The 144,179-nt window shown below is 38.7% G+C and overlaps 1 protein-coding gene across 2 annotated transcripts; it reads left to right on the top strand.

The window, feature by feature from the left end:
• The first annotated feature begins 55,927 nt into the window (after nucleotides 1-55,927).
• RET (ret proto-oncogene) lies at nucleotides 55,928-130,307 on the top strand. Of its 2 annotated transcripts, XM_018911003.3 has the most exons (20): nucleotides 55,928-56,008; nucleotides 97,283-97,534; nucleotides 99,109-99,402; nucleotides 99,859-100,100; nucleotides 101,134-101,335; nucleotides 101,793-101,992; nucleotides 106,244-106,502; nucleotides 107,662-107,787; nucleotides 108,574-108,684; nucleotides 111,200-111,319; nucleotides 111,936-112,192; nucleotides 113,328-113,475; nucleotides 116,646-116,753; nucleotides 118,210-118,424; nucleotides 118,525-118,647; nucleotides 120,338-120,408; nucleotides 124,253-124,390; nucleotides 126,264-126,363; nucleotides 127,309-127,456; nucleotides 129,344-130,307. In XM_018911003.3, exons 1-20 carry the CDS (start codon nucleotides 55,963-55,965, stop codon nucleotides 129,499-129,501), a joined length of 3,318 nt encoding a protein of 1,105 aa, XP_018766548.1. In that variant the 5' UTR covers nucleotides 55,928-55,962; the 3' UTR covers nucleotides 129,502-130,307. The 2 variants fall into 2 exon arrangements, with proteins under 2 accessions (XP_018766548.1, XP_018766547.1); XM_018911002.3 differs by lacking the exon at nucleotides 129,344-130,307 and having other exon boundaries at nucleotides 127,309-127,585.
• The last annotated feature ends 13,872 nt before the right edge of the window (nucleotides 130,308-144,179 follow it).

Here is a 144,179-nt window from a genome sequence, read left to right as displayed (position 1 = left end):
ACTTACTTATTTATGCTACTTCCCAGTGCTTTAAACATTTACACTAACCAGCAAGGGAAAGCTTAGTTTAAGATTATTTGGACAAATCAGCTTTAAAGCAAGGTTTTCCAGAGCTTTCTCTAGTGGCAGTCTCTCCACTCCCTACAATTCTTTTTCTTCTTTGGCGTTATATCTTCAGCCAAGTGGATTATTTCTTTAGAACTTATTTTAAATAAGTGGGTTTTTTTCATTGATAAATGTTGAAGAACCTGCCAGTGTTGTCAACATTTTTCTGTTTTCCTCCTCCCTTTATGGAACAACATTTCTATTCTGTAAGCTGAGACTGGAGCACGATGGTTTAATGAGAAACAGTGGCTGTGATACTGCTCAGGCTGAGCTGTTATTGGGAGGTGAGACACTAAGCACCATTTGCCCTCTGCAGTTTAGTTATAAGGGACCAGAGACAGACATTTCAAACTAACTTTGCACCCTACTGCAGGTGCTTGTCAGCATTGTTCATAGCCATTAGCAGTGCAGCACTAATTTTAGTAGAGGACACAAGGAAGAATGCTCCTCTTTTGGAGTGGACATGATTGATTCATGTGTATCTGCTCTGTTTGGAAAAGCAGTGAGTCTGATCAGAGTCCCTAAGCTGCACACTATGGCATCATTAGGACAGAGATATGCCATTTTTTTTTTTTTTGAGAATTTTAAATGAATTTACTGTGAAATCTGTTTCCTCTACAGGCTTTATTAAACATTACACTCATGCAGTAACACTTTTTGGGACAATGCAGTTGTAAGCTATGCAGAGGTGTTTGTCCACACTCTGAGTAGTTCCTACTTTGAATTCCAGTAGAAGGGTGGTTTTTACTTTGTTTTCAATGAAAATATTTCAGAACTTTCAGTATAGCTCTACCAAGGAGATTAATTAGCTCCAAAGTGCTAAGTCTCTTGTTTTGGCCTTCTCTTTCATTTGAGAAAGCAAAATAACTTCTCCTAAAACCTGTGAATAAGAAAACTGTTTTCCTTCCTTCAGAGTATAAAAGCTTGCAGTGTTGCTGTTTTACATTTTAAAGAAATGTTTATTTCAGCTTTTTGTTCCTAATCATGTTTGTTTATTCAAGTAACTTCCTCTTTGATTGTGTTACTTTTCATGGTAAATATTTAAACTATTCATGTATCTTTATTATTCTGAACTGTTTCTGCAACACTTTTGTGATTTAACTTATTCCTTGCTAATGATTTGGCCAATTGGTTTAAAGTTTTAATTGCATAACACTGAATTTTAAATTAATTTAATTACATTTTAAGAACTAATACTAATGTGATTTCAAATTATGTGGCTCTAGTTTTGAGAAAGAATTCCCAGTTCCAATGTATTTTAATATTACCTTGTTTAGTCACAGTTGATTAAAAAAACTCCAAATGTATTTGGTTATCTATATGAGTGCTATAGTGTTGAGTGAGATTTTAGATTAGTTCAGTCACTGTTACTGATTTTGCTGCTCCAGTAGGAGGAACAGCTGATTGTCTACTGTCTTCACAGCATTTTTGTAACCCAATAGATGATTTGTTTTGAAATTTGTTATTGACATCAACATATGTGTAAAGCATTAGCCAGAGGGTGGTTAGAATTTCCACTTAAATTGAAGCAGTAATTTATGCCTCTGCCTTGTTTCCCTTGGACAGTGCTCAGCCTCATGGTGAGTGACTAAATAATAAATCTATTAAGCTTTCTCCTAAAGTAATTTCACTGTGTACTTATTTTATTTTGGACTGGTTTTTGACTCGCTTGCTAGTCATTGTGACTGTCTCTGGTTTCCATTCCATCTATACCAGATATATTTACAAGGTTTCCATTCCATCTGTACCAGATATATTTACAAGGTCCCCTCCCAGAGTTTTAGGAAGGTATTAGGTCCTTTGTTAAAACCCCAGTCATCTCAAGTCTTCAAGTCATCATGAACTTAGAGTCTGTACATGGTATGTATTTGTTCACAATTTTGTTCTCACTGTGGTCTTTTTGTGTCCAATCACTATTTTTGTGAAAACAATGCATGCTCTCTTTATGGAGGCAAGGAACAAATATCACTCATTTACATTGCAAACCCACAGTATTTGAAAAGATGCAACTGGAAAACTTACCCGGTGTTTGGGGCACTTGGAAAAGCACAAGTCTTCTAAAGAGTCAGAAGCAGGAGCCATGTCCCTGTAATTTATGTTACTTCCCAGACTTCTAAACTGAGTCTGCTCCTGCCCAGCTTGCTGAGTTTCTATCAGCTTCTGGCCACTAGCCCTTCACCTGTTCTGCAGTTTAGAGCAAGTCTTTAAATCCTCCCAATTACTTCTCAACCAACATATTCACCTTGAAGATGGAAAATAGTGAATGCCCTCACTAGAAATTGAATTTTTTCCTTCAGTGTTACATGGAGGTCACAGAGAAACTGTAGAGCAATGGAAAATAAACCTAGAGAGGATTGAACCAGTCTCCTTTTGCTGCCCATTGCTGTGGATTTGATTATGTGGTGATTTTCCCTTTACAATGAAAATGGTGATTTTCCCTTTACAATGTCAATGAGACAAAAATTATCATGAACTGTAAATGGAAAATCTGTTACCTAATATCTGCAGAAAAGAGCCTGCAGGAGAAAGTTTCCTACTGTTTAAAACAAAGCTGCCTCTTCCTTTCATTTTCTTGGAAGGGTCAGTTTTGGTATATAGCGGTTTTGCCCTCCTGAATCAAATTATCAGAATGTTTGTTGGCAGTATTTGAGAATGCGTGCTTTAAAGGGGTCAGGAGAATTAATCTGTAATCAGTCTCTCAAAGATATTGCAAAGCTTAGAATACTTTCAAGAAAGTGATCATTTGTGTTAAAAAAGAACCTTTCTAAACAGCTGGCCTTGTATGTGTGGGGATGTTACACAGCTAGATAAAAAGCCTTTGGTTATCGTTGAAGGAGACCTGCAGGTGTTTGCCCAAATCTTGTGTTTTCATGCCCATATTTTGACAGTGACAGTGCAAACTCTGTAACACACAAATGCAATTTGCACACTTTTGATTTAATAATTCCACGCACAGCTTGGTTTAATAGTTCTTTAGAATCAGAGAAGGAAGGGGAAAATGTTGCTCTTCAGGTTGGCATGAATTTCATGCCTTGGCAGTTTTGTAGGGACTTAGCAGGTAAAAAGCAGAGGCACCATTCTGAAGGCCCAGTTTAGTGTCAGTGGTGGAATATCAGCTACCATGTGCTGAACCTTACTGTTTTCCTCTTTTTCTTCTGGTTCCTTTTTCTAGGAGATGAGGAAAACAGGGGAGAGGAGGTGAAAGCAGGCTGAAAACTGTCATTCAGCACACTTGTACTAAAAAGCCTATTTAACAGTGCCTAACAGCTGTATTGATTCCTGCTACAGTTTCACAGAGTGCCAAAAGGCTCCTACTGCCTGGTGATTTGGAGTTTGGCCTTCAGGGGAGCCCAGTACAGAGTGACAAAGTGGTGCACCATGGCCCATGTGACAGAGTGACAAACTGGTGCATGGTGGGAGTGACAAGAGCCCGGGCACTGCATACTGGACAGAGGTGAATGATGCTGTAGTTCTGCCTGGTTGGCTCTAATGTAAGTTTTTTTCCAGAAATATGAATCCTGTTATTAATGTTTTGCATTGCTAAAAGATAAGGAGAAAAAATAATCTGAACTTTTCTCAAGTTATGCATTTTATCTATGTCAGTGTGGCACTGAATACTCTGCTTGGAGTCACAAACACTCAAGCTCCCATATATGTGTATAAAAAGCCTTTCAACAAAAATTTTAGCATACTGTCATTCTCACCACATCTGAGACAATCCAAACAGAAATTCAGAAATTAAAGCCCTGGGCCAAAACTGCATTAACACTGAATGACTACCATACAGGCTGTTGGCAGCTCAAATGAGTAAAAATTAGCTGAGTACCACAACATTTCATTCAGTAATGTTCACAAAACAACCAAACATTACTGTAATCATCTCTTCAATAAAGCCTGTGAGTACTGAAATGCCTTAAAGTTCTCTATTGTTTCCATCCTCTTCTGTTTACACCAAACACACTGGCTGGGCGACTGTTCCTCTGCTTAAACTTCCCCCAGTTTATAGCAGGGCTGGTTTTGTGATTGGCTTCCCACATTCTCTGGTAACTCAAACAGGCATCTCTTATAAAGGTTATATTTCTTATTTTTTAACTCGGAAATTAGATATTCTATTCTGCATCAGTCATCCTCATTTCAATATGCTTCAATTTTGCAGGTTCTTTTCTTTGATTTTCTCTAGAATTTATTAGATTAATTCTGTTCCTATTGAAGCTCCATAATAATTTCTATCCCAGTAAAAATTTCCTGATGCAATAAGCTATTGTTGCATTGTTCAGTTGTTTGATTTGTTAAGAATAGGATCTTCTAAAATGTGATATTCTGTCTTTTCTCTGAATAAAAATAACAAGAATTCTTTACTCTTTTGAATCAACATTGCAAAAAACCTGATGTAGTTGGAAGCATTTCAGAAAAGCTTAATTTTTGAGTTCATTAACAAGTGAAGTAGAACATTTTGGGTGTATTAAAATATGTTCCTGAGGAGACAGCTATAAATTTGTTTGTGAAATTCCCTCCAGCTCTCCTCTGATCTTGTTGGATAAAATGTTCTTTTTTGTCTGCAAGTTTGTGTTCTCTAGAATTTTAGAGAATATGGGTAGAAACTAAGGAATAATATATATATATGATATAATATATATATTTTCTTTTAAAACTTATATAAATTATTTACATGAATATTTGTACTTCGTAAATTTTCAGTACTACTGGCAATTTTTAATGCTTTCTTTATTGCTTTCTATTCAGAGAGAATCATGTTCTAAGACAAATTTGGGTTCATTTTTGCCAAACACTATTTTCTGTAATTTTTTGTTTTGCAGAAGTCTCGACTAATTCCCATGTCCATATTGCCCAACGACAGCCTCAAGTTGAGCTCATTAAATCTCAGAAGTCTTCTTAAAAAGTCAGTTGGTGACAGGGTGTTGATTAAATTTGTTAAATGTGGAAGTAAATTGACTCAGTTTTGGATTATGCAACCTGCAACTGAGCTTAAAGAGTTCATTTTCATTCCATTTCACTTTGTAGGAAAAGATTTTCTCTCTGTTTCCTGCTTCACAGTAGATGTGATTACCAAATGTTCAGGATGGTGTCTCAAGTAATCAAAAGGTGAATGTCTCTATACATATACATGTGTAAGAATATATTTTTTCTTGTGCACAGCTGCACTTTTTTTTACATGGCTTTTTTTGGTCTATGTTTTCCCTGGCTTGTAAGTGGAAGAGAGAAAAGAAACACTATATGCCATGGGAAATGGATATCGCCTGCTTGTATTAGCAAATATAAGGCAATTTTTATCACTGCCTTCTAAACAGCTCTTTTATTGCTTCTCAGAATTCTGTTCTGTCTGCTGTTCCTTCTTATGTACTGTCAGAGTCTTTGATAATACCAACTATTTCAGTACTGAGAGTGCTCTGACATAAATTTTTTGTACATGGAAAATCCAAATAACCTGCAGAAATGGTTTATGTTGCAAAATGATAGGTGGCGTGTACCTGTCACAGGCAAATTCTACAATCCTACAATTTGTGTAGATAAGAGGGCTTAATGCTGTAGTTCCAACAAAAAAAAAGCACATGTAAGAATGAGTTTAATATTTCAGTGCGCTTGTATTTTTCTTTATCACGTTTAAAATGTACTAAAGACTTCTATTTTTATTCCTGTAAATGAAATTCTTCATGAATTGTACCAGTGGTACAAAGATTACCACCTACCAAGTGACTGAAATCACCTTGCTCTTAAGGTATAAAGTTTTCAGTGCTCACATTAAAAGCCAAGGCTTGAGCTTTACACATCTGGTGAAACTTAAGCAATGAAAAAGCCTGACAAATCGAGTAACTGAAGAATAGTAATTCCAGAGTAGCAGTTCCTTTGAAACTCCACATCTCTTCTTAAAATGCACAGCTCTCTCCAAAGTTTGAGGCATAGAATAGAAGTCTGGGGGAATTGTCTTCCATTCTGAACTCTGCTGTGATCTTAAAATATTGGAGTTTTTCTTGATTTCCCCCAGTGACTCTGGGACGATGTTCAGTAACGCTTATTTCAGTTGCAGAGTCCAAGAGAGCCAGTGGGTCACCAGACATCTGTGGTCCCTAATCTGTTTATATTTAGGGTGCATATGAAAGAAGGAAGCTTCTATTAAATTCTTAGAATTTTGGAAAAAAACATGGAAAACCTGACAGTTGCTAGGTATTAAATTTTTATATTAACAGCATTTTTCTTCTTAGGAGCACAGTGCAACTGGTACAGTGCAAATTACGCTCTTAACTCTCACTGTGTATCTTCAGAAAATATGTCTCTTGGTGCTCTTGTGTGCAGAACACTTTCAATCCAAAACTGCATAACATGAAAAAAACATATACTAGCAACCAGGATGAGGCTGCCAAAACTCGTGTTTTTCCAGGGCCCAGGCCTCCAAAAAGGATGTATGTTTTTAATTAGCTGTGTGATGACAGGATTAAGAAGGCAGGCACTTTTTTTTACTTACCATAGTCCCACAGCTCTTTTGGGCAAAAGTATAAAACTAGGGGGTTTTTTGGGGGAAAAAAAGGAGTGTAATACTTAGAACTGAATTCCCTTAGTTACAGCTAAATGGTATATGAGAATACTCAAAGCACGTTATTTGTGGGAATAAATTGACATAGATCCATAGGGTTAATTGAAGTTAAGGTAATTTAAACTTGATGAGAATGTAACTCCTATGGTGAAAAACATGAGGGAAGGCAAACACAATTTTGTGTGATTCATATCTCTGGGGAAGGAATGATACCTTGGGGTCTTCGATACGCAATGGGGCAAATCGGTGGCTATTTCCATGACTATAAAGTCCTCTAAGTTCCATTTAGGAGTGGACTAACATTATGAAATGGTCATTTTAAAGACTTTGGAGAAATAATCTTGGTTTGCAACAGTTTTACATAATATGTAAAGAACTTGGGGATCACTGAATGAGAAGTGATATGGAAAGGCAGATAATTTCACTTTCATATAAATATTGATATGACTGCTCTTACATGTCCGACTTACTATCGCTGTTTTTACATGTCTGACTTTAGAAACTGAATATCCTCTTTAAACTATGTAACAGGTCTAGCTCTATTTCCCTCAGATAACTTTGGGTGGGTCTTTGAAACACACATTCAAAAATCTCATTATTTGCTGACTACTCTGAAGTTGAGTTTCTATATCGTAGTGCTCTGTGTGTACCCTTTTTACTTTCTCTGTGCTGAGAAACTGTTGTAAATTATTTTCTTTGGCTGGGTCAGGAAGTATTTTTCCATTTGACTACTCTTTATTCCTGCTTTTCATTTGCAGTGTAATTTCATAGTTAGACACTAGGCAGCTGGTCTTCTAATGTGTGGACTGGCTAAGCAAATAATTTTATTATGTCTACAGTGCACCAGGTTGCATTATAAAGTTTCAGACGAGGCTATCTCCTTCCTTTCTCATTCATAGCTTCTAGCTACGCCTGTGCAATTAAATGAGGTAGCTGACTCTCTGCACATCTTGATAGATACAAAGAGGAATAGCCTCATTGGGTTCTAAGGGTGTTGTTTCAAGATTAGTTTAAGCCAATCTAATTGCAGGCAGCTCCTGTTGACTTGCATTGTCCCTGCTTCTCTTCCTCCCCAGCAACGTTTTCAGCTGAATCAGGTTTTTGGCACGGTTATGTGGGTTTGCCAGTGAGAGCAAATGGGAAAAGAAGGAGAGAAGGGGGGGAACAGGAAGGAGGAGGAAATTATTGGCATAGTCAGGACCCAGTCACACCAAGCAAGGGCCAGAATGTTGCCCCCAGCAGTGCAGACTCACCAGGGTGACCAGTGGAATTTTGCTGTCATTTGTATAGGTGACCTTCAAGCGGTGCTTTCGTTTCCCATGCTCCAGCAGTGCGCTGTGCATTCATGGCAGTGTTTGGTTTACTTGTTCAGATTTGGCACCTTGTAAGATTCTGGAGGATTTGAAAGGTGTGCTAAGGCAAAGGACATGAGTAGAGGTTTTTATGATTTTCATGCTGAAGACAGATTAAAGTGTTCAGTTTAAGATACAGCTGGTAATTTTTGTCAAGTAGTATAGCAAATACATTTGTGATACTATTTTTATTTTTGCAATTAGTATAGATTTTGGACACCAGGATACAAAGACAAGACAAGTGGTCATTATTATATTTCATGGCAAACTTTGCCTTGAGTTTAGAAAGGTCAGCTTCAGCATCTGCTTTTCTCAGTGGCAGCACTATTTCAACAAGATAGTCATTTAGATTAAACAAATAAGCTTTAAGTCTGTTAAACAGACCTCAATCTCCAAGGCATGCAGATACACCCATCACATGTAAAGAAGCCAAATCCAATCTCCTCAGCATCAAAAGAAAACATTTTAGGCACATCTTCAGAGAAATCCTGCTCCTAGTCTTAGAGCCAATAGGAAAAACTTGTCAATGACATTTTGATTTGTTTTTCCACTTTATGAATGCCTCCTGATGACCCACTTGAAAGGATCCCTGCTAAGTATTTTTGGGCAATGCTTGAGACTAAACTGAAATTTGGCTTTTTTATCTTTGTCTTCAGTTTGACTTCCATAACTACATATATTTCTGAGCTGTCTTTTAGTATAGGATTTGGGCAGTATCAATACAATTTTACAAGAATGACCATTTCTGGCATATGTAATCTCAGCAAATTAACATTTCCACTATTAAGAGCCAGAAAACAATTATAATAGCAGTCTGTTTACAAGGCTGAGACTCTCCATATTGAAGAGACAAATTGTGAATTTGTGAGGCTGATGATAGTGGAAAAAGTTTGGCTATAGTGTAAGACAGGAGATTATGAGAAGCTGTTGCCATTTAGAAAAATATTTCCTTTCTTTTCTTTACACGAAGAGCTGTAAGTAATCAGTATCTATAAAAATGGGCCTTCTTGTAGTTCTTTGCCAAGGTGGTTCATTTGCATTGCTGTTATACCTGCTCACTGGAGGTCTGTGAATACCCTTTCCGTAGCACCATTAGCAAAACATGCTTAACCCAATTAATTTAATCTATTTCCATCTGGAAAGTAAGTAGATAGTGTGTGGAGGGAATGAACTTCTATCAAGGCATAATTGAGAAATGTCTAGCCATTTCCTCTGTCTATAATTCTATCACAAATTTGAAAAGACTGGTTTTGCCTTTTGTGCTAATAGAGACAGAAGTAGTTGTCCCTATGGGTTTGAGAAGTGCTTTATTTAGGATGTACAGTTGATGCATATATGTTGGAGCATGTTCTGTTTGCCAGGACCTGTTTCAGAGTGCTGTTTGTCTGGCTGCACCTTGGGGAAGACCCAGTGCTCAGGTTGAATTTACACAACCAGCTCCATCTGGTGTAGCCCCACACTCCATGCACAGTCTCTGTCACTGCCAGCTGCTCAGCCTGCTCCTTCTGTGCTCTGGGTAAGTGTCTGGGTCATCATGGCCTGAAGGTAGAACAAGGGACCCTATCCAGCCTGAGAACTAATCCTTCTTACCTGGCCAGTTTGTGGTAGAATCAGGCTCCTGATCCAGCCATGTTGTGGTGGTGTGGTCAGCAGTGTCAGCCCAAGGTAGGAGCAAACTGGGAACAGATGCTGAGGCCACATTCTGCATGGTAGCTTATAATGGTGTTTGATTAAGATAACTTTATAATCAACTTCCTAATGATTCTTTTTACACTTTCCCTAAATACTAACCATGTTGAGTACTCTTTTTGCTTCCATCTCACAAAAACCTTTTATTATCTTTGTGTTAATGTGTATTTAATTAAAAATAATGATGCAGGTGATTGCTGTGGAAGTCCCCAATGAGAGTGGATATGATCTGTTTCACTGGAGTCATAGGAGTCGTATGTTTCCTTCGTGCTTTTTTCTTGCACTAGTGAGATTTGATTTCTTCTGATGCTTAAATCCCCATATTCAGATGGGTCTATTGCTTCCCCCCGCTGTTTTTTTTTTTTTTTTTTAAATTCCACTGAGGCTGTTTATGTATTTATTCAGTGGTTCTGTCTGAAGGTACTGAATTTTTCCTTTATGAGTTCCAGTGCTCCGTTGTGAATCCCAGAAAAGAAGCAGGGATGGGCTGCCTCTATTCGGAACATACTGATTGTTTTTTAATATATTTTTCCCTGAGTGCCTTCCCTGTGATTCCGTACAGAACTCTCCAGCATTCAGCAGAAAAACAATTTCATATTTCTTTGCATTTCTCTGCCAGCACTACCCTGGACTCTGACTAATGCTAACCAGTGTAATTATCTGTGACTTTCCTCCTAAGCTTTCCATTTCCACTCAGGCCACAGAACGGTGTTCTCCAATCCACAGCAATTATGAGCGTGATATATGAGACAGCTGGAAGAGGTATTGAGGATAAAAAATGAGATGGTAAACAACAACCACTGCTAAGCCAAATGCATAGCAAGTCTCAACTTACACTCTCTTCAAAACTGCTACCAAAATCATTGAGGATTCTGCCTGCATGTCCAATGCTTTGAGCTTTATTTTTTTAGTTATTAATTCTGTGTTTGAACTTGGCCCACTCTGCTAAGATATTTGAAACACAAAGTTCTGAGTTGTCATGTGCAAAAGAGCAAAGACAAGCAGGGCCAGCCTGGGTTTTTCCCCAACAGATGGAAGCAAGGTCCATGTTTATATAAAGATGCGTGGAGAACCATGGGAAGGTTTTATGTGAATATGTCCTGAAATAACATCCACATTTGATAACTGGGAATATAAGATAGAAGGAGTGGTGGATTTCTGACGAGGCCTCAGGAAAACATGGTTTTGCACTTCTTAAAGAAGGGGGTCCAGAGTCTGGGTATTTGGATGTGTCATGATACTGCATTTGCTGGATGCCAAAGTCATTTGAGAGCATCTCCTGCAGGTCCTCTTCAGATCAAACTGTTTCTAGCAAGGGATACACAGATCCCAGAGGATTAATTACCAATCTCAGATAGTCAGTACTCCTTTTTGCTTCCATTTCTGCTGAATTTTACAGTTTTATCTATTTAATAGAAATATGTAAGAAAGGTTTCTCAGTTTCTTTTGTTGGTCTCTGACCTTTGCTCTTGCTGTTACCTTTTCATGAGGAGTCCACAGGTGGAAGGCAACACAACTGAGGTAAATAGGCATATTTTCTGAAGAGATTGTGCATATACTGTATGTGCTAAACAGATGGGGTATAGAATTTGCTGATTTTGTAGAGATGCTGAAATTATAAGGTATACACATTGAAAGAATAGTAGCAAATTATGATGAAGTAAGTTATGCAAAGGCCACTGTTATTTGAAATTAATATGATTTGCATTATTATTTGGATAATTTGTATTGTAGGAAATACAAAAAAAGAAATGCTGGAAAAGTTGGATATTGAACAGTAAAGTGTGAGATTTTATTTTTTTTTTCTTAATTTCTCATGCAAAGCTTTACATTTTGATCTTATTTTTGGTTTATTTTACCTGTTTTATTATATTGAAATAGAGAGGGTTGCAGTCACTTAATTGTACTAATCCCTTAATTAAGCAACCTCAAACTCAATTTAGCTGCATATCTTCTTGACCCAGGAGTACAAATATGCCCCTGAAAAATAAGCTCTCTGTATTTTTGGCTGTTGAGGTAAGAGCATGATTTGCAGAATTGTTAGGTATGCTCTGCTATTATCGTAAAAAATCCTTAGAAGGAAAAAATACAATGAAAAGAGTAAACCTACAAACTCCTTCTTGTTAAGAAATACAACTTTTAAAAAACCTAAATCCTAAAATATTTTTTATATTAATTTGTGGAAAGACCTGAAGCTGGTTGAAATATTCTGAATAAATAAGAGTGGTGTCCCAAAATTATTAAAAAAACCCCATCTATTTTGCAGTACATTTTGGATGTTTGATTTTGCCATTTAAATTCCAAAAAGAAATGGTATCTAGTATCAATGGCATTATTTTATATAATGTTCCAAAACATGAATATATATGTGAGAGAAATTATCTTTTTGCATTTCTAGTCTCAATTCCATTTGAAGCAAGTTAAAAAAAATTGACTACTTAGATTTTTACACAAAATACAGGTTCTGTTTCTTCAATGTTTTTAATTTAAATCTTATTATTCACCCTAAGTCTGCAAGTAATGTCTGCTTCGACAGTGCCTGCCAGTTTGGATTAGCTTATAAACTCTGCTGCAACAGAATCAAGTTTTTGGAAAACATTTAGGGAAATAATGAGTGGTTTCCATGGGCTTAAACTGTGACTCACTGTGATCATCAACTTAAATAACTCCTTTTTTAGTGTCTTAGTGACACTGGTCACCTTTGTGATTTGAAGGAGATTTGAGGATGCTTGTAGTGAGGTCATGAGATACAGGATACAAAAAATATTGATGCTTTAAGCTCTTCACCCCAGCCCCCTGTGTGCACACAGAAGTGAGTATTTCACCTCTACAGCTGTAAATGTGCCCCCAGTCTCAGTGGAGCAAGATGTGACTTGAGAGCTGGTGATGGAGTGAGCACAAATGAGCTGTTGAATGAGGCTCTCGAGTTGCAGGGTACCTATTCCCAGTTTTCCAGGAGGCTACTGATTTTGTTTGCCTGCAGAAACAGGAAGATTGCACAATATTTAATCATGTTCTGAAAGTTGTTTTGCAAATGTTAAACCTAGGAGCCAAAATTCTGCTGCCTCATTTGTCGTGTAAGGAATTAAGTGTTAGTGAGCTGCAAAACCATCTACTGCTCAGAGACAGTATGAGTGTAACAGCAATAGAATTGAATTCTGTGTTTAATAGCTTTGGAGAGACAAAGGGCCTACTGTGTTACAGTCCTAGTTTAGACCTATGTTTAAGTTCCACTTTTTAGCACCCTGCGAGTTAGAATAATGTTGTCAGTTCCACTGAAGTTGAAAGTAGCTTTTGTGGGTTTTACATGGAATTAATAGGGCACACAGAAAGTCAGCATATGCAACATTCTGCTCTTCATTTTATTCCAGGAACAAATAAGAGCTTCTGCAGAGAAATAAGAAAATAAAATGTCTCTTACAGCACTTCATTCAGTTAGCTCAGGTTTTCTTGTATGAAGGAAAAAACCCCCATACTTATATGCCAATTATCAATTAGTTAACCCTTACTTTTTCTTGTATCATGTCCACTAATGTCTGATTTAGATTTCTGATTTTATTTATTTATTTCCAGGCTGAAAAGGTTATCCTGTTGCATTGTAAACAACCACTGAACCTTCAGGAGAGATTTCTCATCTGGGCTGTTTTGCTGGTGAGTTGCTTGAAGCCTGATGCTATAAAGATAATAGAATTAGGAGACCTAGCAGGCCTCATTATTTTTAATTACTATTGCTGCTGCTCACACACTACACATAATTCAGTAAAGCTGGAGTGGAGTGAGGGGGGGACACAACAACTCTGCATTTCAAAATGGGCCGTCAGAAGCAGCAGTTGTCAAATCTTTCTGTGAATTATAGGTTTTTCAGATGTATTATTCTAATAATATTTTGAACAAATCTCAGAAATTTAGTAAAGAAAAGAAGAAAAGGAAATGTGGGCCTTAAATAGGTCAAAATCTAAGTACATTCAGCTCACTTTTTGGTTCATTTATCAAACCAAATCAATTGTTATTATTAGCCTATTATCATCATCCTTCCAGTGAGCTGGTTTCATTTCAATCAATATTTCTAATTAAATTACATGAAATGTGGTTTTAAATTGTAGCAACCTAGCTTCATGTAGGCTAAATTTATATGCATATCTTTGTCCATTATTTTCATTTTGTCTTTATTAATAAGGTATTTCTTTACAAATAAGCAATAAGCAGCTGTGTTGAAGCAGCTATACGTTAGAGTTGATAGTGGACCACCTGCTATGCTGAAGTGCTATTTGTCTTTTATTTGTGTGGACTACATGCTTTAAATAGCTCTGAAACTGCCATTGAATTTTCCATTCACAACCCAGAGAGATTGAGGACCACTGCTCTGGGCCATGGTTTTCACTGGCACCTTTTGGCTTCTAAACTCACCATTGTAGACATGGATACAGATGACACAATTACCACTCCTTGGTAGTTTCTTTTCATTCTGCAAGTATCTGCTCTGCTCCTTAGCTACCCAGTGGTGTGTGCCTCAGTGCTCTGATTGCCCTCAGTTTGGTACTGGTGCTTTGTGAATGCAGAGCTAAAAGCAAAAGTGGAGTTTGTCTTGCTTTCGTATCTTGCAGTGTCCAGAGCAGGAATTTTACAGCTTTTGAGAGAGGAACAAAAATGCATTTACTTAATTTGTTGGGGTATTTTTTGTTATGGCTGCCCATTAGAAGGCTCTGTGGATTATCCTCTTCTTCCCTCCCATTAATACAAATACAGTAACTGTACTATGGTTGAGAATAATTGTTTTGTTTCTCTGCAGGGATTTAGACACTAGTTAATCATGCAATAACAGTTTCCATAAGATGTACTTTCCAGGATGATAATGTGGTTCTTGTTCAAACATTCATGCCTTGGAAGTATTCAATAGCTGTGTGTCTGTGCTAGTTTAAGACAGCAAGGGAAGTCTTGCCTTCATTATGTTTTTTATAAACACATGTGTGTGTGGATGGGTGTTTGCACACTTGTTTATGCATGTGAGTGTTTGTATATAATAATCAGAAGCCTTTCTTTAGTGGCTATTAGAGAGATTACTGGGAGAAGCCTAACCCTGTTGCCAGTGTAAGGATATCAATCTGAACAGTGAGGTCCACAAGAGCACACTCAGTACTACATCTTTCCAAATAATTCTGTTGTAGTTTAATTGATGTGACTCTAAGGCTATATTTTGTATTTAAATATAATTCTAATCCTTAATTCTTTTACTTATGTATTGTAGCTGGTCATCCAAACATTCCTCTTAGCAACAAATGTATAAACTCAGAACAATCTAACTCCTTGGTTCTGGTCTCCTGATGACATTTGTGCATGCCATTTCTTAAATATGCAGTTTCTGGTTTTTGCACTTTGACAGGCTGTTTTGTTAGTTTTGAATTTCATAGTTCCTCAAATATATATTCTGAAGGCACATGCGGTTTTCAGTATTATTTTGTCATAAGGGAACTTAGAGAAAACCAAAGTGACCAATACCCTAATGGGAACTGAAGTGCAAGTAAATATATCACAATATCATTATACTTACTTCTATGTCAGTCGTATGTTTAGAAGTCAAACATGCAGAAACTCAATGTTTCAAGGCACATTCAATTCCTTCTTCACAAAGTTTCTCCATTCTCTTTCTTAGGTTAATGTACAATCTAACATTGCCACAGCCTAAATTAGGCAGGTCTCAAGAAGGAAAATATATGGAAATATATTTGAAAGCACCTGTTACTGTGCCTCCCACCACCTCCTTTTGTGGGATGTTTTAAAGGATTTATAAAGTTCTTAAGAATGCTTTCTTCTGTGGTATAAAACATTCCTTGCAATAATAACTTCACCAGTGCCTGCATTTACTCTGCTCTCACAGATGTTACAGGTGTTTGTTAAGGATTGATTCCTGTCATAAGAATTTTAGTGTTGTATGTATTTTACAGTACTTTCTTCATCCATAGATATGAAATAACTGCACTTTCTCATCTGATTGTGCTCTGTAATTTAGAAAATTATAGTTACTTGCGTGTGAATTAATCATAACACTCAATACTCTAAAACCAGATTAATCAAGAGTGCTAAGTGAAACACTTTCCCTATAAAACTTGATTAATAATTTTGTCTAAGCTGTTTAAACATCTATTTTGCATATTCCAAGCATATTCCTTATACTTTCTGGTATATTTAACTGAGCTGTTGCTGATATATTGGATACACACCAAAACTGATCAAAATACATCAAAATCCTTCCAAAATATTGCGGGGGGGGGGGGTGGGGGGGTGGGTTGGAGTGAGTGAGGAGGGCTCTGTGAGGATGGACAGAGTATATTCTGAATACTTACAGAATACGAGTCGAGTGCTCCAACCATAGCCTTTTAGTCCTGATTTCAATTATTGCATACATAATTGAAGTTGGTGGTGTTTCCTGCAATAGTTGATCCCTCTGACTCTTGGCTCTCCATCAGGGGGTTCCTTAGTGCATGTTGTCCAGGTGACTGAATCAAATGGAGTCAACACAAAAACCAGTATTTGCTCACTGAGCAATTTTTTTTGGTGAGTATTGTAGCTGTGCAAGATAAATACTCGATTTTTTAAGAAATTAATTTTTGGTATACAGATGTTAAAGCACATTCAGAAGAAGAGTTAATATAACTTTTCCTGACTGATGTACTTACAAAGAGGTCATGGCACTGGGCAGATGGAGCAATGAAGACAACAATACGAGGACTTTTGAAATATAGGTTTGGCACAGGACAAAAGACATATGGTGAATCAGTCTTTGTCCAGTTAGCCATGTGGTGAAACTGGTGGCCTGTTGATGTACTCGTCACAGTATTCAAGACCAGATATGTCATTTGCTGTCTTGCACTTCATAGTGCACAGACATGCTCCTGTGAGCACAACTGAAATCCTGCATTTGTAAGGAAGGCTGGTGATATGGAATATGGACCTGGAGTTCATTTATGTGGTAAAGGGAGGTATAGAGAGAGTAATTAAAATTTTAGTATGTCATGCAATGCATCTTTCTGTGAAAATAGCCACACAGTGACTTCTGCAGCATTCCCATTCATATCACAGCTGAATAAAGTCATGACAAAGTGAAGTTTTATAAAATTTCATTCTGTATTGTAAACAGAATAAAATACTAGAAAATAGTAGAGACAAAAATGAATATTAATCAGAGGAAGGATGTTCAGTATGTGATGATTTTCCCATTCCTTTGTTTCTGCATTGTTTTCCTTCTAGGCTTTCAGATGCTGGGGTGATTTTAGGTGCGTCTTTATTTCAGAAGCAATTTAAATACATATTTACATGTTTATTTGTGGCTCGGGTTAATTAAAGGTCAATATTTTGGGAGGGATTAAAGGGTACGTGCAGTTTCCATGGTATGAACCTCAAAAAGATACCAGTGATTTATCTATCCATGTGTGTGTGTGTGTGCATATAAGGTATGGTACTTAAACATCTATTACAGAAAACAGCCCCCTGGGGACTTGGGTAATAGATCATTTTAATGTATGAATAGGTTACATCCCTAACTACTAGTTGGGAAGGGTTACTTCTTATGGGAAGGGGGCTAAAGTAAATGGCCAAGAAAATTTATAGTGTTGCAATTCAACAAAAATATTGATTAGAAGATGAGGAACTCAATTTTTATAAACTTAATCAACACTGATTGTTTGATTTCAGCTAGTAGTCTGTCAGGGAGAAATAAGAGCTTTGAGCTTGGAGTGGTGCAGGGGGGAAAGGAGCTGGCAATTTTCTAGGGGAAAAAAAGGACCAAAAAGCCTAAATCCAAAAGCACTAATGTAACTTTCCAGAAGATTCCAAGACTAAATATTTAAAAGGGAATAGAAACTGCCTAGGTTTTGTTTTGTTTGCACTGCCATATATTTCCCTGACTGGAAATTATTTTTCAACAAGCAGCTGCTGTATTTATTGGCTTATATTTTATTTTGCTCATATTCTGCTAGTGTCCTTTATTTCCATAGTAATCATGTAATAATCTGTTCCACGAAATAGTAGGTTGCCAAGATCCATTTGGAGCAGTGAGTGCTGTGGCCAAAGGTCAGTGCTGGGGGAGCTCTGCTGCTCAGTGTGCAGGTGCCACTTGCATCACAGCCATTAAGCAGGAAACTAAAATCAATTTCACTGCATCTTTGCAAGCTGGCAAACGTAGGAGTCACCTCAGCAGAAAAAAACCCTGACCCAACTGGCACACATAGTGTGCCTTTATAAATAGTTGGACAGGACCTGAAAGAAGTTTTGAAGACCCTGTGACTCTGGTTGTGTCTCCAAAACCAGCTGTTGTATTGTCTCTGCTGCCACCATTCAGGTCTTCTCTGCTGCATTTTTATACTGTGTTTGAAGTGACTTGCCAACAACAGTTTGATTAATGCAGTGAGGTTTACAGTGGTATCAGAAAGTGTCTCAGAGTGTGGGCTTGGATTTAAAATTACATGTGGCTCCTGCTCAGTATGTGATCCACTATGACTGTATGCTTTCACTGCCATGCTAGAGATTCTGCTCTACCACCTTTTTGAAAAATTGACTTTCCTTCCTTCACTGGTGTCAGAGAGAAGACAAACTTTTAAGAAGCTTTTCCTCCTGAACTTGAGATGATTTATGAGGAAGATGACAAAGCCTTTCAGGTAATTTAGAGAAAGGGCACCCAATTAATTGATATCAGTTTTGAGAAATCAGTTGAATACCAATCATTTGCTGTAACAGTCTTGGTTACTTTAAAGTCAAAATCTATTTCTTGGTGAATTTTACAATAGGGAATAAAAACCCTAAACTTGTTTGGCCCATAGGTACAGTATAAGTTACTGTTTAGATTAAGTTGTGTTTGGCTCTTTATATGAATTAGATCAGAAAAGTGTATCATTATTGCTTCCATTCATCGGTGATTTAAAAGCACAGTTGTATAAGGTTCTGAAGTACCTGTAAATGGCTCAACCTTCCACGATTCTGTCATACATGTCATAAAAACTCATCTTTTACCTGAGAGCCTCGTGAGCTTTGAAGGCCCCAGGCTGAAGGAGGCTTCCTGCCTTGGCACAGCAATCTGGAGCAAGAAGGAAGCTGCACTTTTGCCTGGAGGTCCTTTCCCTTTAAAATAGTCCTCGGACTGGGGAGTGATCCATGGCTCCAAAGAGCAGAGAGCAGCTGCTACTGAGGAGCACCTTGTAGGACAGGGGCACTCTAGGATGTGTCTCACCCACCTTGGCTGCCAGGACAGCTTCCCTCTGCTCTCATGGGCTTTCTTGGTTGTGGGGTCACTGCTGATCAGTTGACCTTCAGAAACTGAAGGAAACAGTTTCTGTTTCCTTCAAACTTCTCTTGGGCAAGATGACCAATACCGTGTGCTTTTAATTTGACATTTTCTTTTAGAAGCTATCCACATCCCTGGGAATAACATCTGTCAGGAAGGTGGCAAGCTGGGAATTGGGTGCCTGCCCAGCCATAGCATAACAAGGCCACAGGGCACAATTGACTGCAGTGAACAAGGAAATTTCTGAGCCATTGATCCAAAAGCCCATATAATGTATGAAATGGGAAATGTAGCCTGTCAGAAGAAGCTAGCCATATATTTTTAGACTATCTTTAAAAACCAGTACCCTTAACCATTGCTTGGTAGAAAAGAATCTTTGTTTCTAATTTCTGAAGACTATTTTGAGGGAAGTTTTGGTTGGTTGTTGTTGATTGGGGGCATTGTTTGTTTTGGTGGGTTTTTTTTCTTGGTTGTTTTGGTTTTTTAAATTATTTTCTACTGCTAATGATTGCATGATTTCCTTTCAAAATCATTTCAGTAGACCAGCTTCTCTTTCATATCACATAGCGTTGTGTGAGCACATGTACATACATAGCTGTTAACATAAGTGGTTTTCAGAGGCCAGAACTAAGAAGCATTTTGCATTATATTTCTGGATGGTAGAAGTAAAGACCTGGCAGGACAAGGAGTGCTGAGACCAAACTTTCAATGACACCAAGATAAATGAATGTGTAACTTCATCCTTAGGAGAAGTCTAATCTCTTCCTACTTACTTTCTTACCTATGCTTGCAAGTATCTCTTGGCTTCAGTGAAATTATTTCTTATTAGTGTGTATGTGAAACCATCCTAAAGGCTATCATGTCTTCCTCTTTTGTCAGTTTTCCCTCTTTTTGAAGGGTTATTACTGCACCAGTTCTGTAATTCCTGAAAGAGTTTTCCTAAAAGCTGTGACAAGTTTGTTGCAAGCTGCAGCATGCCCACTTGAAGTAGTTTCTCATTCTGTGAATGGATTTTTGTCTCATTTGCCAAAAGAATATATGAAATAAGGCTGGGACAGCACCTTTTAGCACAGCTACCCCCTTGATTAGTCCATCCACTCCTACTGAGCAGTAGCAATTACCTCTTTTATGAAGCTTTTTGTCTTACTAGATATGAAAAGAGCATTAGCTATTCAGAAAATGGAATATTGCCATCTCTACCTGTGGAGGAAGAGAAGTGAATTGACTGCATTTTAATGTTTGCAAACCCCTTTAAGTTTGAGAGATTATCTTCTGTGCTATGTGCCAGTCTTCTGCCAAAGGCCTTCAGTGTAAAAAATTCAGCAATTTTATACTTTCTCAGCTTAATATCAGCTTATAGGTGATGAACCCTACCTATAATTTTCTTTTTAAAGCTATACACAATTTGAGAAGGTTTTCTTTATGAGAGGTATGAAATAAATGTAAAGCAATGTTACACAAGCTACTATTTAGTAACATCTCTCTCTTAAGGAAAAAAACCCATCACCTTTACTACATGTTTAGTGTCAGTAATGGCAGTTGCACAGGAGTTTTAAAATGAAAGATTTTCCATGACCCTCACTAAAGAGTAAGCAGGTTATTCCAGTAGGGCCCATTAACTTTTACACAGATTTGAGAACAAAGTGAAGTTAAAGAGATTTCTTTTGTCTCTGAGATGAGAAACAAACTACAGTTCTAAGTCACCTGATAGTTTAAAGAGTTGGCCAATGTAAAATGAAACTAATGAACTGTGCTGCTATTTTGGTAAGAATTAAAAAGTCAATCAGATCATAAGTGTATATAGATTTTCCTTCCATCTCTTATGAGTTTCCCTACTTTTGGTCACTGAGGGCAAATGTTTTTTAACTGGTAGTTCTGTAAATATTCTGTGTTCTTGGTAGCAAACTAATTAACTAGAAAAATATAGAAAGTTATGACCTAATGTCCCACTTTATTGCTTATCCAAAGCACATTAAAACCAGTTTCACAAGAATTAGAGTGATCCAATTTGTGTCTAAAGTTTGCTCTGAAGAGCAAATATTACTGTTTAATTAAAGTTAGTAAATTTATTAAAAAAAGAGAAGAAAAATATCAATGAGATAGCCTCTAAATGCACTTATTCATTAAAATAGGGAACTTCTAATATATATTAAATCAAGGATAAATAATAGGAGCAAGAACCTTTGGTGAGAAAAGTTTTGACATTTCCTTCATTGTGTACCAGTAGTACTCATACTCCTTAGCACATGGAGTGAGAAAAGCTGTGCTTCCAAACATAAAGATGTTTACTGCAATTATAATCTAGATAGAAAATCAACAAGACACCAATGGAATTCCTTGTAATTTTATTTAAACTTTATCTTCTAACTTTTTAAAAATATATTCAGCCAAGCTGAAGCTTATTTGTGCACATCTCTGCCCCATAGCCTTCAGTACTTCTATAAATATTAATTTTAATACTATCTCAGTGTTTCCAGTATTGATGGTTCTTGTAGCAAATGATGTTCTTCATAAATTACATTGTTTTTGTTATTGGCCTCATATGAATTAGGAGATTTGCCTGGATTTTAAGATGTTCAATTTTGCTTGAGAAATTAAGCAATAATACTAATTTCTATTATTTATCCCTTTTCCAATAACATATCAGACATTTTGCAGATGCAGAGAAAAACTGCTCCTTTCCTCAAATCCTTTATAACTTAGGCTCCATTATTTTCAATTTTAAAGCTTCTCAAAAAATATTGAAGTAATTTTTCCAAAATAAAACATTTTGAACTTGTTAAACAAAATCAGCTAGAGACTTTCTCAGAGCTAGCTGAGTTCTGATAGTAAAATTATTTCTAGCATGAGTTCAAACAAAAATGGTGATGCACAGGGTCATATGCGGTTTTTGCTGGGTTTTCTTGTTGTTATCATATTATCCATTGGCATAGCACTTTTATTCAGGTGGTCAACAGGGCGTGTTGAGCCTTTTTGATGCTTTTATATATGTGTATTTATTGTTTCATTTTTATAATCCATAAGTTTCCTCTTTGAAGGACAGAGAGTCAAATTCCAACAGCCTTACAGGAAGACCATCTAATATATGTCAGATAGAAGAGAGAGGTATGTGGACCCTGGCTAACATATTAATTTATTGTTGTTACTATGATTCATCATTCTGTCTGATCTTGCCCTCTTAGAGTCCATGTCATTAATGAACATTGGCATGACACAAAATCAAAACTAATTTCATTTTGTAAGGGACACCCACAGCTGTGACTCTTGCAGTAAATATGATCATGTTGTTTTTCTGTCACAATGATGGGTAGATGTATATAATGTTAATAAGATAGCCTCTCTAGCAGTGATAGGGGAGAAGGAGTTCAAACTGAATTGTGTAAAGCTTGGAGTTTATATGAATGGGCCAAGAGAGAGATCTCTAGCTATTCATCATAGTAAGGTAGTTCACAAATCAGGTGGATTGTTCTTTGCTTAATTTGAAACTGTTGGATTAGATATTTAAAAACCTAAAATCAATATTTTGAATTATGAAGGAAGCCCGCTGTAAAGCTTTTCTACATCAGAGTAGGAGGACAGCTCTGGAACTAAAATCATGCACAGTTTGAGGCTGAAATGAGCAGTTGGAAGCAATTACTTCTGTTCATTCTCTAATTAGAGCATTTCCATTCTTTCTCTCTGTTGTACCTCAGCCAAAGGTTGGATTTCGAAACCTTTGTAACTACTATCAAAAATGAAAGGGCATCCTTTTGACAGGTCAGAATTAACTATTTCAGTCCCTACCTATTTCTTGTTTTCAGGTTATTGCTGCAAACAAAAACTAGCATTAGTCTCAACCCTCTATAGAAAAGAAAAGAGAAAAATTTTAGGAAGGAAAATTTTCATTATTTTTTCTGGAACTCAAGTTTTGAATTCTCTTATAGAAGAAACCATCAAGACATTTTATCTAGGCCATGAAAAAGGTGTTCTTTTCAAGCAGTTTCATTTTCTCTTCAATACACTATGGTCTTGTCAAACAAGCTGTTGATTACCAGGATTAAGATAAACAAAATAATTCTTTAGCATCTAATATAAATAGCAATTACCTAGTAAGTCTGAGATGTGAAAATTGATACTAAAGAAAATGTTCTTTACCTATAGTTTGTAGTTCTGGAGTTGTAATGAGAGTGTTCATTAAAAGTCATTCTTGATCTTTAAGAGTTTAAGGATTGGTTATCTAAATTTAAGCTTTCAAATGTGCTTAATGACTAAGTAGGAAGACAGAATAGTGATCCAAATGGCATAATGGTCTACACAGCCCTAAAACTTTCAGTATAAACTTTAGGAGTATGATACAAGAGGAAATGTGAAGGTAGAGTAACATGATGTAACTTGTTCTGTATTGGTCCTGTTCTATTAGACTGGCTTGTGGAAACCCTTAAATTTTCAGCCTGATTCTCATCATAAGTGTTCACCTCAGGACAGATGCAGTACCTCCCTTTGCAGGCTTCTGTTTGTGTGAACACTATGACTGCAGGCTAGGAAACTGGGAAGCACTCTGTAGTCCCAGTGCCGAGGCACTTCACTGGGCAAAGAAACACCCTTCTCTTCCCCTGCAGCTTAAGCTGTGCCCATGCCCATCAGCCCCAGCAAGCAGTGCTCTCTGTAAAACAGGGGGAGTTTTCTCTGCTTTTAGTAGTTACTGTTTGGGCAGATGCTCATGAGAATGTTCACTATATTAATCACTGTTAATCCTCATTCCTAAGGCCAGCTTTGAGTGAGAAGGGGAGACTAACCCAAATCTTTTAGTGGTCTTAGTCTGTACTCCACAGGAACCATTCCCATTTTTGGAGCACAGGACATAGGCATTTTTCAGATTTCCTTGTCTTCCTTTCCCATCTGGTTCACGTTTGCAAGATTACCTTTGCTTTCATGAAAGCCTCATACAATTTTGATAGAGACTTTTTAAAAAACCAACAAAAAGTCTGGCTGTTTGCAGCAGGCAGCTCCCCAGGTACTAAATCCACTTGCATGGGCCCATGGCTGAGGTGGTTAGCCTGCTCTGAAAGCTCCACCTTACACACAGCTACAAATTGTTCCAAAAACAATTTTGAAGTCACTTTTGTTTTCATTTGGGACATATTGACTATTTTAAAATATTTTTATTTCATATTTTCTCTTCCTCCTTGATCCCTTTAAAAGGTGTGAAGGTGAATTAAGATTACAAAACTCTAGCAAACAGAAGCATGTTGTTTTCTGTTTGAGGAGCTGCTTGTCATGAGAAAAATCCATATTGCTTGTTAGTACTGAAGCTTGAACTTCAGAGGAAACACCCTTGTTAAAAGAACTCTGTTTAATGTACAGTGCACAATGAGAGGACAACAGGGAGGATCATTTCACTTCTTAATGGACTATAATTAAGCTTAAAGCAAACTTTTGTTCTCATTTTCACCAGTGTAACACAGGCCAGGATTCTCCTCCTATGACTGCACAAAATATGAAAGGTATAGGTCTGCAGCTGCTTTGTTTCTGTGGAAAGTTTCCTGACAGTGAAGTACTGTGCAAGAAGCAGCTGCAGAATCAGGTCCTTTGTACACATGCACTTGTAGTAATCTTTAAAGAAATAGAATGAGACCAGCTATATGGCACTTCAGCTCAAAGAAAAATTCAACGTCTTCCATCTGCTCCCTGATCTTGCAGCTGCATTGAATTATGATGTGCTGTCACATTTATAGGGTGATTTCATCAACTGATTTATTTAATTAATTTAGATTTAACATTGTACAAAGGGTATGTGATAAAGTGGTGTAACTCTTTCCTCAGCCACCACACCAGCCAAGATTTATTTTGAGTATCCTCTGCCTTGCTGTCTCCTCCCTTGTGCTTTTCAAGCTGCAGCCAAGGGAGAGTTCAAAATAGCTGGTTGGACCTAAAGCTGCTTAACTAACAGTGCTGCCATGGAGCAGAAATGACAACTTGAATCTTGTGCTGTGATGTTAGAGGTAAAACATCCATATAGTCTCTCCACCAAAAAATGTCACCCTGGTGTATCCCCAGTGACTCCTGAATGTGCCCAATGTTTCATGTAGCAGAACAGATGCACCTGGGGCCAGGTGCATCCTTGGGGTGTTAACGATTTTAGGATATGCTTCTTTAATACCTGTCTTGGATATAATCTGGAAGTGGCATAGACTGCACTCTGTTTCTGTAGAATAGTGAAATCTATAGGTACTAATAGATAAAATCAGCAGCATTATAAATCCACAGTTGTGATTTGGTGCCATGCTGGTTGCAAAAATAAGGGACACTTTCCTGTGATGGTTTCAATAATCCTAGTACATTTATAGAATACTATATAATGCAGTTTTGGGGAAATCAGGGCACAGGTTTTGGCAACAACTGTATGCAGACTCTGGAAGTCATGATCTCTGTGCTGAAAAAATTTATAGCATATAGGTGAGATAATAGAACAGAAGTATTCCTAATTAAATATACTCTGGTATACATTTATATCTCTGTGTGTGCATGCATGGGAGTGAAAACAGGTGTTTAATTAGTAAATTAATTAACTTGGCTGGGTGGACACAACTCTGAGAAACCAGAGGAAGTCACAGTTTCAAATTTTTTTGTCTTAATTTTTCTCCAGTGCTCACTTTGAATGAGGGCAAGGGCTATGCTGAGTAAAACCCAGAAAATACCAAGAATGGTTTAACTGAGTTAATGCAGAATACCTACATTTCTAACACTTATTTTGTAGTATTGATCATGCTGCAGTTATGAGCCATAAAAATTCAATTATTCTCATATATATGAAAATAGAATCAATTATTTTTGCTGGAAGAGAGCGTGAGAACAATCAAAAAGGGACTGGATATTTATTACAATGTGTGCAGAGAAGTGGTCTGGGCATCTTTTTTGTACCCCTGCTTGAAGCTAGAGACTGTGTTTCATTTTCATTTGTTCTCCTTTGTTCTTCATAGTCCTGAAAAATATTCAACTGCATTTTGCTGGTTTATTTTCCTATAAATGAATATTTACTAAGAACATAGATTGTTTCTATGGAATGAGACCACAGAAATGAAATGGTTTTTCGCTAGTAGCAAAACTGTAAAATAAAAACTCAGTTAAAATGCTTCATCTGAAAAGCTTCAAAGTTCTGTTGGCTGTTCTAATTTCACAATATTAGATAAAATCAGTACAAAGGGAAAAGGATTATTACAGAAGCTAGGCTTGTTTTCACAACGCTTGAATTAGGATTGTGACCCTAGAACACAATGCAGCATTCAGCATATAAAATTGAGGAACACCCCAATAGTTTCTGGTGTTAGATAATCATAAAAGGAGTCATCATGTGGTAGTTTAAAAATAAATTAGTCAAAACAGAGTTGGAACTATATCTTAATTTCAGAAATGATCAGAGTAATTAGAAGTTGAGCATGTCATTGAGATAACGACTCAGACTTTTTGGAAGTTTATTAATCAATAGGTGGAGATGAGAGGGAGAAAACAGCACAGCGTGTTCAATAGTACAGAATAATGAGCCACAAGTTAATTACACAGAAGATCTATTTTTTAATAATACACATTTCTAATTATTTTTTACCTTGTGTCTGCAGCTAAAAGTGGATGTTTGTATCACAATCAAATCAGATTTGCTTTCTCTGTCAGTACAGTTTGTCTGAGTTAAAAAAATTCTACTTCCCCCTTCCCCCACCAAGAGTTTGTGTAATTCTCATGTTGCAACAGACCCATGTGTAAAATCAGAGTTGGTTCTCTGTCACTACTGCACAGATTAACTGCAGTCTTATTGAGCAATTCACCTTTTGGTTCTCCAATCAATACAAATGGCTTGGCATGGATGCTGCTGCCTCCCTCCATTGCTCTCTTTCTTTTCTGTGATTTCTACAGTAGATATTGCTTGTTATGGACCTATGCCCTGGTTCCTCTCATTGAGGGGATTTATTTAGGCTGCCCTAGCTGAATACATGTAAAATTAAGGATTCTTCTTTGTTAAAGACATCTCTGCTAAGTGCTTTCAAATCTGAAGCAGCATCATGTGAGTTGGTAGTTATGGGGAAATATAGTAGAAAATGCTATGCTTAGCCAGAAATTTTACCTATTATTTTTGAATGAGGTGTTGATTTTTATGAACATATCATGTTTGGCAGATTCCTCCAGGACTGTGTTTAAAGTTTTTGTCAGTTTTACTTTTTCCTTTTCTTCTTCCTGTTAATGTTCAGCTTGAAAACTATCACCACTTGCACCACTTTCAGACTGAGCTGTGGTTTGTCTAGGAAGTGAAAATGAAATGCTTCTCAATCAGAAGTCTGATCTCCATATGGTTTCTCTCAACATTAATAAGAAACTAACAAAAAATCATCCCCTTTTGTCAAATGCAGAAGTTTGACTTTCATATCCACTTTTTAATTAGAGAAACATGTCTGAACCTGGGAGATCAAGCAGTTCATAGACAACGAGTTAATCCATCACAAGTCTAACAAATCCGCATTTAAAAATAGTCTCAATGTTATCCCTTGGTCAGTAACAAGCATTATAATTATTATTACTTTATTATTAATGCTCTTCTCCCAGTAGTAGTCATCTGAGATGTCTTTATCAAACTGGACATGATCTGGTTAATGAAGCTATGGTGGGAAATACAATATTTCCCAAAAAGCAAATAAATAGAACTTTTATTTGTCTTTAATTACATGAGACAAAATAATGTCGAGACATTTTGTGAACAAATCAAAATGTTCTCTGTTAGGCACATTTACAGATTGGATTTTTTTTACCCTAAACCTAGAGAAGCTTATACTGAAAAAAACTTGTTCAAAGATTTCTTTATTGGGTTTGTTCCTTGCTGTTTGATTGGAAAGAAATAATAAATTGCTCCCACTTCAAAAAAAGAATATTAGTCTGCTGGGATAGTCTTCTGCTATCCCAGCAGAAGACTAGATCATAGCTAAGAAAAATTTCTAGAATCAGTGCAGTGAATATTAGTGAGAAGCAGAAAATATTTGAAATCACTGGTCATTCATGATGGTTAGCTTCTCATTAGGTAGCAAATTAAGACCTTGGTCACAGTAATAACTTTCAAAATGAAGTGAATGACACAATGTATGCTTACTGTGCAAATTCTTGCAACTCCTCTGAAGAGAAGCTAAGATCACTGTTTGAGCTCTCTAGTGTGCCTTTTCTAGAAGCACTATTCTCTTTCCAGACACCATTTTTGAGCATCCTCTCCACCCAGGCAGACTCCTTTTTCCACTCCTAGAATTTTCCTGTCTCATGCTCTTTATGGCTTTCTTCTGATTCCTCCTGCATTTTATGCCCGATATCCTTTCTCTTAAGTGTTTGCCTTTGCACTGTGTGATCACATTTTCTTTCTGCCTTCAAAAATCTCATCTCCTGTTGTCAGGCTTTTTAATTCCCTAGCTGGTTATATATCAGTGATGAAGGGGTCATCATCTTTCCTCAGAAAAGTACACCTTTCATGGTCTGTAGCCATGTGAAATAGTAAAATCCTTCTGTGTGCTTGCCTAGGCTGTGAGCATGCTGCACCTAAGCAAAAGGACTCCAGGCATCACATCAATAACGAGAAGAATGCAGTGAGTATTTTGGTCATTTGAAGCAGGTGAACAGATCATGAGCAAAACACCCTCTAACCAAAATCAAGAGTAAATGCTATGAAAATTGTGAACTACATAATGTTGGCAACTCTTGAATATTACAGTTTTGTGGATCTTTCTTACTTGTTTGTCAAAAACACCACCACTATGTCTCCAGAGATAGAGATTTCTTGTGATTTCTTGTCTCTTTTTACTCTTACTGGCTTTCCTTTGACTTTCGTATTTGAACCTTTGGAAGAGTACATAATAAAATTCATCCCAAATTGCAAAGATTTGCTTGGTTTCACATTAAATGATACAAAACCTCTGCGTTCAGCATAATTTCAACCTGAATCGTAAATCTGCTCACAGTCACTCAGCCTAGGATCATGGAGAAAATTTTAAAGGGCCCAAATGGAGGTTTCATAATTAACCTGTCAGCAGGTTTGGATTTCATTACAAACAATTTAAACAGTACTTTTACAAAAGCATGCATGAGCAATTGGTCAAAAGACCAATCACAACTGATTGTCTATCACCAGAAGGAGGATATGAATTTTGTCTACTGATAATGGAACAAAATGCTAGTAATATTCACCACTGGTCTTTTTTGGGCAGAACAAGTCATTTAGTGGTGTTCAAGATTAGGATTTTGGCTAGACTAAAACTAAACTAGACTAAAAGCTTGCAGAAAGTTAACCAAACACAGCACACATCCTATACTGTGAGAAGGTAATAAATGCAGCATAAGCTATCAAACCATGAGCGGCTGCCTGGGAACCTAAAGAAGATTGCTGGTTAATGTCATGTGTTGGGAATTGCCTTCTACAGAATTAGCAGAAGCCATAAAGGCTGGAGCTCCTCTGTCCAAACGTTCATGGCTTTTTGATCGGTATTGAGAGCAGCATTAAAGAAAGAATAATCCTAAATAATTCTCTCTGTTAAGTGCTATGCTGCCATTTTTTAAAACTAACTTTTTAAGAAAATGACAGGACTGTGAAGGCCAAAATAGCTGATATCATTTAAAAATGGGGAGATTATTAAACCCATGAATAGAATTTGAGAAATTGTCATGAAACTGCAGCATTCTTGCAGACATATTGTCCATGCTCAAGATATATGACAGGACTCTGGGCACCTATGCGTAATATATCTTAAATGGCTTCCTAGAAAGGTCTTGCTAAAAATACTGCTGTCTGTCTTCATAATTGAATGGCTTTAATATGTGCCTTTTAAAATGCTTATGCCCAGAAATTGTACGAAGGCTCCTATAGTTCTAGAAGTTCCTTACATGTGAAAAAAAATCAACTATTTTAATGTGATATTGATTGTAACATGATATATTAATTCAGTGTCCTTCTGAATTTTTATTTCATTAATGAATAAAGGGAATTTGGGATATTTAATTTCTTGTATACTTTTCATGAAACACAAGGAAATGTATGTCTCTTGATTGAGAATTAACTATTCTTAAGACTTTATGAGTTTCTTTGAAATATTCCTGTACTATTTTCTAGTCCTTTACACTGGGTATTTAAGTAAAATATTGGAAGAAGGCATGATGGTTTTAAAGGAGAAGGAAAAATCAATAGGCAGCTACTTAGAGTATTGCAGTATGCAGATAAGCAGCTTTGTGAAGTCTGAACTTTGCACAGCAACATCAATACAACTTGTAGAACAATGAACTTCAATACAAATGCTGTGGAGGGAGAGTGGGGAAATGCCTCTTATAAACAGAGCTGTAAATGGTGTTAATGCATGTTGACAAGAGCCTGCTTGAGTAATTTACTGTGTTCAAATACTTTGCAAACCAATTCTTAGCAATCACTGCTTCAGAAAAAAAGGCATGGAACTGATGTGGCCTATTTGTGTGAAATGCAGCCTTCCACCACTACAAAACTGACACGTGTAGAAAGGCTTTATTTCCACAAGGTGTATTAAGAGAGTATTGGGATTTTTTTTAATTGTGTAGAATTTAAATGTCTGTATACAAAAAAAAAAAAAAAAAATATATATATATATATTTCACGTGTTGTAAATATTTCAGTAGAAAAGATTTGAAGTATTTTGTGAATCATAGCTTCTTAAGTGTATGCTACAAGGATTATATTGGCATGTGTCCTGGATAACTGCATTACACTTATGAGTGGTGAAGGCATGACTAAGTTATTGGTTACACTAAGGAAAGGATGTGGTGAGTGTAAGAGTTTTAAGTACCTACTCCTTATGCCTCAAAAAATAATTCATTGCATACTTGGCTATTCATTCAGCTTTCTAAAATGCAGTGGTGACAATGATCTTGCCTTCAGACCTTCCGAGCACTAAGTGGGGCTGAAATAGTAATTCCAGATGTAAAAGACAAATACTTCTGTCAAATTTTCTAGGTTTGTTGGGAAGGCTGGCTTCTCGGAAGTTCTTGTGCAACCCTTTGGAGAACTTCAAGTGATCATTGGTCCTCACACCTGTGTCTGGAAGGTATAATTAATGCTTTGCCAAACTCCTGGTTTCTTATTTCTGGGGAGCATCTCATAATTGTCTTACTGTTTTTCCTGTCTTTTAGTATGTACAGAGAGGATTAATACAATGCTGGATATGGCTGGTTTGAGTTGGTCAAACCAATTGTTAAAATAATCACTGGTCCCTGAACTAGTAGTTAGAAATTGACTACCTTAGAGTCCTCATAGCTGCTGCCCTCTTCTCTGTAACTTGGAGTGCATATCTGTTGTTGGGTGGCAATTGGGTGTGCAATTGTTTTTCCCTGTCCTTGTTTTCTTACTCCTCAAGTCCACTGGCAAAATCAGATGAGAAATCAACCTCTGGCTATAATACCAAGAATTAATTTTCAATGAAGGAAATCCTGGATGTTCTGGTAATGTCAATATTTAAATTTAAAATGCATAGCTAGAAAATCTAAGGAAAATATTATAATGAGGGTTAAAAACCAAACAGTATAAATATGGGAAGCAGTGGTCTCAAGAGTATGCATCTTGTTTTGATTCCTAGAGAAGTACATCCCAACAGAACCTTCTGTCTGTTAGCTAGATGAATTATAAGTGGAAAGAGTAAATATGTTCACTTTTATGAAAATGGAGCTGCTAAATGTGTTTGCAGTTTACCTATTTCTACATTTTATAACCACGAATATCACAGTAGTGGGAAAAAGTGGAACTGAATATCATTTTAATTAAAAACATAATGAAAATTGACACTTCATTGCAACATAAGTGATTTCAGCTACTCTCATTTAAATGTTCAGAACAGTTTTAATATCTCATTTTCAGATAATTGTAACTTTCGAAAGATTGCATGATTTAATACATTGATCTTGACCCAGAAAAAAAAAACCCAAACTTTTAGCAAGCAGCCTTCAGTGTACAAAGGAAAAAAAAAGGCTATGGTGATATAAGATGCCTGAGATCAGATCCAGGAACTCACCTTGGTATCTTTTTCAATCCTTGCAGGTCATTTATTGCACCATGACCTCAGGGAGCACTAAAAATTACAGCTTTTCTAGCCTGATGTCTCCCAAATTTCGCTCAAAAGTTCTTCTGTGTCCAGAGCACTTTTATTATGCATGTTCCAATTCAAAATGATGGAGGTTTTTGGTTAGTTTTGTTTATTTGTTGGGGTGGTTTGTTGTTTCTGTTTAGTTTTCTTTTTTAAAAATTTATTGTTCAGAACAATCTATCATAAGACCTTTAACTCAGATGATGGTATTACAAAACAGCCAGCTACAATTTCAGCTCTGTCTTTCCAATACTGTGATACCTCTGAGTCAAACACATTAATCCTTCATGACAGGAAGAATCAAACTGTTCTTGTTTCCCTTCTGTCTTTGCTGGATAGTTAAAATTTTATCCAAACTTTAATGCTCTGAAATCTTGACTGTTATATTTCTTTTATTGGAGTTACCAAGAGCTGAAAGAGCTGGTATGGTTGAAATATGTACTAAAACAGGCAAGATGCTTTTTTGCAGCATTTGGTACCCTTTATATCACTTTCTTTTGGGGATCTGAATTACAAAATTTAAGATAATATAAAAATATTTTAGTATTTCTACTTCTAGAAAAGTTGTATCAATATTTTTGCTCATGGTGTCTGTGTTAGTATGGAAAATGTCTAACTTCTCTTGCCTCAACATAGTTTTTTCAGCTAGCTGCCTGAATTTTGGCACTTATATTTGCCTCACTGGTCTTTGTTAATGGCACATGTTAAAGCTAACTGTATACTTTTTCCCTAGAGGTGAAGCATTCAGCTCCAAGGAAAAGCTAGCCAGTGGGAAAGCCATACAACACTATTTGCCCAACTGCAGCAATGCTGTGGTACAACAGCTCAAAAATCCACTTCCAGGCATTTTGCAGGTCTTTTCAATGACAAGGAACCAAGATATTGCTACTGTGCACTTTGATTGTTTCCTGCACTTTTCTCTCCTGTAGTGGGAGGTGTAAATCTAAATGTGACTTTCAACATTCTCCACTCTGTCTGATGGGGATTTTTTATCTGTCACATCTCTGCCCTCTGTGACTACAGTGATTTGTTTCTTTTCTGTCCTTCTGAGACTAATGCTATGTGATGTTGATTTGAAGAACTGGCAGAGAGGCCAGTCATCCATTTATCTCAGGGAGGACATTGGAACTAAATCATTACTCAGCTGCTGAAGTAAAGGAATTGTGCAGGAGCTGCTCAGCAGGGAGGACTGTAAGCTTGTTCCCAAAACAGTCTGTCTTACTGAAAAGTAACTGCTGTGTGAATGAGGCCCTGTTCATCATCCAAATAAGTGCAAAGACCGTTCTCTGATGCATCTTAAGTGCTTACTACCACGAATCACTCAGAAAATAGGGTGTATATTTCCAAGGGAAATCAGGGATCATTTCTGATCATCATTTTTGCTTAATTCACAATCTCTGGATACATTTGGAAAAGCTCTACTTCATGGATATCAATTTGCAGTTTATGAAGCTGTGATGCCAAATATAGTGTTTCTGCAGTAGGTCATAATTCAACATTCTGAGTACACAACAGCATGCTGTTGATGCTCAGCCCCAAGAGAGGGGGTGGGCACAATACGTGAATCTGATTTCTAGGACTGACTTCAGCAAAGGAAAATGTAAATATACTGTGTTTTATATCTTTCACAACAAGCGTTGCTTCCCTCTTTATTCCTCTTCTCCTGTATGGGAAATAGGGCTTTTTCTGCATATTGCTGCATGCCATTCTTTCATGTTTCCACTTCTAAAGACTTTTGCTTCCAGATTTTTCATCTATTAGGTTTGCATATGCAGTATTATTTAATCCCAAGAAAGAGAGAATTGTTTGATTTTCATAGTTTTAAGTTATGAATGTTGTCATTTTGGGGCATCTACTTCCCTTTCGACTAGGAAATGAAGTTTCCAAAGTTTATATGTTCAGTTCCTCTTTCCAAACCTACTGGGTACATCTCTCTCAGATGCAGTTATATTTTGAAGAACTGCTTCTTCATATGAAGGGGAATAAACACCAAATAGCCAATGATTTATTTTGCCTCTTCACCTTTTGAAGATGTTTGAAGATATTTGTTGTCTGGGAACAATGGCTCAGGTAATGTAACTGAATTACTAATGAGTTATGGATGATTTTAAGCTCTTTTTGTTCTGTATTAGTAAGAAATAAAGTTAACAATGAGACCTTTAACAAAGCATAAGTTTAATTGCCTGAACTTCATGAGGAGCAGTCATTCACAATTAACATTTGACAAAACCATTTGAAATTGGGGGTTCCAATGTCATAAGATTAAAAATAATGCTTCTGATAACACAATATGTCCTCAGCAGTTTGAAAAATGGACATGTAAATACACTAAACAGATTTAAAAGATGTGATGCCAAAAAGTTATGATGAAATGCAAACCTAATGCACAGGCTTGGTTCACCAGCATTGGCTTTTGTATGTATCAGCAAGCTGAGTCAGATTTTGGAGACATTTAACTTTATGCTTATTCTCTTGAGGTTTTGAGGTTGGTTTTGGGAAAAACGGTAACAATATTCTTTTTAAATGTGGTCTCAGAACTTAAATTTTGTAGGACATAGGACAAGGAATTTTAATTTTATCATCTGCATTGTTCTATGTTGTGTTTTTCATACTGCATTTGCTAAGCAAATTCTACCTGTGATAAATGTAAGCAGTGAGGGATGGAAAAATATTCAGAATTTGAAACTTGTTCTGCAATGATTTCCCACCTAATCATCATTATGTTTTTTTGAGAACTGTCTCTGAAATGGAACTCCCTATACAGGCAGTCACTTATATGCATTACTAACACGTTACTTGATTTTTTGCGATTTTTCCCAAGATAAGAAATTGTGGCAGGAACATTGCTGCTTAAATTTTATTCAAACTAATCAATCAGAACAGAAAATGAAGACATTATTAACATTCACACTGCATTTTCACATCCCACAGACATGTTTTTTATTATTATGACTAACTGTGTCAGCAGTCAGACTAGACATAGACTCATTGCCAATTAATATAAAAATTCCTTTCTTTGATTTACTAGGCGAGACTGAAGGGACAGAATTGTTTTATTTTAGTACATGCATTTCCTTTCCCCAGGCTTCACCTGATTGAGGTATTTGCTCTCTGTGGGTCAGTGTATTTTAAAGTTATTAATTACTTTACTTCAATCTATGATAGTTAATTAAAGCTTTAAACAGAAATAAATTGGTTATGTTTGGTGAAAACGTTGTCAGTCAGATGGGATTTTAGCAACACAATAGAGCCGATACATTTGTTTTGTTTATAGCGATGCTGAATGACCTTGAAGTGTTCATCTGGCCAATGTGGACTCTTTAAGATAAGAACCCAATTTCTTTTCTTCTCTTTACCTGGGTTAGGATTAACAGTCTGCATTATCAAAAGGATATTAGTACATGACAAGCCTACAGATATTTCTTCCTTTACTTTGCTTGCTGTCACTTAGAGCCAGCATGAAGGTACTGTCAGCAGAACTCATGTATTTGGCTGCAGCTCTGGCTGAACAGAGAAGATGGTAGCTTTAATATTCACCCTCCAAGATCTGTTATTGCATTTCTTAAAGTTTCATTGTGTGACTGACTGAACAATGCTGTTGTTCTGTTGTTCTGAGAGGCAGAATTCTGAAATGAAAAAGTTATTAGATTGAAACAGACATTTCCCTGCATCCTTAGAACAGAGAGCAACCAGATTAAGAGTTAGGTATTAAGCTCTTCCAACCCTCTCTCCTTTGCTGGAATGATTAAAGTCCAGAGGACTTTGTAGCTGGTATCATTTAAAACCAGCTGGGCAAGTAAAGCTTTTTCAACATGCCGCAAAATATTCTGCCCTTTTCTAGACATCACTGATAGCTACTCTGCTATTTCTATATTTTTCAGTTGCTAGCCAGGACTAGGAATAAAAATAGAAACATTTCAGTAAATAACTCTATTATAAACTAAATTTTTATCCCAAATTCCACATTTAGGCAACATACCATGATGTCTTAGTTTTCATCCAGCTGTTTCTCTAAGGTTAATTCTCTTTGAGCAGAACTTGCTTTTGATATCCTAGAGATACCTTTATACCTTTTGAATAACATAGATACTCTGTTTTCTTTGGAATAACTATTATGGTCTTGTGAGGTGCTTCCTCCCATCTTCCTCCCTTCTGTAGTACAAATGCACTCCTTTAAAGGCAGCATCTGGGCCAAAGTTTTCTCCTGCTTATATAAAACCAAATGTTAAAAATGAATTTTAAAAAGGTCATTGCTTGGGCTATGAGTGCCAATCTGATATAGATGTTACTCAAAACTGAACACAGGCAAATGCCCTTTTGGCTAAGATCAAATTTAGCTCTAGTTTAATATCTGATTTATCTTACATTTAGTATTTTTCAGGTTAAAGCTTAAAAAAAAAGGCATGTAATTTTCAGTAACTTTTTTTGTGCTGTGTATTCTTGAAGTTCTGGACACCAGCTTTTGAGATGTAGTTAGGTCTTAGCATTCACTGTACGTTGAAAACTCCTACAACCCCAACATTCACTAGTCTGTAAACAACTGCATGTTATCACAGCTTGCTATCCTGCTGATCCTGAAAGACATACCTTCTCCTTATACCCTGGTATTTTCTATGTGTGTGATCTTCACACTGGGAACACTCTGGAGGTTCAGATTGTCAATATGTACCTTGTTGTTGGAAAATGCTGTCTCTGGGCTCCTAGGACTGCTAATGCTCAGGAAGCAGGCTGAGCCGAAGCACTCACAGGCACAGAGGAAATGGAGAGACAGAAAATGCATGAAAATATTACCCTCCAAGTCATATATTTGTGTCATGTGGAGCCTTGTCTGCACAGATTTGGCAGGCCTTTTAGTGGAACCTGTAACTCTCTAGCAAGAAGAGAGGCATAATATCAATTTGTCTGAGTAAAAGAGCCAGTTTAGTGGAGCATGAATTTGCAGTGTACCTGAGAGGGTAGGCATTGCTTGGATATACAAGCAGAATTTCTTTTTTATATTCCCATTGTGTAAGAGAGATTTTCATAGAGATTTTATTGCATTCAGCAGAGATTCCTAACACAGGAAAGTTTTGCACAAGGTATGCAAGTCCATGGCTTCATTGTATACCTGGCTGAGTTACTGAATATTAAATCTTGCATGTACATGGAAGCATGGAGTAAAGATGCACAGAGACACATAAACCTAGGTATGTATTTTTTGCATCTGCCAATTTTTCTTTGGTGTTGAGAATATAGTCTGCTTTATTTTTTTCCAAAAATATAGGAAACTGGAAAATAATATAAGCACCATGCAGTAAGGAAAAGCAGACAGTATGCTGCCAGTCCAGAAAAATGGAACTCCTGACTGTGAGAACTTGTTAAAATTGTGGGATATTTGTAGTGGTTCAGCCTGTGCAAAACAGATCAATAAGTGCTGTGAAAAGCTTGATCAGTTCAGGTTTGCAATTTTCTTTGACTCAGTAATTACATAACTCTGGATCCCTTCTACCTGTCACATCCTTTGACAATTACTTTATATCCCTTAGTGTCACAACATCATATCTTAAATTAGTTGATAATGATTTTGCTTAAATTAGTTGATAATGATTAGTTGATAATGTAAAAAATTTGGTTTCATTAAATATTTAGATATCACTGGGTCTTTTTATTATTTGATGCAAGACCTTCGGATGGCCTCATTTAAACTGCACATAGGTAAATTTTCTTAGTCATATTCATTTCCCCGTGTCTATGCAGTCAGTGCTTTACCTTTCCAAGACTCTTAAACCAGGGAAGAAGTGATCAGCTTATGAAGAATAATATCCTCAGCATATCTGAGAGAGTCATATGCAAAGGGCCTCAGTTATTTTAAGCCCATACTTTTTCCCTAGAAGTAGTAGACTTGCTGTGAGGAAGTTGATTATAGTGGGAAGTGGATGCCAGTGTACAACAATGTGGATAAAGGTGTTAGCAAAGGAGCATGGCCAGGTATTTTCTCCATTCCTAATCTGCAGGAGCAGCACTGCTGCTGGCCAAAGGCTCAGGTGAACATTCTGATGTTACCCATATTCTGGTTGCTGGCTTTACAAATCCTACTGCCTTGACAGAGGGTTCAGTCCTCTGAAGGTGCTGACATATGATAGGGGATGCTGACATTACCAGTGCTCCCCTAACAGAAGGCAATATGTGGGTGTGAAGTGGGCTTAGAGAACATAAGCTCTGTACAAACACCGTGCTCTTTCTGCAGGTTAATCAGGTCTTTAATAAAAGACCATGAAAATGTCAGCAGTCTGAACAAATAAACCAGAATTGTAACTGACTGTTCATTCAAACAAAGAAATGGAAACCCTTTTTTTATTAATGTTCTTCGCACAGAGAGAAAATGGATTAGAATTCTACTTAGAAAATGTGTATTTTAGAAATATTATCTATAAATTTCATAACAAAACTGAATATACATTACACATTAATCTTAAAGAGATGATCACACTTTAGGCCTGCAGTACTCATTTTGTAATGAAAAATATTTCTTGGTAAACAGACTAAATAAACAGAAGAATTAACTAATTAAGCAGTCCTCAGTATAGGATTAATTGAGAGATGATAATGACAGGAGAGAAAATATGATAATTTTTTGCATAAAGCAAAAGGCCAATAATTTATGCTTCTGGTCAGAAATATAAAATGCTTTTTAGCCAACCTTTTCTTGCAGGTAGTGGTGAAATACAGTTATCCACAGAAATAAATTTTTCTGAATGCTGGATAATGAGACTGAATGGTGAATGGTCTTAAAAGATCCCACTATTGTATCCTGCATTCTCTATTAGATATAACTAATTATCTTTCCAGTTAGTGTAATTCCCATGATACTAAGGGGCTGGGGGAGGTTTATGTGTGTTGGCTTTTTGTGAAGGTTATTTTTTAAATCATATGAAAACCAGCTGATAAGCCAGTGTGTTTGCTTGCTCTTCTTATAACTCTCTCACTGTTTCTTAAATACTGTAGTAAATTTTCTTTGGGCTTGCTTACCTGTAAAATAAGGTTAATATAATGACATATGTCCTAATCACTGGGAAGTAGATTGAAAGACAGGGAAGCTATACACTGTACACTGCAGACATGTGGAAATATAGTTGGTAAAGCAAGATGGATTAAATTGCAGGGAGGTAAATTTACATTTAGTACAAGGAAAAACATCCACTCTTTAATATGGAGGAAATGAAGTATTGGAACAAAAAACCTAGCCAGACCTTATAATTTTTATTTTTTTCAAGAACTTGTGAGACAAATATTAGGAATGACAGTCATGTCTGATCTTTCTCTGGAACTGGGGATCGACTGTGTAACCTTTGTGGAAGAATGAGTGTGGAAGGAATCGTGCATCACCTATCTAAAAAGACTGATGAGAAAGTCAGTAGGCCCTTCATCATTTTTCACTGTATGAAATGGTTTCTGCCTTGGTTTTTTTCTTTCTTTTCATTGTTTCCAGATGAAATGGAACAGGGTTTCCTAGATTCTAAGGATGTTGTCAAAGTTGACCATACCTGCAGAACAATGACCACATCTTCTGGATCCTCCCTGTGCTCTCAGATTTGCCTCTATTTGAATTGTTCAGCTGGAGATAAGGTTAAAAAGAAGATTTATACTTAGTAATGCAAGGTTAAGTCTAACCGACATCTTGTTTTGGCAAGGCTTCTCCTCTTTTTTTTTGTGCTCAGCTCTAAGCTCTGTTTTTTCTGGTGTTTTTTGACACAGGTGTGGTGTAGTGCCATCGTGTGGATTCAGGATGGGTGGAGGCAGAAAATTGGCTTGAAAGACAAAAGCAGGTGAGGGGTGAGTGTGCAGATAGTTTGAATCACCACAGCCAAAGAAATGACAGTGTTATTCTAGATTATCAGGTTCTGAATAGCTAGTTCTCCAAGATTTCTTGAATAGTGAGCATCATTCAATCTAGTAAACTGTAGAAGTAATAAAAATATGTAATTGTAATCCCCAGAATTTGTCACAAGCACAACTATAGATTGAGAAGAATTCTTTGTTAAGTGCTCTTTTCCTTTCCTAAATGCCTTCTTTTGTTGCATATCTATCATGTTTATTGCAGAATCAGTGTAGGTTGGTATACTTGCAAAAAAGCTTTATTCTTTGCATGATAGTCTCCTAACTAAGCTCAGCAGCATAAATTGTGTTGATTATGCCAGGACAGTGGAGTCCAGAATGGGACAGAAAAAAGAGATACACAGAACAGTTGTAATGGAGACTATCAACTGCTTTTTACATGGAAGCACCTAAGTCTGGAATGGAGCTTTGCAAGTAGTCCCCTAAAGAGGACAATATTTTGCAGAAACTATTAAAGAAAAAGACATAGAAGACATCATCACCAAGTGGGATGTGAATTACCATATAATGTGATACATTGTGTTGTCATTGCCCATGGAAGACAATTGCTTTATTTTTTGCCATGTAGAAAATCGCAATGCATACTTTGGAACTTTGTAATGAGTTGAAATAACAGTCTGGAATTCATGCAACAACAGCTTAAAACCCTTTAATGCCTACATGGTTAGATGGGTAAACTGCTGTTGGGTAGCTGATTCAGCTTGCTGAGTTTGGACTAACACATAAGAAAGTTTTCATCATCATTAGTCTTTGCAGAAAGGTGTTTGAGTGTCTAACAGAGTTCCTGTTGGGTACTGTCACTGTCATTGAACATATTATCCAGACATTAATGTTGATAGCTTTGCCAGTGTGTTTATGAGAAAGGCCAAAATCTGAAGAGCACAGACTAAACTAAGTCCTTCCTTCCTTCCTTGTTATGGCCTTAATACTGTACGTGAATAGGAAACCTATTATTACATCTGCAGTGCCTGTCTTATGGATTAATAGCAGAATTTAGCCTCCCTGCATGTTAACATGCACTGCTCTCTCAGCAGCAATAAATTCACACAAAGGTACCAGCAGTTCACCAAAAACATTGAGTCCTGTGCTCTTTTGTTTCACCTCAAGTGCACTATGCCTGAGATTTCATATGAGTGAGTCTGCTTGATGACTAGTACAAGAGAGAAGCCACATTACTGCTTAAATTACTTATAATGAAGGATCACGGGATGGTGATGTCATAATTTTAAAGCTGGCTATGTCTAAGTGCACTACCAGGAAAAGGAAAGTTGAATGATGATTTATGTACCTTGGACAAAATTCAGGTAAAAACCACTTCAAAAATGTTAATTATTTGAGGTCATTTTCTATTATAGAGGATCTGTTCTTTAGAATTTCTTCCAGGTTAATAGTGTTCAGCCTGGGCTGGTTTCACAAGAAAAAGCATCAGCTGATGTGTGGGGGGAGGGAAAAGAAAGAGACAAAGGGTGTGATTTATCGATGTGCACTTTGCTATTTGTGACTAACAAAGAGATGGTTCACAAATGTCTCAGACTCAAAGCTGTGATCTGTCAGAACTGCTGAGCTGGGGAAATACTACCACTAAGTAAAAATAGATTGGTCAGCAGTTGCAGACTTATCTGTAAGCAGGTCATCCCATACTATCTGCATGTGCAGCAGGCAGACCATTTTGCTGGGTTTAGGAGTAAGGTAACTTTGTTGCTGTGGTGTGCTTATCAATTAATGGCTTTAATTAGTTACATCATTGACTAATAAAAACCCTCCCTGATTAATTGATTTTTTTAATGGTTTTTTTCTGATCTGGCTTACACTTGCTTTATTACAAGGTGATTTTTCATTTGAAATAAATACTTTATTATCAAAGTGCAGAAGGCTTTTGTTACTTCTGAGGGAGTGGAGGAGTAAAAGTGTGAAGAGGCAAAGGAATACTGACATCTGTCTGGAAAAAAGATATTAAAGGTACTGCTGATCAGTGCTAGTCTGATAAAAAATATTTGAAGGCTCTGTGAAATAGTTGTGGGGGTCTCCACATATTTTTGAAGTTTACTGCCACTTGCAAAAAAGCAACCTTTTTCAATGATGAAAGGGATTTGGTTTAATATTATAAATATTTTAACACTTCTCTTATGCTTTGTGGTAATGTTGATTGTGTAATTTGTAAATACTCTTATATTTACTAAACAATAAATCGAATGCTTATTTACAGTTTTCTTAACACCTCAACTCCAATACAGTTATTTTTATATATATATATATATCCCTAAGAGTCACACCATGTGCCTGAGAGCATCAACCAAATGCTACTTGAACTCTTGAAAAAGCAAACTGTTATCATGGCTAGTTATGTGCTCATAACTAAGAATTTGGTCATCATAAGCTTGCCTGAGGCAAGCTTTGCTGTGGTTAGCAGATTCCATCACAGTAAACAAGTGGTGCCATTGACTTGGCTCATGAGATCCAAATCCACACATGTATGTCATTATACCTGTAGTTACAGTATTTCTGGAGTGGTAAATACACTGTATGTGACACAGGAATGAACTTGTAGAATGTCTGGAAACACTGGAAGTAACTTGAGTAAGTTGACCAAGACTTGCAGGGAAAATGGACTGAGTTGTATGGTACATGTTTGTAGAAAAAGCCACAGGAGCTGCCCTAGCTGCATAGCTAGGTCCTTGCAGGATCAGGGCACCCTGAGCAAGCAGTATTAGGGCTGGTTATCTCAGCCCCCCAGAGGCTGGGTACCTGAGCCTGAACTGCTGCACAGCTGTAGCTAACACTTAGCAAGCATAGTGATTGTCAGCTCTTAGCGAGATCAGCTCTCTTATGGTTTCAGCTCTTAGCTTGCCAAGGGGCTCTGGCTGGTCGTGGCTTTCAGAAGAGCAGACTGAGGAGAGAGGAGAAGGCAGCTGCTTGGGTTTATTCCACGGTGGTTTATTGAGGGTCTGCGAAGGGTCTGACGAGAGCTCTTCTAACAAAATGGGCCAAAGTAGCCCCTTTTATAGGGTTAGGAGGGCTTGGAAACTGACTAATTGTAAGGGTTAGGGAAAATAGTCTATTGGGTCACAGAAAGATAGGCCTGGAGGACCGGAGTGAAGACTTCTGGTTCAGTTCCTATGACTTGGCATTTCCTTATCTCTAAGCCTTTATCTGCCATGGGGCTGTTGCTAGCCCCGTGTCTGCTACACATGTTGGGTTGTAGGACTTTGGAACGCTAGGCTGGAAAGTGTAGCCTTGAATAAGAGTCTAAGCAAAGGAATTTCTCCTGGCATATGGACCAGGATCTAGATTTTTCTTCATCTCAGTGGCTTTATATTGTTCTAGCATTGAATAACTTTGTTCCAGTGTCTGTCATTGACAATGCTGGCTGTTTCCCTTGATTGAGAAAATGTTCCTGCTTGCTTGTTTGCTTGTTTCTGTCTTGAGAAAAAAGTTTTATGAGACTAGTGACCCAGAGCACCAACACAGTAATGTGACTGAAGTTCTTCAGCGACTATTGTGAGTACATCTGCAGGCCCAGAAGTCTGACTAACTCCTGCAGGATCAGAGTGAATCACACATTTATGATTTTCAGAGAAGAGGGGCTTAATGAGGAAACATCAAACTGACTTAAGATGTAGCAGCCCAGTTACTGATTGTCAACCAGGTCATGCAGTGGGTGTTTAGTGGTGACTGTACATTGCAGGGAATGAGAAATGTACACAGCTAAGCTTACCTGGCGCTCCCTGCCAACTTCCAGCAGACAGGTAAAACTTTCCTTTGACTCCTCCTGCCTGTCAAATACTGTGGTCCTGGTCTGTATGTACTGATCTGAACTCTGTTCCTAGCTAGTGACTCTGGACAGCTCACTTTGCATCACAGACCACCTTTGGGATGTCTACTTGCAAATGTGTTTTTCAATGACTCCCTTTTGAGATGAATAGTAATAATAATAATAATGGAGAGCATGTTATTAATGTTCATGCAACACAAAGAGAAACAGACATCCATGAACAACTCTGTATTTCTATTACAGAAAGGTAAATCTCAAGCTAATTTTGCACTGGAGCAATAAAAGCAAACATACTATGTTCTTCTAATACTTGCAGTGAATTTTATTTCTGGCATCTAGATAGAAAGTAGTTGAAGCGCTTTTGCTGCAGCAACTATGCAAACAAGAAATACTACATGCCTGCTAAGATTTCATAGCTCTGCTTTTTGGTACCTGATTGTTTAAGTGTCTATTGTTAGCCAAAGGTTCTTAAGCCAGTAGGTAATGAATTGCTTTCTTCAAAGGGAGAGCATTACAGTAATTCTAATACGTGTGCAATGTTTCCAGCTCCGAGTCTTTGCTAAGCTTTAGATCACCCTTATGCAAAAGCAGTGGAGCAGGTGATGTGCAAAAGGGAAAACTGTCACTGCCAGATCCTGTGTTTCAGAGCATGTCCACTCACACACTGGAGACACTGATCAGCTGCCTCAGCCAGGCTCTGAGCTAAACTGGCTGTTGACAAAATCACTGGCTTTATTCACTGCAGCCCAGTGCAGCTGGTGAAATCCTCTCCTACTAGCTCTCCTATATTTTTACACTATGCAAGGGGGAAAACATTGAACAGGAGGCACATTCTATTTGGGGAAAAAAATTTACTCTGGTGCCTTTACCTTTAAAGTTGGTCAAGAGTCCTCTCCCAAATGTTGCAAGCTCTGATACCTGAGACTGGCTTTAGATGCTGACTAAGGAGATGGCAGGCTGAGCCATATGTGAGCTGCTTGCTGATTTGTACTGGGTCATGGATGGTAGCAAAGCAACTTTCCCAGGTTCATTGCCCAGCTTGGAGCAATGAGGCCACTCCTGTGGGCTCCATCAACAGCGGCTCTGGGCCACTCTGTCTGCCACTCTGCTCTGTGACTTGTGGCCAGTCTTTAGCAGCCAATACCCAAGTCTAGAAATAATGTTAGCCTGGGACCCTAATTTCCTCAGGAAGCAGATCCTGGTGAGCCCTATACAGGTAAGACATCTTAAGTCAATCCTGATACTTCACTCAGCATTTGTGCTGGAAAGCTGGCTGTTGGACAGGACACTGACAAAGACTGAGCTTGTCCTTCCCTGAGGGTGTCCTTCTGAAGAACATTCACTGCTCCCATGCAGTGATGCATGCTCAGGTGCATGTCCTTAGTTCAGGTCCCTTCACTGTGCCTCATGCAAGCCTTTGTGCTTTTATGTCTGTATTACAGAGTCTTCAGGGAAGCACTTGAACACTTGGTTGAAAAAGGCTCATATGCAGACAGAGAAGTACAACAAGCTGTAGACAAGAAGAACGTGAACCTCAAAGTTCAGGGAGGTAGTTGGAAGTACAAACAAAAAAAGTTCAGAGGACAAATCTTTAGTGTGATCTCATAGTGGAGATGTTTTGAATTCCAACTCATGTAGGATTGTGTAGTGACATTAAGTCACCCTGCTTAAGTTCTGAGTCATCTTTATGAAGTCACTGCAGGTTTCTTATGGCAATAATCAATAAAAACTTCTTTACAGTCTTATTTCAAGCATTTTCTGGAGGGAAAACAATTTTCAGGAGTTCTCTCTTGTGGGTAATGACAGGAAGTTTGAAGAGGATAGGTGTATTGCTGACACAGGTACAATGGCATTTCAGGATGTATTTAAAAAGACTGGATTAGATTCACAATGACTGCACAGAGCAAATTAACTTTGTCTCAAAACATCCAGCAAAAATAGTTTGATTGATATTGTAGAGCAAGACTCCTACAATAACAGCCACAAATTTGGGATCTGTGGGACACTTAGGTAAGGTTAAATCTTTGACATCCAAAATGGATGTTGAAGGCAATAGGTGCTTTAAGATTACTTCTGGGTTGTGATTTGGGGTTTTTTGTTTAATAGCTTAGAAGAAGCTATCACTCTTAACTTCACGCTCTGATAATGTGGTTCCAGTTGGTTTGTGCTAGAGCCTCCTGTCATTCTCTGCCTATTTAAACTTCAAGTTCCCAGTGACTTGGAAATCAGTTCTGACAGAGCAGGCATTCTTGTTTCCAGTCTTCTACAGAACAAGATGTCAGCAGGTGACAACCAGGGTTTCCTTAATATAGTTAACAAGGTTCAAAGGACTTAATCCATGGCCCTTTCTTGTGAATGTCTTACTATTCTGACACTGTTTCCCACTAGCACCTTAGGCAGCGAGTATTGAGGCCTGTCAGCTTAATGTCTGACATTGTACTTCAGTGTAGACTGCTTAATTTCATGTCTTCTAATCTGTGGAATCTTGTTAAGAATTATTGTGTTAGGCATGCAAAATAAAGTAGATTCACCAAAGGCAGTACCCGCTTAGCTTCTTGGAAGACTCTCTTGAGCCCGTCTCAAGTACTTTTAACCTGTGCTTTTCTCTTGTTTCCTGGCCAGTGGCATAGAAAGCTATATATGCTTTGTTTCAAACAGGCAATTTTTTGTTTAGTTTGATTTGACATTAGGCATCTTTTCCATGTAGATATACAGCAGCCTCTGAAAAAAGTGCACACAGCACCTCTACAACAGATCCCAACAGAGCTGAGATTGTGGTCAGTGGAGTGAAGATAATTTCCCTAGAAAATAATGTGAAAGTAGTTACTATTACATAGCAGGGACAAACTGTATTCTACATTATCCCTTTTCACTTTAGGCTGTTTCTGTGATACTCCCACAAGTTGTAGGGGCACCTTCATGAGACCCAGCCTGTCAGTGTGGCTGGGGACTGCATTGGCTGCACATGCCAACACCTTATATGTCCACACCCCTACAACTCTGCTCTAGACCTTACTTCTTACAGTCTCCATGATTGCTTGTTAGAGGCATTGCTGCTTTTTAATATACCAGACATCCCTTTCATTCAGAGATGCCTTATGCAAAGCATTTGCTGCAGATTTAGTATAAAAAACTTAAGACAAAACCACCTTCCCCACGGGAGCACTTCCTCAGTTCATGTTGATGAAATATGTCAAGACTCTCTAAATTGACTTCTTAGGTTCACTGAACGGTTTCTCTTTCAATCACAATCTTTTGTCCTGTCTGTGCCTTAGTTGTATATATTTTGTTACTCCTTCAATGGTTGATTTATTGGTGGAGAGACCAGCTGTGCCTTATTTACATGAGCTGTGATATAGGAGGCCTGAAAAGGTCTGGTTTAACTTAGAAATATTGGAGCTGTAAAATTGATGATTGCAGGCTGATAGAGCACTGATTTACCTGAGTTCTGTTTACCTGGATCAGTTCAAACCAGTTTCTCCCAGATGTTAACTGAACAGTGTAGAAAGTGGAATGGGAAAAAAGGCCATTTCAAATTGCATCTCATGAATTTTGTTTGTCAGAATGTAAGGGACAAAGGCAAATATTTCCATTTTTTCTCTTCCAATTATTGAGTGGTGACCCTGCTCCACAACTATTGCCCTGCATCAAACACCACTTTGTGTGGCTTGCTTGTACTCACTGAGCTCTTTTTGGTTAAATGCTGCTGTATGTGCTAACAAAACTGAAACAGCTGTGTTGAATCGCTCTGAGCTGCAGTGGTTAGAAACAATAACTGTTTCCATCATACATGCAGCTCCAGAGAAACTCCAAGAAAGACAAATATCTCTGAGCTAAAATACAGGATGCTCCATAGCCCAAACAAATAGAAACAGACTCTGAGTAGCTGAACTGACCATGATGACTTAAAAAAGAAACTGCCTAGCTGTTGATAAAAGGAGGACATACATGACTGTCAGCTCATCTTGTAATACGCATAAATTAAAAATACGATGGTAACCTACTTTTGCTTAGCTGCTTTAGGTGCTTAAAGTTTCTCTTGTCTTTCTCCCCTGGGCTCTGATTCCTGCTCTTTAAGTTCATGGAAGTCAAGGCACAAAGGAATAGTAGAATGAGCTTCTAAGGCTGTATATTATTTCTATGTATGTGTGTAAAGGTAGGCATAGTTTCACTAAAACAGAAATCTATCATTCCTTCTATCTGAAAATGAGAAAAATAAGTATGAAATTGTCCTTAGTGATTTGATTGCAACACTAAAACAAAACAAAACAAAAAAAACAAAAAAGAACAAAAAAAACCAAACCAAAACCCATTACTTTTTATAACCTTTTAAGCACATATTTTACACTGGTAAGAGTTCAGTTTACTGTTATCTTGTACTGTTGTCGTTGTTTTTACTAGGGAAAGTGCAAGTCAGAGCCTTGTGCTATGCAATGAGTAACTGGGCAGAGACCCTGTCTCTTCTCCTTAAATAAACCTTATGTAAGATTTTGCACTTTTATATAGGTAAGTGTATCTTGTAGAAAAGAGATGGTGTCAGTGTATGCTATGGAAAGCTGTCATGACCTGGCATTTTGAACAGGGACCTCAGGGAAGACAGGTTTGTTCCCATTTCCTTGAAAAATCAATCCACATCTGCCTGTGCATTAAGCCTCTAACTAAAAGAACTTGCACCCTCAGCACTTTCTGAAGACTTTCTGCCAAATCTCCAGAGTGGTCCATTTGACCAATATGTTCTCTACTGTACAGAGCCTTAGGGCCATGCAGGATGTTAGAGGGTCAGGAACCTTGTGCTACAGCGTGAATCCCTACAGGGCTGGCCAAGACTTAGAACCCCTCATTTTGCTTTTTGTTTGCCATGATGATTTTGAGGAATTTCTAATCCTTTTAAAGTTCAAATTATGATCAAATTTCAACGTTAAAGAACAGATATGAGTTATGGCATTTTTTTGCCATGTGATATTCTTGTTTTGGGGCTTTTCTTCTGTTCTTTGCTTGTTTAGGAAAATCAGGTTGTACTAATATGCTCGGCATCTTGGTCATGGTTACCTATTGAATTGAGTACAAAAGATTATTTTCCTTTTAAATAGTAGTTTTCGGCCATTTAAAATCTTGTAACTTATGCAGCACTCAGTGTGGCTCCATGTGGTATAATTCTGATATTTTAATTCTAAAACATTTTAGGAAATTACATACTGGAAAAGCCTACATTAAAGAACAGTATCATAGTATTAAGCACTCAAAACATAAATAAGGTTTACCTTTTCAATCTGAATTCACCCCCTTTGTTCAGAGTGTTTGTACATGTAATTGTATATTCTTGCATTTACTGGACTCTGGGCTTACTCAGTGCACAGGAAGAACAAGAATTCTTCGTGAGTCTCAGGTATGCTATTTTGGGGTTATGTCTTTGGGCTGAATCCTAGGAATTTACAAGTTCCAGCACTAGTTCTGACACATTTGTAGCTGTTTCTGAATGAGACTTGTAAGGCATATCAGTGAGCAAATAAAAAATGCATGGGGCAATTTCAGTCCTAACATTTCCTCACAGGCAAGCTCTTGATTTCACTTTTAATGTAATGCTCTTTAAATGTAGAGACAGTGTGCATGTGTAATAGAAAAACACATCCTGTTAGATCGATGGAATACAGGGGCAAACGTGCCTCTATAAACCATGGCGCAAATGAAGATGTGTGACCTGACTATCTGAGTGCTCTCTTTTATGGCCACAATACCATATATTTAAAGTTACAGTACAGTAGGAATCCAGATCTCTGGAATTACCCTAGGATCATATTTCCTGGTTTCTAGTGATTACAATTTAGTAACATATGGTGCTGAAAGTAAATCAGATTATGTAGATCATTTAACCCAATACAGGTTAACTTAGAGGTGAAGTCCCTTATAAGTCCGGATTCTGATATTTTTATACTAATTCCTATAATGACAAAATTAATTGTTATTCCATTGATTGGGATCTTTATTAACTTTGGTGTTCCTTCATGCTTATAACTGAATAATGGTCATGATTTTGTCAGCTCTTCCCTGACAGCATTTGACCTGATCATTTTGGAGACTGAAAACTCTTAGGTCACCATTTCCCCTGATGGCATTGGGGCTAACTCACCAGTAACAGGAGTGATATTGCCTCTATTCTGGACCTATGGAAGTCTGAAAGAAGCGAGGCCCTCTCATTGTGGCTATGGCATGTACTGAACCTTGCTGTGGGTGGCAGGAAGAGTAGCACTGCTGGGAAGTGACTCTTGGCTCCCTCATGCAAAGCTGGCTGTGCCTCTTCTAAGGAGCACTGAGACAAAGTTAGACCTGACAAGAATTCGGAGCTTAGTTGTTGAACTTCAAGCGTAGGAGACTTGATACTGCTCAAGAAAGATATACTTTTTCCAGGGTATAATGTGGTTATGTTTTCAACTTCTCTGCAGCCAAGCGTAATAAGAAATGAAAAAATAAAGTGAAAGTTCAGCTTCACAAATATTTACTGGTCATTTAGGACGTCTCACAGCTTTATCTGGCTGTTACTATTTTTATGTAAGTTGGTAATGGAGTATTTTTTAAGGTCACCTGCAAACTTCAGAAATAGTTGTAGTGGGTAAATCTGACTGTACCTTGGACAGAATCACTCTCCAACACATTCACCTCCCCCAGGTCACTCTAGGGGTACTGCAGCTGGCAGGGAGCAGGAAGCTTGCCTTGGTCATAACCCAGGCTGGAACTTCATGAACTTTATGAACAAGTAGGGAATTGAAGTTCCACATCTCTCATGTGGGCAGTTATATTTGACACCAAATTCTAAGAAACTAGAATGAAAACAATCTTTTATTGTTATGATCACAGTAGTGTATTATCTGCTGGAAATGGACCTGGAGAAGAGTCAACAAAGAATGTTTTCTATTTTGTTAGCTGGTTTTAATTTATCAGCTGCCATTTTCAATGTATTTCTCTAACTTTTGTTGGAAAAGTATCTACCCCCTACCATTCAGATTCTGATGGGGTATGGGTGAATATCCTTGTGCGTGATCATAACATTTCCAGGCAGATCCCAAATGTTAGTTTAAAAGCTAGAAAAATCCATCCTTCAAAGTTCAGAAGAACTTTACTGCTCACACTGAAGCAAAGAGATTTATCCTGCCAATATGTGTTAATATTTCAGGGAAATTAATGCCTCTTGAGTAATGGGATAAATGTTGAGCCTCAATGCTAAGGTGCCTGTGGGTTACAACTGTTGGGTTTATGTTATAGTATGGTTCCAGGCAAATAGGATTGTCTCTGCAAATGAGATAACCATGAGTCATCAGCCCTGCTGCTGTCCCTGATGCTAGCTGGGGATATTCCTGCGGCGGTGGGACGACAGCTGCCAGCACGGCTCTGCTGGATGCCCTGCTACAGGCACACCAGGGCTGCAGGCTCTCTCACACCAGGCAGTGCTCATCATCACATCCTCATGCACTCACTCTCCTGTAATCCTGCTGCTCCATGAGAGTACAGAAATCAGAACTTTGGATTTCCCTGAGTTTGGAAGTTAGATTACTGAAAGTACAACTGTGTGTATCACAGTGACCTTCACTCCAGATGCCTTTTTCTGACATAATAGCTGCATCCATAGCAGGACAATCCTTGGAACAATGACATGAAAACTGAGCTTTTATTTCCTGGCAGTTTTAGAGGGCTTCTGTAACAAGATAGATGCAAGATGACATGAGATTCTGAATAGAATTGAAACAAAAGAAGCACCTGCTGTTTGCAAATATTGGGAGAATTTGTTTCCTCTCTGCATGGAAATGCTCCAGCATAGTAATCCTGTGCTTCATGGAAATCTGCAGCAACAAAGGCAAGCATTTGAAAATTTCAGATAAATGGTTAGAGACCTATTTTGGTACTGACTTCTGATGGCACCAGACATAGGGATTTATGATGGTTTTGATAGTTAAGTTTAGGCTTTCAGTGAAACAATCTGATGGCCAGGAATCAGGCAATTTTTGTGGATTAATGCATTTTCAAAAAGGCTTTATATTACATTTACAGTGACACAAACTACTGTTGTTGGAGGAACTTAGAATTTTATTACCAAGAAGCAGCAGCAAGGTCAGATGAGGACAGTTCTGGTGCAGCCAGCTCCCAGGAGGTACGGCTTTGTCAAGTCACCAAAGGACATAGGTTCTTCCTGGTCGTGGTCCTGGCCCCCAACAGACTCAGGCTCATGGTCTGTTCTGCTTTCCCTCACACAGCATCTTCACTCATGCCAGTCTCTTGTCACTGTTTTCACAAGAATCCTGGTTTTGCCTTGAAATCTATTTATTGGACAATCCAAACCTCTTGCTTAAACTTCTTGTTATCAGGACAGTCTGTAGCACTTTCTCCACAAGAATGATTTCTTTCCTCCTGACTTAAAAGAAATAGCTTCCTGGTTCCCTTCTCTAGGTGCCAAGATGGAGACTTCTCCTAGCACAGGTTTGCTTTTTCTTCATGGTAGTCAGTGTTTCTGACCAATTCATAACACTTTTGGATGAGTATTTTGGGAAAACACACTGCTTTTAGCTCTTTCAGTGCTCTCAAGTGGACAAAAATTAAGTAGATAATGTGGATACTGTGCAGTTTATATGTTAGCAATATTTAACAAAAAGAAAAGAAAGAAATTGACAGAATGATAGGAAAATAAAGCCCAGGGATTTTGGAGAAACATGTATATAAGAACTTTATTAAATATGACATGTAGATAAATTCTTTGTCACTGTCAGGATCAAAATTTGATCTGTCCTTTTACTATTAGATCTACCTCAGGAAAAATATCTGTTCAGTGCCACCGTAGTTGTAACTGTATGAAAGACTTGACAGTTTGATCACAAAATAGCAGCACCTTAGACTGAGTTTTTACAGTAACCAACCTCATAGCATGGGGGGGAAAAAAGTATATAAGTCCTGAACTGATCAAGAATTGGATTTTAAATATAATATTCTAGGATGAGTTTTACCTGAAAATAACCAGTGTTCATGCCTGAGTGTTTGAAAAACATGGAAAGGTAGAACAGTCCTCAAGTGTCCTGCCCTGATGCTAAATGAGCATGATCTAAGACTTGTGATGAAACCAAGAAATAGTTATCAATCAGCATCAGTTTCAGGAAGCATTATTGTATCGAGACATCTCAGGGTGCTTTTATAAAAGAAAAACCTACAATAATTTATTAGCTCAGCCTGCTGTGCCAAATAAATGAGTCAAAGTGGGGGGTGGGGGGGGTAGGAAGAGAAGGAGTCTGAGCCATAGTTTCCCAATTGCACTAGCCTGCAGGAAAGTGTTGATTTACATCCAAAGTATTTCTGCTAGGAGAATGATGGGAGATGTCACTGCAAAGCTTGAGTTTTTCTGGGAAATTAAGGACACCTTGCCTTTTTTGTTCCCCATTTACAAGCACTGATTTTCATTCAGTTTTCAAAAGGCCTTCAGACAAAGAAACCAAGTGAATGATGTGAAAGTGTATTTTATGCATAGCAGAGCAGAAGTTAGCTGTTGGAAAGAGCTGGTTGCTATAGGCTTGTAAGGCTCATGTAAACTCAAGGGCAGATGGTTCACAGCCTGTGTTGGGACTCTTCAGGGATATGGAAACCAGGCTGGGCAGGAAGGGTTTAAGTTTTTTCTCATGAAGTTTGAATTTCAAGTGGAAAATTTAAAATGCTTGCATTTTGATAGGCTTTTTCAGAGTTTGAGAGATGCTGCAGTTATGTTATTTTTGTCTTCCGTATGGTAGGCTATGTTTCCTGGATGAACTATGTTTCCTCAATATACCATTGCTGACCATAAAGGACAACAGCTTCAGGAAGAATGGTGGCTACATTAACATGAGAGTTATGATCACAGTAGCTGGAACACAGAAGACAACCTGTATTTAGTGCTGTTTTCATCCAAGTTGGCCAGGTTTTTCAGGTGTGTTGTGTGTAAGCTACAGTCCTCTGAAAACACATAAAACTGCTTAGCTTAAAAGCCTGGAAATCAAATGAAAAAATTATTCTGGTGACCTTACTTCTGTTCCTTGCATGACGAACATGATGGCATCTAAAACCAGTTTTAGTGTGCTGGAGCAGAGCCTGAAGCTGGCAGAAGAGTACAGCTTTGGCTTCAGTTGCTGAGATGCCAGAAGAGATTGTAAGTCCTTGAAATTCTTCCAAGAAGTCACTTTGTCCTGGATGAAAACTGGCATTTATCAGTGCAGATGATAGTGGTGTATTTTAGATGGCATCAATATTGATTTGTATACTGCACGAGCTTTTAAATATGATTTAAGATAAAGCTTAGCTTAACGTAAGACATTTCTCCACAAAGCATTGATTTAATGTTAATGTTTTATGTGTTGCTTTCTTTGCTTTCTTTCCTTTGGTTCACAGAGACTTCCCAAGTAACCTTCTCAGTTCCCTCTTTCAAGCACTTGCAAAAGCCCCACAAACACTTGACACGTAAGTACTCGGAAGTTTAATTTATACTATCTGTCAGGCAGCTTCAAAAGCTATTAATTAGTGGTGGTCATTATTGTTCATCTCAAATTCATTATTACCCTTCTAGTTGATTCAACTTGGCTTATTGTTTTCCCAAGCCTTATGAAGACCATGGAAGAAGATCTAACCTGAGGAAGATGTAACAGAAAAGTTAAAATAGGTTAGTTCTTTTACCATTCCTATAGGGAAATTTCTCATACTTTGCCTCTTAAAGTGGTAGGTATTGTGAGCAGAGTCCTTACTAATCTAGAGAGAGAATTTTCTATTTGATTCTATTAAAATAATCTATAGCAATTCTGCAACGGCACTGGGTATCAATCTACTCTGTGTGTCTACTTGACCTTGCTGGGGCGTTTCAGAGTGTGAAGGCTGGGGAAGCCGAACGCTATAGCTGCTGATCTGTGTCTGAATCCTGACGACCAGATCTGTGGAGCAGCGCGGCTGTGTGGAAGTAGCATGAGCTTTCAGGAGAGGAGTAGGAAATATCTCCTCGGCAGGTTGGAGATGCCCTGACAGGAGAGGCGCTGGGAGAGGGTCAGGGTTTGAATCAGCTGGCAGTCGCTGTGGCCCCTCCAGAGCCTGCGCGGGCGCCGTGCCCGCGGGTGCCGGGAGACTGTGCCCGCCCCATCCCGGGGCTTCCCGCGGGTCCGGTGGGGCTGCGGCAGCCGGGGCAAGGCGCGGGCGGGCCGGGACTGCGGCGGGGTCGCCGAGCGGAGGCAGCGGCGCAGCGGGGGCTCTGGGCGGTGTTTGTGAGCGGCGGCTTTTTCGGAGCGCTCTCCTCGGCGAGCCCGACCTGTTAAAGCGTATTACAGCTTTGGCCCGGTTAGATTTCCCACCCTCCCTCCCGCTTGCGGTTTAAAAGTGGCGTTTCGCCGCTCAGCGGGACGCGTGCGTTCCGGCTTACTTTGGTTGCCTGCCAGGTAGCGCACATCTTCTACAGCATCCTCCTACCATCAAGCAAAAATTGTCTCCTCTCCTAAGGATTAATTATTCAACATGTTTAATGTGTTTCGGCTGACGGGGAAGACGGCCACTCGGGTACATCCTGGTGCCGCAGCGCCTGTCCCCGCTTTGTCTCGCACCTGGTGTGTTTGCGCGGCTCGCCTGTCTTCCTCCCCGCAAGCCGCCGCCTCCCGCTCCTCCCGCCCGCGCCCCGCTCCTGCCCGCGGGCCGGCGGACGCGAGCCGGCGCTCCGGGACGCCGCGGTGGTGCCGCCCAGCCCCGCACCTTGCCTGCGGGGCGGGGCCGCCGTTGCGCCCCCTCGGCGGAGGCTCCGCGGGCGGGGCGGGGCGGGGGCTGCCCGCCGGGCGGGGCGGCCCGGGCAGAGCGGCCCGGCGGCCGCGGAGGAGGGGCCGGGGGCTGGCCGGAGCCGGGCGGTGCCGCCGCCCGGGCAGCGCGGGGGGCTCGGCGGCGGGCGCGGCGGAGCGGGGGCTTCGCTCGTGACTTCGCTTCTGCCCGCAGAGCCCCGGAGGAGCGGCACCGCTGAGGGAACGAGGCGCTTTCTTCCCGGCCGGTGGCGGCAGGGCGGCACCGGACCCAGGAGGACCGAAGGAAGGACCGGCGGAGAAGCATCCCGGCGCGGGCCGTCCCGTCCCTGCCCGGTTCTGCCCGGCTCCGTGCGTCCCATCGCGGTCCGCTGCCACCGGCCCGGGCCATGGGCCGGCCCGACTGAGAACCCGCGGACCGTCCCGGCAGCGCGGCCGGTGCTGCACGGAGCGCCGAGGCGGGGCCGCAGCAGCGCAGGGAAGATGCGCTCGGCGGCGCGGACGGCCGGGTTCCTCCTGCTCTGCGGGGGTAAGTACTGCCGAGCCCGGCCCCCCGGGAACTTTGCGGAGCTCAGGTGCCACCAGCGGCTCGGGCTGGTTCCGAAAATCTTGCCACAAATACAGACAAGATATAAATAATTCTGATACGTTTTCTTCGTTTTGTAAAAGCTAAGTTACAACAGATGTGAGTTTGCTTTTCTCTGAATTTATGATGTGAAAGGGAAAATATTAAAGTATATTCCCATTTTAAGTTTTTAAAACACGATTTCTTCTCTGCTATACCACTCGCAGAGCTTTTGGTATCATCAGATAAAATGCGTTTTGGATTGGTAAATGAAAATGACCAGAATATGAATAGTGATTGGATTGTAACTTAGATGATGCTATCCACAGATGTCAAGTTTCTAAAGCAAACAGAAAATCCATTATATCTCTTTTTCTTCCATATGGCTTTGTTTGCTGATGGCTTTCTGACGTTTACATGAATAAATCAAAGTTGTATGCTAGAGAATGCAGTACAACCTTGCACATTAAAAATGCATTTATGAAAAAAAGTAAAGCCCAAACTAATTCACTAGTTGGTCTAACAGTGAGTAGAGTGCAATATTAATTCTGCCCTTGTGATTCCTCATAAACATGTGACATTTTCCTTCTTGTTATTAATTAAGATTAACTGTATTAATTTGCACCATTTTAAACTACTTTCTGTACTTGCACAGATTATACAGCTCCTATTTAATTTTTTAATTCTTTTTCTTTGGTATGCTAAAATACTTTCAGTTGTCCATATTTTTTCTTTTCTTAGTACGTTCTTGTTAAGGCCTGATCTTTGTGAAATCTCACTAGTAGGGAAGTCCAGGATATAAGGAGATAAAATGTGTAGGATATACTGCGTCTAAACACACACATCTAGTAAAAAAAAATAAAGTGGGTTGTATCCCAAGACATTTCACTGTCAGGAAGAATTAGCCGTACTTGTACTGCTAATGGATGATCTATCATGCCTACTTTGCTTTTATCTTTGGCAAATCCATTTTCTTTAATGTTTTTGGCAGAATTAGGAGAAATGTAATTTACGTAAGTTCTTCAGCTTGAGGGGTATGTTTTCATCAGCCAAAATGATTCACATGCATTTGCTTGAAGATGACTTCCTATGATTTCTATTTAAGCTGGACAGATGAGCTTTCTTTGATTCATGCTATGATACTCCAGATTATTGCACATCCTGAACTAGCTGGTGTTAGGACCTCTGAAGCTGCTCTCTGAATTTTTTTTTTCTGTAGCATTTCCCTTTCAGTGGGACCATCATTTGATTTTACTTTTAGTTGTACAACTTTACACAAATTTTGTTCTGAAACTTTTAGGTGGGAAAGAAGACAGATATCTAAACCTTTCTAAATATCAGATCGCAGCAGTTGGAAATAGTTTCAAAGACTTTTTATTATTAAATGTAGCCCTAAATTGTTAACTTTTGGATCTGCCAAAAATGTATTTGGAGGAATATTACAGGAGCTAATTTATTTGGGTAGAGTAGGCTGCCAAGTAGATTTTTTTTTGTGTGTGTACTGCTTGCTTATAGTTAAAGTTGCAAATATTTTGCTTATGCTCTCAGCCTTGACTCCTGAGGCTTAATACTTGGTTCCCCTTAGTTTCTACTAAAACTATGGGGAAGAAAAGTGGTGTACATTTATGCCTGCACTTTAGGGTGATTGTATTTGTAGTTATTTCAAGAAGTCCAGTGTATTAGCAATGTTCTATGGGTGCCTGTTGATAAACACTGCTTCACATTGTTTAGGTGTGTGGCACTCATTAGCTTTTATGCAATAAGAGCTGATTTTACAGCAGGGTAAGATAAGCATTGTGTCTTGGAGGTACTAGCCAAACCCCTGCATGCTCAGAGTTCCAGTTTAGAAACACAGCTGTCTTAGGAGTGATGATGCATTCCCCTCGTGGGGGGCGCAGTGAAACTTCAGTGGGCTCCATCCTGGGGAAGCGTCCGGGATTCTTCAGTGGTAACTGACGTGCTCTTGCCAGGTGTTGTGAAGGAATCTCTTTCATCTGGGCAAGACCTCATCATAGAGGGTTGCCACCTGAAGTTAACCTGCAGGGATAGCCTTGCACTCAATTGCTGTTGGTACATCTTTGGTTTATGTAAAGGTTTTGGAAAGCTTAAAACTGCCGTAGTTCATAAAAGCATGTGCTCACAGTAACCCCAGAGGCATTTTACTGAGTGAGCTGGCGAAGTCAATCTGGTGAGCGTGCTGTTAGTTGAAAGGATTAGATTTGGTTATTTTGTATTGGTGGGCTGCAGAAAGCACACTGGACCATTTGTTCTGAAGCAGAAAGGCGCAGCCTTGGCGCTTTGGCACCACAGGCAACGTGTGAGTCTCCTGCAGGCACTGTCCTTAATGTGCAGTAGCCTAGAAATAGCAAAAATAAAAGGAATGTTTCTTCCCAAATAAAGGCTTCTGTCTCTTTTGCCAGTTAAAAAAAATGCAGAGTTTTATTATGGAGTGTGCACATGTCTTTTTCAAAAGTTTTGGACCTTGTCAGTTGTAGGACTTCAGAGTGTTTACTTGCCTATCGTACTGCCTGGCTGTTTAGTGCTGGAGTTGTGATTCTGAAAGCTCATTGATATCAGAGGAGGACCTTGTTCAGTTAAATGTAGAAAAGAGTGCCCATGGGAAAGACTTGGTAGGATTGTCTTGTCTGGAAAGTAATTTTTGTTATTAAAGGGAATTGTTGATGAGACAGTTTCTTTTCAGTGAACAAAACACAGTTTGTAAGCATTACACTATGCAATTTTTTTAAAATTGGAAGGGAAACCTAATCGTGGAAATAATAGGGATCCTACTTCAACGATGTGCTCTTGAATGCAGATTATTCAAACTTTTTCCTATTTTATTGACTGTGATATAAAACTTCTGGTCCATGTACTAGTTCTGATACTCATTTATGGACTGTTTGGAATCGATTCTTACAGTGCATTTCCCTGCTGCTAGGATTGCTGCTAGTGTTTTGACTGCTTACAATTTAGGGCAAGTCCAGGCTCAACTCATGCATCCCAATCAAGGACAGACCAACTTCAGAAACGATCTGTAGATACTGACATTCTTCTCCCCCAAGTGTGGATTATTTCACATAATATTTGTTTTTCATGATAGAAAATGGGTGCTTTCTCTAGGAAAAGAATACCTATGTGATTCTGTCAAATAAAACATCTCCTGTGTTTTTCATGTGTTTTTCATGATAGAAAATGGGTGCTTTCTCTAGGAAAAGAATACCTATGTGATTCTGTCAAATAAAACATCTGTGCGCTCATGCTTTTGGATCAAACCAGTGCTGATCAGGTCAAATGGTGGAGCACAGATCATTCATTGACTTGTGTCAGGAGCTGGCTAAGACAGACATAATTTGTGTGCCTGGGTTTGTTTGTTTGTTTTTGTTTTGTTTTTGTTGTTGTTTTTTTTTTTTACAGTTATCTGTCAGATAATATATGACCAGGATTTTACATTGTAAAGTAAAAATTATTCTGTTTTATTATAACCCTGACTGTGGGCAAAGGGAATCTATGGAGGACCATGAGAGGCACTTCATTAGATCTTTTATGTCTTAATCAGGAAAGATCAGAGTTATGTGGAAATTTCACACCATGCTGCTCTTTTTGATGGGAAAAGGAGTATTTATTAATCATGATGCTATGGTTTCTTCCTAATTTGTTGTTTTTCTCTGCCCAGAGGTTCATGATCTTACCGTCTGGCTCTTTCCCAGGTGGCCCTTGTCCTGTCTCTGGTCACCTGCTGCTGCTTGCATTGGACTGTGAAAGTGCTGCATCACTTGCACAGCACTCACTGGGATTCATCCCAGCGTTCCTACAAGGGAAGGAGCCTAGGTTCTCTGTGGTCCTCTAGGCTTCATGTCTCCCCTCATTTTACTCCCATTGTCAGGTCCTTCACCTTCTAGTTTCTTCACAAATGAAATTTTGCAGTCAAGTTCACCTACTGCAACGTTTTCCCTTTCATAGAAAGTAATTTACTGTGTTGGATTTTTTTAAAATTCATGCTAATTGGATCCGTATTTGTGTTATATTTAGTTCCCTTCTCATTGTTGTGTGCTGCCTTCTCAAGGTGTCAGTCAGGGCAATATGTGCTAGTGGCTTGATTATTTCTGCCAGCCACTTAGTTACAGTCTTGGTCTTTGGCTTCATTCAAGGATTTTGTTACTATCATACAGAGAGTATAAAGGAAATGAATACGAAGATAACAAAAAGCCAGCATTTTAATGCTTAAAGCTCATTTGTTAGTCTTTGATTAACAGACAAGATTTCTCATAGCATTAACATCAGCAGTCAGTCTGAACGACAGTGAGGGTTCAGCACCTGAATGCAAGATGCGTATTCAGTAGCATGCCGACCATCGGTTTTCCATCTGTGTGTCAAGTCATAGTCTCTTATATTTTTGGGGTTTTGTACTGAAACGACAGACGTGGCTGGTGAAAACACATGTGTGTTGTTAATTTTCAGTTCTTCCCTTTTCCCCAGTTTGGCCCCTGGCAGGAGGGAGAGGATTTGTTCACTTGTTGCTGTACTTTCATGGTTGGCTTGGCACTGCTGGTCCCACTTCTCCAAGCTGCTTTCTCTCCCATGAAGCAACCTAGCAAACACAGATAGGCCATGGGTTGGAAGAAATCCATGCTAAAGAAGCTTGGTGTTTTCTGGAGAGCCTTGCTGTGTAAAGGTCATTTAGAGCCTGTCTGCGGTGAGGAGAGCGTTTGCTTTGTTCAGACATTGGCATCCTTCAGCTTTCCGGCAGAGCTCTAAGTGGTGCCAGCTGGTGATGGACTGCAATTATCTCTTGGTTTTGAAATGTAAAAATTGCCTGACAGTGTTTATTGAGCATTGGTATTTGTTTCAGGAGCATTGCAAAACTTACCTGAACCTAGGTGGTGGTTCCCTGTGGGAGCAGGGTGCATGTTGAGTATCTTCTTCCAGGATTGAGGCATGTTCCTGCTGCGGTCTGTTCTTAGCTCTTGCTTTTGACTTTTGTTTGGTTAGGCAGAAACAAAGCTTAAAAAATCACCAAAATGTTCTAAAGAAACTTGGGAATTGTTTATTCTCCAGATTTTTTTTTTTTTTTGTAACTGTCTTATATTTTGGAAAGCAAGCAACTGAAGCATTGCAAGGATAAATACAGCAATTACTACAGGAAAATGACTGATTTGAGGTTTGCATATTTGGTTAGATCAGAGTTCAAATTCAGTTGACAGCTGTGCTACACATTTGCTTGTTGTCTCACACTCTCTCTTAGTTTTCTGTAAAGTACCACCACCAGTTACTTTATCCTTAGAATATCACGTGCCTTGTTGATTGACTAATGCAGTTCCAAATTGGGTGATGCTGGAGCTGATACAATGTAGGGAAAACACAATGGGAAACCTTACACAATCTCTAAAGTGATAATGCATCAATGAAAAATGGCATTGGAGAAGCTGTAGAATGAAATCTATTCAAAGGCTTTATTTTTACAATGTGGTTTTCTCTTTTATCCATGAAATATGCTGAGATAATCCACAATGTTTTGGCAAAATCATTATGAGCCTTTTAAAAAGTAGATATGTTGCTAATTAATAAACTTATTAAGAAAGTTTTTGTTAATAAATGCTAAGTCAGCCGATGTGTGAAAAACCAGATGGATTTTCATCCTTTGGGAGCTCAGGATTTTTTTTAGATTTGTCTAAAGCCATCTCTTTTTTCCCCACATAAGGAGAACACAAAGCTGTTTTTTTTAAACATTACTTCATAAAAATGGCTAAATAGCTTCAGATTTCTGGATCTTGAAATGAGACCATAAACATACTAGGAACATTTTAACCTAAAAGATGCTCTGTAAATCTGCTGAAACGAAGATGATCATCAGTGCTTTAGAGCCTAAGGGAAAATTGCAGTGATCGCAGTCAAAAAAGAGAATTGGAAACTTTGCTGGGGTAATAGTGCCAGAAATGTTGTTTGACTGAATTAGTTTAGAAATTTGGCTGATTGTAAATCAGGTGATTGTAAAAAGAAAATGGATGTATTACTCCTAATGGCTGTCTAATGGCTTTTCAGTGTATGCATTTAGAAAACTAATTAAACAATATATTTAACTGATATAACAAAGTTGCTTGTGTTGCTGTAATGGGTGGTTGGGTTTTGGTTGTTTTTTTTTTTAATGTCCATTATGGCTTTTTTCTAAGTGAGACAAATTTCAATCTCAGATAATAAAATTAAATCTAGCTTTTTCTCCTAATTCAGAGGCACCAAGTTTTCAAATATGGACAATTCCATTATCTGTTCTTTTCACTTGTGAAATGGGAAGACTCATTTTGACGTGAGTAGACCAGAATTTCATCTATCTCCAAAGCCCCTTAAAGGCTAGTTTTGCCACTGAATTAGAGCAGGCATCCTGTGGTCCTGTCAGTGCCATTCTGAGGATATCTTGGAGGTGAGACTTAAATCTCCCAGTGGCTTAAAGACACAAGTAATGCTTTTTCTGGATTTGGGAGGAGTAGAAGTTTGGGTAGTTCTCTACCATTCCTGCATAAAGAGCTGATACTTTGAGTTTGGTCCCTAACAAGGATGATGTAGAGCATCTTTCTTTGACTCCCTTAGGAGGTGATACTTCTACACTGGTTGGCTTCTGGAGATATTTTGTCTTTATTGATGAGGTGCCCTTCCATACCCTATTATATTAAAGTAGACACCAAAAAGTATTTCTGTGCAAAGAGAAGTAAGGATGTAAAAAATATCAGTGGTTCACAAGACGTTGAGAATGGATTTGATTCTCTAGGTTCTCTTTCCACCTCTGCCACTGTGCTGCTTAAGACTTGCCTCTTGTGTTAAAAGTGGGTCTGTGTGTTGCTGCATTTGTGAAGAAGGTACTGACTGCCAGTGTTCTGGCTGTTTGATAAAGAATGGCAGTAATAATTTGCATTAATGCAAATAAAATGTAGAATAAAGTCAAAGAAAAGCTATTGTTTACTGAAATTTAGCCCATAACAATTTATGACTTTAAAAAGCTGATTTAAAAAATTTAGATTAATTATGTCTGTTTGGAGGGAAATGGCCAGTATAGCATGATTAATTAATACATTTATGGCAGTCAGTCATCTCAGAAGACCAGAGGGTTTGAAATGTATATGTACTCTAGGGCAGCAATCAGGCTTTCTTTTACACAGCATAAAAGTAGACACTAGAAAATTATATGAACACATTTATATTGCCAGATTGTGGTGTGCGAGACTGTAAGTCAAAAAGTGTGCTGTTCATGAAATCTGAATAACGGCAAGGGGAAAGGAAAGAATCCAAAGAATTCTCATCAAGAAAAGGTTTAAATTTTTTATTTTATTAGGGAAAGAAGTTTGTTTTTCAGAGGAAATAAACCCACAAAAATTAAAATTGGGAATAGTGGAAGAAAGTGCGTTTGGGTAGAGGGCATTGGCTGCCATGTGAAATTTGCCCTGTGATGACTGGGAAGTTCTGACAGGACCTTTGGAGAAAGTATCCAGCACTGATTTTTTACAAAACAGAGTGCTGCTTTGGCCTCTGCAGTGAGAAGTCATAATTTTGTAAAACACTTGAGTGGAGCCTTCTCACATCTCTGAAGTACTTAGGCTTAGTTTTATCCCGCATCAGCAAAGCATTTTAGAGTGGGACTGCTGCATCAAAGACCCGTAAAGGATTGCACAGTTCCCAAAATTAAAACTCTCTGGCAGTACCTTAAGGGCCAGATTTCTCTTTGCTCCCATTGGATGTCAAGTTCCCATTTCGTGGTGTGTGCTGTGTAACCATTGAAATGGCTCTGAGGTGCAGGATTTCCTGCTGTGGGACCCCGACAGTTAAAATAACATCTCCAATTCTTTTGCTGAATGGAGAATACAAAGATTCATCTAGTTTGGAGACTGCTGCACATGTTATTAGCCAGGCATGTAGGTGAGGTTGGTTTGCCTAGAGCTCTGTTTTGCCCTGGTTTACACTATTAGGGCTACTTTGTTTAGAGCTGGTTTGGATGTCTTTGTCCTCCCTTGTCGCCTGAGGTTTAGGTGCAGTGTTCCTGACCACTTGGTCAATATGGCTATGCTAAGATGCACATCTGAGGTACTTTCACTGACAGCGTGAACCAAGATCTGTGTGTGTGTTTTAATGAGTAGCCTTCATAGTCTAACTTGCCTCAGTTAGACCAGGGGAGATGCCCTTAAGCCTTTCTGTAGGACTTTTGTTTCCCTGAGCTGTAGATTTTTGGCAATGCCTTTTGGATGCTACCTTGGCTTGCTTCTGCTGCCTTTGAACTGTGAGTTTTGTATTGGGTGCCCCATTTGTATTTTGATAGTCACAGTGTCTTTGGAGAGAAATACAGGAACAAATATAAAAAAAAAAGATGATTGTCTGTTACTGCTTTTCAGCAATTCTGGGTAGAGCTATCTCTAGCTGAGCTCTTGGATGCCAATGAAGTAAAAAGGACTGAGGAAGATGATTTGTGTAAAATGGCTTATCCCAATTGCTATTATGAAACAAAAAAAACCAGTGGGAAGTGTTTAGATTTTGGGTTTGAACATAGACGTTTTAAAGTAATGAAGGGGAAACAATATGGCTGTTATATAAATTTTATTGCACATTTCAATTCAGCATTGCTGACATGCTCTAGATGAGAAGGCATTTTAAACAATTTTATTGCTTTGGTAAACTTTTGCCTTTGTGAAGATTAGAAAAGTTGTCTTAAATTGCTTTGCTGGGAACTTTCTGGCTAGTGAGAGAGTTTATAACATGTATTTTGCAGATTTTTTTAATTTAAAAAAGGAGACAAAACCCAAATCTTCAAAAGTTAGTTTCTGTAGATTTAAAAACAAACAGGATCACCCTTAGAGACTGTGATAGATCACCCTTAAAAGCTCTTTGAAAAAATTTATAAAATTATTTTTTCTTACTGAGGCATTGAAGTAAGCCTGTTGTTGGAAAAAGGGGTTTTTTAACTATTTATTTTCTTAGATTGTAGTCTAAGAAAATTTGAAATTAAAGTCGTACCGAAGATTTTAGGGCAGTAGATCTCTAAAGAAAATAAGCAATAGCCCAAGGTTTTACTTATCTTTTTGATGCTGCCTCTCCACCTTTTTTTTAATCTATCTGCCGTAGATTATTTTTATTTGTGTTTTTATAATTTTCCCAATAATTTCTTAAATCCTTGTTTTCCTGGCATTGTGCAGTTGGGTGTGAATTTTTTAGTTTAGTGGAAAAATGTTGTCCTCTGTGTTTGCACAGGCAATTTTGGCATCATGGCAGAGCCATCCTTAATACCTGGCAGTTAGAAAGCAAAGGGGATGAATCTGTGCAGGTCTCTACTTTGGCCTTTTGGAATATGTTTGTCCTAAATACAACTTCCAGGAGACAATAAAGGAAATGTACATTAGTTAAATATTTAGATTGCTCATCAAAAGCTCAGTTTAGATTGATTATAGTAGTAACATTTGTCAGTGTAATAAGACTGGTAGCAAGGACTTTTACTTATTTTATAAAATGTCCTGTTGCTAAAGAGTCCTTAGGACAGAAGATTTTTTTCTCCTTTCCCTGGTAAACCTTGGTCATGGTATGTAAGATAATGTAAGAATTACTACATAGAGTCATACCTGATACAATAGTTTATTTCCTGATGATGCCTGGCAATATCCAGTTTTAAATGGTGCATTTTGGTTTTCATACTTCTTGAAATGCAAAGGATAACAACAAGAAATTTTGGAAATGCTGGCTTTGAAGAGAAATATAAGTGAGTTGCAAAATTTATTTACAAAGACAATTGAAAAAGCACAGAGTTCAGATTTTGCAGTTTAAGCTGAAGTATTACAAAGGTGGATGTACTAGTGGAAATTGAGTAATAGTGGAAATTAAAACTTGGGGCATAGCAAGGGATATAAGGGAAACATTTTGGTAGCAGGGAGCTACAAGGATTTTTGTCTGCAGTCATTGTGGGGGTTCTTTTAATTGGGAATATTTTAAGAACAGGTGGGACAGCAGTGTGTTCATGTTGGTTGTATATTGTTGGATGAGTTAGATGATGTCTCTTGGAAACTTTTGACTTCATTTTCTCATGGTTTTGTGCTTAGGTAGTTAAAAACAGGACAAATGCAGCCTTTGTATGTCTGCTGAAGCTAATGTCTGGTGTTTGGTCAATCAGGGCTCCTTATGAGATAATGATAACAGTCTGCAGTTATGTAACTTGAGAGTTAATATCAAAATACTTTTATTGTTAATCATCAACAGCTGAATAGACAGGAGTTAGATGCCTTTGATGTCAAGACAAGCTTCTGTAGTTTCTGGTTTTCAGAATATCCCCAGGGATATATTTGATATATGGTGGTGTTTGTCTTCTCAAAAATCAATTTCTAATTCCATGGTCAGCATTCTCAAATCCCAGGCAGTGAGCTAGAGACCTCACACTGCCACTAAGAGTTTCCAATTAAGGCCTTGAAAAGGTCTGTATACTTATGGCCTAACCTTGTCACCAAGAGGAGTAAAGAGTGCTATTCTCTGCAGATAAAAAATGAAATGCATTGGAGTGATGATGTTTGTTGAGGTAGACACAAGATTTGAGGATCCATTTTATCAAGAGTTAAACTGGATTCATGATTTGGTGGGCAGTTCTTGTTAAATGAGAATTTAATGATTCTCATGAGCAGAGAGACCATGAAAAAAAATCAGTACTGGGATTATAACTCTACTTTCAATATTTTCCACCCTGAATCTTAAATTGCAATTGCTAGGACCATTTATCTGTCTTTGACATCAGCTGCTGAGAACTCTCCCTTTTATCAATGCATTGCTTTGTTGGATTTTGATTTTGAAGAGCTGCAGCTTGTATTTTTCTACTATTGGTTCTGTTGCATAGTTAGCATCTTCCACTGCATTCGTTATAGTTTCACACTTCCAATTAAAATGTTTGTTTAAATATTCTTAATTTAAAATGGAGTTTGGGACATGAGCTACTTAACTACTGTTGGTTGGCAGCACTGGTCTCATGGAAGGAGCTGGTGATAAGGTGTTTTACAAAACTCCAGGGGAATATGGTGCAATCCTATAATATTACCCTATTTCCCATTCTTAGAAGGTTTTTGTTTACCCTATACCTGCCAGTGTGATATTATCCCACTCTGAATGTGACAGAGGAAATCACTATGAAGAAGAAAAAGAGTTGTTCCTCCTTTCCAAGGACTAAACTCAATCCCAGCTAGTCTTGATTTGAAGCAGAATCGTTACTTTGCTACCTTTTCTGGCATTTGGACAGTAAGCTACAAATCTGTGGAACTGCCATTGAAAATGAAATTCACTGGGTGTGTGATTACCTTTCCAAATGTCCTGATGGAGAGTGCAGACAGTGTCACAGCATCTGTGATTGTTTAGGCATGTGATTTTGTGTGGGAGGAATGTTTTATTTGGATTTTTTTCCACGGGTAACTTTTGAATAGCTTGTGAGTACAATCTGTCTTGCAATAGAATGAAAACATTAAGCCTTAGCTTTTTCTGCATTCATTGAGAAGATAGGAAGGAGCATTATCATGGCAGAGGTGATTCAGAGAAAGTGCAGAACCTCATTTTTGCCTCTTCACACTAGACGTCTCTTTCTAACAACTTTAATTATGACTGCCCTTAGATACTGCCAGATAATGGGTGTAGATATACCCCTGGATCAGGGAGTATATTGCCAAAATGGTAACTTTTGTACAAAGGCCAGCTTGTACCTTTTCTTGTTAAATGTCCACATGGATTTAGGATTGACCAGAGTTCCAAAATATAACCCTATTTAGAAAGAATGAGCTTAAAAAAATTGTCAATGAGATAAGAAAATAAAATAATGAAAAACCACTATGAAATTAATTCAGCTGCTTCATTCCAGCTTCTGTACCTGTTTTGTTTGCCTGGGGAAATTTCAGCAAAGTGAGTGTTAAAATGCTTCTTTCTTTTCTGTTCCTTATACCAGTTTTACTGGATGAGGGAAAACAGACTGAAGCTTAGGAAAAACCAGGAAACTGTTAATCCACAAGTACTGTCAAAAGCAGAATGGACAAGATTTTCAGATAATGGTTTGCTTCTATGTTTAATGGGGTCATAGTTTTTTCTAGCATTACTTAATGAAGATGGATTTCTCACCTAGATTTCAGGTAACCTGGAGACTGTAAAATAATTAAAACAGGAATGCAATTGTCACTATTATTAATAGTGTCTTTTATTCTTTTTTTCCTTTAAAGATGCTATACTTGCTTCTGGAGGGCACAGTGGGACTTAGTTTTTATTCCTTTTGCCATGGTGGCTTTTCCCAACATGAAGTTGTGAAAAACGCATTTGGTGACAACTTCTAGAGTTTCCAAATCCCTTTGCAAGAAAAACTGTAGGAGTGAGGGATTGTTCAATTTATTTCAGTGAGACAATACTGAAATCTTAAAATCATCTAAGTGTGATCATTGGCAGCTTTGTCACTGCTGATGTTTTTGTAGAGCTGTCTGGGTAAACGGTTTTGGATTGTTGTGGGAACAAATGGTCGGTGATGGGCACAGTGATCTCTGCCAGAGTTAGGTCAATATTTAACAAGGTGTTTAAGCCCTAGTCAAAAATCACCTAGCAGTCCATCCTAACAATGGAGTAGTACACAGAAATTTTGCATGGGCTCCCTAAGTATCCATGGGTATTTTGTTATAACAAGGTGTTGATATGGTGATATATGAAGTGTGAAGTTGCAGAGTGATATGAGTACCCTGGAAATTAAATAAGCCACATGGACTGTTTTGCTGATTTTTATCTTTCTAAATAATGTTCCTGGTATTTTGCAAATGCTGGTGGAGAATCAGATACATTTAAGGCACTTTGAGTTTTCAAGAGTCTGTGTTTCTCATTATGAAATTAAGAGCCTACTTAATATCAAGTACACAGATAAATATACACAAGTTTATTTGGGTTTACTCTTTCTGGAGTGGTACTTTTCAAGCTGTGGTTTCCTTCAGTACATGATTGACATATGGTGGTGGTCTTTGTCTCAATGTCAGTGTTTCTGTATTGTGCCTCTGGCAGCTGAATATCCATGGGAAAATGTGTTACCTTTTGATCACTGGTTTTTGAACTGTAGGTTTCTGATGGGCTGTCAGCCATGGTAAAGACCTAAGATGCCTTATTAAACAACAGTTTCAGTATTGCTTGCAATTAAAGCCTTGATGATAAATATGTATTTGGTATTAAGATGGGGATGAGGATTGAGAGACATACAGTGATACCAAATACTGGGAACCCCTCTTGTTCCATAACAAAATTTTTGTTAAACAACTTTGAATACACAACTGCTCCTTCCTTTTTTGTTTTTTTTTTTGAGAGGGTTTCCATTTTTTGTGGAAAAAACTCAATTATACATATATATTTATATGTAAATGCGCCTGTGTAAAAATAACAAATTGAAGAAAAAAGTAAAAGCAAAAAAGCTTCTGACTGTCAAGTAGCTGGAGGGCATTTACTGCTATTCTTTAAGCACAGAAAAGGGCTTGCAACTTTCTGAAACAATGGACATTTTCATTATAGGAGGCTTAAAAATATGTTCAAAAATAAGCTTAGAATCAAGCCTTTGTCAGAATATATCCTGTCTGCAGCTGTTAGGTTACTTGGTTTGTTTAAATATGAAAATTGTGAAGTCAGGATTATTCTGCTGGATCTGTAAGGTAAGGATTTCCTCTTCATAGACTTAGGCCTGTCAGATCTGGTCTGGGCACTGATGTCATACTTAATATATTATATTTTAGCAGTGGTTGATGAACACCAATTCCTGTCAGCAGAGCTGGATGCATTTGTCAAGGGAGAAAGTGAGATACTGCCGTTTTGCATCACACTGTCACATCTCCCAGCGCTTGTGGTATTAAGCCCTGCTTCCCTCACACTCAGCATGCAGAATGAATGAGGCTGTTTTACTATGACTTCTGTTTTTATAGTTAGCTGAACTTTGAAATTGTCTCCTAAATCATCCTTGCCAATAGCATTAACTACCCCTTTGCTGGTAGTCAGAGATTATTCTGCAGTAAGTTAAAGGGTAACTCATCTTCTTTTGTGATGACAGGAAACATGGAGGGATGTAAAAGATAATGGCTAATTCAAAGCAGAGCACTCCACTCTGCTTCTGGAAATCCATCAACTCCGTTCAAACACGGATCTGAAATTTCACAACAAACTTGGAAATCTCTTTCCTTTTTGCTGCTTCAGTAAATTGTTATCTGGGGGAGGATGATGCACATGCCTGTGAATTATGATGCCTTTCATTCCGGGGGGGTGAATTGTACATTAGCCTGGGATTCAGAAGCCTGGAGGTTTCTGCCACTGTGCTTTTGCTATTTCAAAAGAGGTAAAAGCATGATGCAAAGTAGATAAATTATGTGGTATTAAAGAAAGGTCTTTTTCCTTCCTTCTCCTTTTGCAGCACCAAAGCCCTGAAAATAGATCATTTAGAAAGGTTCTCGTGCAGAGATGAGTCATCCCAGCTGTACGGCTGGGCCAGGTAGTGAGCGACAGGGCCAGGTGGAGCAGAGGAACAGCAGGTGGATTGATCCCTGGGTAAACACCTGTGTTTGCTTTTTTAAAATTTTCTTGTTAAAGACAGCTGCAGCAAGGGAACAAGAAAAATCTAATGTAATAAGCCATGGAAGGGTATTTCAGAGAGTTACTTTTTTTTTCAGAAACAAACTGTATCTATCTGGCTCTCTTCACATGGCAGTTCCATCCATGGTTCCTGTTCAGTACCTGGGGTTGCTTCTGCTAAGTAAAATCTTGCTGTTGTGGTTGACAGACAGATTGTTGTTCCTGTTATTAGCTGCTTCAAATAAATGACATTGTATTCTGCAGATGAGGAGTGGGATCAAGAAAACATTGCTTCTAAGTCAAGAGCATTACCTTTTCATTTATTGTGTTCTTCTGGAGCAAGGCATCTTGTAAGACCTTGAGCAAAACAGATGAAAATTCTGAATCAAAAAAAGAAAAAAAAAATAAATCTGACTCTTTGCTCATGAGGAAACATGGACAGTGAAAAGACTGGGTGGAAACAGAAGCAACCCTCTTTTTAAATGTTCTAAAAACCTTTGAAAACACGGTGTCCAAGAGAGATTTAAAGACATCCCTCTGCTCTGGGGAACTTTGGAGATGGAGGAAAAAGACCAGATTCTTCTGTTACAGCTCCTCTTAATTCTTGAGTATAGAAATAATTTACTTAGGAAGCATTTAGGTATGGCAGTCAAAAGCATGATAAAAAATTATGAAGTAGATTGGTTTTGTTAGACTGTGATTATACTTACTCACAGCTCTTGATAGGTGTCATGTACTGTGAAGCATTTTTAATTTCCTGAGAACAATGTAAGTTAAGATACCTTTCTTCACCAGGCCATTTGATTTATTAGAAAACTGCAAGGTCCACTGCAGGCTCCCTTAGTGATTGTTGTGTACCATCCCCACTGTGAAAAAGTGGAAGCATGGGAGCTTGCATGTGTGAAATTGATGCACATTTTAACATGCTACATACAGTATACCTTCTACATGCTACATATGATATGTATTTCTATATAAGGTCTGTCAGACATAAAGAAAACAAATATTCAGTGCTGTCCCTCCACAGTCATTGTAAAGGAGAGTAGGAGTTGCCTTCCTGAAGTGATTTTTCTTCCTGTGTTGCCACATGCAAAAGAGATTTATGGAAAATAGAGAAAACAACACTGATGAGAGAAACAGATTTACAGTGAAATCCACTATCACAATATAGCTGCACTGTTTAGCAAACACCTTATGGAAGACAATACAATGTGCCAGCAAGACTGCTTTTATTTTACAGTATTTCTCTTCAAGCTAATAGACAGTGTGCTTGATAAGTAATCTTGTTATGATAGATGTATTGCCATTACAACTAAGTTTTGCTAAATGAATTAATTTGTTTCATTTACCCCTTGCAAAGTCAATATGTTACTGGAGAATTAAGCAGTTCTTTGCTGTCAGTTTATTAAATTATTAAGAGGGGGGAAGTAAATAAATATATGAACTAGTAGGAGATAAGATAGGCATCCACCAAAAAGAGTTTAAATTTTGTCCATACATGGATAAGCACTGCTGCCTTCAGAGGGCTTGGACCAATGCTTATGACTCACACCCTTAAGAAAAAAAGAATAAAATTAAAAATGTCTGAATGTTTGCATTCACAAGCTTATTATCCATGATAAATCAGGGAAGGATATTTTGCACAAAATCAGCTATTGTCTGAAAAGTTTATAGCTGTTTAATAAAACAAGTAATTGGTATTATCTTGTTGAAAAGATGCACTTTTTTATAGATAGTAGGCTTGCATGATTCTGACTTGTACGGTTCAGGTGCTTTTATTGGCAGCTTTCATGATTTATGGCTTGCTGAGTGACATTTTATTTCCTATTCAAGGTAGTAACAGCTTAGAGTCTTCAATTAATCACTTTTATAAGTAAAACTGCACTGGGTATTTCTAGAGCATATTCAGGCCAGGTTTCTTGAGAGATCCAAATTGCCAAGAAAACCATGTGGATGATCACAGCCTAACGTGCAGATAGATATGAGCCAGAGAGGATTAAAGAAGGAGGCTGTGGCTGTAATGTCTAGACTAGCATTTGTGGCTGCTAATACACTGCTAATATGGGTCTGTTTTTTCAAACAGAGGTGTTCAGAGGGAGCTTAAGGTCCATTATGAGTTTTCCTCCTGTGACAGAAGTGAAATAATTTTGGGTAGGATCAAGCTTTGTGGATTTCAGCTGCAAAACTCTCATTAGGTTTCATTTCACCTTTTGTGTTGGTTTTGAGACCCTGTCAGAATTGCATTTGGCACAGAGAGTGCAGTGAGTTCATTGAAGAAATACAATTTTTAAAAGCATGATTGCTTTTACAGTCTCGTGGTGTATAGCCTGGCAGAACAAGTGTCTGTGCCCAGAGACTCTGTAGTTCATATCCCTGTATTGATTATTAGATTTAATTTCTTAATAAAAGCATTAAGTGTGGTTTAGAGAAAATGTTGCAGTGAGATGATTAGTGGTGGAAGGAAAAGACATGATCTTACTGGAATTCAAGTGCCTTCCTCTGATTGTAAGGCACACAGTGATGAATATGCTGCTGCTAATGTGTGTTTTTCACTCTTAGCCTTAGAAGTCGAGGAACACTGAAGAGGGGTGAATATAAAAGCCTGAGGAACTAAACTGGTGTAGGTACCTGAAGGGAGGTTTCTTCATATTGGGAGAATAATGGCAATTAATGAACAGGTTATTGTCAGAGCTTCTGCATATGAGGATTCTTTATATGGAAAAGAATAACCTCCATGATCTCATGGGATTTTGGCTTCTGAGAGGTCAGCACACTGGCTTGTCAAGAAGAGCTTGACAGGCTGCAGAGGACAAAATGTCAGATGAGGAGTTAGGAAAAATGGTTTCCTTTTCATTTCAGAACTTGGCCCAATTTTTCTTCCACTTTACCCGTTATTTCCTCCTCCGATTTATGGCGATGGAGATCCAGTATTGTAAAAGCTCTTTGTGGTCTGTGAATGGAAAAGTACTCTTAGTTCTAGTAACTAAATATTACAGTCTTCTTGTTTGCTATTCTCAAGTATTGCTGTAATTTTTTAACTTTCTCAGTGTAAAGGTTAGTGAAAAATCCTATCTTTGTTTCTTTAAAGAGATATTTCTGATCAATTTCATCATGTGAGGCACTGAAGCATTGAGGGAATGGTGGAAAAGGATAACTCCTGTTAATCCAGTCTTTTGTTGGTTTAAGTAGGATTCTCTTGTGTGTATTGCCTCCATTTGGAAGAATCAGGCAGTACTTTTTCCTGTTGTAATATGGTGTTTGTTTAAAGGCAGAATTCCAAATGTATTTGTTGGCTTTCCTCCTGAATCATGACTGTAACAGGGACATGGATACCTTAGAGAGTTAAATATCCTGCAGTCTGGTTTGCTACTGATGTGCATACATAATTTCTACTGACAGTAATGGGAGTTACATGTGTATAGAAAACAAAACAGACCCCTTAAAAAATGTTGGTCGAGTAATAAAAGCTAGTCTAAAGAAAGGGTGGAAGCATAGAGGAGGGAAACTTTTTTCTTTTTTTCAACTTGCTTTGTCTTTAACTTATCCTCACCCTGCTCATGTTAGCTTAATATTATTTTTATGGATTCCATCCTGATCTAATATGGCATGGTGAGACAGCATCCATGTGAAATACGGTAAGCAGAAGAAGATTTTAAAATATATTTGTTCCCTTTCTCAGCTCTCAGAGGAGTGAGAAGTTTCCCTGTGTAGTGGTGGTACCACAGAAGAGCCTGCCCTAGCTGTGTGCTGCTGAAACTCTTTTTTATTATGCAGGAAATTTTTGTTACCTCCACAGCAAGGGCAGGGCTGCAGAGCCCTCTGCCACTGAGTGAGCACATCCCAGCAGCATCCAGCATCCAAAGAGGGAAACCGGCTATCCCAGTGGGTTTATTGGGAGCTCTGCTGTCCTTTGCATGCTCTGGGTTATTCTGAACTCTGAAAATGAGAACCGTAACTTCTTTGGAGGCTGTCAGGCCTTGGGGTGTTTTCCTTGAGCTTCATTGAGAAGGGAGAAGCAAATTCCTGGATAGTTAGACCCAGTGCTCTGCAGTCTGTCCCTTAATTAAATTCTCTGCAACCTGTGTGTTTTCATTGTTAACCTATGGACATTTGTCCTCAGAAGTAACTAACTCTGGGGAGCGTAAGAAAGAATAAAACTCTTCAAAACCCCAAATGTTACACAAAGGGCATAAAAATAAAATTGTCCTTTTCCAAAATAGCTGAGCATTATGGCATCTTGATAAAGGGAGTGCTAGAATATGTTCTCCTAATAAACCTCAGTAAAATCTCTAAAAATAACTACACAGATATATTCTAAGTTGATTACCAGTAATTGAACTGACTTAATGTAGTTGCATGATGTCATGTAAAATATTCCTCTAAAGTAATTTCTGTAGACAAGCCATTTGAAGTCCTCTTGCAGGCAGCATAAACATCTTCATGTTGCTAAACTGAGCACTCGGACTAAAGCACTCAGCAGGAGAGCTCTGACATCTCTCTGTTTTATCTCCTTCCTTTGAGCCACTCTGGCTTGCCTGTTAGAGGCAGCTTTGCAATGACAAATGTCTCCTTGTTTTAGTGAAAACCTGGAAACTCTGTAACAGTTCAGACCTGTTAGTTGTAGTGTAAGAGAGGCTAAAGGTGGAAAGGACTTTGGAAGTGTGTGCTTCCAAGTTTCCCTGCAGTATGCATTTCCACTGTTCTGTCCAACTTCAGCCTGCCCGAGCAATGGGGACTGTTCCGTGGCCTAATTCATCTCATGAAAAGGAAGCTTGGAAAATGATTTTCCAAGGTTTTGGTTTTGTTTTTGCATTTGCTTATACATTTTCCTTATATATTGGCTCTTATATTTTTATAGCCTTTTAAAGCTTTGTAGCTGGTTAATGCAGATAATATCTTCTTCCAAAATTTGTTTAGCTTGGATTATTACTTTTGTGGAAATAGTTTAGTAGCATGGGGGTTTTGGTGTGTTTATTTTTTTCCTTTTTATTTTCTCTTCTATTGTTTCTTTGTTTCTTTTTCTTTTTTGTTTGTATGTATTTGGAGTTTTGGGGGGAATTTTGGTGTAATTTTTTTGGTTGGCCGTTTGAGTGTTTTGAGTTCCCTCTGGGGGCCAAGACATGCATGACTGATTCAGGTGTTCAGGGTGCAAATGTGGATTCTACAGAAATGAAGTGCTGTGTCCCTGCTCTGAGATTTTTCTATTTACTGATCTAGCTTGGTTCAATATAGAAGCACCTCACAGTTTTTCTACATCAGCTCTCTGTATTACTGATGATTTCCTTCTTCATGCCCTGAGGTACTGGCATATCAGTACTCTTGGGCAGTTTTGTTTACTGGGGCACCAATATATCACTTACTGAGTAATCATTCTGCTGTTACAATGGAGAAATTCAGTCCGAGATTTGCAGATGCTGCTCTTCCCTTTACCACATCTGGAACAATACCCTGTGAGAAAATGTCATCATTTTGGTGGTTTTTTTCCTAAGACCACAGTTTGGGGTTTTTTTCCCTTTTTTTGGTCCAGAAAGGTTGGTCAGTGAGTGATTCAGTAAAGCACTGATGCGCAAATCCTGTCAGAAATTCGCACTAACCTCCTGAACCTGTCAAAGTGCCAAAGGCACTGTTAGTTACGATGCTGCCCTTAATCAAGAGGCCTGGCAAGGCCAGAGCTGTGGCTTCTGTTCTTGTCTTATTAAATATCAACAGCTAATAGCGTGCTTAGTTAGTACTAGTTGATTCTTTGAATGATAGCTTATGGGGGAAGAGCACATCCTGTGTATGAGGGGAAGAGTCATTAACTTCCCCTTGAATAATGACATTTAGGAGCAGGCTTCAACATGCCCATGTTTTGCCCCTTCCCCTCTTAGCCTTTGAAGAGGCGATTTCCTCCTTCTCTCCTACATTGTTTTGCCAACTGTCCTGGGTTGCTTGCCTGGAGCATTGAGTTCTCTTTCCCCAGAGGCCTTGTGACATGTTTTCCTGCTGGAGCATGAACCTAGTTGGCTGAATGAGTATCCTTTATAAAACCTCTGTTCTCTGTGCACTTAAGGGACGTGTCTGTTGTAACCCCTTGCAGAATTAGATGCTTGCCTTGCAGGTTTGAGAGTTGCTGGTGAAAGCTATTGCCTTCCTAGGCATGGAATGCCAGCAGGACATGGACTGACAGATTTTGGAGTCTTTCTGTCCATTAAAGACAAGTCATAGTCCTTTGGATCAGGACTGAACCTATAGTGTTTTGAGAGAGGCTGACAATGCCATTTTTATGAGAATGCAACAGTGCACTCTCTATTCATCAAGGAAATGACCGCAGAAATGTGTACCCAGCTGTCTCTGTATCAGTAGCATCTCTGCATAGCAGCTGCTGATGTTTGTGATCATTTCCTATCCTTCTTATTTTTTTGGATAAGCCTCAAAGTAATTAGTTAAAATCTTGGAACTCAAGGACACATAAGAGCCAAAATCAAAGCCATTTCAGTAACACTACTGTTGCATTGCCTTAATCCCATAGATTTAAGCTGACGTTGAATGATGTTCTCTCAGGGAGTTTGTGGCAGCATTCCCTGCAGTCCTTGTCCTTGAGTATCCCCTGCTGCAGCCCTGGTCTAATGGCACTCAGCCCAGAGGAGCGTCTGGAGTCCCACAGCACCCTCAGACCTGGGTTAGCTCCATGTGCTGCGTGGGTGTCGGGTGCTCACATCTCCAGCAGCTCAGGACATGCCTGCGGCGCTGGATGCAGAGCATGCCTTGGCCATCAGCAGATGCCATCTGAGCAAAGTCCTACTCTAACACTTGGATTTTTTGTTGTCATTTTTAAATCTTAGTTGCTGCCTTCATAAAGAGACCTTCTGGCTCATTTCAAGTTGTTTTTGAAAGTCCTTTTTGTACAATTTTACAAGAATCACAGTAAGAAAAGAGATTATATCGTGGCCAGGGCTTTAATCTATTATTTATTAGACCTCAATTAAATGAGGTGCCTGTGACAAAGCAGGGTGCATGGTTTTGGTTAAGTCCCCTGGGTCCCTTGGTATGCAGTGTATCAGAGCTGTCAGTGCAAAGCACTCTTAGAGAGGAACTTTCTATTTGGACATAACCCCCTTACTACTTCCAACTTCTCTTTGCAAAGGAAATTGTGTCTTTAAGAGGAGATGGTAGGTGGATTTGGTCTGTACTGAAGATACATCTGTGTTAGAGATTTTACCTGACGAGCATAGTTTTGCCATTTAGATATATCCTTAGCCTTTCTGCCCCAGTTCCCCAAGTATAAAACAGGGATAAGATTCTTGACAACTCAAAGAAGTGGAAATACATTAAACATTGGGAGACCACTTAGTGCTACAGTGATGGGGAAGAATTCTCTAATGAGGAGATATAATTTCACATTTATGTTTTTAAGGGCTTGGCAGTACTTATCCACAGAGAAACTACACCTCAAATTTGTGTCCATTATTCTGTGAAAACCTGCTGCAAAGGGGGAATCTTTTGCGTCTTAGAACAGCTAAGAGCTGTTCTAAAACTGCACATTTAAACTGTCTTGTGCTTTTCTGTTTGGGCCAGTAAATATTTCTCACCCTAGTGTTGGAGCTCCTTTATCTTGTCATTAGTCAGGAACTGTGAAAAGAGCATTAGGTCTGTGGAAAAGATGAAAGAAATATGCTGGTGATTCAAAAATTTTGTTTCTACTAGCAAACAACCAGGAGTATGTAAACAAACATTACTTCCTTTTTTCTCCCTGTTTGTGTGATTTTAACCCAGGTACTTACCCAGTCAGTAGAAAAAGTATTCCATGATTTTGTGCTGTTGGGTTTTGGGCAGGAAGAGATGTGGACTGGGAGACTTTGGACATTGAGATTCTTTGTGGATATTTTGCTCCTCAAAGCAGCAGTCCCCATCAGACTCTTCTCAACAGCCTTAGTTTTTCAGTAGCCTTAATATTCTTTCAATGGATGTTGCTTTGAGAGCAGAACTAACACACTGAGTACTTACAGGGGATAGAATGACATTTAAGATCAGCTTTGCCTTTTTTCCAACCCCTTGACAGTGTACACAGAACTGATGTAGCTGACAGTGGTGTGATCCAGGAGACTGCTCTAAGTGGCTGCTTTTTCAACCACTTGTTAGAGCTCCCAGTCTAGGCTTTTCTTCCTGAGCCATTGAAGCCTTCTCTGTCAGATCAGTGACTTGGAACAGTGATCAGTGCAGCACGTTTCTCATTTTGCATGGTTTCCTGACAGGAGGTAGACTTCTTTTATTTCTAAGAATTGATAAAATCAGAACTCAATTGCAAGGCTCCCAGTCTACATCCCTGTCAGCTGTGTGTTAGCATGATACCTTTGTTTTCTAAGTTGTGTAGATTGATCCTAGACAGCCCCAGTGCACCTCACATATTGTACTGACAACAGTTCTAATGAAATACTCGTTTACTTTGACCCTCTTTTTTTTTTTCTCATGAGTAATACCAACAAGTTGTCTGAATACTTCAGTTTCATGGTTGGTTGGTTCCTCTTGTTTTGAAGTTTTTCCCTCCTAGTTCAGCATTAGTTGTCTTTACATGGAGAACAGGCAAATTTGTAGTCATTAGAAATAGTTCAGAGAGCAAACCCTAATAAAAAGGAGGAGTTCAGCAGTATGTTTCCCATGTTTTAAGAATGTATAGAAAAATGCAGACAGAAGCATCAGGGCCAAGTTATACCCAAGTAGTGTATGTTCCTAAGACAGAGGCACTTTTCTATGCAGGGATACTCACTGATGATTTGTGCATGTGGGCACCTAACTGTAAATCAGTATCTTTTGGATGACACACTGTACTCTTTGCAATTACCCACAAATTTTAAGAAAAATAAAACTCACTTGAGTAGAATAGTGTGCAGAATATAGCATTTTCCTGCTAGAACTAGTGTTTTAGTATTAATGAAGATTGATTTAATGGTATTTTCCTCGTAAGAGGAGTTCAAAACACCAATTTCCCTTTTTTTCCTAGTGTGTTGTCCAGGAAAACAGAATTGGAGTGAATTCTGTTAAAGTTACTGGAAAAGTCATGGAGGCTCTCCTCCTGGAAAGAATAATGGCAAATTTTATTGGGACATCTGTTTGGTTATTTGGAAAAAAAAAAAGGCATGATGTTAGCTTGACTTTTTTCAGAGTGGTTATTTCAAATATTATTTGATTGAAAATAAATATTTTGGATTTTAGTTAAAGGTATATCCAGTGTTTTTCTGGGTGCACGTGTTTATATACATTCAGAGAAAAATCATTGTCTTATTTAGCTGCTCCTTTCTGACACAGTTTTATTCCATTCATGGAAGAATAAGTAGAGAAAATGTAATAATAAACATTATCGTGGTTAATGCCTTAAAGATTGGAAATCATCTGGAATCTGTGATCAAATTACCAAGTATTAATATTTTAAGTACCCATTTTCTGTTTCCATCTAAATAATGATGACCAGTAGGGAGCTGCTACATTACTTAGCATGTTCATTAGCAATTTTTCCTTTTGATGGGGCTTACAAAAAAAAAAAAAAAAAAAAAAAAACACCAAAACCAAAAAAACAAAAACGAAAAAGAGGGAGAGGTAGGAGCTGAGTCTGAAGGTTATACTGATTTGGATTAAGTTAATAATGGTATTTCCATTTGGAATGTTCAGAGGAGCAAAGTACAAACCCAAATTAAACTGTATGTGAATTCAGCAGTTTTCAAGGCTGAAGCAAAACAGAAGTTAAGGGTTTTTTTCATGTCTCTCTATTGAATTGTGATAATTTCATGAAATTACTCTGCAGCTGATCTGGGCAGGAAACCAAACTTCTCAGTCCAAAGTCTGATCCAGATCTGTAACTCTTGAGAGCAAATTTATGAACATGGAACTCAGTATCACCTCTTCACTCATTCAAAAAAATTTAATTAAGGCATGTTTTTTGGCTCACTTATAATTTCAGAAGCTTTTTCCCACTAGTTTGCTCATCTGCCTCTGTATCTTGCTTTTACCAGATTTATGTATTACCAATTATGCTCGATATAAAGATACATTAAATCATTTAAATTATTATAGAATTCACATGGTCTGACCAGCCAGAATAGTTTTTAGATACTTAGAACATGGTTTCAAAAACTACTTCATAAGAATAATCTAACAATCTCCAAACTCATGCCACCTTTGAGAAGGAGATCTCTGTATTTTCTGGAGTCAATGTTACTCAAATGTAATGCGGATAAAGGGATGAAACTTGTAAGAGTGCAGTCAGCTACTGAAATGCTCTGTGAATTCATCCTTAGATATTTGCTGGAAACTGCTGCCTTAAGGTGAGGAAGGTGTGAGGTAGCTGTGTAGACTGACATTTGAGCAGCCTGTAGATGCACTTTCCCTGATTCAGTTTCTGCATCTCAAGGGTTGTTGTCGTGGTGGTGTTCATTTTCGAAGAGCAACTACTTCAGTTGTTAAAACATGATGGAGAAGTCTTTCTTTATCCATTATATCCAGATGATGTTTTCTATTGTTTGTGCTAAAAATCTGTTTTACTAGTTGTGCCCACCCAGTTGCTGAATGTGCTTAACATTAGTTTACTAGATTTCAGTATTTTGTTTTGGATGGTTTTCTTTATTTGTTTGACATAAAAGAACAGAATAGATTTTTTTCAGCGCAACTGCCTGGTTAAATGTGTTTCCTCCATGTGTGATTTTGTAGGTATCCAAATGCACTGTAGAGGATTTGGGTGTTTTGTCTGTTGCTTGAAGTGTAAGAGCTGTAGTTTGTTCATTAGGAGCATGAGGTTCAGAGTTGCAGATTAACCAGCTGCATTGCCTGCATTCATGTGGTCACAACCTTCCAAATTTACCCCATCATGAAAGGAAGAATTAATTATACTCCTAATTGACTGTTTCCTTGGATATAAGCAGGAAGGAACTGCTAGGAGGCAAAGTGATTAATCAGTTAAGCTAGTTACATCAATCAAATGTGTGAGAAAGTTCATCATCCCAAAGGCAGAGTAAAGTAATGCCAAAATACAAAAGCCATCAACTCTTTCATTGGGGTTTTGCTGTGTTTCTTTTGTCAGTTTTCCAAGGAATTGCAAAAAAAAAGAATAAATAAAAACACATGGTGATTGACCCAGTCTGCTTGACAATCTGTCTGGATTATGGTGGAAGAGGTAATGCAGCAATCTGTTCTCTTATCAGACATTGCATGTAGTCCTCATTAAAAGACCTTAGCATACGTTTTTCATGCAGATGGGCAAGTCACACGTGTCTCCCAAACAAATAACTCGGTGCCACCATCTCACAAATCCTGTCAGTCGTGCCAGTGAAATGGAGTCTCTTGGTTGCAGTCTCGGTGAGGCACTACCCACAGAGCTTGATCTAGTGAAAGCCTAAAGCTCTAACTCTCAGTTGACAATGCTTCATAGTGTTCTCCCTGTGTTCCCTGGCTGCTAGCCTTTCCTCCCCTGGGGAACATGTGGCACCTTGAGGGCAAGTGAAAAAATTCTGGAAAATCCCTTTGAAGCATTATCATCTTCAAGTGAGTATATTTTTAATAACTGTAATTGTCTGGATGGTAAATAGCAGCTTTTAAAGAGCAGTTAAGTCTTCCTTGCTTTGGCTGACAACCTCTGTGAGAGGGGAAGGGAGAGGGAATGGGAACCACTCTTTTCCTTTGCTGAGCTTTTGGACGGGCGAGGTCCCATGCACTGGGTTGTCTGTATATCCTTCTTTCTGGGCACAGTTGGTTTAAGCCAAATTTACTGCTTTGGTCACACACAGTTCCACAGTGGGAGACACGTCTGAGGCAGTGGGGCCGGAGAGGAAGAGACAAAATGTGGCTGAGAACAGCTTCTGGTGGCCTTGCCAATAACAGCAAAGGTTGTGGCACAGAGGTCCCAGAGCCTCAAGGCACAAGCTCAGCACATCCTGCATGGGTACCTTTGCTTCACAGGAGTCACTTGTGTGCTTATACAGCCACATGAACTGTATTTCCAAGACTGGAAACTTCATTGTCATGCACTATTTTAGGAAACAGTCCAGTTTCACTCTCTTTTCTCTGTCTATAGCTAGAAGCTGATATATGGAAGGCTTTTGGTTTGCCAGAGCTCTGGAGGGCTGTGGGTGCCAATCGTGTGATGGTTGAAGGAAAACTTGGGAAACACAGCTGTGCAGGAGATTAGGACCTTAAAAACAAATACTCTTCTGTAAGTTAACACTGGAAAAATTCATTACAATTCTCTAAGATCTACTGGAAGTACTAATATATTCAGATATAAAATTTGTACACAGAATCCTATCTAGAAGAAGAGCATATGAGCATTTATGCTGAACAATTCTTGATTGTCTAAAAGATTAGGGTTCAACATGTGTGTGTGTATCTGTATTACTACTTCGTTAGATTTTCACAGGTGTGTATTTAGCTTTAAATGAGCATATACTAGTACTAGTACATAGTTTGTGCATAACCAATATGAAACTCAAGTGTTGATACATAAATTGTTTAAATCAGAAGATAAATATAAGCAGTATTAATCTTGTTCTTGCTTTGTTTCTGTATTTGAAACATTTGACTTCGTAATGAAGATATGCTGAATGAAGCCAACAGCTTCATTTATGAGCTTTCTGGGGTAAATTAATTGTTTTAGAAAACAGGGTTTTCTCCATACTTAAGAAGGGACAGATTTGATCCAAATTGCACCATAAATACACGTGATTACTGGTTAAAGAAGCTATTTGAATTTTTTTTTTTTGGTGAATATAATTAAGGTCCAGGCAGTGCACTTTTTTATTAGCATATATATTTATTAAGTGTGGATTCTATGTATATTGATTTTTTATTTTTGCTTTTATAAATATCAAATCCATAGCAAATTTTTAATGCAGCTGCTTTTAATCTTTTATCATTGTGCTAAATCCTTGGCAGATGGCTCTTATTTTGTAAAAGGAAACATTTCTAGGAAGGTCATCTTTCACTTGTGTAAGCTTAATTTTCTCAAATCAAAGGTGAAGTGTATGAAGTGCTATGTGACTGTAAATGTCTCAGTGTGATCAAAATGTCTTTTGGCTGGCATATCTCTGGGCTTGGCATAAAAAAGGTTATAGGACAAGTGGCTTTAGGTAGTGTTGCTTCAGTAGGAGAAATGGACCAGATGATCACCAGAGGTCCCTGCCAACCTCAAGCATTCTGTGATATCTTGTTTTTAAGAAATCTATAGCACAAGACCACTGTTTCTAATCAAATACCATCTGTGTGTGCCTTCTCAATTTTCTTTTAGAACTGGAAAAGGTACTGGTAACTGTATGTGCTTGAGAGATGGCCAGGGTGTCTCAAAAATGAACTAAGCTCCCATGATTAGGGTAATGCTGAGGAAATGGAAATGCTGTCTGCAGGTGAGCAGGTGAATCCAATTTACAATGGATCCAGGACATACGGCCATGGAGGCTGCCCAGTCTATTCTGGACTTCAGCCTTACAACCCCAGAGGCCTGATGTATAACTCCACTCTCTGTCTCCTGCTCCAGAAGAGAGTTATATTTTGCTCGTACAGCTGTATAAGTGGATTTGCTCTGCCTTTTTTCAGAGAAAAGTGGATTAAACCCGTAATGAATAAATCTAATTTTAAAATTACATTGTTGATCTTCACTGCAGCAACATGTGAGATCCTTTCAGAGGTTTGCCAATCAAATGTGCAAAGACAAAACAAAATAATATATCTGCAGCTAGGCATTCCCATTTGCAGAGTCAAAGCAGTATGATCTTTGTAAAAAGTTGTATTTCAGCAAAAACTGGGTCAGCCAAAAAGCTTTGAGTAGGTCCACAAAGTCCTTATGGCATCCAATAAAAAATACTGGACTTAATGATATATAGACTGACTGACTCCACTGGGCTTTTTGGTAAAGTAGCATTCATTCAAATGGATGGGGATCATTGAAAAATTACCACTGATGTGCTACGTTAATTTTGGTTTGAAAGGGAATATTGTCCAGCCTTAAAAACAAAATACTGCTGAATTAAAGCTACAGAAAACCACATTAAACTCTTAGAATAGTGCTAATTGTCCAAATACTATTTTGAACCTAAATTCTGGACGAAGCTTGAAACAGCATGCACCATTACCTAGGGAATTGTAGCTGACACTTTTAAATATGTTTTCCTTAGCATAAGTTCTTAAAATGTAGCACTTTCTCATTCTTTTTGACTAAACATTTTTATGCAATAGTCCCCAAGCATGCATCTTTCTCTCCTTAAGTGTAACCCATACTCTCACACATTTATGTCGCTGTGGGTATGATAAAATTTGTCTTCTTATCCTGTCAGCAAGTATTTGCAAAATATTGCCTGGAGTCTCAAAGCTGGTGAAGTCTTAGAGGGTTCTTGACCTCAGCAAGTTTGGGTGAGGCAATGATTGTATTAAAAATAGGTATTTTTGTGAGATGTGCCTGCAGGTGTCAGTTGTTCTGAGCCTGTAGCCTGGTGCAGGCTCAGCACTACTTAGGCAGTAGTGTGAGCTGCAGTTCAGGAACATGAACCCCATTTTAGCACAGGGTTTGTGTGCTCTGGATGTGTGCTCTCTGCGGGGAGCTGGGGCACTGCCCATCCGAGTGCTCCTCTGTGAGTGAGGACAGGCTTGGCACAGTGGTGCCAGCTGTGCTATCACAGAACTGGTAGGGCTGGAAGGGACCTCTGGCCATCATCCAGTCCCACCCTCCTGCCAAGGCAGGGTCCCCTGGAGCAGGTGGCACAGGGACATGTCCAGGTGGGTTTGGAATGTCTCCAGAGTGGGAGGCTCCATGATGCCCCTGGACTGCCTGTTCCAGTGCTCAATGGAAAGAATCTCTTCCTCATGTTGAGGTGAAACTTCCAGCCATTTTACCTGCCCAGCTCTTCCCAACTTGTTTTCAGTCTAAGAGACAAGACTGCTGATGAAAAATACCTGGCCTGTAAAACTTTGAAGCAATTAAGGAAACTTTAGAGCCCGCTGTGCATTCTTAAGTGAGATATAGTTGTCTGTCTATGGTTTTTAAGATTCTTCTGTTTCAGAAGGACCAGTCAGTTGGTGAGCTTGAAAGCTGGTCAGAAGTGCTGGCAAATAGTAGGTCTATTTCTAACTGATATGTTGAGGTACTTGAAGGCAGATCTCTGCAGAGAACTTCCCAAGGAATGTTCAAAGTGGCATGAGGGTGCCCAGCTTCAGTGGAAGTCCTTTTGTACCAGAAATACAGTTGGAATTTTGTTGTTGGTTGGTTTGGTTTTGGGGCTTTTGGGGTTTTTTGTTTTTGTTTTTGGTTTTGTTTTTTTTTGTAATTCTACATTGTGCTCCAAATGCACAAGCAATTGGGTTAGTTAGCTGAGCAAAGTCTTTTCCAGTGCATGGAAAAATACAGGAGGTCAGGCCCTTTCTAATAACATACAAAAACTAGGGAATAGTCACTGGGAACAGCATTGCCTTCCAAATGATTCATGTAAGCCCAAAGCGAGAATCTTCGCTTTCCTTGAAACCAGTGTTTATTAAATTGATAATTGCTTTAAATTAGAGAAATATGGAAAGGAATGACATTTATTTTCCTTCTGACTGCTTTCATCTCTGCCAGCTGGTGTGTGGGAACTCCCAGGGAGGGCCAGTAGAACTTGTCAATGTTCATTCCAGAGCAGAGCAATTGGAAAGCCACAAAATACTTTTAAGCAAGTCTGTCCTCACTTTTCTCACACTGAAGTCTGGTTAGCAAAGTGAGCAGTTGCCCAGTGGATTTTACTGTGCTCAGAAAAATATCAGCACATCAGCAAAAGAAATGTGCACCAGAAATATGAAAACATACATCTGTGGTTGGGTAATGCTCTGGGAAGTGGCTTTAACACTCATCAGCGGACTTCTGTGACCTGAAGGTTGATTTATACCCTGAACCTTTTATTCTGTGGCCTGAAAATATTCCCAAAATTTCCTAGGTATCTGGCTTAGTTGTGGTGTGCATTTTACATCATTCATGTAGTGGTAGAGTCTAAAATCAATGTGGATCCATGTTAAAAATGAAACTGAGTTTTTGAATATAAAGATTTACACAGATAATGTTTTGTTATGGACATTTAATTATATGATAGAGATCATGCTGCTTTTCCTTCTTCTCTTTCTTAATTTTTCTAACTGTACCAGCGAGTTGGAACTTCAATCTGTAATTTCCTAAGGTAGCTCTTTTTAATCCCATGCAGCATGAGAATCCCAGTTTAGTCCAGCAGGTTGGTTTTTTTGTTTCCATTTCTTGTCTTTTGTCACACTGACTTCACAAATTCTAGGAACATTTAGCTTCAGCCTTGAGTCCTGAACCTGTTGACAGTGGAGATTTATGAAAGGAAGAGTCTGCTTTTCTGCGAGTATATTCGTGGTAGCAGTGGCATGGAAGGAAATCTGGACGTTGTAAAGATTTGTATATTGTCATCTCCTTTTGGCATGATCATAACAGGCGTCCTTAAGGAGAAAATGGGAATAGATAAATATATGCTGTAAATTTAAGCTTTGTTAATTTTTTATGATAAAAGCTATAAAGCCAGACATCTTTTTATTCCTCATACAGGGAAACTCTGTTTCATGAGAAATATTCACAGAAAAGTCAATGCATTTGAGTCACATACCATGACTTTAAAACCCAGCTTGGTTTGTTGATGACAATGTTTCTAGTGTGTGTGTGGGGGTGTTTAAGGCAGAGGTAAAGAAAGGTGCTTCTTAATGGACTCACCCAAGTTTTAAATTTGCATTTCTGTGGTATTCAGTTGAAATGTGAACTTGTGTTTTCATTATATGTTGCAGTCTACTAGCCTGTGAATATTGCTGCCTTGATCAGGAAAGAGGGGAAGCAGAGGAAATGAGGTTTTTTACTGACACTTAAGCTTAAAACCATGAGCTCTTGAGGAAATAGTGCAACAAGCACCTTTGCAGAGGAGTTGTAAAATCAAAATCCTTGATAAAGTGTGCATGGAGATACTGTGCTGTACCAAACCCTGTGACAGGAGAAGCCACTGGAGGTGCTTTCATCTTATGGACAGAGCAGAAAGCATCAGTTTCTCCATCTGTGAAAAATGTAAATGTATAAACTTTGTGTTTCAATATTCTTTTTGGGTCGGGCTGCCCTAGAGCTAATCGCTGAAGGATGGCAGCCCTTCCTTTGACTCTGGGTCTGTCACTTACAGTTTGTTTGTACATCAAAAACGTGTAATCAGAATGACTGCTCTGGTAGCCTGAGTTCAGAATAAATGTCAGCATCAAGGACTCTCTGTGTGCATCAGTGCAAGCCTGGACTTGGTGCAGACCTTGATGTAGAAGAAATAGCTAATATTTAAAGACAGTAAGAAGTTACCCAATAGAGAAGCTGCAGCCTAGCAGCATTAGCAAAATCTTATCAAAAGTGACTGTACGTATTAGAGATACAAAGAATTGGTTCTCTTCTGTTGGCAGTGGAGGGTGTAAACATGGGGCAAAGTTTTAGCTGTTACAGTAAAAATGTTTGTAAAATAAAAAAGGCATTGAAATAGCTATGAAATATATTAAGCAAATTCAATCTTTAATAATCAGATGAGGATTGTTTTGTGCATGCGCTCGCTTGGCAGTCCACAGTGGCTTGGCATGCCCTCCAGCAAGGGAATGGGCTGGAACCCAGAAATTCACTTAGAGGAAAATAAAGCTCTTGTAAAGTCCTGTAAAGGCCCCTGCAATTCAGATTTTACTGCTGCTTTTACTATTGTTTCTTTTAGACTTCTCTAGTTCACTGCTGTCCTTGTCAATGCTGCGATGTAGTTCGTGACTGTCTCAAAGGCAGTAGAGAAGAGCTGTCTAGAACAGGCAGCAGTGCCCAGCACATATCATTAGTGGTCTGTCGGCCCCTTTCCAAGCCTTGTCAATACAATTCTGCCCTTCTGCTGACAACATTTATGCTTTAAGACAACAGCATAATGAGTAGCTCCTGTGTGGTAATGACTGAAAGTCCCCAAAGGAAAAGTTCTGTTTTATTAAACAGGGATGTTCACAGTTGGGGTAGTGGGGGTTCTTATCTTCTTTTTTTGTTATTTATTCTTTTATGATGGCAAGTGTAATATAGATTTTTATGAAACTATTTTAGAAACAGTCTACCTTGGAAGAGCACTTAAGAAAATGTATTTGCCAGAGTGTCTTAAGAAATTAGATTTTCAAGTGAAGGTGTGTCTTACCAGTATTTTAGTTCTTAAATGTATATGCATTAGAATGATACAATAATTTATTTTAAAAAACCCAATAGCATAAGAGCTTATGTTCTGCATTTGATTACACAGATCACCTAAAATATAGTAATCCTCACCTAAAATATAGTGAATAAACCAAAATGCTCTGTTAATTCAAGACAGAATTAAATAAATAAATAAACAAATAAGCTTGAAGTTGCAGTGAGATTTCACTTCCTGGACTGAAAAATTGAACTGTAGGCTTATAGCTCCCTTGAGTGTTTGGAAAGAGAATAGCAGCTCTTAATAACAGCACTTTGCTGTGAGGGGTGGACGTTCATGTCATTACCATTTTTCTGGCAACTTTTCAACACCAGCAGCAAAAGTTTTCATTGATTGCCTCCTGCTGTAAGGCAGTAATTATACTACTCTGTCTCTCTTTCATGAGCTGCAGGAATTGGGGAAAATAAGGGAAGCTGGAGATATTAGCTATGGATAAAACACAATTCAAGCTGAGCTATTTCCTATTTACTGCAGGGGTCAAGCAGGCTAATTTTTACACATCTGCACTAAATATAGAAAATAGGTTTTCCAGTGCAATGGTGGAGAATGCAAAGTAAAAATTCGATCCAGATGCTCTAAAGTCATCCACTCCCTAGAAAATGAGAAGGTACTGCATCCAACTTGTCTCTGAAAATCAGACTCCTCTCGCCACAACCCAGGTGCAGGGTCACTGGTGTTGATCAAGAACAATTAAACATGGTGCAATTATCCCAAACTGGTTCTGTTACATTTGGCCAAGGTTCTGTTCATTGTTGCAGTCCAGTGATGCTGAGGAGAAGGAAGCCATTTGTGAGAAATATCAGTACTTATTTCACCTGAGCATGTTTTCTCTCTGAAGGTGGCTTAGGCAGAGGAAATGGATGGAGGTGTTTGTGAACTGCACTGAGCTGTCAGAAAGTGATCCCTTATGTCTGACTTCATCTATTTATAATTGACAGGAAGACTTGTGTTCATTTTGGTGATGCAGAATCAAGTGCAGCTGGAGGAAGAGAAATGGGGAAATTTGAGCTTAAGTAGTAATGGAATGCAGGAGTTTGTGCATATAAAAATCTTTGACATAAATCAACAGGTTTCAAATCAATTGTTTTTCAGTTATTTTCATGACTTGGGATTGTGAAAACGTAGTATTCTATATTTATTAAAGAATCAGCACAGTGATCTTGATCTGTATCTTAATGTAGGAAATGTTTTTTGAGGATGATATCCTTTTAACTAAGATAATTAATTAAAAGTTGTCTTTGCCTTTAAGGGTCTTTTCATCTTATCAAGTATGCTGAACAATTTCTGCAGATAAGTGTCCTGTGATTTATTTTTATATTTTTATGAAACAAATCTATTTGGTTGTCAGTACTTTGTTCTCCAAATTCCTGCTATAATGTATATCTTCTGTGCGAGCTCAGCACTGTTAGAGTAAATACATGTGAAAGCTAATTAAAGTATAATAAGGGTTTGGAGCACTTGTATGTCACTCCATTATTAATTGAGGGTTTTATGGTTTTGATACAAGTAGTGTGTCAGTTCTAGCACAGAACAGTGGGACACGTGTCACCGCTCTTCTCTAGCTTTTCATTAGAGCAGTGTTTACATACACATAAAACAGAAAGCACATGAGATCATACACAGAGTAAATAAATTCTAGTAAGTATTCATCAATATAATTTGTGCTGCAGTACAATTATTTCCTTGTCTTTCATTTCAGCTGGGTACTCCTACAGAGCAAAATTGCATCCAGGTATTCTCTAACAATTAGGCCATATTTTAAAGAAGAAGTATTCCATCACACAAATAAGGAAAAGTGGTGGAATCAGGATCTGAAGAATTTTCAGAAACCCCTGCAATCTCTCACAAAAAGCTTTCCATGCATATTAATTTCTGCAATGGATAGTTCAAGTTCTACTAACCCTGGTATTTAGAACAGTGAAGCATCAAACATTTGTCTTTTGCTAAAGTAATAAAAAAATCCCAAAGCAAACAACAAATTGTAAGAATGCAAGAGGAAGGAAGCTTCTAGCCTTTGAGGCACTTAAAGAGGAATTTTCTCAAACTTACATAGAGGTACAGGCTCTGGAAGGAAAGTGTAGGCACAGGTTTGACCTCGGTCTGAACTCCCAAGTGAAGCGTCAGTAGAGGTGCTGTCCTGTTCTCTGGTAGATCCTGGGCTGCACAGATTTTCCAGTCTTGAATTGAGATATGAATTAAAATCTTGGCAGTTCTCACAAATCAAAATTAATTTCTTTTTGATAAATTTAGGGTCTCTCTTTGATCTCTACATTTTTAATATTTTTGTTCAATATGCCTGTTATAGGAAACAAACTTTGTTTTTGTCAGATCCATCTTTCTCCTTCACCCTCTTATTTTCCTATACCAGAAAATCTTTCTCATTTTGCTGACTAGCAGAATATTTACTACTATACCTAGTTATATATTTGTATCATATGCATTATATGTTATATCATACTATATTTAATATAAAATCTGATATAATATTTCTAATTAATTTCTGTACATTCAGTCTAAAATTCAGGGTCATTTTCAAAGAGTGTGGGAATCTGGTGAGGAAAATCACAAGAGAAGCAATTAAGTTAAAGCAGAGCAGTTTAACAGGTCTGGAGTATATTCCAGTTAAGGACTGTTTCTGCTTACCATCACTTAGTACGGACCTGTTTTCCCTGGAGGTACTGTGTTCTGTAAAGCACGTGTATTTCACTGAGGCTGCTGGTACTGAAATTTATTCTGTTGTTCTCCAACAATTGTGCTACATGTAAATGTACACAACAGGTGACATTTAGCAATTATCCAGCTCCATAAGTTTGACTACAACCACTGTAAGAAAATTCTGCGATGAATCCCTACAGTGATCTTTCCCCAGTCCACTCAAACCTAGGCTCCAGAGGGGAACCTTTGGGAAAAAAAGAAAAAAATATTAATTTTCACTTTAATACAGTTTCTTATGTTCTTGGGCTCATATCATATCTGTTACAGTTTCTGTAGTGATCAGCTTAAAAACAACACATCTAAAAGTAAATGATGTCATGCTGCTGAGCTGTGTAAGTGGCTTGCTAGTCAATTAGGAGAATGCCACTTGTTCTCTGTCACTATTGTAGTGACTCTCAGACCCCTCAGGAGTTACAGCAAGGCAGGAGCGCTGCAGCCTCAACAGCTGGTGGCAGAATTTGGCTGAAGTTTTTGTATAAAACCAGGAGAAGGTCAGTGACTTGTGCTTGTGTGAGAGGCAGCGTGCCCTGCGTGGTGCCTGGGAGCCTGGCTCACCCTGGTGCCTGGGAGCCTGGCTCACCCTGGTGCCTGGCTGGGCAGGCACTGAAGGCAGCTCTGGGTCCCAGTGCCACCACTGCCATGTCCCCAGCTGGCACAGCTGACCATTGAATCCAAAGTGGTGTTTTTAGCTCTGCTGTTCTGTACTACTTTTCTGTCAGGTGACAGTGTTTTTCCTAAATTACAGACTTTTTGGTTTATGAGGGCAAGTTTATTTCCTAATTGTGTGGAGACTAGAAGGGAATTAAGTGGGCAAGTCCTTTAATTTAAAATATGAAAGTGTATTACTGGCCTTGTTCTCTGATGAGTCGAATGTTAGGTATATTAATACTAGTAATGGAACATAATGGTTACTAGTCAGAAGTAAAGATAATTATTTCAGGAACACAAAACTAACCTTGACAGATAATTGCCTGTTGAAATCTGATGCTGTGCAAGAAATGGAGGATTGTTAACAACAGACTCTCGTATTCATCTGTTGTATTATTAAATCCTGTGTGTTACAATGGCAAGGCCATCATTGCATTAAAAGCATCTCCCTTTTCTTGGAGATGCATGTCAATTTCTGAATTAAAGATTTTGCTTGCCTGGGGCTGTTCTTTTCTAAATTAACTGTTTTGTTTTCCTCCAAAGTGCTGAGATGCTCAGAGTAAATTTTGTCAGATGTAAGTTATATAAGTGTATACTAGTTGCTGAATGAAAAACAACCATCATTTCCATTTTGCTGATTTTTTTTCCCCCTTTTGTCTTTTAAAAAAACCAAACCGGTCATATTGTTTTTAAATGCGTATTTATCCAGGAGGCACCTTGAGATCTGTGAAGATTTTCATTTACTAGACAAAAGTGTACTAGCAGGAACTACTGAAAAGAAGTTTGAAGGTAACAGACACTCAGGCTCAAGAGAGAGTTTTCAGTTACATCAGTAATGAAACCCAAAATAACTTTAGTGAGTAATGTTATAAGTCAGCCATTTGAATTTTTAAAATCAAGAGTAAACTTCTTGTTCAAATGCCTAGTGTAACCTAAACCAAGCAGTGGTCATTCAAACTTTGAAGAGTGACTATGAACTTCATAAGACATCTGCTAGTTCAAAAGTATTTGTTTGAAGTCTGTAGTTCCAACTTGAAAGATGGTTATAGGCATTGTTTGGGAGAATGCCTTACAGCAGTCAGGTCTTCTTCTATATCTAATAAAAATTTCCTGCTCCTTCATTTTGTGACTAAAATGTTAAACTGTATTTTCTGTAATCAAGGTTGAAATTAAGAATATAATGTTGCTGTAGTCACTTTAGGAGTTTTCATCAAGAGCCGTCCCCAAATGCTACTTGACGATAGTGGCGAGCATAAAAAGCACTAAAAACATCTAAAGTTTTGTAGGACAAATTGTGTTCAGAAAAAAATCAATTTGTATCAAAAAAGGCATTATTTACCTAATCATTCATGACTGGAAAAAAGCCACATGAAAAATTGCCTTATTTCAAAAGGCAATCATGAAGGCTTCAAAGTACATATAATCTCATTTCTCTACTCTCATTTTACTTGCTTTCTCTCCCTGCACTGGAAAACTGCTGTCATAACTGTATCTATTTCCTGTAGGAGCTATTAGTTAGTAGCATTACATCCGCTTAAACGTGATCACTTTTCTCTTCTGTGTGTTACTGATACGCTATTATTATCCCATAATATTGCTCATCCATCAGAGCTTGCCATGTTTCCTGTGCTGATTGTAGTGTGGAGAGCTGAAGTGTCCACTAAAAAAATGTTCAGAGATGCCAGAATATTTTAATGATTCTGTGATGCTACAGAGCACAACCTTCTTGTGGTGCATTTAAAGCTTGTAATGCGAATTTTTTCTCTGCTTTTAATTCCTAAGCAAAGCTCTTTAACCATCAGTTTTGAATGTAACCATCTCAGTTCCTCTTTATTTAATTGTCAGATTCATTAAAAACTCCATCTGGCTTCCATAGGAAGCTTGCACAAGTCCTTGGAAATGGATTTTTTTTTTTTTTTTTCAGGACACAAGGAACTGTGGCCAGGATTAGAACCTCTTCCTCCTGTAGCATACTTGCCAGATGGCAAGTTTATTGTATCTGGTTTTAACTCACTAGGGCTTAAAGGAATGAACACACCTCTGAAAAGTGGGTGCTACATTTCTACTTCAAAGGTCTCCTTTAAAATTAGCCTCCAAAGATTTATGTGCAGAGAGTGGTTGTGACCTGGGCAGTCTGTTGCGTATCTCTCATCTCTTTCAGTGCTGAGTCAGGGTGATGCAAGCCACTTCACAAAATCCCAGTAGTTTCACAACACTGGGTGAGTCTTGCTACATAGCCTAATCAAATTTTTATATATATAGATATATATTTGTATATATATATTTGTTTATTTTGCAGTATTGTAAAGATTCTTCACTTCAAATACTTGTTTTCTAAGTAAAATGTGAAAATTTGACATATTCACTGGTGTCGCTTAAAACTATCCTTGCATATTGTCCTCAATATGGTACCTGCTCTGTACTGAAAACTAACTTCCCAAAGGACAGATTTTAGTTTAATCAGTTTTAGGTTTGAAGTGAGTAGAAAATGAGAGTGTGTCTATTTAAATCTCTTACAGTAGCTTTTTCTAATTTCTTGAAGTGGCTTTGAAACTTGTGAAATACATTTCCAGATAATTAGTGTGTAAATGCTAAATTATTTTGTTAAGGAATCCTCCTCTCTTCAAAATACAAAGCATTGTTTTGCATTTCTGTTTTTTCCCTTTCTTTCTGACAATGGAGAAGACTCCTCCTGTGAACTGATGCCCAAGAGCTTCAGAACTTCTGCAGCATCAATACTAGCCATTTCTTTCAAATGCAGAGCAGTGGGGATGCTGACTCTGCTGAGATGTAGTTGTGTGCAAAGTTTCAGGTATTCAAGTGGCTGTGTCTGTCATAATTATTTCTGTGCTTGGTTGAACACTGTACCTGCGTGCAGTGTGAGCCCTCATTTGTAGAGCAAATTATATAAAGATTAGCACACTTGCCTAAGATAAGGAAGCAAATAATTGCAAGTAAAATACTTCATTTTTCTCCCTTTCTGCTTCCCATGACACACATTGATATTGTTTATGTATACTCTGTATAAGCTCCTTCTGCTGGAGGTGATTTTGTATCTCTGCAGTGGTGCTGGTTCTTGTACTGCACACAGGACTGTTCACCCCAGTCTTGGAAATAAGGAAATAACAGCTACTGTTGTGTAAGCCTCATTTGTATGCATTTGTGAGTTGAAAGTAATTTTTTAGTCTTGAGTAGTGATTTTTCAGTGTTGAATTTTTTGTGAAGAAATTTTCATTGTTTTAAAATTAAGTTTTTACGCAAAATACCTCAAGAGGGTCTATTTACTTGCACTTGGAGTGGGCTTTGTATTTGAATATCACCTTGTTTCTCTTGTTACTGAACCCATTTATTAGGAGTTCTAGCAGCACATATTCCCCAGGTTTTCCTGCACTTTGGAAAAGATGAAGGGACTGAAAAAATATTTGTAATTTAATACAAATATTCAGGAATCTTACTTAGAAAGAAGAGAGGGTGATAGTGCCAGAATAAAAAGTAATAATTTTTTCTGGACAGAAAATGTCAAGAATTAATGCTTTTCCAAAACTATCAAAAAGACTGGTTGATAGTTCTCTTTGAATTGAACCTGGTTGGGTTCTCTTTGAATTAATTCCTTTGGAATGAATTCACCTACCACATTACTTTAACGCTTTATTCATATATTGCAAAATATATGTATAGAAAAAATAATCGACCTCTGAAAACCTGATGGATGTAATTGCATCCAGGGATACAGATGATGTCTGAATGATTGCGAGGTACAATGGTTTCTGTGGTATTTCTAAATTAAATTAGAGCTCTCTTGTTTACAGTTTGTTTGTGGTGCACTCCATTCAGTAGAACAGTGTATGGATCCAATACTAATGCAGAATAAATACGTGCTACAGCTATTTTGAACATGTTTTTATATCCCTAATTTTACTTCTGCGTTACCATCATTTCCAGTTGTATCTGGTTTGATTTAAGCTGAGAGAACTTTGTAGTAGTAACATATGGAACTTGTTATTGTTTACGTTTGTTCAGCAGATGTGTGAGCTTTTTATATGCCTGACTCCTTATCAGTTGGATGAAGTGATGCATAATTCTGCAGTATGCAAGTATTCAAGTTGGATGAGAACAAGCACTGTCAGTGCATGTAATGTCCAGGAGTGATAGTTCCAGTATTTCAGTCTGTGTGATCATTGCTTTGTCCCCTCCTTGCAAATCAGGCGTTCCCCTGTGACCACATTTGCAAGTGAAATTGGAAGGGAAGCACTGCAAACAGGTAGAGAGGCCATTGCACAGTGGCATGGTGAGGTGAGATGAGCTGAAGAAACCAGCACCAAGGGGCAGTTGAGCCCTACTCAAGGTAAATGCCTTCAGTGCCAGGGTAGGAAATGGTCCGATCAGTCAGAGTCATTGTAATTAAAAAAAAAAAAAGTACGTTTCCCTTCTCCCTCACTTCTCAGCTTTCCTATCTGTCATGTTTAAAATACTTAAAACTCTTTCAGTATTTTTTTTAAATAACTACTATTTTCTGTCTCAAAAGTATCATGCTGGCCTCTTTAAAAAGGGGGAGGCAAAAAAGGCTCTACAAGAGGGGTTTTGTGTAACCTGAGGAGAAGTGTGCAAGCCATTAATAAATTTTTGTGTTTTCTCTCAACAGAGAACATGTTTAAAGGCTTTTAAAGTGTGTGATTTCATCTAAAGTTTTTTTTCTTTCTTTGAATATCATCTATGAGGTGATGGAATTACAATTGAGAGCACCAGATAGGAACTTAAATAGAATTTGGCAAGCAGAGCTTCTTTAAGCATTCATCTTAAACTGGACCTTGTCTACAGCAAAGCAGTTTTGCTTTCAAAAAGCAGCTAATATTGTAATTGAACATAAACAATAGGCTGTATCTTTGGTGGCTGTGTCCTTGGCTTCAGTGAAGTAAAACTGTATTTATTTACACCAGAGGAGGATCTGCCTTTTTCCACGTATTTTTTAATGCTTCTTTACTTCTTAGAGAATGAAACCTTTGTTTCTTTGGAAACACATCTATTAAGAAAACACCAGTGCCAAAATCACTTAACTGTGTCTGCCTCTTCTCTTGTGTGCCTTCCTTTGCAGTGGCCTTGGGTCTCTACTTCCCCAGGAAGGAGTACTTGGAGAATGTCTACATTGACGAGCCAGCGGGAACGCCGCTCCTGCGCATCCATGCCTTGAGGGATTCACGTGAGGAAGTGGCCCACTTTCATCTGTGCCAAAATCTCATAGTTCCTCGAGCAAGACCACAAGAAAATAATTGGTTCCAAATCAGAGAAGAAACAGGACTTCTCTACCTCAGCAAAAGCCTGGATAGAGAGGACTTTAACATGCTGTGTAAGTATGAGAAAAGCAGCTTTTCTTTTTGAGGTATCTGTTCTTAAGGAAAAATACATTCAAACAAAGAGATCTCTCCATTGGAAGATGGGCATCAAATTTGAAAAAAACACATCTGACCTTTTAAAATGAGGAACCAGACCTAATGAGATCCACAGCAGTATGCCAAAGCAGATGCTGATCTGGGACAGATTCTGTTGCTCACACTGGGAGCCCCAATAGGGTGGGACAGTTGATTACTGGAAATATTTTTCTGTGTGTCACAGCTTTACACTGAAATTTGCAGTTTGTTCATCTGCTGGTGAAAGTTAGACCAGTTCCATTGTGTTTGGGATTCCAAAACAAATGCTGTGAGAGTGGACCATTATGTAAATGGTCCTCGAATTCTGGTGACTTGGATTCACAAATTACTTTTACATTTAACACCAAAGAGCTCTCAGAAGAAATGGTTAATTGATCTCTCTCCCTTTCTTGAGATTTGGTTTTGTTAGAGAAGCTTACTGTTGAACTACAAAAATTCATTATCTCAGGGTTTTTTCCTCTTCTTTTATGCTCTAGCAGTAAATTGATTTTGGTGATTGTGATCTATGAGGAAATTAGTTATCATTAGATGGTGGAGGAGGAAGTGGATGAGGAGTTAATGGCATACCACTGTGATCAGTTGCAGAAATTTTATTGTTGAAGAGAGTCTGTAGTAACTGTCTTCAGTTTGTAAGATCTGTATATCAACACTACCTTCAGACATAAGTGCCTTGATGTTGAAATTTTCAACTTCAGACACTTAATGCTCTATTTTTGAAGTGCTGAGTGTTTGATATTTCATCCATTTTTGGTACTTGGCATTCATGTATATCAAATATTTGTGCTGAACAAAGGAGGAACAGCTACTTAACACCCGAGAGCCTTGTTTTGTTCCTACAGATCAAAGTGACCTAGAACTTCTTTTCAAGTGAGTTAGATCTATTACAGAGATATTACTGTGCTGTCTGTAGTCAAGGGAATCAAAACAAAGCTTGAAGATGTATTAGTAGATGCCACAGGTTGATTTTAACTTTGATTTTATCTTTTGTCCACCTCGTCATCGTTGAAAATGATGAAGCAATCTATTCTCTGAACCTAGACAATTTGGTCCATACTGTTGGAATGCTGTGATTGAATTGTTAGTCCTGACATGGATTTGTCCTGAGTATCTGTTGCCATCTCATGCATCATTTTTCCTGTTTTCCACCCCGCTCTGCTCTAGTCTCTTCAAAAGCAGTCCTATCAAAGAGTTGATTGCTGCCAGCGACGTGTTTTTATGTCAGCGTCTTACAGACAGAATGCTGATACTGAGAATGCTGTTTTTGAGATTCTATAATGCAAAATTGGTGCCATGCCCTATAGTTTTAGGCTTTTTTGGATTATTAAGTTATAAGGTCTTCCCACCAGCATCTGGCATATTGAAGAGTTGCTTTGCCACTTAATAAGATTAAATGATCATTTATGGAATAATGGGCTAGGGTAGAATATAAGGAAAAGAAATGTTGGCTTGTCTTCTGTAAAATATTTCTTATGGCGATTTCTTCCTCCTGAAGCTGTAGGAAATTGGATGCCATTGTCCAAGGTGATGCTGTATGTCTTCCTTTCATCCCACCCTTTCCAAGAGAAGGAATGTGACTCTGCTACACGCACCACGGTTTTCCTCTCTTTGATCAATGCTACTGCACCAGCTTGCAGTTCCCTGACAGCAAGGCAGCTTTGCTTCACAGAAATGGATCTCTCCTTTCACATCAAGGAGAATAAACCGCCTGGTACATTTCATCAGCTCCGGTTACCTTCAGTTCATCATCTGTGTCAGAATCTCAGCATTTCCTACAAACTGCTTGCAGGTAAAACTGGATCTGAGCCGCTCACGTACTAGCAATAGATTCAAACAGCTGTACTGTTAAAAGGTCTCTTTTGAAGTAGATAATTTAGATTTTATAAAGGAAGTTCCTTTACGAACCTAAACTGAGCCTGAAGATTTTGCCTTTGAGATATATAGAGGAAATGGTAAGGAGGGCTATCCCTTTCCCTAAAGAAAAGATCAGTTTTATAATTTTATACCTGCTAAAAGTAGATGGAGAATAAATCCTGAGCTTTAAATTCTGCTGCTTCTAAACTGTAGGATCTTCCCATATATTCTGTGCCTTCTCCCTACTCTAATATAACCACACAAGTTCCTTCTGTTTCACTTCTGAATCTTTTATTGTGCAGTCATGCTGTCCAAGTGGATTTACTGAATTGCAGAAAAGTATTAAAGCCATCAGAGCCCTATACAGTAAGTGATTGTGGCTGTTTTGCAGCTGAAGGAGTTCCCTTTCGGTACAACGAGAACACCACCAGTGTGCGGGTGACGCAGCGCCTGGATCGGGAGGAGAGGGAGAGATACGAGCTCATTGCCAAGTGCACCGTCAGAGAGGGGCTCAGGGAAATGCAGGTGGAGGTGCCTTTCCTGGTGAACGTGTTAGATGAAGATGACTCTCCTCCCTTCCTTCCCAATGGCACTGATACTGCAGATGCTGTCGTGGAGTTCAACAGGAAAGAGGTAATGTTGGTAATGTTCTCCTTTACCTAGTCCCTGAAGTATGAGCACAGCACTGGGAGGCAGGACTACTGGGTAGCATCATGTTTTACCTGGATAATGGATCTTGGCAACAAGCTTATCGCCACACTATGCTCTGTAGATCTTTGATTGTAAAATGCTGTTTGTAGGATTCCTTTGCCCCATCTTATGTCTTACTCAGATCCTAAAGAAAGAGGAGTTTGGGGAGTTTGAGTTCTGTGAAGAAATTTGAGCAGTTTCCAAGGACAGAATGGACACTTGCTGAGTCTGTGGTCAGGATCACTTTGGGTCTCTCCATACTGAGCTCTGCTGTTTGTTACGGGGTTGCTTCCCCCAGGGGATTGAAACTGTGTTGTTAGAGCAAATGTATGTGCGTGCCTGTCCCATACATGCAAATTTGTGTAATGTATCAGGACTATGTTCAGAACATTTATTAGGATGCTGTAGAAGTCGTGGTTGATTTCTACAGGCAAACCACTGCACCTGTGAAGTTTCCAGGCTGGTAATGGCAAACTCCAGGATCTTGTTTTAATGGTGTCCTCCCATTTTCCCTTACTATGCCAAGCTGATCTTTCAAGAGGTCTGAATCCCTGTGTGTCTTTGCCCCTGCACACGCACAGCCCTTGCTTCAGTAGAGAAGTACACATGTGAGCTCTTCAGAGGAGCAATGACCCTTTTTAAGTCAGTGGGATAGAGAAGACTTTCTGTGGGGGGGCATAAACGTTGTGTGTTTCATGAGAGAACTTCTGTTTCCTGACAACAAGTTCTCTTGGTAGTCAATTTTCCTTTGGAAGTATATTTTGATTGTATTTGTGTCTGGAAGGGAAAAGACTGATTTTAGGAGTTTGCTGCCATCTCCTGACTAGAACAAGTCTTGACAAGACACGAATACATTTGCCTGGGTTTCAGTAAAAGTTGTAAGGTCTTGTTTGACCAGTATTTCAGTCTCCAAAACAGTTATCAGAAGAAGAAAGCTTCAGGTCCTTCAGCAGTGCCATTTATTGTTTCCTACCAGGGCACTGTTCTTTCCACGCTGACTGTGTACGATGCAGACACCACACCTATTTACCCCCTTGAAAGCAGCAGAAAGAAATACACAGGAACCATCATTACTGACGATCCCTGGATAAGTGAAACATTTCGTGTAGAGCACATCTTTGATGAAATCCACTTCAGCCCAAATGGCAGCCAAGTGAGGGGGACTCGGCACGAGTACAGTAAGGACTCTTTCTTCAAATAAAGGAGAAGTTGCTTTTTAGTAGCTGACCAATAAGTTCTTGAATTTTTCTGAGTGTTTTGTAAGTATTGAGCCAAAGAAAGCTGAGAAATTTCATGTAAAGAAAACACTGAGTTTTAAATGTGTACTGAAAAAGTGGAGCTTGTGCATCTCTGCATAGGGAGTTTATGGGATGATGATGTATAAACTGATAAGCAAGAGGTCTTGATTGTAGGATTCTTGGCTTGGTAGGTAGAAGGGAAGAAGGCCTCCCAAACATCTTGAATGACAGAGAGCATAAGAACATATTTCATATTTAACTTGCCTTCTATTTCCTATTAGGAAACTTGGATGTGTATAATTAAATTTGGTGCATCTGTTTTCGTTGGGCTTGCAGTATTAAAAGATGCATTTGCAGATAATGTGGGTTGCTAATAGACAAATCTTTTCCTTCACAGAACTGGTACTGAATAAAAGCATTTCAGTCACAGAGCATCGTTCCTTCCAGCTGGATGTTTTGGTGAATGACACAGAATTTCATGGCCCAGAAAGATCGGTGATGCTTCATTTCAATGTCTCCATCCTCCCTGTCAGCATTCAGTTTTCAAACATAACTTACCAGTTCACAGTGAACAGAAATGCTGAACGTTTTGCACAAGTAAGAACCATGTTAATTATACTTCCCATTTCTGATGGTGCTTACGAGCTGGATCACTGGGGCCAGATGCATTACAGTGCTCATTGGTTTTCACTGTTTTAAGCAGAATCACTGAAAAATGTGTTATCACTGTGATTGTTGCTGGATGTAGGAGGTAGCAGGTAGGCTGGGCACTACGTCTCCCACCACTTAGTAACAGAGGAGGTGCCACACATGGAAGTACTAATGGCGAGAAATAATTTGTTGTGGACAGGAGGACTTGGAACCATGAGTGGCTTAGGCATGAATAACTGCAACAATGTCAAGGGCAAAAAAAAGGCATTTGTCCAGCTGTTGGAATCTCAGTATATTAATGGCTTTTCTTTAGGTAATAGCTAGTCAGTAATTCATGTGTTTCCTAATTTAACCCTTCTTTTAGCTTAATCACCAGCATTGCCATTAATAATGCTTTCCAGAGCCACTTTCTAACAGGTTGACATTAGTCAGGTGAAAATTACAATGTAATTCCTATGAAACATGTACATTAATAAGGAACTAGTTCAATGCAATTAATATTATGAAAGTATTAAAAACATCATTGACGAACCCTTTTGGGAGAGCTGCTGGAAAGCATGCCTTGTAAGTATTGCAGCAGAGAGGAGGACTGAGATGAAAATATGATCATCCCAGTTGCAGGAAAACAAATTTATTAGAAGAATTTTAAGGAAGAATTAAGTTTTATTAATCTTTAAGCCTCTGGCTAATTTTAAAAAGAAAGAAAAAGGGAAGTTAGGTGTATTGCATATCTAATCTGATTAAATGTGTTGCAGCTTGATAGCTCTTCAGAGTACGGAACAGGCTGTATGTGACCACTGAAAATTCTACTGCTCTGACAAGGGACATTTTGTCCATAGTCTGTGCTGAATATCCTAAATAAGAAAAAGGTACCTAGTGTGCTCATGTAGCAGCAGCCTCACTACAAAAGCTACTCCTTAATGACATTTCATGATGCTTTGTGGCTGCAGTTTTTCAATTTGCAGTCTGTTAGAAACTTCAGAGGATAGTCTGTTCTTTTTGTGCAGATCAAATTATCTCTGATGTTAGGTTTGAGGCTTTTGTAGCATCCGGCTGTGAAAGCTTTACCCTCGCCTGTTGCCTGGGGATAGGGTGAAACCTGGGTTTCCCCCTAAAAGAAATAATAGCACAGGTATGTAAGATACTCACAGTCTAACTCTTGCATCTAGAACTCGTGTATCTGTGTCACAACATGACTGCAGTTGAAACAAATGTGGACACTTACCTGTTAGGTGTGTATGAATTTAGATTAATGAATTATGAATTGGTTGGGTTGTTTTCTGTGTGAATGTTTTTATATATAGGTGTATGCATACAATGTTATTGTGAATGAATGAATTCTAGATTAAATTTGGACAACCATGGTTATCTCTGCATGCCCTGGATTGCTTGAACACTTCAGTTTTAAAATCTGAGAGAACGTGGACTTTTTTAGTTTTAGGGTGAAAAACCAAAAAAAAAAGACAGTTAAATTTTAAAGCTGTTGGTGTGGAACATTGTCATGAAAGTCAAACATCTGAAAAGGAATTTTAGGATTTTCAAAAACAGTGGCATTTCACACTAATTGTGCAGTTTCACTGGGTGGCAGTAGTAGCAGGGGAAATTGTTCCTGGCAAGAGCTCCAAGTCTCTGGAAGGAGATATTTTTCTTTGTGCTGCCTAAACACAAATTCAGAAAGAGATTTTGTACTGATTCTTGAGCAGCGAAGTGCAAAACTCATCCTGACTCTGGAGTTGGTGTTCTCAGTTAGTTAAAGTGTCATCCACTTACTTCTGAAACTGGGTTTGAGTTTACAGTGTGCTCAGCTTGGAGCACAAGTCAGTGTAAGCAGCTTAGTCCCCAGCACTTGACATTATTAAGGTTGGCTGCATAATTAGCCTTGATGTGCCAGAGTAGTCAGGGAAAGTACTGGGCCAAATCAATATGAAGGCTGAACTGTCTCCTGCCCTAAGGAAAACACAGGAGCGTGAAGAAATTATGAACTGCTGGGCTGATGCCATTTGTCTATTTGAGCAGCTAAATGAATTGAATAACAGAGGCACAGCCTGACAGTGCAGGCTTGCCCAGTGGCATTTAACTTATCAAAGGACTTAAAGCTCTATTGACATTTACCAAGACAAATGATGAATTACATTGGCTGAGATTTTTAGAGAGGTTATATGTTCAAATGTTCCTGGAATTCAGTGAAGAGGAACAGTATCATTATCCAAACTTTATTAAACATTGGAACTTGAAAGATGGATTTTTCTGTTCTTATTTCTAATAATGGTATTTCTGTGTTAACTATTGGGAGTCTTGCAAATTTGTAGGTTTCTCCCCATAAGCTAATGTTAAACCTGACTACCCTTTACCCTGATTACTTGTTTTTTCACCCTCATGAGAAGGGGGAAGTAGCTGCTTGTATCTTTTTTTTCTGGAGTTTTGTACCTGAGAGCTGAGCTGGCTCCAGAACTTGTGGAGCAGAACAAAGTTATGAGGTTGGGCTTTCTTCAGCAGAATCAGGCAAAAAGAGAAAGTCTATCTTTCTCATAGAAATTTCTTGAGGGAGGCCTTTATAGCTTCTTCTCTAATTACATGGAGAAAGCAAAACTGGCCAATGTGCTGTTCTAAGGAATAAACTGGCTGATCACCTCTTCAGATTTTATGGGGTCATCTGAATTTACAGGGTCTTCTCCAACCCCACTGAAGGAAATTGCTGTGATCAAAAAGGTGCCTGGAAAGAGCAGGTTTGACAGAGTAGGCAGAAAGGGCAGTTCAGTGTGGTCTGTGCAAAGGTTAATACCATGGGTCATCACTGTGTTCTCCTCCTCCAAGGAGCACCATCTGAGCAGTAGCAGAGCTCTGCCAGTTGCAGTGTGGCACCAAAGCTGCGCTGACGTGCTTCTGGAAGGGACATGTCTAGACCTTGTGTCTAGACAGAGTTTATGAACAGTGGAAATCTTGTCTTCTTCCTGCCAGTCCCAGCATGTTGGGCAGAGGAGACAGCCAGAAAGAAATGTCCTTGCTTTTGATGGCTTTAATAGTCTTTCTATGTTATCCTGCCACCTAAAATCCCAACAGGAATGGTGCCAAATGGCCCACCCATCAGTGATGTGAATGGGAATAAGTTAGATGAAGTGGGATTATCCTAGACCAAAGTATGCTTCTAGAACTACAAAGGCTTCTTCTCTGACTTTAAATAGTCCAGGTTCATGGGAAGAGGTCTTAGTACACAAGAACTTCTTTGTTTTATAACATTCTTTAGTAAGAATGCTGGAACCAAGATGTACAGATATGCTTTTACCAGCAGTGGTGTTTCTTGAAAACATTTCTTAACTGCAGCATTTGAAAATAATCCATCACCAAGTTCCTTTCAATAACACCCCACCCTTCACATTGTGGTTTTCCCTGCAAAGAAAGCCAATGCCTGTGGGCCTGATTGAAATCCCACTCTTGTAAATGGAAAAACCAAAGTGAGCTTTGGACCAGTTCCTGTAGGAGCTGGACAGGAGATGGGGCTTTACATTCCTGTGCTTTTTAGATGATGTGTTTTAGACTGAGGAGTGTTCTAGCCTAGATACTCTGGCACACAGAAGTTCAAATATGGCAAGCCAACGTATTTTCATTTTTAGATTAAAATGTTTTAAAATTGCAAATGGGAAACAAGGAGGTTCTTATTCCTTTCCAGCCTTCAGAGAGCTCTTCTGGCTGGAAACATTTTGACTGTAATATTATAAAAACTATGTAATAGCAATTTCTGTGTTTTTTGAAGAGTGTCTCAGCTTTGTTCATACTGAGCTCTTTGATTTCTCAAGGATGACAGAAGTTTTTTCAATGGTCAGCTTGGGACAGAACAGAAATTGAACTGAGAATTTCCCAAATCTCAGGGTCTTATTCCCACTGAACTCTGCTGCCCATCAGCAGTAGGCACCAAATAACCACTGAGTCTGTGTCAAGGCTTTTTGCATTTTCACTCTTAGTCTGAAGACAACAGTTAATACTTTAAGTCTCAGTTTTTACTGAGAATAAATTACATTTAAAGCATTTACCTACTGCATTTGTAGGAAAATAACTAATCTGGAAACCCCAAATAAACACTGAATTTGGCAAGGTATAGTATGCTTCATTTTATTTCAGATATTTTTGAGAAGCACTAAGTATTTTTTGTGTAGATTTTTTGTTCCTGTCAATGATTTCTTTGTTGGTGTTTGAGCCTAGGTGGGAAAGATCTGCATTGAAAACTGCATGAAATTCCGTGGTGTAAACATCACCTACAAGTTGCTGTCCCCCAACTCGAGCTGTTATCCTGTCAGCATTCTGCAAGGCCGAGAGGACAAATTTGGGAGTCTCTATGTGAACGATTCCTCTGTGCTGCGCAGACCCGAATGCAAGGAAATACAGTACACTGTTCAAGCTACTGACAGGCAGAGCAGGAAACACACCAAAACCCTCCTCACTGTTGTCCTGGAAGGGACTCGTAAGTAGCCCAGTCAGAACTATTTATTTATTAGCAAGCATTACTGGTATGAGGTGATGCATTAGCAGGTGATCTCTAAAATGATGGCATTGACAATGAAAATGAATCTGAGCTACAAGATAATGGATCACAGAGTTTGGATTTTGAATTTTGATTTGTGCCTTCCTGTAGTAGCTGTTTGTTTGAAGAGCTAATGTACAGAAAGGTGAGATATTGTATGCAATTCATAATGTTCATGATGACCTTTGATTAAGAAGAATCTTGAGCGTGTGTGTGTGTCTATGTGTGACCTTTATTTTGTATTTCACATATTCCTGTGGAAGAAGAAAAAGGGTCTATTGGAATATGTGTGTGTGTGTGTATCTATCTATTTGAAGAAAGAACTATATGGCCTAAGTATATTTGTTCACTGATTTTTCTTCTTCCTTCTCTCTACAATTTTTAAAATAGTTTTCTTAGTATTCATGTAATCACACTGAATTCAAGTTCTTAAGGGCAGCGTGATGACCCACCCTTATGGGGAAGGAAGTTAAAAATATGCTGTAACACCCACAGAGGAGGATTTCGCTGGAAACATACTCATTTATCTGCAAACTGCATTGCATTTTATGCAAAACCGTACAACTGTCCCTGATCAGCACCTCTGTTACATTTTATCAGTTCAGAACTCCTATGCCAAGAGCAAATGTGTTGAAGAAAAAGAAACAAAAACATACAGTGGACTTCTCTTTTTGTACAAGCCTCGTATTTTCTGAATACACACATTTCTAGCTGGTGCTCTTTGGGTTACTACTGTGTTAGCCCAGGAACTAAGTATTTTCCCCTAACTAAACATTCTGTATGAAGCTGCTAGTATTTGTGCTCTCCATTCTTCTGTTATCAGTATGTTTGCACATATCTATGGTTCTAGGCAGTGACAGTGTGCTGTCAAGCAGACATAACCATGCCTTCATAATCTTGCTGTTCATCTTTTATTTCACTGAGAAGGAACACCTGGGCTTTTCTTTAATTGTTCCCTAGGTTTACTGATAATCAGTCAGTTTTGAGTCTTTCACTGCTTTATTCATCTGTCTTCCTGTCTATCCCTAAAAACAGTTTTCCTCTTCTGAGCTGACCTGCTTGTGTGCTCATTTCCCTTGTCCTGAATTTTTCCCAACAGTTTTAAAAAAAGAAGAGGACTGTCCTGACTCTTGTGCTATAAGTAAGCACCGTGCTGAATGTGAAGAATGTGGTGGCCTGGGAGTGCTAACAGGAAGATGCCAGTGGAGACAGGGGAGTGGGAAAGGTACATTTATGTTGTGTGGAGTCAAACTTCTGTTTGGTTGTAATTGTGCCTTTGAGTTCCATAGATACAAACTGATTTATTCTGGATGGAAAAAATGGTATGGTGAACTACACAGAAGCTGGGGCTAAAAAAAATATAATCATAACACCCGTAAGAAATATGCACTAAAAAGTAAAATGAGGTGAGGTTGAAAGGGCCATTCTTCATCTTGTCCCTGGTGATGCTGAACATGATACATAAACCAGCAGGAAGTGAACTGAGCTTGCAGCAGTGTGACTGGAGCAGGTGCACCCAGCAGACAGTGAGCACAAAGCAGTGTTTGTGCTCTGGAGCACAGATCTGATGGGTAACAGCACTCGACTCTTCCAGAGCAATGGTTCTGTGTCAGTGCTTGATCCTTTCAAAGTGCCTAAGTGCTCTACACATGCTCTACAACCACTTGTAACCCTCTTATTCAAGTGGGTGAACTTGTCTAGAGAAATCCTCAGATGTGAAAGCTGCTCTTCAGTCTCAAAGTGGTCAGCTAGCTCTTTTTCAAGCAGTATTCACAGTAACTGCAAGTGACATGACCAGAGGGCTGTCAAAAACAGAAAAGATAGCAAAAAATGGTTTCTTCCATTTGGCTTTATTTGTTGTCTTGCCTGTTACTTTAGCAGGTGTTTGTAGTCATAGATGTTCATTTAAAAATGCACCATAAGCTGTGGTTTGGAGTGTTAGTGTGCCCTGAGAAGATGCAATGAACTTTCCTTCCTTGTGGTATTAGTGCAGCTGTTTCTCTGTTCACAGGGATCACCACAAACTACTCCACGTGCACCCCAAGCATCAAGACTTGTCCGGATGGCGTCTGTGATGTGGTGGAGGGCAGAGACCCGGCTGTGTGTCCCCAAGACTGCACAAGTAAGGAATGTTTCAGGATGGGCTTGCTTTTTTGCTACACCTCTGATCCCTTCTCAAATGTCACTTTCCCAAGTATAGATACTTTTAGCACCTCAACATCTCTGCATTGTCGCACTTGCATTTGAATCATACAATTGAGTTCAGGTTGTGGGGATTAATCTTGACCTTTTTTGAGCCAGGTAGGTGACATCCATTGGCTGACTGATGGAGGGATAAGGTGTTCTCAGCAGTTCCCATTCTGCTGCCTGTTCATTCACAGGTGGTGATTTTCAGTGGAGGTACTTGCTGAAGAGGTTCAGGTTCTAGGCACATTAATGCCCCACTTCCTAGCTCAAGTACAGTATGACAGGAGCCAGGCCTATTTGAGCTCCTGGGTAAATAAGTGAGAAGAAACAAATTTCTTTTTAAAATAAATGCGTTTACAAAAGATCATCTGGGGAAATGCAGCTGCCCTTTTTTTGACAGGTGGCCATCAGAATGATCCAGTGCCTTACCTATTTGAGTAAGGTCCAGGCAGATAGTCATATGAGCAGAATTCATGAAGAACTGAAATGCATTTGTGTTGGATCTTTTTACTTGAGCGTATATTTCTACACTCCACTCATGTACCTGTGAATACCTGCAAGTTCACAACTCACTCTGAAGGTACACTGGGTAGAAAAAACAGTGTAATTCTCTTGAGCAATTTCCATCTTCTGCAAGATGATAATTTTTAAGTGGATCTTTTTATCTGACAGTCTAATTCAGGAATCAAGACACATGTTTCTTGAATGCTGCTTCTGACTCTGACATCATATACTTCAAGTTGAGATTTTACAATTGAGTCTTAAAGGAAACTAGCATTTTCAAAGCCTGGAACTTAATGTTCTTCTATAAAATTAATTACTAAGGAGGCTTCTTAGTATTTCTTACATGCAAGAATGGATTATGTATTGTAAATTAGTGTTACCAGAAAGATAATTATTTCATCAGAGTGTATAAAAACAATCCCTTAAGTGGGAGAAATGCTTGAAGGAAATGCAAGTAACTTCTCTAATCATCTGAAAAGAATTCTTTAGTGGTAATAATTGAAATAATTTGTCATTTTGAAAGTAGAAATATTTGCGCCAGAGGCTGCAATGCTAAGATATGTACAACATATGCAACATCAAATGTTTTGCTCAAAAGAAATATTGTCTTTCTGGATAACAAGCAGGCAAGTAAAACAAGTTTTCAGGATGTTATGCAAGCCCTTTTAACGCCTAAGTTGAATAATTGTGTACATGACTTAACACAATTGAGAACCTGGGCTGATGCCCAAAAGCAGTATACTTGCAGACAAAAAAATGAGTGTGTTCTGGGAGCTCAGAGCTGCAGGAATACCATTTTATCAGCTTTTACTGGCAGGGTACATTTCTTTGGAAATGCCAAACAATAAATAGGCCAAGATGTGTTAAGATCAAGGATATGCTTTAGGTTGTGAAAATACTTATTTCTGTAATTCATTTGTCATTATGATGGCTATGTCCTTGAGTCCCAAAATTGCTTTCTCACAGTAACACTATGAATATTACATTCAAGGGCACTCAGCTGAAGCAGCTGGTGCTGTGGCCGTGCCTATCAAATAGAGGCAGCCTAACTGCATTCTTAGCAAGTGGCTTTCAACTGCTCAAGAACAGGTTAGGTAGGACTGGCTCATTCCCTGCTTCCATCTAGTTTCAGGTTTTCAAACATAGGCAGATGTAGATAAATGCATACAGTTTTCTGTGGCAAATGGAAACTTTATTTCATCACCTCTTCATGATGGAGGAAGTTGGCTGGGAAGAGGCAGGGAGGATAATGAGTAATTTTTGGGAACACCAGTGCTTTTAGGTGTCAGCGCAGAGGGCAGTGACTCAGCAGAGTCTCTTCCAAAATTAACCACCTGAGCTGACTGTAAAATGCTCTTTGTGATAAAGGCAGTTTAGAGATAAAAATGTCACTGCTAATCATCATTTTTATAACATACACAGAAAAAAAATTATTTACTTGGAAATGCAGTTGCTGTTACTTTGCATGAAGAACTACTTGAAATCAAGAGTACGAGTTTCTGCAGTTCTTTTGCTAATATTAAATAATGCATTTTTAGATAGTGCAATTCATTTTTTTTTATCAGTTGCACTAGGCATTTACTGTTAGTGCTTTGCCTAGACTGTCCTGTGGCATTTTGCAGAGGTAGTTAAGTGTTGTCTCCATGTGGCACTGGAACCAATGATACCTAGAACAGCAGGCTGACTTTTCCAGGGTAAATCGGCATCAGAAGCAGGAACAGAACTTAATAACAGCTAATGAGGACTAATGTGTAAGTAGTGCAAGGTCCTCCCATTTCAGGATCTCAGCAATTCCATGTCCCTCAGGAGTTCCTGTCATGATCCCTGCACTGTGCTCCCTGGTCAAATTTCAGATTCATACTGGGGTAAACCCATGGAAAACTGAGCCTTTTCTTTTCCCTTTACCTACATGTAGGAATCTTAGCCTGTTGTCTTTATTTGATTAGGTGGAAACATTATTGGTGGCCATGGGAAAGGCATTGGAAATCTTGGAATTAAGTCAGGACATGGGATTTGTTACTGCTTCCCAAGACAGAACTGTTATTGTGAGAAAGATGATATCAAAGGTAAGTCTAGCTGCTGTTCTGATAGTAATCTTTTTCTCTGTATACATCATGTCTATACTTGTGGCCGTGTTAATAAGCCATATCTTTGGTCAGAGATTGCGAATACAAAACTAGTGAGGAGCTGGCACCTTGACATCCACTGTGGAGCCTGAAAATTTCCAGAATGGGTTATTTTTAGCAATGGCTAAGGATTCATTTTTATTCATTACTACTTGACAAACAAGTCGGTCATCCTTTGATTTTCAGCTGCATTTGCATTTCTGTGAGACTTACCTGATATTTGCAGAGGCAGCTAGGAGAGTTAAAATAATGATTTCTATTACTGTCAAGTAATTCCAGCTTCTTGATAATTTCTGAAAAATCTCAGCTTCAAAATGTCAGAGATAACCATCACCCATGGTGTCAGGAGGAGGAGTGCATTATTTTTTTCCTTGACCTTTGTTTAAACAGAAAAGCTTTGTGCAGTAGTTTGAAACAGACAATGGATATTTTAAATAGTTTTCATTTTGGCTAATAATAAACGTAGCATGAAGTAGTTTGCATCTTTAAAACTGACCTATTATGCAGAAGTAAGAGGCCACAAGCAAAGTTCTAAGAAGCTTTTCTTGGTCCACAGAGCAACTGTGCGATGACTTGTGCAAGACTGTGATCACCGGGGCAGTGGTGCTGTGCTTTGTCATCTCCGTGCTGGTTTCTTTCTACTGCATCCACCGCTACCACAAGAACTCCCCGAAGGCGCCCATCGCCTCCGCCGAGATGACGTTCCGGCGCCCTGCCCAGTCCTACCCCATCAGCTACTCCTCCAGCAACGTCCGCCGCCCTTCCCTGGACTCCATGGAGAACCAGGTGTCTGTGGACACCTTCAAGATACCAGTAAGCCTGATGCCATTTTGCATGCTCTGTTTTGGTGTCAGCCTTGTTTGTGCGCGCAGACGATGTTACAGGAATGCAGTCCATTCATGAAAACACCCATTACCTTCAAATAGCAGCATTGGGAACCATGTGCACTGAAGATACCTCATGAGTAATTGGATAAACATTTTTTTATTTGCTGTGTAAGGCCAGTATCTTCTTCCTTTTTTATTATGCTTTAATACATTGTAACATTTTAGGTTAATTTAAGCCAGTGATTTTTACTGCAGATGTAGCTGCATCTGACTGTACTGTGGTTTTACTTTTAACATTGTCCAGTTAAGCACTAACAATCGGCAGGTTTTTACTCTCTATGATGTGCCAAAGTACTACAACAAGGCTAAGTTTCAAACATTACAGAAAAATCCCTCCTGAGATCTCTTCCTGATTTCTGATATACACATTGTAGATATCAGTTGGTGTAGGAGTTTTGCCCACATTTAAGGACTTTTGCCCAGTGATGCTGTCATACCTTTACTCTACTTTTTCCTGCTTTGAATCACACACTACCTAGGATTTCTATGAGATGGGGTGTTTTCATAAGCCAGCGTGGTAGAGAAACAGTGCTGCTTTATATGGCAAGATCAGATCTATTTGAGTATTAGGTAGTGAGGTTTTCACAGACCTCGTGCTCTGTTTGCTTTAGTTTCTTGTCCGGTTTGTACATCTGTCATAATTTTGCAACCTTAAGGCTTATTAGCACTAATTTTATAAGAGGATGATTGTTGTCTCTGATCAATTCTTAAAGGAAAGCCTTATTCTGTCTGTAAAACTTCTCCTTGAAAGTCACATGTTCATAGTTCTGAAGGCAAGCATTTATTCTGTATCAGTTCATTTTTCATTTGTACCCAGTTTCCCACACCTGTAAATATAACCCATTATCCATAGACTACCTGTACAGCCTGTTTTGAAGGAGTTGTTTTCAGGTAAGGGAAAATGCATTTGTAAAATACCTCAATACCCAGAAGCTTTTATAAGAACTCTCTGATACTGATAAAAAGAACAACCAAACACTGCACACTGAAGTGCACCTATTCCTAGGAATAGCTTCTCTTTTCCTTGCTTCATTTCGCTGGGTTTCTTTTCCCTCCTGCAGGAAGATCCAAAGTGGGAATTCCCTCGGAAGAACCTAGTTCTTGGCAAGACTCTTGGAGAAGGAGAATTTGGAAAGGTTGTCAAGGCGACAGCGTTCCGACTTAAGGGAAGGGCTGGCTATACCACTGTGGCAGTGAAAATGCTGAAAGGTACCTTCCCATTGGGGCTTTTGAAATGATTTGCAAATTATTTGTGGTAACCTCTGAATAGATCTGAAAAGGGGCCTTTGTGAAAGCAGAAGGTTAGCTAAAAACCCAGCAGTGCCACAGCCTCTCTTTATTCCAGCATTCTGATGCATTCTGACAGTCACAATCTGCAGATTTGTGACTTTAGCAGTCAGCATCACATTGATCCAAGTAAGTAATTCTAAATCATGGTGTGCACGGAGCCTCTGTCTTAACATAGCAAACGTATTCAATTCTGTTTGGCATTGATGGGAATATCGCAAGGGTTTGTTAAAGCTTTCTGATTCTTTTTCTCTATCCAGTTTCCTTGGACAAACCTTTTTAAATAAATCATGTGATAATCATATGAAGAGACAGAACAGACCAGTTACCTTACTCTCCTGATTGAGAATTCTGTCTAGTTTTATACTTTCTGATCTGCTTTTCAACCACTAGGAGCTCTGTCAAAATGGCTTGAATAACCCAGTGGTGTCTCCTGCTGTCTCCAGTTTACCCTAAGACTTTAAACCTGTGGGGAACAAAGTATGCCTAGATAATGTTAAGATGATAATATGAGACCTTGCACTGAACCATTCACTGCTGCTTACAAGTAAAAGCATGTCATTACAGGAAAATGTTATTCTTCTTATTACCTTTTCTGTTACATTCAAAGCACATTTGCCATTCCTTGAAAGGGAAGATGCTGCATCTTTACCTAAGAAGTTAATGCATTCTGCAGCACATGCCTTCATTGCAAGAGGTTCGGGTCACATGGAGGAAGTCTAGGAACTAAGATTTTTCACAAGTGAAGATTATTTAACTATTACTTGTAATACTCAAGTAATGACCTGTATTGTATTACGTTGTCAATATAATAGTCACTATTTAATCTCATGTTTGTGCACTTAGTGACACTGCTGTTTCTAGTACATTTTCATCAGCATGTGACTGAGTTCAGATTCTAAGACATAGTGGTAAAAATGTTGCTTTTACTTGCAGATGGTTTGACATTCAGTTTTCCCTATCTGTTATGAAGGAAAGAATTGACCAAATTGACAATGTGAAGGAGTAAACCTTTAAGCACCTTATTTTAATAAATGGATCTGACATTTACAATAATACTTCAGGCTCTAATGAATCTCTCTTAATGTAAATTAAATTGCAGATAGTCACCTGAAATTCCATTTTCCAGCTTGACTGTGGAGAGCATTTGTCATTCTGCAAATATTTATGTGCTATTATTGGTTTAACTTTACTGTTCTCACATGACAATTGAAGCATAAGGACCAGTGCATTAGCTTCAGTGGCCTTTGCAATGCTGCCAGGAAGGACAAAGGGCAGTTATTTTCTATCAGGCCAGCAGCACCCATTCTTTCCCTGTACCAGATGCAGAGCAGGTCATTTGTCCAAGTGTTTGGGACTGTTACACACTGAGTGATCTTTAAAGGGCAGTGCTAGGCACACCAGTATGTTACTGCCTCTTATTGCATGATAGACATCTCTTGCCTGAGCTGGGTAGATGGGCACAATCTGGGTAAGAACAGACCAGGGCAGGACTCTCCCTTCTATGACAGCTTGGTATTAGGTACTGTGTAGGAAACAGGGAGCAATGAGCTGAGCCAAAATAGTCTTGGAGCTATGGATGGAGGTTTAAAGGAACAAATGGATAGTTTTTTTTCAGCCCATTATTGCCACTTTTCTCATATGAATTAAATTTCACCTCCTGCCTGATATGAATGCCCTCATTACAATAAAATTAAAGGGCAAAACACCAGCCAATACATCAATACAAACTATTCCATTTGTTAAAATTAGTGGCCTAAAGCTTTAGAGCTAAATGTCTCCATTTGAAGTTAATTTTTTTTGGCAGACAAACAGGCATGGTACATGGTTAACTTTGCTCTGTTCTGTTTGTTCACATCACGCAGCTCCAGAACTACAAAAATAGGACTTTTCTTACAAGCATTAAGTTGACATTCTTGATTTTTGTTTTACATAAATATGTGCTTTTTGTAGTCTTTATCAGTAGTGAGAGACCAGCTGATACTGTTCTCTCTGCAGTAGAAGATTCTCTACTCAGAGTGCAGATTCAGACTACAAGATAAGGCAGATAAAACATGTAGTTCTGATACAAACATAACAGTAGAACAGAAAACCTGTTTTTATAAGGAGGGCAAACTGGTTGCTAATGAATAAGCAAATAAATCCTTTGGTGCTCACAACCTTTATGAAAAAAGCACACACTACAGTACCAAAGAGCAGAAGTCAAACTTGGTTTTATTATCCTTAAATCAGGATGAGCACATCCTTGTCAATGCCCAGTAATGGCACTGGAGGAACTGTCCAGGCCGGTTCTGTGTGCCAGAGAGAATAAGGATGAGGAAGAAGAAGACTTATCTCTGACCTATGGTGTCTTTATGACTAGGGATCTCCTTCAAGCCCCAGTGCACTCAAAGAGGAAGCTTGTCAGTCTGAAGAATTCTGCAAAAAGGCCAAGCACTTGAAAGGCTAAGAAAGCCTGTTTGGGGCCATGTGTTGCCACATGATTCTCACTGACATCAGTGAAGTCTGCATACATGTCGCCCAGTAAAATCAGTTTGTACTGTGCATATAGCTTCTGAACTCTAAATTTGGGTATATGCTACAAGAGAAGGCCTGTAGATTAGTGGATTTTTACTCTGTTGGAAGATGTATTTAGGAGAAGGAGTGAGTGAGTCTATTTTTGTTTGATCAGTGTGAGAGCTTGGCTTTCATGTGCTTCTGAAGTTTTTATTACACTGATTCACCCAAAGAAGTTGCTTTAGAACACCAGAAAAGGACTAATAATTTCATGGCATCTTTAGGACATTACAGACTCTGCTCCTGATTCTTGCCTGACCTCCTTGTTCTGCAGTCATTAGTATCAGGGCAGAGCAATGCCTAGAGCAGGCTGCTACCAAGCCAGAGCAGCAGCAGTCACATTCACTTGGTTCTGATGTGAATGGCTGCAGGACACTGGAGATTGGGAAAATTTCTCTCCTGTGGGGAAGTACGGAGTTTTCCAACCTCTTGCTAACTCCAGGAGAGATGGTAGATCTCATATTTCAGACTGTACATGGAGAACTCTTGAGTAATGCTTTCCTAACCAAAACTGTGTGTTTGGTCACTTTCTGCAGAAAATGCTTCCCAAAGTGAGCTGAGAGATCTCCTGTCAGAGTTCAACCTTCTGAAACAAGTCAACCATCCTCACGTCATCAAACTTTATGGAGCTTGCAGTCAAGATGGTAAATAATAAAAGCTTTTGTTACTAAGATGAAACCGTCCAGAAAAGAAATAAAATGCAGTTTGTGGATGGATTTCAACAACTGCTTGATAATTGCTGAACATCCTTTAAATTTGCTGTTGGCTGAAAAAAGAGGGATATATTAAAAAACAGAAAGAAAATGGAAATACTAATTCAGTGTAACTAGGCATTCTTCCTGTGGTTTTCCTCAATGTACATTTTGATTCTGAAGCTATTTTAAATTAACAAGTCTCCTACAAATTCTCTTCCAATCAATATATATATATATTTATATTACATTAATAATCAATGTTTTCAAATACGAGTTATATTTCAAGTTTGAGTTTTCATTATTGTTGCTATTATTTATACTAAAGCAATGTAAATAGACAACTACAGCCATAAATAGACAAAGATAGCTGGATAGTTAGGTTGATATTCAGTTTTCTTCCACTGTTGTCCCCCTCTTGTTATGAAATGGTTTCTAAAAGCCACAGTCACCAACAAGCATGTTTCAAGGGGTAAAATCTGCAGACACATGCATTATAAATTGTCAATGAGGCAAATTTTGTTGTTCATAGGAATTGCTCATTTTAAGTGAAGTGGCATGGCAGCATTTTCTTCCTTTTGCATCTGCAGTTGTGCAGCCTAAAATCACAGCATGGATTCTGCAGCCTTGGGCAAAGGTCTGCCTTCTTTGCCCACCCAGTTCTGTTGCAAGTGTCATTTTTTAGTTGTAGACAGAGAATGTAATTCAGGAGTGAGTCATCTCTGAGTCTTAGTAAGGTCATGAGCCAGTGGGGCGGGTTAGTTTTTTTTCTTTTCAGTACAATGTATTTTTCATCCCAAAGGAAGTGAAATGTTACTGAGTCACAGGCTGTTAATAAATATCAAGTTAATTCATTAGTGTATGAGGTAGGAGTGTTTTGATACAGCACAGAAATGTATTTATCATTAGGTAGGTATTATGGAGTAGGTATTCTCCATGTGGGTAGTGGGGAGGAGAAATGAATGGATTGTAATGCCAGAATTTTTCTAAGTGTTATCAAAATGCTCCTTAAACACAATGGTGGAATTAGCAGATGATTTGAGCTTAGTATCACAAGCTCAAGAAGATTATTTTAATTTTAAAGTTTATCTAAGTTAGGCTGTTTCACAGATCAAATTTGTATGAAAGTTGTCTGGTTTTTTGGTCTCAGATTATCTAGATGAGGGATTACAGGCAAGAGCCAGCATTCTGCTTTGATTTAGCCTGAAACTCATTCTCTTTGCATAGAGGATCTAAGCTAAAAATACTCTTATTTCATGGCTGACTCAGTGCTTTTTACATAAAGGGCAAAAGTGTCTGGAGCCTCTGACTGTTCAAGATGTGCTGATTAGAAGAGACTTGTTTGAAAAAGACCCCTGAAATGGTTATCTATGAATTGTTTACTCACCTGTGTGTTTGTTTCTTTCAGGCCCACTGTATTTAATTGTGGAATACGCCAAATACGGCTCCTTGCGCAGTTTCCTCAGGGAAAGTCGGAAAGTTGGCCCGAGCTACGTGGGCAGTGAGGGCAACAGGAATTCCAGTTATTTGGATAACCCTGACGAGAGAGCCTTAACCATGGGAGACCTGATATCGTTTGCATGGCAGATATCCCGAGGGATGCAGTACCTGGCAGAAATGAAGGTAGGGCAGGCAGGGGTGATCTCAGTGTGTGATAGGTGTGGAGCAAGCAGCTGGTTCCTCTACCAGAAGCATAAACACTCCTGTTGTTTCCTTCCAAAAGCTTGTGCATCGGGATTTAGCAGCCAGGAACGTGTTGGTGGCAGAAGGGCGCAAAATGAAGATTTCTGATTTTGGCCTCTCACGTGATGTATATGAAGAAGATTCCTATGTAAAGAGGAGCAAGGTACAGTGTCTGTTAAAAGCAGCAGTGGAAGTTACTGCCTGATCAAGGAAATGAATTTATACTGTGGGACTTGAGCATGGATGAAAAGGAGGATGGCTATTTTTATTTACTTAAGATAATTATTTTAAGGAAATAATTATCTTAAGTAAATAAAAATAGTGGAGCAAAATCATGGGCTTAACCAGTGGGATAGAAATATATATATATATATATATGTGTGTGTGTGTGTGTATGTATGTAAAATATGTCTCATCTTTAAGTAACTATTACCTCTTCACTCCTCATTCATGCAGTCTTCTCATTCCACTTCTTATTTATCCAGTTCCTCATCAAACTACATGAAAACACAAACCAAAAACTCCATCTTTTTTCTTTCTCTCTTCCTATTTATAATTAAAAATTTAAACTAAAAATGCCAAAGAGCTAAAAAATATATAGACAATTTATATCAAGTTCCACACAACTTCCACAAGTCAGTCCTGGGCTAGACTGTGATGTTCGTGAGCACAGCTTCCCACTGACTGTGTCAAATGAGCAGTGGGGGTTCAGTTCCCTCTATGGTTTAATATGAGGGAGCTGCCAACAGAATTTTTCTCTGTGTGAAAATATTAAAATTTTATGAGAAGATTTCCATAAATACTGTGAATTTTTAGTTTAGCTTTCTCTGTTTTTAAGGGCCAGTTTGTGTGAATGTTGCATAAGTCAAAATGAGTTGTGAAGAAAGAAAAACTTCTAGAAGGCATGATTTTATGTAAAAGGGCATTGCCATGTTCATTTAGCTCTCTTCTGATGGATGTGTTTTTACAATGATTTGTACCAGTTGCTCTGTATTTTAAGAGTAATGCATTTACATAAATGCAGTTTGGCAGGTTTTGTTTGGTGGGGCAGGAGGTATTGAGTGGATATTTGCTCTTTACTTCTGAGATCCTCATCACTGTAGTATTATTTAGAGCCTGGCAAGCATCTGTCTGCTTGGATGGGGAGACAGGAAAAAGAAGAATTTGAGAAGGAAGTTTCAAATCCTACTGAAATACTTTTTGCATCGATATATATGGATTTCATGAGAATGAGAAGTAAGGCATATGAATGCTAATCATACTGTGAAGGTTATGAAACATCTTGGAAATTTTGCATACCTAAATTTTCATGAATATTTTGGATGGATTACTTAGATTTTCTCAGTGAATTTCTGCCAGTGAAAAACAGCAACTTGCAGATTCCACTTAGAGACTAGTAACCAAATATGACTGTCCAGGTTCAGTTCTGAAACCAAAGGTATCTGTAACACCCAGGTGCTTCTATTTATGTATCATCTCTGGTATAAATGAGAGAGTTCTTCCTCTTTACCCATCATTTTTCCTCATCATTTTTGCATCTGCACATTTTCAAAGCTCTTTGTTAAGAGAAGAGTTGAGTTTTTCTGACTTAAACTGGTGACCACCTGCAAAAAGCCAACCAGCCTATTGTGCATAATTAGATTGCCAAAGTGTGTGAGAAGACATGAACTAGTTTTTTTTAAAAGCACTTAAAGTTATTCTTCTTACTGTTTTTCTTACGAAATACCAAATCAGAAGTGCATTGGCAAGTGCTGTAGTATGGACAAACTGTGTTTTACTATTTTGAAGATAAATACCTTATTTTTTCACTCAGAAACTTATTTTTTGACCATTACTGCTTTTTTACCTCCTAGGGCCGAATCCCTGTGAAATGGATGGCCATAGAGTCACTATTTGACCATATCTACACAACACAAAGTGATGTGTAAGTGTAAATGCTTGAATACTTTCTGGTTTATGTGCTTGTTTATGGACCTGGGGTAGGGAGCACAGCAAGGTGTGTAGGAACCATAACCATGACTCTTGCAAAGAGACATGAAAGGAGTCTGGATGGCACCATCAGCTGGCAGTGATGCCCAAGATTTTTGCTGTTGAATTAAATCTGAATAAAATATTGTCAATTATTATGTATTTATGTAAATAATTCTTGTTGAAATCAGCAAGGGTTGGATCTGTTCGTGTGATATGATTGACTTTGAATATAGACACGAGTTAGTGCAGTTTGCTACAGATAATGGTCATACCTGAACTTCTCTGTTCTGTTCATCACTTGTCTGTAACACTGAGTGGCAGGTGAGGGATGGAGTGGAAGAAATGAAGGGGAATTTAATGCCTGACCTCTGTTTCTGTTGAAATCAATGACAGAACTCCAGTCAGCTCAGCCCAGTTTGAGTGCCAAGATACAAGCTTATTTTCATGATTAGGGAAACAGAGACCCTGAAGGTGGATATGCTGGAATCTCCACCTGTGATGAAGAGGAGGCAAAGCAACCACAGCTAAATTATCCCCATGTCTGATAAGCATGGGCCAGGCAGAAGAGTGTTTGTAGACATTTCTTATTCAGGATCTGATGCTTTTCATTTCTCTCTGGGGTGAACAATGCTGGTTGCTAGTCACCAGGCAGACTCTAAAGCTAAAGATGATTTATTTAGGAGAAAAACCTCTAAAGGACTGTAAAAGGAGCAGTACATACTCCTGATTTTCTGCTAGGTAGCATCTTGATACCTTCTAAGTTTGCCTTGAAAGAGAGCATCTGACCAAAGTAATGTTTTTGTTACACTCTGATGGAGCAAAAGGCTAATTTTGGTTGTGTTGCACTTTGAGGGGAAAAACACTTTGATGATAGCAGGATGTCAAAACATGCACCTTTAGATTCGTACTTCTAAAATTATTACCATTCACTTTTTACTCTTCTCTCTGCAGATCAGACCAGTTTTAGTGAAATAAAATATTTGCATGCCTTGGCAGTTCCTTACAAAATGAATTTCCAAAGTATTTTCCTTTACTTTGTATCCACTGGAGTAAGAAAAGGAAAAGATGGGGATAATTCTTGAGAGAATGTAACTTTTACTTAGGTCAGTGTACAGGTTTTTCTGTGTCTCTTTTTATCCTCCTCACAGCAGCCATTGTGCTGACTCGCTACTCTAAAATTACTTTTCCCAAAGAATCGTTAAAATTCCTTTAAAAACTTCTAAGCATATTTTTAATTTCTTTAGTTTTGTCACTGTGGTTTGGGGCAGAACAGATTGTGTTGTCATGTAACTGCCTCTTCTTTGATTGCTGATGGATGATCTGGATCCAATAGCATTCTTCCCATTCTGTTTTCCTGATGGGTGCTATTAAGTAAGCCCAGGAGCGTGTTTCCTGTCAGTGGGATCCACCACCATGCAGAGATTGCCCAAAGCAAGCAATCTCTGCATGGTGTCAAGCCAGCCAGCTAAGAGCCCTGGGCAGCACAATGTGCTGGTGCTGTGTTGCTTCCCTGCCTCCCAGGCTTGCCTTAGGATCTACATGCAGGGCTGTGCTGATTGCCCAGCTTTCCTGGGGATGCCTCAGGAGCACGGCATTGTGCCACACACCTCTGCTCCCATGCAGTGCCAGAAGGGCTCCAGGTGTCTGCTGTGCTTACACTGTGCCTTTGTCTCACTGCTGGCTCACCTTTGCTGTGTCATTATGCTTGAAATAATCCAAGAGAGCTGTACAGCAGCTCCTAACTTAGCCAGGTTCCTGCAGAGCAGAACTGAGACACACACACACAGAGCTGCAGAGCAAATCCTCTCTAGCACCAGGTTCCACGATGGCATTTCAGAGCAGCAGGCTGATCAATGAAGTACTCCTTTGGCTATGTTGATTGATACTTGAGATAATTTCACTCACTGAAAGTATTATTTTATAGATATTCTCTGTTGTTTGTGATGATGCAGTTATATTTTAGGTGAACATATTATTCCCTTTTTTTCAGATATTCTGTTTCTGTTTTCCACCCTTTTCCTTCTCAAGCTGTTCTGTATAGTTAGTGGTTAGCAGAGTTTAATAACAGTATTACTTGCCAGCATTTACAAAAACCCCGTTTTTGCTTCAGATGTCTATGACATCAGTGGAAAGCTAACCTACTATCTTCCTCTTCACAAACTTTTCTTTCCTGGCTTTTTGTGATCATGTTTTTATTCCACAATAAACATAACACAGTTTGAAATTCTTCATCTCTCGTAACAATCTGAACGTACTGCAGCATTCTACAGCATTCTGTTCTAATATGTTCACTTACTGAGCAACTTCAGTTAAGAAATTGTTCATCTGATCCCTCCTGCCATATTCTGTAAAATTCCTCCTAAGCAGAAGTGGATTTTAGAAATAAAACCTGCCATGCTCCAAAGTTTAGGTGAATTAATCATGGACAGAATTGTAACCTGATGGCAGAGTGTAATTGCCTTCAAAAAGAGTATGAGGAGAAATATTAATAAAGTAAATGAAAATGCTATAAATATTCATAAGCTTTCAAGAATGTGCAGGGTGATTAAAAATTAATTCAGTGAATGGCATTAGGCAGAAGAATGGCAGCGTACCACTTGGGACCATGTGAGAGTCACTTTGACTTTTCTGACAATTGGGGAGGTTTTATTGCTGTACCTCTGGGTTATTTTTATTCTTTAAAAGGTGAGAAGCACAGGTAGAAGGGAGTCAGACAGGAGGTGAGGTATTTGGCTAACACTTGGAGATGGAATTTTCAGAGGGAATTAGACATGTCTATTCGGTTTGGCAGTAGGTGTCTGACACTTCCTAAAATTTTCTTAAAAATGGAGTTTACAGAGAAATTGCCCAAAGCTAGCATTTTCATAAATTATGTGCAATTTTGCTTCCAGATGCATCCCATTGAGCAGCCCCAGTGTTGGCTGGTTTCCTTCCTTTCAAACATCCAGATTTTGTCAGTTGTCAGTTGAGCAGATTCAGGGTGATTTGTAGCTTCTTTGTTTCTCAAAAAGCCTTTCAGTAAAAAAAGAAAAACATTTTTGCCTCTTTTCTCCTGGCTTGCTCTCCAGAAATGGACTAATTTATCTAAATATTTATCACCCATTATGCAAGATCTTTTTGTTTGAGCTCAGCAGAAAAGTAGGTTTAAAAATGCACTATTTCTTCTGTTCATTTCAGAAAATTGTTTCTTCTGTTCTGTGTCAAAGTTCATTTTAGGCAATTGGTATTTCCAGAGGAAATTCTTTTCTCTTCTTTCATCAGCTCTTAGAAAATTAAGTCCTGAATCACTGAAATGACCCAAGAGACCCGCTGAAATCAAAGGTGTTACTTGTGATTTAAATAAACACATTGTGTTCCCTCATAGTCAAGACAGCAAACCAGTCCTGTGGCAACTCTGTAAATTTAATTTAGAGTTATTTCTGAATACAAGAGCTAATTAGGGAGGTTAGACTTCTGCAGGAGCCCTGTGCAGCAGAGGAACAAGTCTTTGGTCTGGGCCACCAGAGGAAGGACTTCCTCTTTCTGCTGTCTAGAGAAGATGGATCTTCCCAGGGTATAATTAGCTCTTGTCAATGGATAAAAGAGGGGTGTCTGTTTCCTCTACTCTCTTGGTTGCTAACTTTTTCAATGAACATGGGAACAAGATGCACTGCTTGCATCTGAACAACTACTCTGGCATGAGGTGTCTTGAATTTTGTTGGGTTCTGAAAATACTAGCAGAAGATTTGTTGTGTAAATGCCACACTAAGATCCTGAAACCTACCACTCTCTATAAAAGCTGATTTTGTCTTTTTCAGATGGTCATTTGGAGTTCTGCTATGGGAGATTGTTACTTTAGGAGGCAATCCTTACCCAGGTATTGCTCCTGAAAGACTCTTTAACCTCCTAAAAACAGGCTATAGAATGGAGAGACCAGAAAACTGCAGTGAAGAAATGTAAGTAACTCTTGATCTGATTAGATTCAGAAAACATTAATAAATATCCTTGAAAAAAGAAAGGTTTAAATAAATGCCTCATAAATACTATTCTGTATTTCTTAGAGATATAGTCAAAATATGTCATGCTAAAGAATGTCATGAAATTAGTGAACAGTAAGGAGAGGGGGAAAAATTGCCCACAGAATGCCTACAGCTATATCCAAACCATTTGTAGGGTATTGAATAGCATGCTTACCAAACAATTAAAAGAGTTTGTACATTCAAAACTTCTGAGGGTGGGGAAGGAGGAAACTTCCATAAAACACAGTGGTAGCTGAAATATTCAAGAAAATGTCATAGTACTTTCTGCAACTGAAACAGATATTCCGTGCACACAGTCTGTAAGTTTCCAGAGGAAAAATTGTACCTAGGCCCAGAAAACTACACCCTTGAACATAAAAATTGTCTGTGACTTGATAAGCCATGACTTTGGAGATGGTTCACAATTTGTTAGCTGATTTATTAAAACAGTCAGTATGAAGTGTCTTTTGTCTGTGATCTTCCATGGTATTTGGAGAGGAGGTGTGATTTTATGTTCAGCCTGCAAATTTAATTGTGGTTGTGGTTTTTTGAAAGTTCCCAGGCTTTAATCATTGTGACCACTCTTTTTACTGATTTTCAGTTGGAAGTATGCTTCGACCACATCTGGGCTGAGAAAAAAAGGTTTAAATAAATAATAGGTTTTTTAACATACAGAGAAAAACATTAAGTATTTTCAAATTTAGGGCAGTGTAGCAGTTTACAAGAACGATTGGCAAATATCATCTGGGAAATATATAATACTAATCTTTATTTGTTTTATCTCAGTGAGGAATACTCATTCCACAAATATTTTATGTCATTGATAATTATTAGTTTAGGCAAGCTGACCGCATCTGAGTTTCTGGGATTTTTTATTGAAACTAAATAATGGTTTTATGACTTTTTTCAGATTTTATTCTGTTTTACTCAGAAATTTTTCTGACAACTTGTGAAAGCCCACTTTAAGGACCATTTTTCTCAAATTGCATTCTCTCCTATACGCAGTCAAATACAAGAGGGGTCATGGATGAAGGCATAAAATGCAGTGCTTTTCAATAGCTTCCTGTAGTTATCAAAGCCCACTGTTTCCACCATTAGAGCACTTCTCTGGACAGATCACTCAGTCCTGAGAACAGCTGAGCTAGAAAAACAACATGGATGGCACAGGTTGGGGAGTTACACTTCCAGAACTTGCCAATGTCTGTCTAATAGTTGCTCAACTCTAAAACTTTAGCTCTGTTCACTTTCCTTTCCACACTCTATATTATAGAAGGCAGATGAAAAGAGAATAAATATAGGTTTAATCAAAAGAACAATAATAGAAGTAATCAAAAGAACATCAGTTTCTGCAAATAGTCTTAGACTAGGCTTCGCTTTGAAGAAAAGTTTACAGAAATTTAAGAATTTGAACAAATGAAAAGCAAATTTCTGCTTTTTGGTGTAACAGCAGAGTTTTTCAGTTTGATACACAAATTTCTTCAGTGTCATATACAAAGTGAATTAGAAATCTGGCACGCTGCCCTACATTTGAGGTGGTCCCTTGAGAAAGTGAAACCTTAGACTACAGTCCTTCAAGGACAGCCAAGTGCATCATCATTTAAACTCATGGAGACTCTTGAAAAATAAAAGCTCATTGTTGTGAGTGTCAGTTGTTAATTCCAGGGAACATTTAACAGTACTCGCAACAGAGATTGATGTACTTGTGGATGGCCTTTATGCCACAGTTAAGTTCAGTGCTGTGAATCATTAGAGCTGAAGCAAGAGCCATTTCTAACAGTTTGGGTTTTTTTCACCCTGTGACGGGTCCCAGGTACAACCTCATGTTGCGCTGCTGGAAGCAAGAAGCTGATAAAAGACCAACATTCACTGAGATCAGCAAGGAACTAGAGAAAATGATGGTGAAGAGTAGGGTAAGTGTGGAAAGCATGGATTTTGAAAGTTTTTGTGATTTTTTGATTTTGAATGTACTGAAATAATTACTTTTTAATTTTATTTTAAAGCAAAGTAACTTATTTTTCATCAAATCTTGAAGTATTTGCATATCTGCTTCCTTCTGCATACATGCTGCTATTTGAAAGCAGTATTACCTCTTCTAATAGCTTTGGTGACTTCAGCCCAAAATGTAAATGGATTATCCTTAGCCTGTCTATTTTCTTTAAATAATAGGAATAATTTAAACATTATTGCGAAAAGTTATTCCTAAATAAATAATGTTAGAGAGCTAGAACTAGAAGCATGTAGTATTTAATGCATTTTAAATTAGTTGAAAATGCTTCACATTCTTTTTTTTTTTTTTTTTTTGCATCAAAGCAATTCAGCAACATAAATAAAAACCAATGAATTCTTATTGGTGACCTAAATATTTAGTTTTAGAACAGCAACCAAAGCTTTATTTGGCAATATTTATGTAGTTATTTTATGTATTGTTATGTAATGCTTTTGTAAAATGATTATGAGATCTGAGTACCTTGTCCTTGAAGCATGCATATGTGTCTCCATATATATATATTTCAGGCATACATATGGATCAGGCGTGCCAGCAGCTGAAGGTCAAACAAAGCATTTAGCACAGCTTTTCAGTTTGTTGGGTGTTTTGCTGCTGTGCAGAATTAAGTAGGGGAAGTATTCATATATCTCTAGGAGGGGCAGTGTTCAGGCAAATCAGATGCTTCCAGAGCTGCTGTGGCTGCTGGAAAGCAGAGCCTCATCAAGTGCCAGAGGTTCTAGAGAAGGGTGAATGCAGTGGGTCTGTAGTTCCTTGCTGTAAAGAAAGCAGGTGCACATTTATGTTTTTTTACCCAAAAAGCAACACTGCCACGTGCATTACTGCAGCTTTTTGTGTCTTCATTTCTCAGGACTACTTGGACCTTGCAGCTTCCACGCCCTCCGATTCCTTACTGTACGATGATGGGCTCTCCGAAGAGGAGACACCTCTCGTGGACTGTAATAATGCTCCCCTCCCTCGAACCCTCCCTTCCACATGGATTGAAAACAAACTCTATGGTAGAATTTCACATGCATTTACTAGATTCTAGCAACACACAAAAAAAGTTGATTTTTCTTCTGCACTGTTCTCAGACTCTGTAACCCCATTACAGTGTTTCTTGTCTGAATGAAGCCAATCAAAAACTGCTTGGAAGCTTTTTTTGGGTTGTTTTTTTGTTTGTTTGTTTGTTTTTTCTTTTGGTAAATGTCAAAGTTTGCATCAGGATCATCCTTTAGTCATTTTGCAGCTGTGTCTAAAATAAACATTTTAAAAGGATGTGAAAATAAGTAAAATTGCTAGATATCATACAGTAAAAGCAAAAAAAAAAAAGATCAGGGAAGTATTCTCAGGGGAAATATAAAATGCTAATGAGTATCTAATTCAACTATCCTGTTGGGGGAGGCTACAACATTTAAAATATGTTAGATTCTGCACCTCTAATTTAAGCAATAGACTTTTTTTTATTACTGTTTGTTGCCATAACTCAGTGATAAGACTCTCATCTGCAACATTTTTCATTTATTCAGAAGGATGTCTAAATTTCAGCTGCTATTAGTACATTTTGGATCTATAAGCTGAAATGTATTTAATGTATCATAGGATGAAAACAGATTATTATATACAGAAGGTAGAAATACTGTATATAAATATTATATACAGACTAAACTGACATGTAAAATCCTTTGAAAACGTAATTAACAATGGGCATTTTGAAAATATCAGCTGTTTTCACGTCCTTTGATTTGTTATGAACATGTTAGTACTAAACCTCGACTCAATGATGTAGCAAGTGTTTTTAAAAAGAACATATGCTTTCATATTGTGATGGTGAGATGGACAGTAAAAATGGTTCTTGCCAAAACTCCTATATTTTGTCTTCTGATTAAATATTCTACATGGTTTTAGATACTTACTAACATCAGATACTTTTTTCATTCTTCAAGCAGTATGACTTTTGAAAAGTTGGATCTTTTAGTTTAAAAGTTGCCATTAATACATGGCTTTGGGTCTATTTTTGATCTATACCTTAGCTGTTATTTTCTTCATTAGGTTTTCTCAGCTCATGTTCATTTTGGGGCACTTAGTGAAGTAGCAGAAAAAAGTTGCCACAAGGTTGGTGGCAGATACTGAATGCTTGATAAGCAACAGAATCAGATTTCTGTTTTTGAAAATCTCAGTCCTGCTATGGTTCTGTGCTTGCACAGCTGAATCAACATGGTGCTAAGCACTCTGCATCCATTTTGGTTATCACTTGTGCCTGAACACAGAAACAGTTACTGCACTCAATGCAAATAATTATGAGCCTGAAATACAACTTGAAATGCTGAATCAAGACAGGAGTGCTCAGCACTTTGTTGGACTTTACTCAGTTGCACTCCTGGGAATTCCTGAAATTGAGCAGGGGACCCCTGGTGGGGGTGTGAAAATGTCCCCAGAACCTCACTGAAGCCAAAGGAAAAGCACCCATTTAAGTAAATGGAAATATTCTATCATTGAAATGGACTTTGGATCCTGTCCCAAATAGGTTTATTAATTCTTGGAGCATTTCCGGTACAGCAAGAACTTTCTCTTGCAAAGCAATACATTGCTACATGATTGTTAAAATATAAAATTATGGAAAATTGGAGGCTTATGAGAAGAACAATTCTTAGCTTTTTATTATGCACATGTGCCTGCACGCACACAAATTTTTATTGAGTAAGCACTTTAATTTATCCAGGTTTTTTGCCTGCATATGAATTTCTGCTTCAGGGATTTCAAAACATCATTTATATTAATTGATTTGGGACAAAATCCAGTGGACTGGCTTAAAGTATTGAAGGGAGTTTTGCCAAGGGCCTTACTGTCTGCACATGAAGTTATGGTTCTTCAGTGCAGAAAAAATTATCTGTTTTCATTTTTAGGCATGTCATACCCGAACTGGCCTGAGGAGAGCCCCGTTCCACTCACAAGATTCGATGGCACTAACTCTGTGTTTTCAAGATATGCAAATGATAGTGTATATGCTAACTGGATGGTTTCACACTCAGCGGCAAAATTTATGGACAAGTTTGATAGCTAAAATTTTCTTTGTGAAAGGTAATGGACTCCTGAGGAAAGCAAGGAGGCAAAGAGTGGGAAGTCCATTGACTTGTTCTTTGTACAATCAACAACTAACTTTAAAATTGGCAAATCCCTTTATTGGTAGTTTTTCAAGTGTGTTATTTATGCTGAAGACTATAATTGGTACTCTCCCCTTTCAGAAAACATATCAAGCTGGATAAGAGTTATAGTTCTGGTACTTCTTTCTAAGTTGCCATTTTGCATATGGTTCTATTTGGCAACTTCTTAGTGCAAATGGCCTTGCACCTCATCCTCGGTGGTTTTTAAACTAACCATCCTGTTACAGCGTTCTGAGATGGTAAAACATACTTGGACTGCTACTTTTATAGTGGCTGTTAGCATATAACCACTTGATCTAAGCAGGAAGCACAAACAATATACAGAAGGGAGGAGGGAAACAGGCTCCCAGATTATTGAACTTGCTATCGAATGACAAGTGTTAGAATGATGTTGGCACTAACAAAGCCAAGATCTTGGTTTGGAAGCAAACATTTAGTAACTCAATAGAGGACTTGAGATTCAACATTTGAAGTCTTGTAAAATGTATTGTCTTGTCTTAATGAGAAGAGAATTTGTTTTATTAGTCTTAACTTCTCTTACCTTTAGCACAATGGAGATAAATTTGATACAAGATAAGCTGTATAGACTGATGGCAATCAAGAATGTTTGTCTGACACATTTGCTTTCCATCACTTTCCATATTAGTAATGTTAAAACATACAGTCTTGTACAATCATAGTTTCTTTTATGAGTTATAAATAAGCTACGCAGGATTTTTAGACTGAATTAATAAATTAGAGTAGTAACATCATAGAATGGTTTGTGTTGGAAGGGAACTTGGAGGTCATCTAGTTCCAACTCCCTGCCCTGCTGCCCACTCCGGTGTTGTGGGGAGGGACACCTTCCACTAAACCAGGTTGCTCAAATTCCCATCCAGCCTGGACTTGAACACTGCCAGGGATGTGGCATCCACAACTTCTCTGGGCAACCTGTTCCAGTACCTCACCACCTTTTAATATCTAACCTAAATCTGCCTTCCTTCAGTTTAAAGCCATTTCCCTATCCTAACGTTACTTGCCCTGATAAAAACTCCCTGTCCAGCTTTCCTGTAGCTCCTTTAGGAAGGCTGCTCTAAGATCTCCCCAAAAAGGGAGCTGCTCTAAGGTCTCCCCAGAGCCTTCTCTTCTCCAGGCTGAACAGCCCAAACTCTCTCAGTCTGTCTTTATAGGAGAGGTGCTCAGCCCTCTGACAGTCTTTGTGACTGTTGTCTGGACCTGCTCCAACAGGTCCATGAAGTCCTTAGGCTGAAGATGCCAGAGCTTATGCAGCACTCTGGGTTGGGTCTCACAAGAATAGAGTAGAGGGGGTGAAACCCCTCCTTGACCTGCTGCCCGCACTGCTTTTGATGTAGCCTGGGATACAGTTGGCTTGTTGGGCTGTAAAAATATATTCCCAGGTCATATTGAGCAACTCATCAATCAACACCCCCAAGTCCTTTTCCCCAGGGCTGCTCTCAGTCCATTCTCCTTTAATCCTGTCTTCGTGCTGAGATTGCCCTGACCCAGGTGCAGGACCTTGACTTGCCTTGTTGGACTTGATGAGGTTTGTGTGGGCCCTCCTCTAAAGCCTTTCAAGGTCCCTGTGGATGGCATCCCTTCTCTCCATTGTGCCAGCTACACCACACAGCCTGGGGTTACAGAAAAACTTGCCGAGGGTGCCCTCGGTCCTGCTGTCCATGTCGCCGACAAAGGTGTCAAACAGCGCCAGTCCCAATACCAACCCCTGAGGAACTCATCACTGGTCTCCACTTGGACACTGAACTGTTGGCAGCAACTCTGAGTGTGACCATCCAGACGCTTCCTTATCCACCAATGCTCCGTCCATCAAATCCATGCCTCTCCAGTTTCAAGACTCCGTCCATCAAATCCATGCCTCTCCAGTTTCAAGACAAGGATGTAATGTAAGACAGTGTTGAATGCTCTGCACGAGTCCAGGTAGATGGCATCAATCACTCTTCTCTTACCGACCAGCACTGTAATCCTGTCACAGAAGGACGTTTGTAGGGTTTGCCCTTAGTGATGCCATGTCACCTTATTTTCCATATTTTGTCATCAGGTTCCATGGACTTGTGGACCCTCAGGTTCCTTACCTGGTTCAGAACCTGGTCTTCCCCTGTGGTGGGTGTTTCTTTACTCTCGCAGTCCCTGCCTTTGCCACCTTGGCAAAGGGGTTGATGCAAACTTGGGTCTCAGTGACTGAAGAACTGGCTGGTGAAGACCAAGGCAAAAATGTACTCAATGACATTGAGTACCTCAGCCTTCTCCATGTCCCAGGTAACCACGTCTCTCATTTCTTTTTGGAGAGGGCTCACATTTTCACCAGTGTACCTGTAGAAGCTTTTTTTTTGTTGCCCTTGATGTCCTTGGCTAGATAGAATTCAATCAGGGCTTTAGCTTCCTAACCTGATCCCTGGCTGCTTGGACAATTTCTCTGTGTTCCTCCCAGGCTGTCTGTCCTTGCTTTCACCCTTTTTTTGTGGGGGAAGCATAGGCTTCCTTTTTGTGTTTGAGTTTGTCCAGGAGCTCCTTGTTCATCCATGCAGGTCTCCTGACATTTCTGCCTGACTTCCTCTTTGTTGCATCACTCCTGACCTTGCAAGAGGTGATCCTTGAATATTTATGAGCTTTCTTGGGTCACTCTTCCTTTCAGGGCTTTATCCCGTGGTACTCTACCCGGAAGATCCCTGAAGAGGCTAAGGTGTGCCTTCCTCATGTCCAGGTTAGTGAGCTTGCTGTGTGCCTCATCGCTGGCCTGAGGATAGTGAAGTCCACCATTTCATGGTTGCTGCAGCCAAGGCTGCCCTTGAGATTCACATTCCCCACCAGCCTCTCCTTGTTGGAAAGAACAAGGTCCAGCGTAGTAACTCTCCATGTTTACTCCTCGGTCACTTGGAGAATCCATGTATTCCAAGAATCTCTTGCCCGGCTGTATTGTCCCTCCAATGGATATTGGTGTAGTTGAAGTCCCCCATGAGGACCAGGGCCTATGAATATGAGGCAGCACCTCTCTGTCTGTAGAGGGTCTCATCTGCTTGGGTCTCATCTCCTGCTTGGGTGGCCTTAGACTCTCACTGTAATGTCACTTGTCCTTGCCCTCCCTTTAATCCTCGCCCATAAACTCCTCATCCAACCCCAGTATAGCTCCAAACACTCCATGTGGTCATGGACATAGAGGGCAACACCCCTTTTCCTGTTTCCAGCCTGTCCTTCCAAAAGGGCCTGTATCCTTCCACTCCAACACTCCAGTCATAGGAGCCATCCTACCACATACCTGATGCCAGTAAGCTCACAGCCCTGCAGGTGTGCACAATCTCCTGCTGCTCTTGTTTGTCCCTCCATGCTATGTGCTTTTGCAGAAAGGCATTTAAGCTGGGCCTCTGATAGAGCAGGCTTACTGGCAGGAATGGCTGGAATTCCCTTGCACAGCACTTCAGGTTCTCTCTTGCTGATTTGCAATCCCTCTCCAAGCTCTGGGCATCCCTTCCTAGTGCTGGCATCAAATGAGTGTGAGTGGAATGGATTGAGGATTCCCTCTCTCAGCAGCTTCAGTGTAAGCCTTCTTCACCAGCTGGGCAAGCCTGTGACCAGAGGTGCTCTGGCCATTCCTGGCAGGTGGGCCCCCATCAGACTCCACCAGCCCTGGCTTTCAGCATGACTCCCCAGGAGAAGCCAGACCCCTGGCTGTGGCACTAGACCCCTAACCATGCTGATTTGCCAGATTCACCTGGCCCTTTCAAAGCCCTTCCCTTTGACAGGGAGGACTGATGAAAAAGCTGCCAGCACTTTAGTCCCTCAGCACCACTCCCAGGGATCTGTAATGTCCTTGGATCCTCCTCAGAGCACTCCTGGCTGTATCCCTGGTGCACACAGGGAGCAACAGCAGCAGATAATGGTCAGGAGACTGCCCGAGGGTCTGGGTGATATCCCTGCTGCAGCTCTCTGGTAATCAGTCAGGTTGATGGGTGGGTCCCTCGGTGCCTCTTGGAGGAGAGTCCCCTGATACTCTCACCTCTCACCTTTGCTGGTTGTGCTGGTTGTTACACAGGGAGCAGATGGGGCTGCCTGACTCGGCTCCAGCCTCAGCCTTGATGTGATGGGTCTTCCCTCTCCAGCCTGCAGAGTGCTGAGGTAGTTCTGCAGGGTCACCTCATGCTTCAGGGAAGTGTCTTCCTCCAGCAGGTCCTTGTTATTTCAAGTTTCCAATCTTTTGCCTTACTGACACTCCTCCTCCCTTCTGTGTATGCGTGGTGGTGGGGGAGCTTTTGCCTCTTGGGCTGTGGGTTACTGCAGGCTGCCCTTGGAATCAGCCATCCTTCACAGCCTGAAGTTACGTAGCCTTCTCACCCCCTCCTGCAGCTCTGCCACAGGACGTTCTCTGCCTCAGCACACCTTTTGCAGATACTCAAGTATAGAGATCTTGTTTGCAGTCTTGTTAAGTGGGTTGGAGACCTCCTCTCAGCTCCAAATTGCATATACTGCCATGCACAGGACACTGCCATAACATAATTCCAAATAAACCTATTACTTTGAAAGTAACAAATAAAAAACAGTTGCACAGAAAGCATTGGTCTAAAACTCTGCTGTTGAAACTACTCAAGGCAAATGTCACTGGAATTTGTATAGGTGGAATATAAAAATGTCGTCCTTACAAAAGTGACATTTGGTAGAACAATCAGACTGTGAGTCATGTTCTATGTGGAAGAGTAAATGATCAGTACTACTTTTGTCTTTATTTGTAATCTACCATGGTTAAGGGTAACCTTTCGTTTGCTACAAATGTTGGGATGTAATTCCCGAGTGACTCGTTGTTAGCGTTGTGATGGTTATTCTAAATAATCCAATTCTACCAAAGCTTGCTCCTGTCACAGTCCAATTTAGATGTTTCAGATCTGTTTTCAGATGTTGTTTTGTGTATCAACTTTATGTTTCCATTAAAGTCTGTGATTTCAGAAACATGGTCTTGAGTCAGACTGCCAAAACCTGAACACAGATTTTCATTTTGCAAAAAGTGGGATATGAAGTTGTGTGTTGGAATTGAAAGAGCTTTCCTGTTGGACTGTATACTTTTTAGTTTCAGAAAAGCAGTAGGCACAGCAGCTTTTCCTTTGCACAGACATTTGCCATGTTGAGTAATCTTATGCACATCAAACACACAGCTCTGAATGCAGGAGGGGCTCTGCTGTGACACCACAGTGATCTTCATTGGCATGACATGACTGTCAGAGTGCACACTTGGGAAACAAAGGGCACTGAAAATTAATCTCTTTATATGGGCTGGTTTTCCTACTGAGAGATCTACAGAAAAGGAGACAAAAATTACACTTGTGGCAACTTTATGGTTTGTCTAGTTGGTTTCCTGTATCTTATGTCTGTAAATGGGAATTTCTCACTTGCCATGAGCAACCAAAGCATCAAGATTTTTGGTTTTGTTTGGGGTTTTTTCTTCCTTTAATGAAGAATGTAACTTTATCCAGTATCTTCAGCAACAGTATGCAACAGAGATGTGAAACATCCAGTTTCTGATCCAACAGATTCTGTGGATAACACTGCAGTACAGTAGGTGAGTGGGACAGTAAGTGATGCTGAAATAACCAGCGGATGCAGGGAGTAGTGTGTACTTTAGACTTTCAGCATAAGTCAGTGTTGTTTCAACCACTAATTTGTGTGAAAATTTTACTAATAGTTATTGCTACCTCTCCTACTGGACATAGGTCCTGCATACAAAATACATACATGGCCCATAATTACAGATTTCATGCACAATTACCTGCATTAAGTGCAGTTTAATTAAAAATTACTTATTTCCTAATCCAAATAATTTTGACTCCTTTCCCATTCATGAATGTTGGCAAGAAACAGATTACTGCTTTTAAGTATTCATTCATAATATAAAAGTTTCTTGTGTCTTCTGTGTATGCTATTTTTGTAAATATTTCCCTTGAAGTGTTTCCTGTTTGTTCTGTGTTGCTACTAGTCAAAATGGTGACAATTTGTTTCAGTTCCTCTTTGGAGAGTAAATGTACTTCCCACATGGGAAAAAAGTGATAGAGCAGATGATTATTTCCATTGGTGCCAGAAATACTTAAGCACTTGGCTGCCCTGAGGAAAATGAATTCAGAAGGAACAAATGACTCACCTAAATATACAGGTTGGAGGCAATAACTTTCTAAAAATTTCTGCCAACCTTTTCTAAATATCTGCAAAAATTACATGGTTTACCTGATCTGTGCTTTAAGTTGTGACAGACTGGGGGGAGCATGAATCTTACATGTCAGTAGAGTCCTTAGAGCAGCACAAGGAAGTGCAATTCTCAAAAACAGTAAAAGCAAGCCAATATTCCTTATTGATCTAGTATCAGTCTTATATAAACAATACAAGCTTCAAAATACATAGAAAAAGAATAGTTCTATTTTAGAACTTTTGAAAGTTAAAAGAAAATTGCTTATAATTTTGAACTACATTGTTTCAAAAGTCAGCTTACCTGAAAGTGTTGTTTCTCTCTGTAGCTACAGTGGTAAATTTATAACAAAATACTGGAAATAATATTCAAAAGCACCAGGCAACAGTCCCCATGAACAGAGTGCAGATGGGCCATAATGTGATGATCTTGATTTGATCTTTTCAGCCCAAGCAAACTTCCTGAAAAAGAACCAAATCATTCACTAAAAATTTATGCAGGCACTTAAAATCTTAATAAGAAAACCTAAGTTCACATCCTCTCTATCTAAATTCATAAAATTTAGGTAGTCCCTCTGAAGTTAGTGGAATTATTAATAAATACATTATTCATATACATTTGCTGGTCTAAAGTCCAATATCCCAAGATTCAACTAGCAAAAATACAAAGGGTTTTAGCAAAATGTGGACAGAGTAGCAATAGCCTTGGTGTACCCATCCCTGGTACAATATTTTAACTTGCCTGTTGGGAAGCAGTCTGTAGAATGAAATATTAGACACTAGAGAACAGGTAAGCACAAATAAGTTTTTAATTTATACCTAGAAGAGACAATGAATGAAATATTTTTTGGTATTTATCAAGTTCTCCAGTAAACCTGAGTCGTTAGTTTAAGCTCTGGTTTGTATTTCTCATTTCTAAACTTTCAGTTCTAAACTTTGGGACAGCAACCTGTGTCTTCCAGTTACAATAATTAAGTACTCCTAATGCATTCTGAGAAAATCAGAAGTTCCTCTCTTTTTAGAGTGGTTTTTGGCTTTACCTGGTCTTTTAAAGTGTTATATGTATCATAAGCCAACAGATTTCTTGCTGAAACCTTTTTCTTTGAGCCATTATCAAAGAAAATGTTCTGAAGTTAAGTAAAAGCATTTTGTCTGCCTGAGGATAGATGAGTACACCTTCTCGTAAGCTCATCAGAAATCATTAACTCCTTATTTGGGTTAAAAAGGTACAATTCATAAAAATGCAACTTTATCTCACCTGAAAGCATTTTGATACGGATTACAGAGTAATCTAAATAGTGAGAACAGTTTAAGAGCATTGCAGTTGTACTTACTTGAGTTTACAGTTGTACTTGAGATTTGAAATACTGAACAATTCAGCCTCAATCTGGCTGATCAATCAATCAGCCAATCACTGCAGTTCCTAGTCTGATTTTTTCTTCTCTCAGCAGGTCATATAAATTATTGTTAAAGCCCTCATATAATTTTTCAGCTGTTCAGGGCATTCCTTCTTGACATGATCACAATTGGAAGAGTTTGATGTGAACACTGATTTTTGTTTGGAACATGTGCCATTTTTCCTGCCAATGCAATTTCCTTTCTGAATTTACTGTGCTTAAGGATGGAAGTATTTTAAAATTTTAATAAAACCAAATCAAATTAATCTGTATTTTAAGCATTTGGTTTGCAAAGAATCTTGAAGAATGAAGATGCCTGTATTTAGGTATGCCTGTATTTAGGTATATTTGAAAGTTATTTTGGGGGAAAAAAAACCCCAAAACTCCATTTAGTTTTTCAGAGAATGTAATGTGGTGTAAGCTGTAGCCCAGTGCAAATCAATAAACCAATAGGATGCACTTGTCCTACTTTTTTTTCCCAAACTGAAGACTATTTCACAAAAATGGAAGAGATTCAGAATAAATTCTTGTCTGTTGGAAAAGCACATGTCAAAAAGGGTGGAATCTCAAGTAAGGGGTGACGGGACAGATGAGGAGGCTGAGAGAGAGAGCTGATCTCATTCCTTGAGAAAGCTAGTAAGGATTCATCTTCAGATGATTAAAAAACTTGTAAAGACTGAAATATGGGAAAAGTCTATTAGAAGATCCAGGAGATCAATACCAGAGCCATAGTATACATTTTTTAAATGTGTACAGAGCTTTGGGAACCAGCCAGTGAGAAGCAAACAGGGTTAACTGTTCTCCAAGATAGTTTTGGTGTGGTTAAGAGTCTCAGCAGAAGACAAGAATTATTCTTTCTGGTACAGGGTATAAATAATTGAGGGAGATTTAAGCATCGAGTGAGGAAATCACTGCAATCCATACTTCACTGTTTTTCCTGTGCAGAGGCCTGGTCCAGCCAGCAAACAGAAAGGCATAGTTTATGCTGCCTATAGGGATTTTTATTTTAAAACATTGCTGTTGGAGGTCTAACCCAGGATCATTTGTTAAAATGAACTGTGACAGTTACCAAGGAAAAACAGATGATGTGAGTTCTTTTAGAAATACTATGAAGAATACTTTAATTTATAGTGCAGAATATTGATCCCCATTTTTACATGCACAAAGATAAAGTAAGCAATCAAGTTAGGTTACATCAAGGTACCACCAGAGACAACTTTGTAAGCAACAGAAATAATGTTTGTGGAATCAATTCTATTTGCTTACTGAGTCTCCATTATGGTTTCCTCATGTTAGAAAATGTGAAATGCATGCTTTGAAATGCTAGACCTTAAACTAGAGATTACTTCTAATTGTTATGATTTCAAATGAGAATTATATTTCCTTGTCAATACATAGCATAACACTTTTCAAGGGTATTAAACCTTGAAACGCAGTGATATGAGTAGCCCATATTACCTTTATGTGTATGAAAGGCATCAAGTCTACACTGAAGACCTTGTCATACAAGATTTAAGCATAGCTCAGGGGGAGCAGAAAACATACATAAAATTATCAGCAGCATTTTAGCATTCACAAGTTAAGCTATGTTTTTTACGTGGCCAAATTTTACTATTTGCATTTGTCTGCACTCATAATGAACATCTTCATGTTGTGAGTGTACAACAGTAATTTAAACAACTTGCACACAGCTTCTAAGATGCTTGAGTTGCAGAAAAAGTCAGTTTGAAAAAACATTTTATCTCTGTGCTTATCCTGTCATAAATTTGATTTGTTTTTTAAAATAGTGTGAATCCTTGCTTGTCTAGCATGGTGCCAGAACTGGTAACTGACATTCTTTAGATTTAAATTAAAAAGAGAATGAAACTGAAATAGAAATGTCATCTATAACGATTCAATTCCATCTAATAAATACTTCTAAACTTGATATTCCATAATTTAAATGGGGTGCAGGCTGCCAGATCAGGTCTTTCTCATTCTAATTCTAAAAATAGGGACAGGAAAGGAGAAGCAAGAACACATTTTCCTTGCTCTTGAGAAGGAGTGGGAACAAATTCAAGTGATTTTCAAAATGTTCATCTCTCCTTTAATTGCATTTCTAATGTAAAATCTTGCTTTGAATTAATTTGTTTTGGAGTTTCATTTTACCAACAGATGTGAGTCATTGCTAGATGCTCATTAGCAAAACTTTTTTCTAACAAAGATAAAACAATCATTACAAGTCAGCAATTAAAGAGAAGCTTGTGAGACTACTAGGAATGCAGTGACATTTGATCCTGACTTTGCAGATCATTTCATCCTTACCCATTGGTTTCATAATGATAACAGTGAAGTCTCAACAGCATACTTTATCACTTTTCCAAAATCAGCCACTGCTTTTAGGCACCACAGGAACAGATGCCAATTTCCATGAAAATCTAAACAAAGTATTTTCAACTGCTCAACTGAGCTATGGTATTTTTTTCTGGTTGTCTGTTGATATTCTGTGGTACCCAGGAGGGTTCTCTCTTAACAAGGGATCCTTCCTTTTGCCCTTTCTTAACACTGTTACAGCCCTGTGAGAGTTTTTCAGTCATTGGAAAAGTACTACTAAGAAAATCAAGGTAGTTAGGTGATTTGTTATTACTTCCATGCCATTTTATGGGAGGAGTTTAAAAATATGAAAAATGCTGCACTTAAAAACATTTAAATTATGTATATGCAACAATGAATGGTACCAGAAACAAGAGAAACAAATAATTTGTTTTATGAACTGGCTGAAGTTCTTACTCAAATGGAGGGAGATCTTTTTTGGGCAGTGACAGACAAGTCTTAACAGTAGCAAAAAAAAACAAACCCTAAGCAGGAGTAGATAAATATTGCAAACAATGGAGCAGCACAATACAGACAATGAACAATAGAAGTTTCTTAGTCTCTGCTCCTGTCTAGTGAACGAAGAAATGAACACTGGCTTTGTACTAACTGTTTACTAAACTATCAGCATGGATGATCATCTCTGTCCTGTGCCTTTCTACAGTTTTGCTTTTATTTTGTGTGGAAAGTGGTGGTGGTTTTATGGACTGTTGGGCAGACTCAGTGGGTACACCTGATCATGCAGTACCACATATTAAATACTGATATACTGAGTTTTTTGTATAAAACATGAATGTCAGATTAAGAAAGCCCAAATATTTCTATCTAGAGATTCCACTTACTGTAAATATTTATCTGAATAACTTGAACTTTGGTGCATGTGGCCTTTAAGCACAGAAAAAACCCCCAACCAGATAGCCAGCCAAAAGACCTTGATAATTTATATTGTTATCTCATCAGACAAGGATTGTTCATGAAATATTTTCTGGCTTAAATTTCATATATAGAATATTCTAACTTCTTTTGCTGCATCATCAGTAGTCAAGTCTACAATTTAAAAAGTAATTTAATAGAATTGATTTTAAATATGTTACTTTATGGTATTCATAGGTTAATGTTCTGCAGTATTGAAGGACAAAAAAAAAAGGAATGTGTAATTTTTTAGTATGTTTTACATAACACCAGGTCTTCCAGTCAAAACCCTCCTATTTGTTTTCCATTCTAGGCACAGAATATGGTTGCTTGGACTTTGTTTCAGAACTGCTTTGCAGTCAATGTATTCGTGACAAAATTTTCTTCTCTTTTTATAAAAATGCCTGCAGCACTTCTTGGTGCTATTAGACAGAAGCTATATAGTAAAGGTGTTTTGGAATAGTCAGAAATAAACCAGTATAGAATTCCAGCAGTACCTACATGGATTACTTTCCATATAAGTTGTTACTGCTGACTCTGATGTGATACCCTGGTGCAGCTGCAAGAGAGGAGTGGAACCGTGGGCACACAACCCATTGTTCCTGCCAGGAAAAACAAGGCCATGTGGCCAGGAAAAATGCTCAGCCACCACTGCAGAATATTGCTTGCTGCTCTCAGCTGGAGCAGCAGCAGAACCAAGGCATTTAATGCAGCTCCCCACTTGTCCCCTTCTGTATTCCTTTTCCCCCATGGCACCAGCCAGAGCAACCCTGTACTGGTGGTAATGTTTCCACAGGAAAGTTTTCACAATCCATTTGCTGCTGTCACAGAGCCTGGTAAACATTTGTTGCTAACAGCAACTATATGTTGGTTTCAAAGACAAAAAGTTATTTGAAGAGATTTTATCCAAAAAATTCCAATTTATCCTTCCCTACACTTTTCTAGATGCTAAACTATCACCATTCAAAGAAAAAAGCAAGTGGACTACAGTAAGCACTTCTGTTATCAGAAGAAAGCTTTTACAGATAGCAGATAAAACTAAATCTTATTTACATTCACTTAAAACTGTGATTGTATTGATTATGTTTTTATGATAAGGAAGATCTTCTATTTTCATGAATTAGTACCATAATTATTGAGTCTGCTTTAATGTATGAAAGGAATCTATATAAATTTTAAGTCAGTTGATACTGTTTTCTAATGAGAATTTTTAAAAGGAAGTAATTTAGCAACTGTAATCCCGAAACAACAGGAAATGAGCAATCCATAGCAGTTCATTTACCAAACATTATATAAATTATATGCTTCTGAGTCCAAAATTCAGTACATTATAATACCAAAGAATTACTATTTATTTGATCCCAAAACACTACATGAAAAAATTCAGTCCTTCAGCACTCGAAGATGTAGAGGCCAAAAGCCTAGGCATTGACAAAAAGGAAATGTAGCTCAATACAAAATAAAGGGCACAGTAAAAATAAATGCAGGAAGGTTTTTGCATGGTATGTTGGAACAAACTAGTTTCACAGATGAGCTGTCTCTGCTAAAGCTAAGGTAAATCAAGGGAATATTCCAGTCTCTGAAAGCGGCGAGGTAAAATATCCTGGCATTCCAACCGCCTGTACACGTGTCCTTGATGCCCCACGATGACAACAAGACTGTGTCCTTTCAGAGGTCCAGAGCAAGCCCTGGACTGGGCTCTCAGTGCCCAGCTGGTGCTGACACTGCAGCACTGCCAGCAGAGCCTGAGCTGGAGCTTGGCATTGCCCCAGGCAGGCGTGAGTTAATGCTGCTGAACAGCACGGCCTCTCCCAAGACCCCGTTTCACTGCCCAGAGCAACAGGATGCCTTTGGACAGGAGCAGTGACAAAGGGTTACAGAGTGGAACTTAGAAACTCAGATTGAGGATTTTGAGGGATGCAAATCACAATGATTAAAATATTGTAGGAGGGTTGATTTCGGGCTATAAAAATTTCTTCATGATTTTGCTTGCATTGTTCAGTATGTGTTATAAATAATTTGCAACACTTCAGGAAAAAGAAAGCGGTTTCACATGGGATCATGTTGGAATTGTGCCATCAGTAAAGCTGAGCTGTGGTATTTGACAAAAAGCCTTGTGTCAAGGCAAACTAATGACTATTGTTTGACAATTAAAGCTCAGAATTTTCAGGCAAAATAATGGGCCATTTTTCTTATTCTACATGCATGTTTCATTTTGGCTCAAGAGGTTAACAGAACAAAACTATCCTTTGTTGCAGAATTGCTTTTTTTCTTTTCTCCTTTGGCCTCACTTACATTACTCCTTCACTTTGGTATCATGTTCTCAGATCAGCTCTTCTCTCTCTTTTTCTTTTGTTTCTTCCCCTCCAGCCCACACATATGCTTAAGGAAAAAAAAAAAGGCATGAAAAAGAAAACCAAAACCACTAGAGGCTGGAGCTAATGCTGTTCTGGAAAACACTTCTTTTTTGAATAAGCTATTGCCAGCCAGCCACTTCCTTTCCCCCAACTGTACCAATTTAAAAACAGTGTTTAGCAAAGTTTAGGGAAACATTTTTAAAGTCTGTCTCCTAAATAACCATCCTATCATAATATCCTATCATAATATTTTAGGAAAATTAAAAGTTGAGTCACATAAATATATAAATATATATACTGTTGCTCTCAGATGCTAGGAGATCTGCAAATGCCTAAGAAAAACCCTGAGGCTGAAATGAATTGTATCTTAAAACACAGACATTTCCTAAATGTTTTATTCCCTGCTTTATTCACAAACAACATGAGAATTCCTCAGTACACCTGTAAGATTAACATCGAACAAGAACTATAACATCTGTCTGCATAAATATGAGTTATGAAGGAATATCTAATCTTAGAACAGCTTGTTCTGATAGAAGAATCAGGAAACTATACACATCACTGCACACCCATCATTTTTCCTGACATGGCAGACCTTTCATACAGAGATGACTATGAATACCCATCTTGTTCCCATGAGAGGTTAAGAAATCTATTTTTTCTTTCTCTCAGTCTGAAAAAAAACAACCTTTCTGGTAGAGAAAAAATTCTGGTAAGCAGAGGAAACTGGCACTTAGAGAAGGAGAAGAAGTGTTCTGTGTATAATCCCGTGGAAGGCCCTGTATAGCTCTCCCCACATAGCAGCAGCAAGCTCAGGTGCAGCAAGGTGGTACCTGGGAAAATTGAAGGACAATATTCAGAGACTGGTTGCTCTCTGCAAGCCAACCAGTGGGTGCTGCAGCGTTGTCAGAATTTCTTTCAGATCTATAAGGCAGGGTTAGTTAACAAAATCAGTAACTTTAGTTATTTCCATTCCGTTATCTTGTACTCACAAATGTTATGTCTACACAACACTGCAGTCTCCAGTGTGAAGGTGTCTGCTGACTCCTACTCATTATCCACAACAAAGATGACAAGCAGGATTTTCAACAGTCATCTGTAACATGCAATACTGAAATTTTGCATGAGGTCAGGTTTAAAATAGTATATTTACATACTGTTTTAAAAGAGTAATAAAGCCACATTTACCTTGTTTGAGGAGTGCCTATGAGAATATTTAAAACCCTCTGATAATTCTCTTCTATGAATATACATTTTAAGTATATCTTTGAGGGATACCTAAAATGATGATCTAGCATTGTGACAAGTTTTAACGGCTAGGAAAGTGTCTGGATGGATGATAACACCAGACAAGTGTCTTCTCCCTGTTCATTTAAGGTATTC

The sequence above is a fragment of the Serinus canaria genome, chromosome 6 (assembly GCF_022539315.1).
Source record: "Serinus canaria isolate serCan28SL12 chromosome 6, serCan2020, whole genome shotgun sequence".
NCBI lineage: Eukaryota > Metazoa > Chordata > Aves > Passeriformes > Fringillidae > Serinus > Serinus canaria.
This window is presented reverse-complemented; position numbering and strand designations above follow the sequence as displayed.

Bases quoted from the DNA above. Each gene is read 5' to 3' on its own strand.
- RET (XM_018911003.3), top strand. From the start codon at position 55,963: ATGCGCTCGGCGGCGCGGACGGCCGGGTTCCTCCTGCTCTGCGGGG. The intron at 116,754-118,209 runs GTAAATAATAAA...TGTTTCTTTCAG, and splicing joins TGGAGCTTGCAGTCAAGATG to GCCCACTGTATTTAATTGTG. The intron at 120,409-124,252 runs GTAAGTGTAAAT...TGTCTTTTTCAG, and splicing joins TACACAACACAAAGTGATGT to ATGGTCATTTGGAGTTCTGC.